The following is a 117,404-nucleotide window of genomic DNA, read 5'->3' on the forward strand; positions in this document are numbered from 1 at the left end:
AATCTCCTGTTTGTTGTGGTCGGTCTCGGCCACACCAGAAATTTTTGTGGCTCGAGGGGAGTGGGTCCAAAGTTACGGGGAGCAGGAAGACAGAGGCATTGTAGCATAGCTGTATTTTTAAACTGGTTTCCTTCAGGAGATGATCAAGATTTGAGATTAATTTGGAGCGAAAGGACAGTTCCAGAGGCTTTCTTCGGCTCGAATGTGCCGGGGGGGGGGGGGATCAGTTGAGTAAGGAGTGCAAACTTTGCCTCTGTGCAGTAGGTTAGTTTCCATCCTACATCCACGCAAGCAGGAGGCAGGATCCGAATTCGAATCAGGAAAAGGTTGCTCCAGGAGGGTGTGAAAGAGAGCCAATGAGGGGTGTGGCCTGGGGAGAGGGGGCGTGGCCTTCAGATGGTTCCGAGGGCCAGGCAGAGAGGTTTGGGGGCCACTTTTGGCCTCAAGGATCGAGGCTCCTCACCCCTAGGATCTAAATGTCAATTCCCAGCTATCTGATAACCTCTGGGGTGACATCAGACGTAAGCCCTACTCAGAGGAGACCCAGGGAAAGCAAGGGAGCGTTTCAAGAGGTATACTCTGAGCTTGGCTTAGCTGAATCTCGCCCTCCTGCATTTGTTAACTTTTTAAAAAAAAAATGGTGGAAAAATGGCAGTAAAAAATTATTGGCCAGCGCACATAGAAATGAAGGCAGACTCTGATATATTTCAAACCTGTTGTGTAATGAGCAAATGGATGGAAGTCTTCCTCATCTTAATGTGAGAAAGCAAAGATGGGTTTTTTTTGGGGGGGGGCATCAACAGACAAGCAAAGCTGGCATTGCTCAATAAAGCTAAGCATACTATTTTTTCCTTTAACGAACAGAAAGATGTGGGCTTTTTATTTTATTTTATTTGCAGTGGAACCCTAAAGCGATTCCAGAGTTCAGCCTCGCTGGCTTCATATTTCCTGCAACGCCCCTGCTAATAATAACGAGAGAGAAGGAATAGGGGTGGGAACGATCCGCCATCCGGTGCCAGAGCCTCATGAGGCCTAGAAATTTGAAATCTGAAGTGCTCCCCCAACACCAGCCCCTAGCGCCCTTCCCACACACCCCACCTCAGAGTTCCTCCTCCTCTTGGGAAACCCCATTCAGTCAGAAGAAGGAGTAATTCTGGAGCGAGGAACTCGCCGGAGGGCTGAATTTCCTTCCGGGGGCAGCGTGCCATCTGTGGGCAGTGGTGCCAGGGAGAAAAACGGGCGTAGCAAGGGATATAATTTTCGCTTTTGTGCAGTGGGCTGGTCCCTGCACATTTTCACACAGTGCTCTCTCTCTGTGTCCCCGTCAGAGTTTAGGGACAAATCCCAACCAGGGAACATCATTCAGGATGCGAAGGAGGGACGGAGAGGGGGCATGGCCTGTGGAGAGGGGCGTGGCCTAGGGAGAGTTCCGAGGGCCAAACAGAGCAGCCCGGGGGGCCGGATTTGGCCTGAGGTTCTCCACCCCTCGGGAGGAGAGTCAGGATTAGTCCTTAGCGATCAGATGGGGGGATGTTTCTGCGGAGAATTTCACGGGGTCAGAGAGGGGAACTTCCAGAAATTGGGGAGGGGGGTGCAGGGAAGCATCTGCCACCCACCTGAAATTGCCGGACTACAACTCCCATAATTCCCTCACTGGGTGCGCCGGGGCTGCTGGGAGTTGTAGTCTGAGTGCCTCTAGAGCCCAACATTCATGATTCGACGGGAAGAACTGAGGATCAAGGCTCCTGCAGTCCAAGCAAGATCTCAGTGAAATGTCCCTATCCCAACAGAATGACGAACTTTGCCCAGCTTTTAACAGGAATATTGCATTTTTTATACATATAAAAGGAAGTTCCAAAATTGCCTTGATGTGATCCAGAGATTTTCTCCCTTCATGATGCTTTGCGGCCAAAGAGGTGACAAGACTTTGCCATCATCCGGACCGGATCCTCTCCATCTTCCGTGTTCGTTCTCTCGCTTTGCCTGGTCAAACATCGTCTCTCCCGTTTTGCTGCCCTTCGGTAGAGGAAGTCCAACGTGCAGAGGCCGCCCTGCGTGTGGGATGCTTTGCCGCAGGAAACCCAAAAGCGGCCACACCCCATCTTTAGTGACTGGCACAGAGAAGAGGTCTTCAGGAGCAGGAGCAAAATGCTGGCCAATTTTGGAAGGTGGCAACTGGCTAGTGCCTGTGATGTCACTAACCACACTCTCGCGGGCCTTCCAGTCATTTCAGCAAGGCTTTCACAGGGGAGATTCCAGCAGGGTTGGCACTCTGCCTCCTGCTCTTTAAAAAAAACCGTGCCTCATGGAAAGGTCGATCTTTCTCCCCCTCCCCAGAAAACGCCCAAAAATCCAGTGATTACACTTCCATGTAAAAAAAAAAACACAACCCAGTTACGATAAGTTCCTCTCCAGATTTTTTTTGGGGGGGATAAAACAGAATGCACTTTTAAAAAATGAAGCAAAATGGCACACACATTATACATTTAAAGCACATGTACCCTGAGAATCCGGAGAACTGTAGTTTACTCCTACAGCGCTACAATTCCCAGCACCCATAGCAAACTACAGTTCCCAGGGTGATTGGCCTGGGGGTGTGCATGTGGAAGAGGCTTTGGATGTGCTTTAAATGGATGGCATGTTTGCAGACGTAGATGCTTGCTGAAGCCCCGGGCGTCAATCTCCCTCCAACGCCCGCCCCGATTCCTTGCCAGGTTCTGAAAAAGCAAAATGCGGTAGCCACGAAACGAAGGACGGCATGAGAGACTGATGGTTCAGAGATGCTTCTGCATTTTTTGTGGGGGGAGGAGAGTAGAGAGAGAGGAAGCGGCAGCTAAGGGAGTGTTGGATTCAGCAAATCTTTCTATGCAAATCTGGGAGGCGGAAATTAGCGGAGGAATAAGCTGCTGCGTTTGTTGCTGACGCTCTTTAGAAAAAGAAAATCCGATCCGATTTGGAATCAGTTTGCATAAGTTACGAAGGGTGTTTGGTGTTTTTCTGAGCTTCGCTGACCTGCCTCGACAGGATCCGAGCAGGCCACTCGCGCAAGGGTTCTTTACATACTTATTTCTTTCTTTGGGATTTCTCGATTTGTTAATTTGCCCGGGACCTGCGAGAAGAAAAGAGATTGGAATGAAGAATTGCATTCCCTCTCCACCTCCTTCCTGCTCCTCCACCTGAATTGGCAGGGGAAGTGAAAACTAGTTAGAAAACAGCGTCTAAGCTATATATTTTAACTCAAGACTTCCCTGGCAGGCTGCTCTCCGGGCAGTGGGGACTGTGGGATGTGATACTTAGGTAGCAGTCAAATACAACATTCCTTGTTTTCCTAGAGTGGACATGCAAAGGGGATGTTTGTTCCAGCCGGTCAAAAACTTCCTGTTTCCTCCTGGGCTGGAGCATCCTTCCTTTTGCATGTGACTAGAGGTGGGTGTGACTTTACCTGTGCAGGTAACAAAAGCACAAGGCACGCAGCCCCCCCCTTCTTCTCCATCTTCCTTTCGTCGCGTGAACTGCAGCGACTGCCAGTTTGCAGTCACTGGGATTAACCCCCCTATATGGGGTAGATCCATATCTACATATTTGTAACTAAGTCTGCCTTCAGGGATCCAACTGTGAACTGATGATGTGAGTAAACTTTTATATATACAGTGGACGCTCAGGTTGTGAACGTGATCTGTGCGGGAAGCACGTTCGCAACCCGCAGCGCCGCGTCTGCGCACGTGCGGGTTGCGATTTGGCGCTTCTGCGCATGTACAAGCGCTGAAACCTGGAAGTACTTCTGGGTTTGGAGTGGTGCACAACCCGAAATCGCACAACCTGAAGCTGTAACTGGTATGACTGTACTTTAAACAAGATTGTGGCATGTTTATTCTTTTAAGAGGGATATTTGGGAACTTACTAGGATCCTATGGGTTAAACCACAGAGCCTAGGGCTTGCCGATCAGAAAGTCAGCGGTTTGAATCCCCGCAATGGGGTGGGCTCCTGTTGCTCGGTCCCTGCTCCTGCCACCTAGCAGTTCGAAAGCACGTCAAAGTGCAAGTAGATAAATAGGTACCGCTCAGTCGGGAAGGTAAACGGCGTTTCCGTGTGCTGCTCTGGTTCGCCAGAAGTCATGCTGGCCACATGATCCGGAAGCTGTACACCGGCTCCCTCAGCCAGTTAAGCGAGATGAGCACCGCAACCCCAGAGTCAGTCACGACTGGACCTTACCTTTACCTTTAGGTAGGTAGGTAGGTAGGCAGACAGACAGACAGACAGACAGTCAGGGGTCCCTTTACCAGGAACCTAATAGTAAGAGGCTTAAACTAGCCTGCAACCAGCTATCTGCTCTGCGTTTAAAAGGGGGATGTAAAACTCTGCTAAATTATAGCACAGGCATCCCCAACCTTTGGCCCTCCAGATGTTTTGGCCTACAACTCCCATGATCCCTAGCTAACAGGACCAGTTGTCAGGGATGATGGGAATTGTAGTCCAAAACACCTGGAGGGCCAAAGGTTGGGGATGCCTGTTACAGAACTTGCTAGCGCACGTTCGGAAGGGTATTAATAAACAATATATCCCCTCCTGCCTCCCTGAACACTCCCACAGGGACTACAGCTCAAACCTTGGGCAGGGAGAAAGGACTCCTGCCTCTATGGCAGAAAAAGCAGCTAGTCCTTAATGATCAGATGGATAACTTTTTTTAAAAAAAAGGGAAGGGATTTTCGTATCTAGCAAGGCACTTACACGGAAGAGAAAGCGGGGGAAACACCACAGAGCTACAAAACGTGGGAGCTGCTCCACTGTCGATCTCGGCCGCATTTGGATCTCATTTCATGCATTGCGCCCGTCTGATGGAAGAGAGAGAAAGAGGTCGAGGTTAGGACTAAGGATCAGGAAGAACTCGCTAGCCCATGACTTACATCCTAGGAGCCTACACAACACAAAACACGGTTGCTGTATGTAGGTTTTATTTTATTTGTTTTTTCTCTTATATTTTGCAAATGTACATCCAGTTCCCCCCCCCTTTAAATTTTTTGGGGGTCCCCAAGAGAGTGGGGCCCTATAGCTTCTTTAGCTTATACGAAAATCTGGCACTGGGGGTGGCAGCGGTCGGGGTGGCGAAGGCAGGGAGGGTTTTTGGCTGGCGCTATCTCAACTGGAGAAGCGAGGGTGCGGCGTCTGGCTGCCGTTCGGATCTCCCTTTCGCACACAAGTCTCTCAGCGCCAGCTGGTCGAGGAAGCCCAGGAGCACACAGAGGCATGTTTGCAAAAGGGGAGGGCAGGCTGTGGCAAGCCCAAATTCTGCCAGCCCTGGAGTTCTGAAACTGTCAAAATCTGTCTGCTGCAGCTTTTGATCCTGTTTAATAGGCTCTCTGTTCCCTGGCAAATGTCAAAAACGTCCTCTTCCATCTCACCTCATTGTTGAAGGGGTTGCAGTAAGCTCAGCACAGCTCATCCTTTATGGCGGGAATTTAACTTTGACACAAATGGTAAATATTACGAGGGTTGCCATACGTCTGGGTTTTTCCCTTAAAAAAGCTCAGCAACTTTCCTTTAAAAATTGAACAATTTCCAAAAAAAGAGCTTTCTTTGGGCAATTCCCCCCAAAAAGCTCAACAACCTTTGTGTCCGGATTTCTTGAAATATGGCAACCCTAATATTACTAAAGAAATCAGGAAGATGGAGTGTTTAAAGAAGAGAGGAAAATGTTTGCAGGATATTTGAAGAATCATGTTAACAGGTTAAACTTTAGCAGGGTGGCAGTAAACTCAGCACTTTAGAGTATATAAAGATACGAGGCGGAAGGAGAACAAAAGAATTTATGGAGCAATTTAAAAATGCAGCCGTAATGGGTATATATACAGAACCACGGAAGGGGAAGTCGATGATTCTGATTGTATGAGTAAATTGAATGGAATGTGAAAATTTGCAATGGAAAAATGTATAAATAATTTTTCAGAAAAATACTAAAGAACCGAGGGTTTGCTGTCCAAAACTAATGCCGTCAAATATTTCTGATGATACCAAGGGAGATATATTGTCAAAAGAACTGGCCTTATATATGATCTTGGCGGATGGGCTAGTAAGAAAACAGCCCAGAATTTTGCACTTGGTATCGCTCGCTTTGCAATATCGGTATAATAGAGCAAATTATGCATAATTTGAGATATTGACAAGGACCAGAAGCAACAGACACTTTAAATATGATTATGCGTTCCTTTACAGCTAAACCAGTCCACATCACAAGCCTGAAAATGTTTGGGATTTTGGTTGTTGTTTTTTAAAACCCATGTGCAACTGAACTCATTCTACATGACTGATTTACAGTTTTGTTTCTCCTCTTTAGATTTGCATCTGTGGCTGCAACTGCTCTCTCTGGTTTATATACGTTATAAAATGAAATTTAAAAAAAAAACTTTACAAAACCAAAATTAAAAATGAGGCCAGTTTGGCTGTCGCCCTCAAACAGCCGCTAGAGGGCAGGCGAGGGCAAACCTTTCCTTCCTCATAGAACCTAATGAAAAACCCACTTCCTGCCATTTGCTAAAGTGGATGGGAAAGGTTTGTATCTGCTGTGTAGAAACGCCCAACTCCTTCCGAACCCAAACCGAACCGCCAAAGAGAACAGAGGTTTACCATGGGGAGACCCTCGTTCGCCATGTCTCCGGACCCGATGTGCGTCAGGTGGACGAAATTCATGGGCTCCCCTATCATGCTGCGGTCGATTCTCCGCCGCGTCTTCTTCGGCTGCGGGGGGAGAGGGAGGAACAGGGCGGAAGGAAAACATCACCACCAGAGTCGAGGAAACACGGGAACGGGCTTCGCCTGAGCCAGAAGGCAAGCAAGGCCTTTGGCGCATTGAAAGCGCCACTTGGCAGAGTCCGGCTGCTGGGTCAGGCCAAAGGGGGTCCATCAAATCCAGCCCCCCTTGTTCTCACAGAGGCCAAATGCCCCTAAGAACCGGACTGTCTCGCCAGAGTGACGCATGCTCTGGTTATCTCCCGCTTGGACTACTGCAATGCGCTCTACGTGGGGCTACTTTGAAGGTGACCCGGAAATTACAACTAATCCAGAATGTGGCAGCTAGACTGGGGATTGGGAGTGGCCACAGAGACCACATAACACCAGTCTTGAAAGACCTACACTGGCTCCCAGTACGCTTCCGAGCACAATTCAAAGTGTCGGTGCTGAACTTGAAAGCCCTAAACGGCCTCGGTCCAGTATACCTGAAGGAGCATCTCCATCCCCATCGTTCAGCCTGGACACTGAGGTCCAGTGCTGAGGGCCTTCTGGCGGTTCCCTCCCGGCGAGAAGCCAAGTTACAGGGAACCAGGCAGAGGGCCTTCTCGGTGGTGGCGCCTACCCTGTGGAACGCCCTCCCACCAGATGTCAAAGAGATAAACAACTACCAGACTTTTAGAAGACATCTGAAGGCAGCCCTGTTTAGGGAAGCTTTTAATGTTTGACGGACTACTGTATTTTAATATTTTGTTGGAAGCCGCCCAGAGTGGCTGGGGAAACCCAGCCAGATGGGCGGGGTATAAATTCTATTCTATTCTATTCTATTCTATTCTATTCTATTCTATTCTATTCTATTCTAAGAACCTGGAAATCTGGATAGACTGCCTCTGGACCTGGAGGTTCCACAGGAACACCAAAAGATCCTGGCTGCCGAATCAAGCCAAAGGGGGCCCATCTCTTGTCCAGAATCTGGTTCTTAGAGTAGCCAACCAGATCCCTGTTGGAAAACCGCAAACAGGAGCTGAGCACAAGAGCCCTCTGCCATCCTGCGATTTCCAGCAACTGGTATTCAGAAGCATAGCTGTCTCTGAGATAGACTCATGGAATTGTAGAGTTCAAAGGAACCCCAGGGGTCATCCAGTCCACCCCCTGCAACGCAGGAATCTTTTGCCCAATGGGGGCTTTGAACCAACAACCTCAAGATTAAAGGTCTCGCGCTCTACTGACTGAGCTATTGGATGAGGGATCGGATGAGGGCAATTTCTCTGTATTTATCATTAGATCTGTTCGGGATTAATTACCGAAATATCTCTATGTGATTTAAGAGACGGTACTTAATGTTTGATGTCTTATCGCCTTTTTACGTTTCACTGGAAGCTGCCCAGAGTGGCTGGGGAAACCCAGTCAAGATATACCTTGTACCATCGAAACAGGTGAAAACCACAGGATCCGTCCAAATAAACGGCTGCAGGAAACTTTGCCAGTGTGTTGGTAACAAAAACAGTCATTATCTCAAGCCACCGTCGCACTGTATATTCAATGTACTCTGATACCACCCTAAACGGTCAAGGCTTTCCCCCAAAGGATTCTGGGAACTGTAGTTTGTTACAGGTGTGAAGAGTTGTCAGGCGACTGTTCCCCACTATTCGTCTCCCAGAGCTAGCAGTCAACCCCTCTTGGGGGAACTAATAATAATAATAATAATAATAATAATAATAATAATAATATTTATACCCCACACATCTGGCCAGGCTTCCCCAGCCACTCTGGGCGGCTTACAGTATAGAGTGGTACCTCAGTTCTCTAACATAATCCATTCTGGAAGATGGTCCGACTTCCGAAACGTTTGAAAACCAAGGCGCAAAGGGCTGGCTGAGAGTTCAACTGGAAAAATGGAAAAACAGGCAGCGGAAGCCGTTCCGACTTCTGAGGCGTGTTCGAAAATGGAAGCAATTACTTCCGGGTTTTCGGCGTTTGAGAAACGTTCGGATTCCGAGACGCTCGAAAACTGAGGTACCACTGTATCTAAAAACATAATAAAAACTTCAATCCTTAAAAAAAACTCTTGCCAACTCTCTGGCCTGCTGTTCTCTGCACCTAAGAGGGCTAAGAGATTCGGGACGACTCACCTGCCGCGATTTCTCTACGACGCAGCAACCCAGCTTGTGCCAGAAATCACTCATATTCGTTGAGGATTCCAGCTTTCCGCCTAGTGGGTCGATCTCCTCTCAGATACTGGTAAGCCGGACCCCTTTCCGCGTGCCGGATCCCTCTCTATGCCGGAAGGTTTCTGCGACCGCTGCGACCCAAAGCTGCTTTCTTCCCCACCACCACCACTGCAGGGTCCAGAAAATTCACACGGCGGCCTCCGAGATCATTCCGCGAGTTGAGACGATTCCGCCGTTCTGGAGAAAAGACGCCGGCGGAGATTTGCAGAGTTCGTTCTCGTGTCCTGACAGCGAGGCAGAAGCAAATAAGGCTCCTCGGACGTTGTTTGAAGTTTACCTTTGGGGAAGGGAGGAAAGAGAGAGTCATTTAGGAGATTTTAAATATTCCTTAAGAACATGAAGGTGTCAGAAGAGGCGTTCTGGATCAGCTCAGCATACTGGTCTCATAGCAGCCATTGTATGGCCAGGAAGCTGGGGTTAATGGGTCACTGGTCTGATCCTGCAACAAGGCTCTTATTTTTATATGAAGGGCTGCCCCCCTCTGCTTGAATCGCTCAGCAACCCTGCCCACCCTTGGCGAATCCAGGGTCCTGTTGAGGAACGACAGATTGGCCAATGGGAGGCTGAGCTATGACTACCTGCAAATCCTGCGCTGCAAATCCTCCAATGGGAGCTGTGTGACGACAGCATTGCGTTTCTATGTATATAGCAAGAAACTGCAAACAGTATCAGCTACGAGTATTAGGATCGCAGAGGCTGTGCGGTATTTTTGGCCAATTAATTTGAATTTCAAAGATTTTTAACAATTTAACTTCAAATTTAGTATGAGTTTAAAATATTTTTTATAAGTTGGTTTCCCCTTGATGTTTCCAATCCCACCCTTTCCTGCTGTATTAAATGTTTGCTTTCCTTCTGGGATTGTACCCCCAAGTGTGTTTTATAAGCTGGTCTCCGACCGTAATAAATTATCTATCTATCTACAACATACTTTTATCTATTATATTTCCCCTTCATTACAATTAATTATTCCTTTATTTCCCCCCTTTTAAAAATTCATTGTCGATTTCCCATCCGCTGCTATGTTGGATCCTGTTCGCACTTCTGTGGACTTTAATGATTTTCCAGATAGTCCAAAGAAGGCTCCAAATTTCCATAAAGCTTTCAATATTTCAACATTTTAATCTCTTAATTATACTGTCTCCTTTGTCATGTCCAAGGCTTAATAACCCTTTCCTGCCCTGTTTTGGTCCTGAGGGGGAAATTCTCTTTTGGGGAAGACTGTTAATATGATTTTACTTCCCTTTTCTTAAAAGGACACCTTCTTACTGAAGGGCGTTGCAACGCAGATCGCCCCACAATTTCCCTTTGAGGAAGATCAGACCCGGCAGATAAGACCTCCTTTTTTACTGGTCGACTTGACTGCTCTCTGCAGATAACAGGAAACTGAGTGTTTCCATAGAACCAGACTGGAGTGACTTATTTTTCTTAAAAAAAGAACTCTAAATGAAGAAGACGCCACTTCCTCATTTTGAAAGCGTTGCCACAGAGAGAGACTCAGCGAGGGTCACTGGCTCTGGGGCTTGGATTTCTCAAGCTTTCGCGGCTGCCTGCGTCACACGACGGGCCGGAAAGTCATAACACAACCGCTGCGCAATCTGATGTGTGTTTACTGAAAATTGAGCCCACTGAGCTCAGCGGAGCGAGCTTTGCGTCGGATCCCAGCCTTGCAAATAATAAAAAACCCCATCTTTAAAAAATACAGAGGTCACACATTTTGAGCACTATTACAATGCTTAAGGAACAATGGTTCCTCCCTGCAAAGAATCTTGGGAACTGTAGCTGACCAACTATGGCGCTGCGGTTCCCAGATCCCTTAACGGAAACTACGTTTCCCAGGAATATTTGCGGGAAGCCATGTGGTCAGTTGGTTAACAGCGTGGTGCTGATAATGCCAAGGTTCCGGGTTCGAAACCCGTCCGGGACAACTGCCTATTCCTATATTGCGGCGGGTTGGACTAGATTATCCTCAGGGTCCCTCCCAGGTCTACAATTCAGTGATTCTATGAATGTGCTTTAAATGTATGGTGCCCTTGCAGGTCCAAATGATAGAATATCTACAGATGTACAGATGGACATGATGACAGGGAGAATTAGAGGGTATCCAAAACAGAAAGTACAGAAAGAATGGAAGATCTTTAAAGAATATTTGGGAAAGTATTACAATAACAAATATCTCCTGGCAGAAACAGAATGAACTTTGTAAAACAACAAATATTATGTTTTTTTATATCTGAAGAAAACAAAGAAAGAAATATAATAACTTGGAACTGTGTGTGAAAAAATTGTAGAAATAATAATACAATGAGTCTAATCGGAAGTTAAACGTGTTTGTTTTGCTTTGTATTTTTTCTTCCTTTTCTCCCCCCCTTCCTTCCCCTCCCCTCCCCCCTTTCTTTTTCTTTTTTCCTTTTGGTGTTTCCTTTCTTGGTCTTCCCTTTTTTGATACGTTAAGAAAAAGATAAAGAGAGAAAAGTGTAGTATGAAAACCTCAGTAAGCTAAAAGTGATGTGGGTATAATTTCTTTATTAGTATTTATAAAATGTTAAAATTGGTTAATTGTAATGATTTGATGTTGCAACTACTGTGGTTTTTCTCCCCTTTGTTATTGTTGAACTCTAAATAAAGTTTTATTCTGTATAAATGAATGAATGAATGGTGCCCAAAGCATAACCAAAATGAGAAGGGCCAGGCCCTCTACGGAACACAGCCGTGTTTAAAAATTGGGAGCCGATCTAGGACACTACTGCCACCCCGGGAATCCTGGGAAATGTAGTTTACCCCTCACAGAGCTACAATTCCCAGCATCCTTAGCAAACTCTGCTTCGCAGGACAGGAATCCCTGTGTTTTAAAAGTGCACCGAAGGAGCTTTAAATGCACGCACCTCCAGGCTGGATTATTGCAACTTGCTCTACGCGGGGCTGCCCTTGAAGCTGACCCAGAAACTCCAGCGGGTGCAGAATGCCGCAGCGAGACTCCTTACGGGGTCCCTGCCATGGGATCACATTCATTCAGTGCTTTACCAGCTGCACTGGCTCCCGGTGGAGTACAGGATCAGGTTTAAGGTGCTGGTTTTAACCTTGAAAGCCCTATACGGCCTAGGACCCTCGTACCTACGGGACCACCTCTCCTGGTCTGCCCCGCAGAGGACCTTAAGGTCCACGAATGGCAACACCTTGGAGGTCTCAAGTCGCAAGGTGGTTAGACTGGTCTCAACTAGGGCCAGGGCCTTTTCAGTACTGGCCCCGACTTGGTGGAAGGCTCTGTCACAAGAGACTAGGGCCCTGCGGGACTTGACATCTTTCCGCAGAGCCTGCAAGACAGAGCTGTTCCGCCTGGCCTTTGGTTTGGACTCAGTCTGACCCTTATGTTTCCCTCCCCTTCTGGTTTTGATTTATCAGCAATTTTAAAATGAGGCTGCATTTTAAATTGCATTTTAACCTGTATTTTAAATGGGTCCCCCCCTTCCCCCCTATTTTGTACTGTGATTTTATTGGTGTTAGCCGCCCTGAGCCCGGCTCTGGCCGGGGAGGGCGGGGTATAAATAAAATTTATTATTATTATTATTATTATTATTATTATTATTATTATTCTGCGGATGTGAGCCTGTCTGATTCCTAGACCACAGCTGTTTATACTTGGTGGAGGGAGACTCAGACCTGGAGATTTAATGTGGCCCTCTGGGCCTATATATCTGGCCCTCAGGATCCCCCCTACCCTCTCATCAGCCCAGCCCGGCTGGGATGTATCCTTGAAATCTGATGGTCCCTTTTGTTTCCCTGGATGGAGGATGGAGAGAGATGGAGTCAGTGGGTGTAAAGGTGTGAGAACTTTGGGCTTTTAAATTCTCCTCTAAAGCCTTCCAAATTGGTGATCATCACTGCCTACTGTGGGATGGAGTTCCATAGGTTTCTTCTCCCGGTCCTGAATCTTCCAGCATTCAGCTTTGCTGGAGGTCCACAAGTTCTGTTGCCACAAGAGAGGCAGGAAAACTCTTCCCTATCCGCTTTCTCTATGCCGTACATCATTTGATAAACTTCCATCATGTCGCCTCTTAACGATGGATGGATTCGAACTCTGCTCTCCCAGGCCTTAGTCTGACACACTGGGATCTTTTAAACCAGACTTAAGACTGGACAGATAGAGGAGATCCTTCTAAACACAGATCAGGGCATGCGCTCAACTTAGCGGTTGGAGGATGGATGGCGGCTAACAGGTTGAGGTTGAATCCTGACAAGACAGAAGTACTGTTTTGGGGGGAAAGGGGGCGGGCGGGGGATTCCCTGGTCCTGAATGGGGTAACTGTGCCCCTGAAGGTCCAGGTGCGCAGCCTGGGAGTCATTCTGGACTCACTACTGTCCATGGAGGTGTAGGTCAATTCTGTGTCCAGGGCGGCTGTCTACCAGCTCCGTCTGGTATGCAGGATGAGACCCTCCCTGCCCGTAGACTGTCTGGCCAGAGTGGTGCATGCTCTGGTTATCTCCCACTTGGACTACTGCAGTGCACTCTACGTGGGGCTACCTTTGAAGGTGACTCGGAAACTGCAATTAATCCAGAATGCGGCAGCTAGACTGGGGACTGGGAGCGGCCGCCGAGACCACATAACACCGGTACTGAAAGACCTACATTGGCTCCCAGGACGTTTCCGAGCACAATTCAAAGTGTTGGTGCTGACCTTGAAAGCCCTAAACGGCCTTGGTCCACTATACCTGAAGGAGTGTCTCCATCCCCATCGTTCTGCCTGAACCCTGAGATCCAGCACCGAGGGCCTTCTGGTGGTTCCCTCATTGCGAGAAGTGAGGTTACAGGGAACCAGGCAGAGGGCCTTCTCAGCGGTGGTGCCCGCCTTGTGGAACACCCTCCCACCAGATGTGAAGGAAATAAGCAGCTATCCTATCTTTGAAAGACATCTGAAGGCAGCCCTGTTTAGGGAAGTTTTTAATATTTAATACTGTATTGTTTTTAACACTCGATTGGAAGCTGCCCAGAGTGGCTGGGGAAACTCAGCCAGATGGGCTGGATATAAATAATAAATTATTATTATTATTATTATTATTATTATTATTATTATTAGCAAAAATTGCTGTTTTTTTTAAAAAAAATGTGACAAGCTTTTGAGTTCTCCAGAACTCTCCTTTTGCCTGATGAACACTTCTAGAGAACTCAAGAGTTTTGCCACATTTTTTCAGCATTTTGCTTGGTCTTTAGTTTTCATCTCTCTTTCCCCGTGACTCATTCAGCACAGAAACCGTTGCTGATCATCGTTGTTGTTGTTGTTGCGTGGGTGCGTTTCAAAGTGGCATTGGAAATAAATAAAAATACTGCTGGTTTTCCTCTATCGCAGTCCTGAGGTTCCAAAATGATGGTACGGCCAATCGCTGGTGCATCGCGGGGCAAAAGTCAGAGAGGATGCCCAATTTGCAAAAAAAAGGGGGGGGAAGGGGGAGGAGGGAAAAGGAGTTTATCTGTAGAGATGCACATCTAGGAGGAAATGGTTTTAATTCAAAGAAAACTGAAAGTTTTAAAGAATTAAAAGAAAGAATTAAAATTGGTTGCTGGGGGTTGATGAAGAAACGAAGTGGCGTTTGGGAGATTTTCGTGTAAGGAAAAGGCGTGTACGAAGCAACGTGATAGAAGTTTACGAAATTGTCCCTGGCTCGGAGAAAGTGGATAGAAAAAAAGTTATTCTCCTGGACGTCTGAAGGACAGACAAAAGGAATTTCTAGCACTGACCAAAGTGGATAAAAATAAATGATTTTTAAAAATCAAAAATCGGATTTTTAAAATTTCAATTGGATTTTTAAAATAAAATGCTTTTGGAGGAAAAATCTTACCAATGATAGTTTTCTATTTAAGTTACATTATAGTCCAAAGGTTATTCATCAGGAAATAAGGATCCATTTTAAGTTTTTCATGTGTGTTAAAACTCAGTCTAAGGTGTTTTTAAAAAAATTGTTTAACCACATCAGTTAACAAACATGGATACATATGCTATAATGTTATTGTTTTAGTCAAATAAATTGTTTCAATTGTTATTAAGGAAATGATTATTTTTCTCCTTCCAATAAAGTACCGCAGGAAAGTTGTCCAAATATAAACAATAATTTCATAATTATCTGTCTATGTATTTCTAATCGTATAACCAAATCAGTAATTTTTGATTTAACTGTAAAAACTACTTTGAAAACTTATTATTCCAAAAAGGAAAGCTTCATCTGGTTGTAAATATTAAGATTATACCAGCAAGAATGAGTCTTTCTGTAAAAAAAGAAAGATTTAAACCAAGTCTTACTGACTAGTGATTTAAATCGTGATTTAAATCGATTTGATTTAAATCAAATCCACCCTGTTGCATCACACAGTTAAACTGTGGAACTCCTTGCCACAGGAGACGATGACAGCCACCAACTTGGATGGCTGTGAAAGAGGATTAGGCAAATTGATAGTGTAGGAGGGGGCTTTTGTGGTCGAATCCTGCTTTTCGGCTTCCCACTGGGACATCTGGCTGGTTACAGGATGCTATATAGATGGGTCCCCAGTGGCCATATCCAACCGGCTCTTTCTTACAATCCGATGGAACCTCCAGGTCCAGAGGCAGTCTATCTCGATTTCAATAATAATAATAATAATAATAATAATAATAATTTATTATTTATACCCCGCCATAGCTGTCAACTTTTCCCTTTTCTTGCGAGGAATCCTATTCGGAATAAGGGAATTTCCCTTAAAAAAGGGAAACATTGACAGCTATGTACCCCGCCCATCTGGCTGGGTTTCTCCAGCCACTCTGGGCGGCTTCCAACGGAATATGAAAATACAATAACCTATTAAACATTAAAAGCTTCCCTAAACAGGGCTGCCTTCAGATGTCTTCTAAAAGCCTGGTAGTTGTTGTTCTCTTTGACATCTGCTGGGAGGGCGTTCCACAGGGCAGGCGCCACTACCGAGAAGGCCCTCTGCCTGGTTCCCTGTAACTTGGCTTCTCGCAGGGAGGGAACCACCAGAAGGCCCTTGGCGCTGGACCTCAGTTCTAGGTGGTTAGGGGCATTTGACCACAGAGGGAACCGGATACCGGACTAAGATGGACCCCTTTTGGCCCAATCTGGCAATATGCTCTCCTGATGCTTCTTCTGCTAACTGCTTTGCACTTTCCGAAGGCGGAGGGAAGGAGCTTCCGAAGGGGATTTCGCAAAGCGGAATTAAGAAGAGATTTTTGTTAAGGGCATCATTTTAGCAAACCGCCGGGGAAGGCCCAGCCAGCCCCCAAGACTGTCTGCTGTGGGATCAGCCAGACAGGAACAATGCGCGGCCTTCATCCCTCTGGCGGGGCTGGCCGGCAGCCTCTGCGGCTGATCACCAGGGTTCCCGTCTGTTGCCAAAGGATGACGGAGGAATCAAGACAGAGTCATGGAGCAAATTGCTGTTTTTGCAAGCGGAGAAAAGCTTCGTCAGGAGGAAGGAAAAGCGTGACTCAGCAAAGCGTCTTTGCTCCTTTTCCTGGGACGGGAGAACGTTCTCTTTCCCCGCCCCCAAAAAATTTATTAGTTTTTACGATATTATAAACAAACAAACACACAAGGCAAACAAACATAAATCATAGCCTTATTGAAAATTACAGTTATTAACTTTGTTAAGTGACTTCCTCGCCTCCCCTTGGTTGAATTTCATTGCATGTCCTTTTAACGTATTTCCAAATCCCATTTTTTATGACATTTAACTTAAAACATGAACATCCTTTGATCTTCACCTTATGGAATTAAACATATTAATTCATCACTTAACATAAATAAAATCCTAAGCCCGTTAAGTGTCTGCAAGCCGTTTTCAGTTAGTTTAACTTAACAAATTTAAGTAAATAATCATCAAATTTATTCCACTCTTCTGATACTCCACCAACGTTCTCTCGGTGGGCTTCCACAGATTTCCTCCGCTCGCTTTGCGATCCTTCAAGGTCCCCAAATTTGAGCCGTGCCCGCATGGCGTCCGCAAGCGGCTCCTTGAGAAACTCCCCTTTCCCTCAAACAGGCTTCAATCCGATTAGGGAACGGAAGCCGTGGTTCAGCGGAGGTGTGGACGTAAGAAGAGACTTGCAGCTGGATCACGTCCAGACCTGGTCCAGCCTCCTGTCCTCTCAAATACGACCCTAAGAACTCAAGAATTCAGATAGACTACCTCTGCACCTGGAGGTTTCATACAAACACCATAGGAACCCTGCAGCTGGAGCAAGTCAGCAGTAACACATCTGAATAGCGGTGGAGGGAAACCACCGGACAGGGAAACACACTAACACTCGAATCCTACATGCACGTTCTCCCTCACGATGTCCACACACCCCTTGTTTCTAGCTCTCTTTCAAATCAGAACCAGTGAAGGTCCTGTGTGAGTGTCTGGAGGCAGTTGGAGGATGGATGGCGGCTAACAGATTGAGGTTGAATCCTGACAAGACAGAAGTACTGTTCTTGGGGGACAGGAGGCGGGCAGGTGTGGAGGACTCCCTGGTCCTGAATGGGGTAACTGTGCCCCTGAAGGACCAGGTGCGCAGCCTGGGAGTCATTCTGGACTCACAGCTGTCCATGGAGGCGCAGGTCAGTTCTGTGTCCAGGGCAGCTCCATCTGGTACACAGGATGAGACCCTCCCTGCTCATGGACTGTCTCGCCAGAGTGGTGCATGCTCTGGTTATCTCCCACTTGGACTACTGCAATGCGCTCTACGTGGGGCTACCTTTGAAGGTGACCCGGAAACTGCAACTAATCCAGAATGTGGCAGCTAGACTGGTGACTGGGAGCGGCCGCCGAGACCACATAACACCGGTCTTGAAAGACCTACATTGGCTCCCAGGATGTTTCCGAGCACAATTCAAAGTGTTGGTGCTGACTTTGAAAGCCCTAAACAGCTTCGGTCCAGTATACCTGAAGGAGCGTCTCCACCCCCACCGTTCTGCCTGGACGCTGAGGTCCAGCACTGAGGTCCTTCTGGCAGTTCCCTCATTGCGAGAAGCCAAGTTACAGGGAACCAGGCAGAGGGCCTTCTCGGTGGTGGCACCCGCCCTGTGGAACGCCCTCCCACCAGATGTCAAAGAGAAAAACAACTACCAGATTTTTAGAAGACATCTGAAGGCAGCCCTGTTTAGGGAAGCTTTTAATGTTTGATGTATTACAGTATTTTAATATTTTGTTGGAAGCCGCCCAGAGTGGCTGGGGAAGCCCAGCCAGATGGGCGGGGTATAAATAGTAAATAATAAATTATTATTATTATTATTATTATTATTATTATTATTACTTAAGGCAGCAACAACAACAGAGGACCGTGGGAAGAATTCACCCTGCACCAGGGGAGGTGTTATTTTGGCCCCGGGACTAATGTCAAGGCCAGGGAACGAGGCTTCCAGGGCCTGCGTAGGAGGGAAAAAATAAAACAAAACAAGATTTTCGCTTCCTGTTTGCCTTCGGGAATGAAATCACCTGGAGACCCGTCGCTGAATTGGACTGAAGGCCTGCCAAATCAGGCATCCCACTTCCAACCCATCAGACGCCCCCCGGCAAGCAACCAAGCCCTCCCTTATTACCCGTCCCCAGGAAATAGTTATATTCGGTGGTAGACTGCTCCTGTACATGGAGGCTCCATCTGCTTCTCCAAGCCAACAGATGGCAGAAGACCGACCTAACCACATAGGATTTTCCTTGACAGATCAGACCAACGTGGGTCCATTGTGCCCAGTCGCCTGCTCCTGATGGAGGACAGCAAATTACTTCTTGGAAGCTTATAAACAGGGCAGAGAAGAAACAGCCCCCATTCTCTGTTTCCCCTCTCATTTTCTCCAGGGTCTGGTATCCTCTCTTCCTCCTCCAGAAATGTGTCTCCTCCCGCTTTTAAGGCTACCCGAGCCTGTGGCTACTACTTCACGTCTTCCGGCCGCGCAAGAGTCCATAAATTCAAATTAATTGCATGGGGAGGACACAACACAGGGTGAACAATCAGGGACACGCCACCCAGGAGAGCGCAGTAAGGTGGCAACGGCCCTAACTGTGACAAAGCCGGAAAAACTAAGGTATAATTGGCTTTATACATCGTGGCGTGGCAGTCAGAACCTGGGAGACCAGAGTTCGAATCCTGCCACGCAGGCATGAAGCTCACTGGGTGCGGCCCCAGGGACTAGTCAGTCTCTCAGGCTAGTCTACCTCACAGGGCTGCTGTAAGGATATAAATTGGTAGTACGACTCATGCAACACGTTGGCGACTAATATACAAACAATAATTACCAAAATAATTATACATTCTTTATCAATCTCCTGAGAAAAATACAAAACCTTGTGTAAAGCTGCAGGGACTTGTGAACTACCCAACTTAAGATGAACTTGTAATGTCTGGTTTCAATGGATTTTTCAAATGCTTAACTCAGTCTCTTGTTATCTTTATCTTTTTAGGTAAGTTCATGGGAAAAAAACCCAAAGGGTAAGTTCGGTGTTGTTCACAATACTGAGAGATGCTAGTGAAGTTGTAGATGGATGTTAATGAAGTTGTGGACAGGATCTACAGCTTCACTAGCATCTCTCAGTATTGTGAACAACACCGAAGGAACTCAGGGTGATGTACATGATTCTCCATATTTTATATTATTATCAAGCATAGAACAAAATCATCCCAGAAAACAGGTGTGAAATATTCAAGCAGGGTGAGAGAGAGAGGGCCAGAGACATCCATAATACCGTAGTTTTTGCTCTATAAGACGCACCTTTTCCCTCCTAAAAAGTAAGGGGGAGAGTGTGTGCGTCTTATGGAGCGAATGCAGGCTGCGCAGCTATCCCAGAAACCAGAGGGATCGCTGCGCAGCGCTCCCTCTCGCTGTTCTAGCTTTTGGCTTAGCAGTGCGAAGCCTCCTCAGGGCAGCGGGAGCCTTCATCTAGCTTCTGGGATAGCTGCGCAGCCTGCATTCATAACAGACACACACATTTCCCCTTACTTTTTAGGAGGGAAAAAGTATGTCTTATAGAGCGAAAAATACGGGCTGCCCTTCTCCCTCCTTGGGGAAAAGCCTGCAAGCGTTGCATACACGCTCCTCGCAGCTCGTGAAAGGGAGTGCTGAGCAGAGCCTGGGATGCCCTTTAAAGAATATTTTTTTTCTTGCATTCCCCCTCTAAAAACTAGGTGCGTCTTATGGTCAGGTGCGTCTTATGGAGTGAAAAATACGGTGCATTCCAGACTTCTGACATACAGTGGTACCTCGGTCGTCGAACGGAATCCGTTCCGGAAGTCCGTTCGACTTCCAAAATGTTCGGAAGCCAAGCCATGACGGACGTTCGGGTTCCAAAGAACGTTTGCAAACCGGAACACTGACATCCGGGTTTGCAGCGTTCGGGAGCCAAAACGTTCGACTGGCAAGGCGTTCGCGAACCAAGGTATGACCGTAATAGAAATTACAAGTCTATAAGAAGAAAATTGGCAGGGATACCTCGTTTTTCCAGGGTGATGAGCTGTCTTTACAGAAAACCTTAGTCTGTGAAGCTCTGCAGATATTTCACCTTTATTGTTTTAACCACAGCCATTTATTGGCTATGGTGTGTGTGTGTGTAGATCTACTACATTCTACATTTAATTCCCCCAACAGCGCTGCAGAGTAGGCTAGGCTTAGAGACAGGCTGGTCCAAAGGCACCAACAGACAACAACAACAACAACAACAACAACAACAACAACAACAACAACAGGTGCCACATAACACCCGTTCCACATTTGTAAGGAAATCAATCTTTTAATGTGGCAGCACCTACGGAACTCCTTGCCTCTTGATATCAGGCAGATGTCTTCACTGCACTCTTTTCAGTGCCTGCTAAAAGGGTTTTTTACTGAGACGAGCTTCCCCAGACATGGAGAATGTGTATAAGAGACACAAATCCAGAATTTTTCAAGGTGGACTGGAAGCTTTTTTCCAGCCTATTGAAAAAATAATTTCCCATATGTGAAATCCACAGCAGGGTTTGAAGTTTAAGAAAAAATAGCAGAATATTTTGACAAACCCATGAAAGAGAATGAAACTGGATATGGTGGAGTTTTAAGACACAATTGTATGCAATCGTGATTATAAATATCGAGGGAGGGTGAACGGGAAGACATTGGTATGGCAGAATAAAGATAACTGTTGAGTGATAAAATGTAACTTTGAACCTTGAAATAAAAGAAAAAGAAATCTGGGAAAAAATGTGGATGTATGTTTTGATCAGTTTTTATGGCTGATTTTATTTTTTTAATGTCCTCAAGGTTGTTTTTTAAATTTACTGATAATTCTATTGTTTATCATCTTTGTAAACTGCTTTGAGGGTTGTTGCTTCTGCAGTCGAGCGCCGTATACATTTTATGAAATAAAATAAATGAAACGTAACACATATTAAGAATATAAGAAAATAAATCACAGCTTCTCACTCCCCTGACTCCCCCTCTCTAGGGACAGTAATTTGTCCAGAGTTTTGCAAGTATTTTTGGTTTCTATGGAAGCCGCCCAGAGTGGCTGGGGAAACCCAGTCAGATGGGCGGGGTACAAATAATAAATTATTATTATTATTATTATTCCTTGATTCCTGGCCCTTGGGGTCCCGACTCTACAAATTTGTGTTTCTCTTATTCTAAAACCCCGCATCTCCAATCTGCAGCTCTTTTGGGCTAACCAGAAGAGACAGCTGGAAGGCTGAAACTCCCCTTGCCGCAGCGGCTATATTTATCTGTTTGAAATATTTCCCGTCCACCTTTCTGGGTCAAGCCAGAGGCACCTCCCAAAATACCCGGCTTGTCATCGAACGAACCCTTAAAATACCAACGAACCAGTAAAACCTTAAGCCACCCAGCACATTAAACCTAAAATCAACTCCAATGATTGCAGTTAAAATTGGCACCAAAGAAAGAAAGAACAGGGGAATGTTGAAACAGAAGTGAAAGGAAGCACCGAATGGGGAAGGGTCGTGGGTCAGTGGCGTGCAGGAAGATCAGGGTTCGATTCCCCAGTGGCTTCTCCAGCTGCTGCCAATCAGTGTGGACAGTACTGTATTAGATAGGGCAAGGGTCTGACTCTGTACAAGTTTCCTAAGCAGAGGTTGCAAAACCACTCCAGGGGCTCAGCATCGTGTCGGTGACGACCCGGGCGCTGACCAATCAGTGCTGTCTGCCGTGTTGGGTTTTGCTTTGGAATAGCGGTAAACATCTCAGAGAAAGGAGAAAGTGGATTTGGGCATCAGGTGCCATGAGAACACTTCCAAGTTTATCTATGAGACATAGAGATTAGATAGATGATAGATAGATGAGGGACGCAGATGGCGCTGTGGGTTAAACCACAGAGCCTAGGACTTGCCGATCAGAAGGTCGGCGGTTCGAATCCCCACGACGGGGTGAGCTTCCGTTGTTCGGTCCCTGCTCCTGCCAACCTAGCAGTTCGAAAGCACGTCAAAGTGCAAGTAGATAAGTAAGTACCGCTCCAGCGGGAAGGTAAACGGCGTTTCCGTGCGCTGCTCTGGTTCGCCAAAAGCGGCTTAGTCATGCTGGCCACATGACCCGGAAGCTGTACGCCGGCTCCATCGGCCAATAAAGCGAGATGAGCGCCACAACCCCAGAGTCATCCGCAACTGAGCCTAATGGTCAGGTGTCCATTTACCTTTACCTAGATAGACAGACAGACAGACAGACAGACAGATAGATAGATAGACAGACTGTCTTGAATCTTTGTAAACTCCCTTTCCATTGACTTCAGCCAGCCAACTTCACTGAGCTCTCTTTGGCTCCTGCTAAAACATTTTTGTTCTGGCAAGACTACCGAGGTGTGTAGAACGTTGACGTGTGTTTTAAGCTGTTTGTGGCTCGTTGGTTTTTAATTATTGGTCAAATGTTTTTAACCACTAACTCCATTGTTTTGTTAATAATTTGTTTTCCCGGGAAACCGCTTTGAGATTGTTGTTTTGAGCGAGCAAGCGGTATACATTTTTTTTTATTATTTTTACAAAATCAGTCAATAAATCTGGACTCTGACTGGCAAGGGTCAGAGATGATGGGAGAGGCTATAGCTATGTCTGGAGAAAGAGAGGCAAGGAGGTCAGCAGGCAGGTGGATCAAATCATAGAATTGTAGGGTTGGGCCTCATGGGTGATCTTGACCAGGGCCCTGCAGGATTCTCACAGCTAAAGAATCCTTGAAAGATGGCCATCCAAACCCTGTTTAATAACCTCCAAGGAAGGAGAGTAGAACAACCTTCCGAGGTTGTCTCAAACAGGTCTTGCCATCGGAAAGCTCTTCCTAATGTTTAGTTGAAATCTCCTGGGTCTTCGGTCTTTGACCCGCAAGGGCCAAGCCCTGGGCTCAGCGGGAAACGAAAACATGCCGTTTGCACATGCTCAGAGACACCCACGCCACTATCGGATAGTACACCCACGGAGGACCTTAAGGTCCATAAATAGCAGCACCCTAGAGGTCCCGGGCCCTAAGGAAGTCAGATTAGCCTCAACCAGAGCCAGGGCCTTTGCAGTACTGGCCCCGACTTGGTGGAACGCTCTGTCTCATGAGACCAGGGCCCTGCAGGATCTGATTTCTTTCCACAGGGCCTGTAAGACAGAGTTGTTCCGCCTGGCCTTTGGCTTGGACTCAACTTGATCCCCTTCCCCCCTTTCCTTTTTCCTTCTGTGATGGAACTCCTACTTGGGGACTTCCCTGGCTTTTTTCTGGCCCACGTAGGACCAGTCTGGATAGTTGGCCTTGGTGAAGACTTGACATTTTCATCCCCCAAAAAAGTTTTTGAGTTTCTTCTGAAATTAGGCTGCATTTTAATGTTGTATTTTAATCTTGTTTTTTAAAGTTGTATTTCAATCAATTGTTTTATATCTGGTGTTAGCCGCCCTGAGCCCAGTCTTGGCTGGGGAGGGCGGGGTATAAATAAAATTCACTATTATTGTTATTGTTGTTGAGTTGTTGTCGTGTCCAACTCTTCGTGACCCCCTGGACCAGAGCACGCCAGGCACTCCTGTCTTCCACTGCCTCCCGCAGTTTGGTCAAACTCATGCTGGTCACTTTGAGAACACTGTCCAGCCATCTCGTCCTCTGACTTCCCCTTCTCCTTATGCCCTCCATCTTTCCCAACATCAGGGTCTTTTCCAGGGAGTCTTCTCTTCTCATGAGGTGGCCAAAGTCTTGGAGCCTCAGCTTCAGGATCTGTCCTTCCAGTGAGCACTCAGGGCTGATTTCCTTCAGAATGGAGAGGTTGGATCTTCTTGCAGTCCATGGGACTCTCCAGAGTCTCCTCCAGCACCAGAATTCAAAAGCATCACACGAAGGAAATAAAAGAGTGTTCGTGCAGGCATTTATTCCCACCGGCTCGCCTCTCCAAAAAGCCCCATCTGTCCTCGTTTCAGGGAGGAGAAATAACTGCCGTGTTACAGGGAGGTGGGGAAGGACGGATCCGACCTGCCCTGGCATGACCGGCCTCCCCGAGGCGAAAGGCCAGCCCTCCTGGCCCAAACTGACTCACCTTCCTGCCTCAACCTGCTCACCTCTGACTCATCTCTCCACCTGGACCGGGGTGGAGCAGCAGAAAATAAATAAGAAGGAACCTGAGAAGTGGGAAGCCAGGCGGGCAGTTTTTGGAGGCAGGAATTCGGCGGTGAAAGAGCAGTTTGCGTAGCCACACCTACCGCCTGCATCAGGTGTGCAGGGCTGGCAAAGTCGCTTTGGGGTCAGGCTGCCAGGCGACTGATTGGCAGGGCTGTGGTCCCGCCTGCCTGCCCAAGCCGGCCCGCAGGGTGGGTGTTAACCTAAGAATCTGGCTCCCTGACTGGATCCAGTTTCCCACAAAATGGGATCTTACCAAGTCCTACTCAGAGCAGATCCATCAAAACAAATGGTCTTCGTTTAGGACCCATCTGTGCCATACGTTTAAAATGGCATTGTAATAATAATAATAAAAAATTTTATTTATACCCTGCCCTCCCCGGGCTCAAGAGGGACGCGGGTGGCGCTGTGGGTTAAACCACAGAGCCTAGGACTTGCCGATCAGAAGGTCAGCGGTTCAAATCCCCGTGACGGGGTGAGCTCCCGTTGCTCGGTCCCTGCTCCTGCCAACCTAGCAGTTTGAAAGCACACCAGTGCCAAGTAGATAAATAGGTACCACTCTGGCGGGAAGGTAGACGGCATTTCCGTGTGCTGTTCTGGTTCGCCAGAAGCGGCTTAGTCCTGCTGGCCACATGACCCGGAAGCTGTACGCCGGCTCCCTCGGCCAATAAAGCGAGATGAGCGCTGAAAACCCAGAGTCGGCCGCGACTGGACCTAATGGTCAGGGGTCCCTTTACCTTTACTTTACCCCAGGCTCAGGGTGCCTAACACCAATATAATCACAGTAAAAACATAATGGGGGAAAAGGGGGGGGGGGAGAAAAGGAAAAAAACCCCAATTTAAAATACAGGTTAAAATGCAATTTAAAATGCAGCCTCATTTTAAAGTAGCTGAAAAATGAAGACCATAAGGGGAGGGAAACATAAGGGTCAGACCGAGTCCAAACCAAAGGCCAGGCGGAACAGCTCTAAAGAACTGTACCACTTTAAAGAACTGTGGCTTCTCTCCCAGGGAATCCTGGGAATTGTAGTCTGTTCAGGGTGCTGAGAATCGTTGGGCCCAGCCCATTCACAAAGCTACAGTTCCCAGAATTCCATGGGAAGTGTTAAACCGCTCTGGGAATCGTAGCTCTGTGTGGGGATTGGGGATCCTCCTAAGGAGTCTCAGCACCCGGTGCAAACTACAGTTCCCAGGATGCTTTGCAGGGGAACATAACTGTTTAAAGTGGGATGACACTGCTTTAAATGTAAAATGAAGATGAGGCCTTAGTTATGGCACCAATTGTATTATTATTAGGCTATCAGTATGTTCTTTATTATGTTTTTAATCATTGATGTTCTGTAATGTGTTTTTAATGTTGCACACCGCCCTGATAAAAGGCTGTATATAACTTGAATAAATAAAATTTAAAAATAATAAATAAATTTCAATGGGTGTATATTTTTGAGGAGGATTTGGGTTGACACAACAATGTGTGTGTGTTTGTATGTAGTTATATAGATACATACACACATATGCAGATATACAGAGAGATAACTATAGATTATATACATATAGATATATATCAATATGTATACAACATGTGTTTATTATTCTTCCTTAACATATATGCTGCTTGAAGCCAAACAGTCCTCTTAACTAGGCTACCGTTAACGGAGACTAAAAGCCAATTACGTAAAGCTCAAAACATGAAGGTCCCTAATTAAAACCCACGATAAAAAGCAGTCTCATTACAGTGTAAAAATAAACACCAGTCATTACAACATGTGGCAATAATAATAATAATCATAATAAACATAATAAAATGACGCAGCATTTGAAAGAGGAGACTCGGCTCGAGAGGTCAGCCCGGGACAAGGGGGCCGCACATTCTCCCGGGGGTGACGTTCCGGGGGCCGCATTCCAGCCAGGAAGAAGCCAGAGGTTTTGATACCCCATCCCTTCTCTCTCACGCTCAAACACCCCTCCATCCTCCGCCAGCACATCCTGGTCTGGCAGAAGTGCCCAAGGAGGACACTGAAGAGGACTGCAAAAGGAAAGCACCGTATTTTTCGCTCCATAAGATGCACCTGACCATAAGACGCACCTAGTTTTTAAAGGAGGAAAAGAAGGAAAAAAATATTCTGAACGAAACAGTGGACGTATGATTTTTGTGGTTCATGCTGTGGCCACAGACATGTGATTTGACATGTGATTTGGGGTAGTAGCCCAATGCAAAAATCCTGAGGATCCATGTGGATCTGTGCTTTGTAACCATGTTTTTGTGCCATTGCGGCTCCATGCAACAGTGGATGCGTGATTTTTGTGGTGCAGGCTGTAGCCATGAACATGCAATGTGATCTGATGGTGAATTTGGGGTGACTCGATGCAAAAATCCTGAGGATCCATGTGGATCCGTGCTTTGTAACCACATTTTTCCGCCATTGTGGCCCCATGCAACAGTGGATGCATGATTTTTTTGGTGCAGGCTGTAGCCATGAACATGCAATGTGATCTGATGGTGAATTTGGGGTGACCCACTGTAAAAAGCCTGAGGATCCATGGGCTTTTACCTCCCCCCTCCCAGGCAGCCTCCTTTATCACTAGCATCCCTTATCTCCCTCCCGATCGCTTACCCATCAGCTGCTTCCTTTCAACACCCCCTTCCGTCTTGTTTGCCTTAGTGTCTTTTCCTTAGCTGGAGCAATTTTTTGCTCCTCCTTTTCTTCTAATTTCTCTCCTCATTGCTTTCATCTTCCTGTCTCCTCTCCTTGCAAGTTTGCTGTCTTTACCTCCCCCCTCCCTGGCAGCCTCCTTTATCTCTAGTGTCCCTTATCTGTCTCCTTGATCAGCAAACGATCAGCTGCTTTGTTTCAACACCCACTTCCCTCTTTCAAAAAAAAGAGCATGATCTGCTTTTTGCCCCTGGGCAATTCGGCTCCAGGGACCACGCATTCGCTCCATAAGACGCACAGACATTTCCCCTTACTTTTTAGGAAGAAAAAAGTGCGTCTTATGGAGCGAAAAAATTGGGGAGATTCTCCAAATCTCTTCCTTGCATGGTGTCCCATTGGGCGTGACAGGGTGGGAGGTGGGGAGCCTGGCAGTAGGGGGCGCCAGAGGCAACAGAGCCATCCCATTCTACTTTTGCCCCTGACCCCTTTGTCAGTAGGAAGGCAAGCAAGTGAGGGCTGGCAGAGGGCAGACCAAAGCTGGTGGGGCAGTGCTCCATTAGTCCTACTCTAGGGCCAACCCAGCCTGGCTTCCCTATAAACACACATTTTTTGAAACCCCACTCTAAGAACTAGTGCGACCTAGCGGTTAAGAGTGTCGGACCAGGAATATTCCGCAAAAGAGGAAGGGTATCTTTTTATATGCGACGGCGGCAGCAAGAGTTCTGATCGCGACAAAATGGAAGAGTAGTGAAATCCCCTCTATACAAGATTGGATCCAAAAGCTGACAGAATACGCCAAATTAGACGGTCTATCAGAAAAAAATAAAGAATAAATTGAAACAGGAATTTGTCTCAAAATGGGAGGCTTTCAAAGAATATGTGAAAAATAAATATAGTGGTTTAAATTCTGTTGCAGCATTCGAGGAACTTCAGTAATAGTTGCAAGGCAGATAGAAGAAATTAGATATATTAAGAAAAAGTTTTAATTATGATAAAAGTGTGTACTGGCAATATGCAATATGAAATCAAAACGTGGAATAGACAGGCGGTTGGGTCTTTAGCATTAAGACCAATTTATGTTTTATTGTTTGTTAAGAAAATTATGTGTCTATGGTTATTCCTGTGTGTAATTTGGTACAGTGGTACCTGAGGTTACATACACTTCAGGTTACAGACTCCACTAACCCAGAAATAGTACCTCAAGTTAAGAACTTTGCTTCAGGATGAGAACAGAAATCGCGCGGTGGCAGTGGGAGGCCCCATTAGCTAAAGTGGTACCTCAGGTTAAGAACAGTTTCAGGTTAAGAACGGACCTCCAGAACGAATTAAGTACTTAACCCGAGGTACCACTGTATTTGTGTTTTTTCTTTCTTCTTACTGTATCAATAATTAATAAATAAATAAATAAATAAATAACCAGGATCCGGGTTCAAATCCCCACTCAGCCACGAAGCAAAATGGGGGTGACCTAGGAGGCCAGTCGCTGCCTCTCAGCCTGACCTACCTTCACAGGGTTGTCGAGGGCATTAAACGTTTTTGTTAAAATTATTGCCCCATTTTCACCAGCGGATCCCAGGCCTCTTTAAATTGGGGTGGGGCCTCGAGCCCCTCGGAGTAAAAGGCAGGAGACGAAAATAAAACAGGCCGCCCCCTTTCGTTCGGCACAAACGCCACAAACCCAACGGCTGATATTTCACTTCCTTAACCTTGGCTGCCCCCCTTTTCTCTTTTTAAAAAACGAATCTCTGGTGGCTTCGCTCTCGGAAGGGATCGAGTGTCGGACGAAAACAGGATGTGCACAGAGTCGGCAGGGAGGCTCACGTCCAGAGCAAGCCGGGCGCCTTCTCGGTTTCAAGCCTGCGAGGAGAGCGGGGCTGGGCACCCAGCGGCTTGGTTGGGGGGTTGGACTTATGGGGCAGAGGCCCTTGACCCCGTGGGCAGGAGAGGGGCCTGGCAACTCAGCAGTGGAATAACATCAGGCGCTGTCCAACGAGGGCTGAGTCTGCGCAGCTGGAGGCAGAAAGGGCTGTGGCTCAGTGACTAGAGCAGCTGTTTGGCATGTAGAAGGTTCGACCCGCCATTGGCTTCTCCAGGTAGGGCTGGGAGGGAGAGCCCTGTCCGAATGCCAGGAGAGGCGCTGCTGCCAGCCAGTGCGCAGACAATACAGAGGCGGTTTCTGGCTCCGTAGAAAGCACCTCCTCCGTTCCTGCCTAAATCAGCCCTTGTCTCATAACCATGAGGACTAGAATCTTCCTATTGGTTTTAAAGGAAGTTCCGTAGCATCAATAGGAGGTCCCAGGGGTGTTCCCTGGCGTCTCCAGGTAGGGCTGGGAATGCCCCCATCTTTGGAAACCCCAGGGAATCCACTATCCCTATCGATTCCGAGCTCGGTGGGCTGAGCATCTTCCTGTTTAAACTAGCCCATGAGGACTAGCACCTTACTATTGTGCTTTAGGGACGTGGGTGGTGCTGTGGGTTAAACCACAGAGCCTAGGACTTGCCAATCAGAAGGTCAGTGGTTCGAATCCCCACAACAGGGTGAGCTCCCGTTGCTCGGTCCCTGCTTCTGCCAACCTAGCAGTTCAATAGCACGTCAAAGTGCAAGTACAGTGGTGCCCCGCAAGACGAATGCCTCGCAAGACGAAAAACTCGCTAGACGAAAGGGTTTTGCGTTTTTTGAGTCGTTCCGCAAGACGAATTTCCCTATGGGCTTGCTTTGCAAGATGAAACGTCTTGCGAGTTCTTGCGAGTTTGTTTCCTTTTTCTTAAAGCCGCTAAGCCGTTAATAGCCACTAAGCCGCTAAGCCGCTAAGAGCCGCTAAGCCGCTAATAGCCGCTAAGCCGCTAATAGCCGTGCTTCGCAAGACGAAAAAACCGCAAGACGAAGAGACTCGCGGAACGGATTAATTTCATCTTGCGAGGCACCACTGTAGATAAATAGGTACCGCTTTGGCGGGAAGGTAAACTGCGTTTCCGTGCGCTGCTCTGGTTCGTCAGAAGCGGCTTAGTCATGCTGGCCACATGACCCGGAAGCTGCACACTGGCTCCCTCGGCCAGTAAAGCCAGATGAGCACCGCAACCCCAGAGTCGTCCGCAACTGGACCTAATGGTCAGGGGTCCCTTTACCTTTACTTTATCGTGCTTTAAGAAAGGGGCATAGCTCCATGGCAGAACACAGAGGAAAGTCCCGGGTCCTATCCCTGGAAATCCCAAGTGGGGCTGGGAATGTCCGTTGCCCAAAACCCCGGAGCGCGGCTGGGAAGACCAGCGGCCCGGATTTTGCCCCCGATTTGAAAATGAATTACCATATTTTTTGCTGTATAAGACTCACTTTTCCCCTCCTAAAAAGTAAGGGGAAATGTCTGTGCGTCTGATGGAGCGAATGCAGGCTGCGCAGCTATCCCAGAAGCCAGAACTGCAAGAGGGATCGCTGCTTTCACTGCGCAGCGATCCCTCTTGCTGTTCTGGCTTCTGAGATTCAGAATATTTTTTTTCTTGTTTTCCTCCTCCAAAAACTAGGTGCGTCTTATGGTCTGGTGCGTCTTATAGAGCGAAAAATACGGTAGTTAGTGGAGTCTTTTGCCCTTCATAGTAAAGTGAGCCTATCTAAAAATTGCAGGTTGGTCGACACTCACGTGTGTGCTGATTCCCGTTAGAAGCAATTGGCTTCTTTTTGTTTCGCTACCTCCAAGAGTTATGCTCCTAGTCCTCATGACATCGGGGAACAAAACCATTTGTAAAAACCCGAGCGGCGACTGGAGATCAACACAGGTGTAAGGTCCCTTTGTCCACTCATCCCTACCGGGGGATCGAACCCGTGACCTTCGGCGTACGATGCATGTGCTCCACCAGTTAGTTACAGTCCTTCCCCTAAAACCCAAACAAGTTCCTAGTCCTCATGGTTCTGATTAAAGAACTAACTTAAACAGGAAGCTGCCTGTTGATGTAGCCCAATATTGTGCGCACGGGCTGGCAGAGGCTCTCTGGGAGTCTCTCGCAGCCCTACTTAGAGATGCTTTGGGGGCCTGACCCTGGCATCTTCTGCAGGCCAAGCAGCCGATCTGCCTGCTTCTATCACCCTACCTCCTCAAAAGGCAAGCGAGCCTTAGGACACCCCACCCTCTCTCCCTTGCTTTCTGTTTTGAGCCTGTTGCTACATAGCAGCCAGGGCTAAATTGCAAAAAGAGAGAGAAAGAAAATAAATCAGCCGTTGCTCAAGACAGGGCAGGAAGGAACAGAGGTGTCTTGCAATGCGGCGAGCTCCTTATCTGCAGTAAGTTTGCGCAGGGAAAGTGTTCAGACCGGCTGCCTGGCTGTCCCTACGAACTGGCCTCCGCTTGGCTCCGGGTCACCCAGCTGAGCGGGTCGCTGGCCAGAGAGAACATGAGAGCCTAGGAATAGCCCTGCTGCAGGATCAGGCCAAAGCGGAGGCCCATCCTCCCTGGTGCCCTGTTTTCCCAGTGGTCAGACAAAGAGCCTAGGGGATCCAGATAGACTGCGTCTGCACCTGGAGGTTCCACAAGCACCTAAGAAGAGCCCTGTGGCCGGATTGGGCAGCCAAGGGGGACTCCGGCTATCCCAGGATCCTGTTCTTACAGCGGCCAACCAGGTCCCTCCCCTGGGAAACCCGCAAGCAAGATCTGAGCCTGTGGTCTCCAGCAACTGGGATTCAGAAGGATAGGAGAGGCAAAGTATAGCTATCCTGGCTAGTAGCCATCGACAGCACTTCTCCTCCACCATGAATTTGTCCAATCCTTTTTTAATGCCGGCCAGGTCAATGGTGGTCGCCTCCTCCTGTGGCAGCGAGTTCCACCGGTTAACGGCAAAGGAGCCCTGCCCGTCAGCTTCCCTGGCTGCATCTGGCGGGGTGCTGTAGGGAAGAAGATGGCCTTTGGGTCTGATCCAGAGGGTCTCCTCCTGGGTTCCTTTAATCTGCACGGAGAGGATATCTTACGGCCCTCGTATCTACAGGACTGCCGCTCCTGGTCTGCCCCGCAGAGGACCTTAAGGTCCATGAATAACCAGAGGTCCCGGGCCCTAAGGAAGTCAGACTATCCTCCACCAGGGCCAGGGCCTTCTCAGTGATGGCTCCGACCTGGTGGAATGCTTTGTCCCATGAGACCAGGGCCCTGCAGGATTTAATCTCCTTCCATCGGGCCTGTAAGACAGAGCTATTCCACCTGGCCTTTAATTTGAATTCAGCCTGATATTTTATTTCCCTTCCTTCCCTCCCCCTCCCCTTTTTATGAAGATTATATGCTCTGGGATCCCACAGCTAATTCTCCCTTGGCCTCCTCGCTGGCCCAAGTAGAACAAATTCAGCCAGCTAGCCCCTAATTGATTTTTGAATTTTATCGTCATTCATGTTTTTATACTGTATTTTATGCTGTTTTTATAATTAAGTGTTTTAAATTTGTTGTTAGCTGCCCTGAGCCCGGTTTTTGAACCTGGAAGGGCGGGATATAAATAAATTATTATTATTATTATTATTATTATTATTATTATTATTATTATTATTTCCATGGGAGTTTGGGTAGCAGCAACATCTCACTGGGCTTTTTGGAGTTTGCACCCATCGCTTGCCAGGATGGGGTTGATGGGTAAACAGCAGCTCCTTGATCAGAAAGGGTTTGCAAAGGTCTGGCAGGGGACGGTTCTGCTGTGTCCCCGTTCCGAAGCTGCCCAAAGCCGGTCATCAAGCAGAGGGTCAGTCGGCTTGAGTCCAGAGCTGTCTGGAGCTCTGGTTTCTTTGACTAGATATCAGGAGATCCCTTTTGCTTGTCCCCGAAACTCCTCTAGCCTCTTCTGTAACGGCTAGTCCATGGAGGCGCAGGTCAATTCTGTGTCCAGGGCAGCTGTCTACCAGCTCCATCTGGTACGCAGGATGAGACCCTACCTGCCCACGAACTGTCTCGCCAGAGTGGTGCATGCTCTAGTTATCTCCCGCTTGGACTACTGCAATGTGCGCTACGTGGGGCTACCTTTGAAGGCGATCCGGAAACTACAACTATTCCAGAATGCGGCAGCTAGACTGGGGACTGGGAGCGGCCGCCAAGACCACATAACACCAGTCTTGAAAGACCTTCATTGGCTCCCAGTACGTTTCCGAGCACAATTCAAAGTGTTGGTGCTGACCTTGAAAGCTCTAAACGGCCTCAAAGGTCCAGTATACCTGAAGGAGCGTCTCCACCCCCATCGTTCAGCCCGGACACTGAGGTCCAGCTTCGAGGGCCTTCTGGCTGTTCACTCCCTGCGAGAAGCCAAGTTACAGGGAACCAGGCAGAGGGCCTTCTTGGTAGTGGCACGCGCCCTGTGGAACGCCTTCCCACCAGATGTCAAAGAGAAAAACAACTACCAGACTTTTAGAAGACATCTGAAGGCAGCCCTCTTTAGGGAAGCTTTTAAAGTTTAACAGACTATTGTATTTTAATCCTTTGTTGGAAGCCACCCAGAGTGGCTGGGGAAACCCAGCCAGATGGGCGGGGTATAAATAATAAATTATTATTATTATTATTATTATTATTATTATTATTATTAGTGATGTTGTAGATGTGTGTGTGCTCTCTGCAGATCTCCAAATTGACACCTTTTGCAGGACACCAACAGACTCCAGCTTCCAATGCCTCTCTTTTCAGATGACACTGAATGAAGCCAAATGGGGGAAGATTCAGGAGAGAGAGAGAGAAAACGTCCTTCTTCCTGCAGAGTGGAACTGTGGAACTCCTTGCCACAGGAGACAGTGATCGCCACCAACTTGGACGGCTTTAAAAGAGGAATTGGCAAATTCGTGGGCGGGGGGAGAGGACTGGAAATTGCAGGAGGGGAGAGTGCTTGTGTGCTCAGATCCTGCAAATGGATTTCCCACAAGCACCTGGGTGGACCCTGAGAGGAGAGGATGTTGGGACTAGCTGGTCCATTGGTCTGATCCAGAAGCAAGGCTCTCCTGAGGTTCGTATGGAACCTCCAGCTCCAGAGGCAGTCTATCTAGTCCTCCAGGTTCTTCGGGGTATTTGGCCATGGTCAGAACAGGACGCTGGATCCAGCTGTAGGGCTCGCCTGATGTTCTTACGCACGTGTAACTGTGTGTGTGTCTGTGTGCGCGGTGCAACAAAATTTAGACGCAAGATAAACTGGGACGTTTGAGGGGTGAAAAACAACCGGATTTTAAGCAGCAAGCATATGAGACAGATACCAAGTGGAAACGAAGCAGTCTGTCCACCTGGAAACTTTTGCAAGTGCAAAGAAGGTTGAGAGCAGAACTACATATAACCGCCCCAATATACCACCAGGAGCACAAATGCAAACACACAATCTCTTCTCCCCGAACTCTGGTGAATTTCCAAATCGCAGCCATTTCCTCTTTATCAATACCAAGAGATGATGATAGATTAGATAGATAGATAGATAGATAGATAGATAGATAGATAGAGATGATAGATAGATAGATAGATAGATAGATAGATAGATAGATAGATAGATAGATGATAGGTAGGTAGGTATAGATAGATAGATGATAGGTAGGTAGGTAGGTGGGACGTGGGTGGAACTGTGGGTTAAACCACAGAACCTAGGACTTGCCGATCAGAAGGTCGCGGTTCGAATCCCTGCGATGGGGTGAGCTCCCGTTGTTCGCTCCCTTCTCCTACCCACCTAGCAGTTCGAAAGCACCTCAAAGTGCAAGTAGATAAATAGGTACCGCTCTGGCGGGAAGGTAAACGGCGTTTCCGTGCACTGCTCTGGTTCGCCAGAAGCGGCTTAGTCATGCTGGCCACATGACCCGGAAGCTGTACGCCGGCTCCCTCGGCCAGTAAAGCGAGATGAGCGCTGCAACCCCAGAGTCTGTCACGACTGGACCTAATGGCCAGGGGTCCCTTTACCTTTGCCTTTAGGTAGGTAGGTAGATAGACAGACAAACCTCGCAGCGGTTCTCAACCAAGGGTCCCCAGATGTTGTTGGACTACAACTCCCATCATCCCTGAGCTCTGGCCTTGCTAGCTAGGGGTGATGGGAGTTGTAGTCCAACAACATCTGGGGACCCACAGGTTGAGTACCGCTGCCTTAAGGGAAAACAGATATACACAGTGATCCTTCCCACTGCAGAATTAATTTTTGTCTGGGGAGGATGAGATCTCGAATGCTGCTTACCGCGGATGGTGGGCGCCTGACCGAGGTTTTAAGATTCCAGTGACAGCACTGACCGAAAGCCGGGTTTTCCGCCCAGACCCCAGGCACTTCTGCAAAGAGGTTATTTTGGGTTCTGTTGGTCACACATGGCATCTGCGGTCTGGTCACAAGGTGCCTTGCTGCAGCTCACACGCCTCGCCGCCCCCTGCTCCCGCCCACCTCCTCTCTCCCGTGGCCTCGTGTGGACGGCTTGGAAAGCTTTTCAACATCTACATGAAGCCGCTGGGAGAGGTCATCAGGGGGTTTGGGCTGGGTGTCCATCAGTATGCAGATGATACCCAGCTCTACCTCTCTTTCAAATCAGAACCAGTGAAGGCGGTGAAGGTCCTGTGTGAGTGTCTGGAGGCAGTTGGAGGATGGATGGCGGCTAACAGATTGAGGTTGAATCCTGACAAGACAGAAGTATTGTTTTTGGGGGACAGGAGGTGGGCAGGTGTGGGGGACTCCCTGGTCCTGAATGGGGCAACTGTGCTCCTGAAGGACCAGGTGCGCAGCCTGGGAGTCATTTTGGACTCACAGCTGTCCATGGAGGCACAGGTCAATTCTGTGTCCAGGGCAGCTGCTTACCAGCTCCATCTGGTATGCAGGATGAGACCCTCCCTGCCCACAGACTGTCTTGCCAGAGTGACGCATGCTCTGGTTATCTCCTGCTTGGACTACTGCAATGCGCTCTACGTGGGGCTACCTTTGAAGGTGACCCTTGAAATTATAGCTAATCCAGAATGCGGCAGCTAGACTGGGGACTGGGAGCGGCTGCTGAGACCACATAACATCGGTCCTGAGAGATCTGCATTGGCTCCCAGGAAATTTCCGAGCACAATTCAAAGTGTTGGTGCTGACCTTGAAAGCCCTAAACGGCCTCAGTCCAGTATACCTGAAGGAGCGTCTCCACCCCCATCGTTCTGCCCGGACACTGAGCTCCAGCTCCGAGGGCCTTCTGGTGGTTCCCTCGCTGCAAGAAGCTAAGTTACAGGGAACCAGGCAGAGGGCCTTCTCGGTGGTGGCGCCTGCCCTGTGGAACGCCCTCCCACCAGATGTCAAAGAGAAAAACAACGACCAGACTTTTAGAAAACATCTGAAGGCAGCCCTGTTTAGGGAAGCTTTTAATGTTTGATGTTTTTGGAAGCCGCCCAGAGTAGCTGGGGAAGCCTAGCCAGATGGACGGGGAATAAATAATAAATTATTATTATTAGGCCGAGACAAAGCCACGGAGGAGGGCAAAGTGATTGATGGCTACTGGCCACGATCGCTTTGCTCTGTTGCCGTGGCCGAAGGACGTGGTACTTCTTCTGCATCCCAGGGGCTAAGGGATCACCAGGTGGGGAGAGTTGCCCTGGATGCTAGCTGTCAAAATGAGTTGGAAGGGAACCCAGGGGTCATCTAGTCCAACCCCCTGCAATGCAGGAGCCCCGGCTAAACAATAAGCGTGGGCCAATTCACAGGGGAAGATGATCTGTCAGTGGCTATTAATCCACATCCATTCCATGCCTTGAAAGCACATTTATAGCACCCCCCAAAATTTTGGAAACTGTAGATTAAGGGTGTAAATTAAGAGGTAAACTACTAACCATTCCAAATTTGTCCAGTCCTTGTTTAAAACTGCCCCTCACCGCCTCCTGTGCAGGGCCTTGCGGAGCCAGGCAGAGGCCAAGGCCGGGTAGATAAAGTGCCCCCCCCCCCTTTTTTACCCTGGGGATAACTGAAGTCTTATAAATAAGTATATAAATAATTTTCACGAAAGTTATAATTTTATAGCTAATAATTTTATTTCAAGGCTTGAACTGTATCTGCATATAAAGACAAAATGGAAAATATAGATATACAATAGTGCTTTTTAAAAATACATAGGGAAAAGGATTATTTTAAGTACTTATAGGGAATCCACCCACCACCGCCTTTGCACCTCCGCATTGGCCCCAGTGCATCCCCTGCGATTGTGAATATGTTGACCGAGGCCCCCTTTGGAATCGGAGGCCAGGGCCAAGTGGCCCATATGCCCCCCCCATCTAGGCCTGCTCCTGTGGCAGTGAGTTCCACAGTTTAACTCTTGTGCTGTGTGGAGAAGCACTTCCTTTCGCTTTGCCCTGAATCCCCCGGCAGTCAGCTTCGTTGGTGTGTCCCCGGCTGCCCAGCCTAACCCGCCTAACAAAGGAGGGCCAACCATGCATGCGTTTTGATTTTCAAGTTTGCACGAATCTGCAATGCAGACATCTCAGCAGAAAAGTCCTGATGCAATTAACCCTTCCCAAGGGGGGGTGTGAGTCAGAAGGAGCGTCTGCAGAGGCGTCCCAGCCAAGACGTCCGCCTTGTTGCCTTGCATGCTCCAGACAAAGGGAGCCTTCATCGCAGGGGGGCGGGGGGGGGGGGAGGTACAGGCTAGGAAGGAAAAGGGCCTTGAGTGAGGCAGAGAGGAGAGAGAGAGATTGAGAGAGTGTTTCCTTCTAGCAGCAAAGGGAGGCCTAGTCACTCTGACGGCAATACTAAGCCAGGCTTTCATTGAAAGGCTTGCCTTTCCTATCCCTATCCCTGACGTAGCGGCTGGTGTGTTGGGACCAGGTCCTGCGTTCAAATCCTCCTTCAGCCCTGGACCCCAATAAAGCAAATAGTCTAATTGGTCAACGTCTAAAAGATATCGAGCACCAGAACAACCAGGCCACAACATTGGTACCTCGGGTTACATACGCTTCAGATTACAGACGCTTCAGGTTACAGACGCCGCTAACCCAGAAATAGTACCTCGGGTTAAGAACTTTGCTTCAGGATGAGAACACAAATCATGCTCCGGCGGCGCGGCGGCAGCAGGAGGCCCCATTAACTAAAGTGGTGCTTCAGGTTAAGAACAGTTTCAGGTTAAGAACAGACCTCCGGAACAAATTACCATATTTTTTGCTCTATAAGACTCACTTTTTCCCTCCCAAAAAGGAAGGGAAAATGCGTGTGCGTCTTATGGAGCGAATGCAGGCTGCACAGCTATCCCAGTAGCCAGAACAGCAAGAGGGATCACTGCGCAGCGATCCCTCTTGCTGTTCTGGCTTCTGAGATTCAGAATATTATTTTTTATTGTTTTCCTCCTCCAAAAACTAGGTGCGTCTTATGGTCTGGTGCGTCTTGTAGAGCGAAAAATACGGTAAGTACTTAATCTGTGGTACCACTGTATAAGAAAATTCTGCCCTTGGTATGTTCAGTTTCCACCTCTCCATTTTGATTCTCTGGCCCCATATCTGCACAAACTTATTATCCCAAAATACAGACGCGCTTTTACACTTTCAAGACTGGATGTTTTGCCATCTGCGGTACTTGAGGGTCGATTCCAAAAGATCCTGCCTGAGAAACGCCTTTGCCCCTGTGGAGATGGCAGCACCGAAACAGCGGCACACGTCCTCCTCTCCTGTACTCTCTACAAAGAGCTGAGGAACGAGATCCTCACCCCACTCGTACTAACCATCCCAGGGCGCTCAGCCACTGCCACAATGTGCTTCCTTCTATCAGATCAAAATGAGCAGATAACAGCAAAAGTTGCTAGGTTCATAGAAGGCGATCAGAATAAGGGCCACTAACTGACTTCTTTGGGAGAAAAGCAATGACAAACCTAGACAGCATCTTAAAAAGCAGAGACATCACCTTGCCAACAAAGGTCCGTATAGTTAAAGCTCTGGTTTTCCCAGTCGTGATGTATGGAAGTGAGAGCTGGACCATAAAGAAGGCTGATCACTGAAGAATGGATGCTTTTGAATTCCGGTGCTGGGGGAGACTCTTGAGAGTCCCATGGACTGCAAGAAGATCAAACCTCTCCATTCTGAAGGAAATCAGCCCTGAGTGCTCACTGGAAGGACAGATCCTGAAGCTGAGGCTCCAAGACTTTGGCCACCTCCTGAGAAGAGAAGACTCCCTGGAAAAGACCCTGATGTTGGGAAAGATGGAGGGCGCAAGGAGAAGGGGACGACAGAGGACGAGATGGTTGGACAGTGTTCTCGAAGCTACAAACATGAGTCTGACCAAACTGCGGGAGGCAATGGAAGACAGGAGTGCCTGGCGTGCTCTGGTCCAGGGGATCACGAAGAGGCGGACATGACTAAACGACTAAACAAGAAGAAACTGACTGCTGATTCAGGACCTTAAATTGTGCTTTTATATCAAATTTCATTTTCTGCGTATACTGTAATGTTTTACTGTTGCTATGGCCATTGGCTAATGCGAATAAAGTTTTATTTATCTATCTCCTTCAGCCATGAAGCTCCGGGGCCAGTCATGGCCTGACCTACCTCACAGGGTCATGGTGAGGACAAGCCATGCGCAAAACCACCTCCAAAATCCGCCTACGCCTTCGAGAGCTCCTTGGAGGAAAAGTTGCGTAGTCAAACTGTGGAATTCCCTGCCACAAGAAGCAACTGGGACGGCTTTAAAAGAGCAACCACCAGGCAAATTCACGGAGGAAAAGGCTACCGATTTGTGGTTCTGCTCTGCTTCCGTAGAGCAGAACTCAAGAGAATTGGAAGGGACTGTAAGGGTCATCTAGTCCAACCCCTTGAAATGCAAAATTTCCTTCAGGTACAGGGCAGTATAGAAATAAATTATTATTTATTTATTTTTTGCCTAAAGTGAGGAGGCTTGAAGCCACAAACCTGAGATTGAGAGTCTCATGCTTTACCGATGGAGCTATCCCAGTCCCAATTCAAAGTCTTGGCAAATGCAATGGGGCTTACTCTCAGGAAAGCAGGGTTCGGATCGTGGTCTAAGCGACGAGGCGGATAGTCACAAAATCATAGACTTATCTGGCTAGAAGGGACCCCAAGGGTCTGGCCAAGTGTGGTACTAGTTCAGGGGTCAGCAAACTCAGGGGGCCGGTCCACTGTCCCTCAGACCTTGTGGGGGGCCAGACTATATTTTGAAGGGGGGAAATGAACGAATTCCTATGCCCCACAAATAACCCAGAGATGCATTTTAAATAAAAGCAAACATTCTACTCATGTAAAAACACGCTGATTCCTGGACCGTCCACAGGCCGGATTGAGAAGGCGATTAGGCCGGATCCGGCCCCTGAGCCTTAGTTTGCCTACCCATGTACTAGTTCCTCCCTTGATCTGAACACTACACTTCTGTTTATTGAGTCTAGAATTGCATGAGCTATTTTTGCTGCTGCATCACACCATCGGCTCACGCTAAGCTTGTGGTCTACCAAGATCCCTAGTTCCTTCCTGCAAGTCCTGCTGGCAAGCCCCCTGTTTGCGCCAATTTGGATCTCGCCTCTGCCATCCAATCGCTCAGCTGCCCTTGTGCACCTCACTCTGTCTTCTTCACTCCTCCTGCCTCAGATCTGGGGGTCTATAATATTGACCACCTCCTATGGGGCAGCTGTAAGATACAACTGAGCAATACAAGGCCCTGAAGCACAGCACAAAAAACTCTGCAAGGGACTCTTGAACGCGTAGGCAGGATTTATTTTAGGGCTGCAGGAAACTACAGCTAATCCAGAATGCGGCAGCTAGACTGGTGACTGGGAGCAGCCGCCGAGACCATATAACACCGGTCCTGAAAGACCTACATTGGCTCCCAGTACATTTCTGAGCACAATTCAAAGTGTTGGTGCTGACCTTGAAAGCCCTAAACGGCCTCAGTCCAGCATACCTGAAGGAGCGTCTCCACCCCCATCGTTCTGCCCGGACACTGAGGTCCAGCTCCGAGGGCCTTCTGGCGGTTCCCTTGCTACGAGAAGCCAAGTTACAGGGAACCAGGCAGAGGGCCTTCTCGGTGGTGGCACCCACCCTGTGAAACTCCCTCCCACAAGATGTCAAAGAGAAAACCAACTAACAGACTTTTAGAAGACATCTGAAGGCAGCCCTCTTTAGGGAGGCTTTTAATGTCTGATGCATTACTGTTTTTTAATATTTTGTTGGAAGCCGCCCAGAGTGGCTGGGGAAGCCCAGCCAGATGGGCGGGGTATAAGTAATAAATTATTATTATTAATTATTATTGTGTTAGGGGGTGCAGAACTGTGTTATCTGTGACGCAATTGGTCAGTTCGTTAAGTATTTTTATTTATTTACTTGTTTGAGGGGGCAGCTGCCCCCCCTGGCTACGCCCATAGTACTCAGACATTCGACTGTTCAGGGACATAAGGAGCAGCAACGGAATGTTTGCAGTCCAGACTCTGCGAGGGAAGGGAATGCTGTCAGTTCAGTTGGGATGAAGATTACCAGCCGAGACCCTGAGGGAGAGAAGATTTGAAGCCGCGAGGAAAGGCGAGGGTTGGAAAATTTGATGTCGATGGGGTTCCCAGAGCGGGAAGCCTTGGGACATGTAGGGTGTTTAGAAGTGGGGACTGAGAGAGGATGGTTAAGAGCCTAGTTGAAGAAACAGAATTTCACAGAGGGATTTGAACGGCCCCAGTCAATTCCTTAGCCACATATTAAAGGTAAAGGTAAAGGGACCCCTGACCATTAGGTCCAGTCATGACCGACTCTGGGGTTGCGGCGCTCATCTCGCTTTGTTGGCCGAGGGAGCCGGCGCACAGCTTCCGGGTCACGTGGCCAGCATGACTAAGCCGCTTCTGGCGAACCAGAGCAGCACACGGAAACACCGTTTACCTTCCCGCCAGAGCGGTACCTATTTATCTACTTGCACTTTGACGTGCTTTCGAACTGCTAGGTTGGCAGGAGCAGGGACTGAGCAACGGGAGCTCACCCAGTCACAGGGATTCGAACCGCTGACCTTCTGATCAGCAAGTCCTAGGCTCTGTGGTTTAACCCACAGCGCCACCCGCATCCCATTAGCCACATATTATGATTGGCTTAAATTAGGCCTAGGCAAACTCGCCCTCCAGATGTTTTGGGACTACATCATCCCTAGCGCCACAGCGTCCCAATAAAGAGGTATAGAAATGAAAGAAATAATAATAAATTTCATTGCAAAATAAAAAGGCTGCCTAGACATTTCGTTGTGGCAACTGTAACCGAGGTTTAGGGTGCCATTTGGCAATTAACATACAGTATATATCTGAGTTTCTAACGCTGGCAGAGAGATCCGTCATATTCCCGCCTCCAGAGCACATGTCAATCCCACTCCAAGCCCTAACAGGCCCCTGACTTGTCTGTTGAGAAATCCTTCAAGCCAGTTGACCTCACGTCATGGGCGTGGGAGAGGAGAAAGATCTAGGAAGCAGCGGCTGGGGGTTGGGGAGCGGAATGGGGTGGGGGGTTTTTTGGGTGAGGGGTGCAGATAGAGGAGAGAGGAAATCTCTGAGGACTTTGCTCAGGTGGGGTGGAAATTGTTACCAAACCAGCTATTTCCTTCTAGTTCATGTGGGGAAAATGAAACTAGTACTTTAGTCTTTTTTTAATCTGGAGGCCACAGCGGAGAGGATATTGAGGGAGGGCCCCCCCAAAAGCTCAGGAATGCAGTAATTTGGGGTGCCTGCAGAGGGGAGGGAGAGGGACCCCCCTTCCTCTTTGGGACACTGAACAGATTTTTTTTGTAGCTCTGGCTGGGAGAGTTGTGCAGCTAAGAGAAAAGTTTTGCATTTTTAAGAACTCATGTCTCTCCAATTTCTCTTCCCTTTCTCCCTCCTCTCAACATCTTGTGGGTATATATATATATATATATATATATGCGTAAAGACAGTCTTTTTATCTGCCTACTGCAAACTGTCTCTCTGTTTCTCTTTAAAAAACAGCAACGCCACCCAAATCAACAGCGCAACCTCTACGCAGGCCTGTTTACTCAGGAGGGAAGTGCAATGGAGTACAGTGGGGTTTCCAACCCACCCAAAAAAGCTTGCATGGGGATAGCACTGTTAAAATATTCTTGGGATGGTGTGCAGACATTGGTGGGGGGTGGGTGTAAAGAAGAGAGTCAAAGAATTCACCCCCCCCAAAAAAAAACTCCACACACATTGCATGGGACGTGAATCTGAAAAGGTTTTGGGTGCTACAAAAATGTGCACGGCACAATGGTTGATTTCCATCCAAAATAGGAAATTGGTAGTGTGCTGTAGTGGTTAGAGTGTCAAACTAGGACCTGGGGGAGAGCAGGTTTCACATCCTCCTACTTGGCCACACGGAGATCACTGGGTGTGATCAGTCCCTGCCTCCCTCAGACTAACCTACCTCAGAGGGCTGTTGTGGGGTTTAAATGAGAGGGGTGGAACGATGAACGCCACTTTAAAGATAAAAGGTGTTCCACAAACGCAATAAACAAACGTGTTTTTCAAAAAGAAATATTGATAGTTGAAGACTTCCACATTGATCCACACTCGGGATGTGAATTTGAAACAATGTGTTGGATGTTGCAAAAACTGTGTGTATGTTTCCCTATGGGGAAAAAAAACATCAATACCCTGTTCCCACAAAGAGTTTCAGAAACAATTATAATCTCACAAGAAGGAGAGGTATAAAATGTGGCCCGACTTCAGAACTAGAAATCAGATCTGACAAGCCCTTGTCTTTCTCTCACACACAGAGGCAACCGCACAAAACAAGCCTGTTTCTTTCTTCTGACTTGAATGAGTCAAATCTAGAGAAAGGAAATGGAGGGGGGGAGGAGGAGGAGGAGGAGGAATGGGTAGAGTGGTGGGAGGGAAATCTTTTTGCAAGGTTTTGTAAGAGCCTGTAAGAAGCTTTGTGAAGTGGCTACTGTTTCTTTAAAAAAAGTACAGAAAAAAATAATTTTTGGCTCCCTTTGTCAGAGAGAGGCCTCGAATCTTGCTAAACTCCCCGGGTTTCAAGAGCGAGCTAAAAATTCTGATGTAGAAAGCTGTGGGGAGCAGGGCCTCTCCAAACCCCCATTCCCCAAAAGCTCAGGGGTACAGCTGATGGGAAAAGGGGCGCTGAGGCTGTCTGAGCCCCCCCTAAAGTCCAAAACCGCTTACCGGCAGAGTTGTGGCGCTTTCCCAAAAGCCACATGAAGAGTATGGGCCTAATGTGAAGTGGGCCAGTTTTGCAGAAATTATGATGTTTTCAGCTCACACTTTGCTGAGCTATGGGGTTTCAACCTTCCCACCCACCTGCCCCACCTGTTCCCCACAATCCAGAGGTGACACAAAACCGCTGTGGGTTGCGGCAACTTTAGGAAAGGGTTTAAGCATTCAAATTTTTGCAGAGGCCTTTGCTTTCTTGAGGAGCATGAAGGAGCCTTGGGCTGAGTAATTTCCCCCCCTAGGAAAAGGTGTGTGTGTGTGTGTGTGTGTGTGTGTGTGAAAGGAGGTCAAGGATCTAATGTTGCTTTATGGACGAAAAAAATTATTATGACCGGCCAACAACAGACAGTGGAAAATCCAGAAATATGTTTGAAATAAGGGTCGGGGGAAGAATTAAGAGGCAGACAGAGACTTCCTGGCTTCCCCCTCTTTTTTTGCTTTCTGTTGGTGGTTCAGTTTTTTAAAAAAACTTTTTAAAAATGTGTCATGGGATTAAAAGAGAGAGAGAACATGAGAACTTTGCTAAAGGATTTAGCCAACCAGCTTTTTTTAAAAAACAACAAAATCCTCTAGGCAAAGGACGCGGAGGAGAGATTTTTAACACCCATTTTTCCCCCCTGAATCAATGGGACTCAGAGTTTCCTTTGGCTAAAAAATAAAAAGAAATCCCAACTTGGGAGAGGCTTGGGAAGGACACGCCATCTCCCAAGTCTGAAGCGAAAGCGGATTTGAAAGAAAATGGAAAGGTTTATTTCGTAAAACAAACATGGAAGGGCCACACAACGCCGAAGTTTGCCCTACTCAGAGTAGACCCCTTGAAACGAACGGCTGGCCCCACGATTTCACCAGGTCTACTCTCGAGTAGGACCGGGTTGGCTTCCACCGCCCTAAGTTTGCGAGTTTCCCTGCACTTTCGCGAAAAGCGATCCTCTTACAAAAGGCGGATTATTTGTGACAAAAGCACGGGTCCCAGTTCCTCCTAGGCTTACTTTTTGGGGGGGGAAAGAAAAGAAAACAGGGACAAGAATACAGAGACATATTTGGGAACCTTTGAAGTAACAGAGGAGATCAGAGGCGTTTTACAAAAGAGCAGAACCCGAAGCGCAGTTATCTGTCCCGCTAGTCGCCAGCGCGCACAGAGGATCAGGCGTAAAACTGAGAAGAAAGTTTCCAAAGGCAAAAGAGGGGATCCAGCCTTACCTGGTCTTCTTGGGGCGCGCGGCTCCTTCTCCTCCGACCCCCTTCCTCTCTCGCCTCCAGCCAGTTCCCTGGCTCAGAGTGGCATGGAAACTTTCCTTGGGAAATCCAGCCCCGCGCACGAGGTGTGGCTCTCCACCCCGCTGCGTGTGAGAAGAAGGAAATGCTCAGAAGGACTTTCCACACAGAGAGAGACGCGCCCGCGCGCCCGCGCGCACGCAACACACCCGGGTGCTTCAGTGCGCCTTGGAGAGGCGATGCAAGAGCGCTGACTTGGGGGCGGCCGGGGCATTGCAGAAAAAAGGGAGCCAGGAAAAGCCGCCTTTGGGGTCCAAAGGTCTATCCATCACTGCTGGCAGAAGAAGCAGGCTGGCAGCATCACGCAGAAGCCAAGACTCTCAGGGGGCAAGGGGCATAGCTGTCAACGTTTCCCCCTTTTAAAGGGAAATTCCCTTATTCCGAATAGGATGTCTCGCAAGAAAAGGGGAAAGTTGACAGCTATGGCAAGGGACCTGATCAGTGCCGGATTTACGTGTAAGCTAAGGTTGTTGTTGTTTAGTCGTTTAGTCGCGTCCGCCTCTTCGTGACCCCCTGGACCAGAGCATGCCAGGCCCTCCTGTCTTCCACTGCCTCCCGCAGTTTGGTCAAACTCATGCTGGTAGCTTCGAGAACACTGTCCCACCATCTCGTCCTCTGTCGTCCCCTTCTCCCTGTGCCCTCCATCTTTCCCAACATCAGGGTCTTTTCCAGGGAGTCTTCTCTTCTCATGGGTGGCCAAAGTCTTGGAGGATCTGTCCTTCCAGTGAGCACTCAGGGCTGATTTCCTTAAGAATCGATACGTTTGATCTTCTTGCAGTCCATGGGACTCTCCAGAGTCTCCTCCAGCAGCAAGCTAAGGTTACCATATTTTTTTCAATGAATCTGGGGACACTTTTTTTTTTTTTAAAAAGGGGGGAAAGTTATTAAAAAAGAAGTAATATCTTCTCTTTTGTGGTCTCCTCTGTCGCATGGCCTTCCTTTGGGCCTCGGCCACGTGTTCTTACCTTCCCGGTGCTCTCCTACCTTTTCTCCTCAGCGGTGGCAGCAGCGCAGCAAGGTCAGGGCTCCGCTCTCTTTCTTCTCCCTGCGTCGGCTCCAGGGTTTTCCTGGCCCCAAAGTGCCACTGGGCAGTCAGCCAGGTGGCCAGGCGCTCTCGCTCCTGGCTCAATTTGGGTCATGGGGGGGGGTGTCAGTGGCTCCCTCAGTTGACACAGCAGGCACCCCCGGTTCCCCTTCGGTAGTCATGGCGGCAGCGGCAGCCTCAGCAGCCCGGAGCCAGCCTGGTAGCGCAGTTGGCTCTGGCTGGCTTCAGGAGCTGCTTGCTGTTGTGGCGCCCGCCATTTTGCCTCGCCAGAAGTCCCCATATGATGTGTCTTGTGCCGTTGAACCAATCACGCAACGTTCATTCCCTACTAATAAATCTACAACACTTAAAATATAAATCCGGGGACATTAAATGAAATCCGGGGACATTCCGGGGACGGATTTTGTCAGGGGACAAATTTGTATATCTGAGGACTGTCCCCGGGAAACGGGGACGTCTGGTAACCATAATATAAGCTAAACAAGCTATAGCTTCGGGCCTCCCTCTTGGGAAGCCCAGAAAATTTAAAGGGGGGGAAAACCTGGGTGTACATTTCCAAAATAAAAACCAAATAAAATAAAACCTACAATTATTATTTCATGTTATAGCAAGTTTGTGAGACTTTGTAAGTTGTGTTTCTAAAGGAACTTTTGTTATCACCAAATGCCAATGTGTTCGCATGATTAAGTTTGTTATGAATAAAAAAATCATTTTACGTTAGAGCTTAATCATTATTTCACTATTAATATACTTCTTCTTAATTGCATTTCAGTTCAACCACTACTTTGGAAAAAAAAAAGATATTTTGTTATGTGCAAATGGCTTGAGATACCTATTAGGTATCTGCCTGAGAAACAAATGCGATTTTGGTTTTAAACACAGTGTAAGGTAGTCTTTATGTGAGTATATTGTATTCAATTATGGGGTATCAGAGTTTTTAGGGGCTAACCAGGCTGGGATAGCTGGGATAGCAGGCTTGTGGGTTTTTGAATGTCTGATGTAGATTTTTTTCAATTTCGTTGTTCTGTATGGGACAATGACAATAAAGATTATCGTATTGTAGGTCCATAAATTACCATATAGCATATATTCAACACAAAAAACAGCGTCAATTTGTTGTTGACAAAGGACAGCTGGGCATATAAAGGGCCCCGTTACCTTCAGTAGCTGAGGGCCGCATCAAACCTAAATCCGGCCCTGGGCCTGATCCTTTTCTCCCTTGATGATCCTGACGCCCTGCCTCAGGGGTTGGGCATCTGTTCCGTGTGCTGAAGAGCCTCCATGTTTAGAGGCAGTCTACCAGCAGCAGGGTAGCAGCTGGTAGCATGGGGGGGCCCCGGTAGCCAGGATTTATGAGGGGTACCCACCTGTCATCATCCTCTGCCTGGCTCTGTCTAGCAGAAATGTCTCAACAACAGCCATATATTACTTTCTTTTGACCCCAGGTGCTCAGAAAAACCTGTCCAAATCTTTCTACAATTTCTACTTTCAGTATTTATATTTATTTACCGTATTTTTCGCCCTATAGGACGCACTTTTTCCCCTCCAAAAATGAAGGGGAAATCTGTGTGCGTCCTATGGGGCGAATGCAGGCTTTTGCTGAAGCTTGGAGAACGAGAGGGGTCGGTGTGCACCGACCCCTCTTGCTCTCCAGGCTTCAGGAAGCTATCAGCAAGCCTGGGGAGCCCGCGGGAGTTCCTGCCGGGCTCCCTAGGCTGCGGATAGCAGCCTGCTGCACGGAGCGCGCTGAAGCAGAGCGCCCTGCGCTTCGGGCAGACATTGGGCAGCCCCACAAGCTCAGGGGACAGCGGGGAGGTGCAGCGCCGCCATCCCACTGTTCCCCGACCTGGTTTTTTTTTGGGGGGGGGGGAAATAAAGAAATTTTTTTTCCTCCTTTATTTCCCCCCCAAAAAAACTAGGTGCGTCCTATGGGACGAAAAATACGGTACTTGATTTTGGGGGGGGGATAGTCCCTGACTATGCCCATGGCTGGTAGACTGCCTCTAAACTTGGAGGCTCTTCTGCTTCACCATTTAGGAACAAATCCAGGCTGCCGGTTTTCTCAGCGGCTTTCGGGGGTTTTGGGCGACAGGTGTTCCTAGCCCTGCTTGGATTCGCCAGAGTTGGAACCCGGGACTTTTGGTACACCAAATAAAGTGTTCTGCTGCTGGGCTGTGTGGCCCTTCTCTTAAACAGAACAATAAGATTCCAGTCCTCATTGTTGCGAAGGAAAGGGCTGGTTTAAACAGAAGCTGTCCGACACAGAGACAGACCTTTGGTCTCTCTAGCGCAGGACTTTCCAGGGATTTTAGGCAGAGGTCCTCTCCTGCCAGGGCATGTTGAATTTTCCAATGTTCAAATTCCCCAAATGAGGAGTCCTAAAAGGTTGCAACCTGGCTTGGGAATTCAAAGGATATTTCTGTTAAATTAATATAATTTAGTTTTGCTTGGTAAGTAAAACGTAAAATTGCATTAAAATGATTGCCAAGTACTGACAATTATATTACAATTTTAGTAGTACAGTGGTACCTTGGGTTAAGTACTTAATTCGTTCCGAAGGTCCGTTCTTAACCTGAAACTGTTCTTAACCTGAAGCACCACTTTAGCTAATGGGGCCTCCTGCTGCTGCCGCGCCGTCGGAGCACAATTTCTGTTCTCATCCTGAAGCAAAGTTCTTAACCTGAAGCACTATTTCTGGGTTGGCGGAGTCTGTAACCTGAAGCATATGTAATCCGAGGTACCGCTGTAGTAGTATTTAGCATTGGCTGACATTTTCAGAAAGTAAAATTAAAATTATTTGGTTTTCCAAAAGCAGCTGATGTGCTTCTCTGATGAATGTAGACTTACCAAGCTAAATGGAGGACAGTCGCTAGCCTTTAAAAGGCCTCTCTTATCTGAATTTTCATTTTTCACTCAGCTCACTAAATTTCTTAAATGCCTGCTTGCAATAATAATATTGTTATTACAGCCGATTTCCAAAATCAGCCTAACCCTTTCCATGTTGTTTTCTTGAGTAGGCCCACTGAAATGAACCAGGTCTATGAAGTTCAGTGGTCCTACTCGGAGTAGGGCTTAAATTGACTGCAACTCTTGTACAATATATATGCATGTGGGATATTTTGCAAATATTCATCAACAGGATAGAAGGTTGCTTACATAATATTTTTTTTGAAGACCTCAAGTGGAATGCCTCTGAGCGCGTCCAGAGTGCTTCTCCCCCTAAAACACAGGAAGAAGCAATCTGAAGGCAAATATTGAAAGCATACACAGAGCGACGAACAGGCTTCTCTTTTTGTTTTTGAAGGGATAAGATCCCCTCTGAGGGTGTCAAACGACATGGACAGGAAGCCGTTGATAAAAATAACACCTGATAAAAAAATAACATTGAATAAAAAGGAACAGAAGTTTGTACAATTACTTATTTTTAGACTCACAACCGCTATGTGTTACAAATCTTCAAGGCCGTTTTCTAAAAAGAGATTACTCTTCCTAAAAGGAGGTTTATCAACAGCTATAAGCGACAAGGTTACGTCAGCATGAAACACGACAGCTCCCATAATTTACCTCTTCTCGAGCGCTCAAAAAGCTGCTGAAAGATTCATGAAATTGAAGTGAGGTTGTTCTGAGACCTGCTGAGCAAAGTCTCCCAGGAGTTTTAAAAGAACACGTCGTATCCGTTGCTGGCAGTGCTGCAGGCTCGCTCAGAAGAGGTTATTAAGGCATTTCCCTGTGACGGGGAGTTCCACAGGCTCCCTGAAAATGCCGGCAAGGCGTAAGGATGGGGAAATGAGTCAATTTCAGGTTCTGTTTTTATTTGTTTCCAGTCTTCAGTCCCCCACATTTCCACATTAGTTTGGGTTTAGAAAAGAGAGGGTCATGTACACATTCTCTTTCTCCCGGTCTAGCCTGCTTCACAGGGTTGTTCTGCGGCTATGATGGAGGAGGAGAGCATGCAGGCCATAATCTGAACTCCCTGGAGGCTGGTCGGTGCTGACTGGCTGTCCACAGTCTTCCCCAGCCGTACCTGGAGATGGAGCGGACCTGGGACCTTCTGCATGCAGAGCAGGTGTCCTACTACTGAGCTAAGGCCCTTAAGTATAATATCAAGTTTCTAGTCCTCATAGTTCCGAAGAAAGTGCGGACTTGGGTAGGGACATAGGAAGCTGACTTACACTGAGTCAAGCAATTGGTTCATCTCGTTTTTCCTTTGTACGTCGCTATGCGCAAGGAGTGAGCTAAAACCTCCCTGTGACTTTCTCCCCAAATCATATGCTGTTTTTGCTCAGTTTCCTCAATAAAGTGTCATCTTTCACTCCAGACTGTGTTATTTAAATTACTTTTCTAACACAGGAATTTTTTTTTTTAAATGGTGCAGGGTTCCCTGGGAAGAAGAGTTGATTGTTAAACAATTGTAGTTCTGGGAGAGGGGGTAGAGAGAGGGGTCTCAGCTCTCTTAGTGAACTATAGTTCCCAGGATTCTTTGGGGAAGCCAAAGTCTGTTAAAGTGCTATAAGAGTGCGTTAAATTTATGGTGCAGGCATAACCACGCTCCTTGCCTGAAGCGCTGGAGAGCAGCTGCCTACCAGTGTGGACAATATTGAGTTAGATGGACTGATGGTCTCAGTGAAAGGCAGCTTCCTAGAGCATCACTAGAGCTATATCCCTGAGAATATTTAGAGATATACGCAGTGTTATGTATTGAAGTTTGTCAGCATCGCCCTTGAGCCAGTGCCACCAACTGGACTCATCCACTTCAGCCCCGACTGGGCTAGGCGAGCTGGGTAGCACTTCCAGAGACCACCTTCTGCACAGGAACAGGTCGAAGTGCTGTGGACTCACAGCTTAGAGTTGTGAGCACCAGATTCACTCCAACAAGAAGACAGTCGTCGCACAGCATAGCAGAGTATAGCAGAGCATAAACGACTCGGAGAGCAGCTCTGTAGAATATCTTCTTTTATTCTATCTACAACTATAATACACAACTAGGTACAGAGCTAAATGAGGTCTAAACGAAAATGCTGAACTGCACTGAGTGTCTGCAGCTGCTCTTAGCAGCAACCTTATCTATACACACGATCTCTCTCTAACACTCAGTCTCTCTCTCTCTCTCTTTGATGTGAGGCTGGAGCGGAATAAGTAGAGAGCAGAAACCGCCCCCTCCTCTCTCGAGAATCAGCAGAGAACATCAGCAGATTCTTGGATATGGGAGGGGTGATGTATTGAAGTGTTATGTATTGAAGTTCTGTTCCAGCTTACAAACAAAGAGCTGCTTTGGAGAAATCGCTGCGTTGTCTGCTATGTCTACCCACAACTTAACACTGGCGACGAAGCTGGGATCAGTGGACATCAGAGCACAGCCAGATGCGGCCACCCTCTGAGATGAGCTGAATCACGGAGCAGAACCAATTCAGAGCTGACCGTTCTGGCTAGAGCACTGTGTTCCATCCATCGCCCTCCACGTCGGCATTGGAATCATGGCTTCACTCGTGCCTCTACCGCCGTTTGCCCCGGCCTCTGAATCATGGGACTCCTACCTCGCTCGGTTCGACTGCTACCTCCACGCAAATAAGCTGACAAGAGGGTCTGTAGAGAAGAGGTGGGGCCTCTTCCTCAGCCTTTGTGGCCCCGAAGTGTTCGTGACGGCCTGAGCATTGGTTGCGCCTCTAGCAGTCCAGGCAGCGCTGTGGGACACGATTCAAGAGAAGCACCACAACCACTACGTGCCAAAGCCATCCAAGATTGCTGCCCGCCATGCGTTCTACCACCGGAACCAGGCAGAGGAGGAATCAATCAACAACTACACCACCGCCCTCCGACAAGCTGCAATGCACTGCGAGTTCCGAGACTTAGACGATGCCCTGATGGATCAAATCGTCTGCAGGGTCCGGGACATCTGTCTGCAACGGCGTCTCCTCGCCAAGCCAGACCTCACACTGCAGAAAGCCACTGAGGAGGCCGTGGCCTCAGAAGCTGCTGAACTCTCCGCCCAGGAAATCTGCAAGGCCACCCGGACTCTGGTACTGGCCCTCGGCGATCCAGCAGGGTTTCCAAGCGCCCAGCATATTTAATAATAATAATAATAATAATAATAATAATAAAAAATTCTATTTATACCCCGCCCTCCCCAGCTGAAGCTGGGCTCAGGGCGGCTAACAACAATCAAAATAATCCAACATTCTAAAAACCTTTCATTATAAAAATTAATTAAAATCAAATTGATGGTAACCATTAAGCAAAATTCTGTGCAGATTGCCAGAGGAGGGGGTCAGGCTGCGCCCTGACCAAAGGCCTGGTGGAACAGCTCTGTCTTGCAGGCCCTGCGGAAAGATGTCAGGTCCCGCAGGGCCCTAGTCTCTTGGGACAGAGCGTTCCACCAGATTGGAGCCGCGGCCGAGAAAGCCCTGGCTCTAGTTGAGGCCAGCCTAACCTCCCTGTGGCCTGGGATCTTCAGGATGTTTTTATTTGCAGACCGTAAGTTCTTCTGTGGGACATACCAGGAGAGGCGGTCCCGTAGGTACGAGGGTCTTAGGCCGTATAGGGCTTTAAAGATTAAAACCAGCACCTTAAACCTGATCCTGTACTCCACCGGGAGCCAGTGCAGCTGAATGTGATCTCGCAGCGAAGACTAAGAGACTATGTTCACTGGACAAACTGCACATGTAAAGCTGTACGGTGAATAGGGTCAAATAATATGCTTATGTGCCTTACTGAAACCAATAAGGGTATTGCTGTATGAAATGGAACCACTATGATTGTAACTAATGCTTTATCTACGCGGGGAGGGGTGTTATGTACAGTATTGAAGTTCTGATCCAGCTTACAAATAAAGAGCTGCTTTGGAGAAATTGCTGCGTCATCTGCTATGTCTACCCACAACTTAACACACTGCGGTTGAACGTGGAGGGTCTCTCATGATCAAGAAGGCAGCTTTATAGCAAGTAAAACCTTTGATCCACATAACTCAGTACTGTCAGCCCTGGCTGGCAGCATCTGTCCAGAATCTCGGGCAGGATGTCGTTCTCAGCCCTACCTTGGGATTGAACCAAGGACCGTCTGAATGAAAAGCATATTTTTCAGTGCTCAGCTACCGCCATTTCTCCTCCTCTTCCTCCAATCTGCCTGATCCGCCCCTTCAAAACACCTAAGGCAGCGTTCATCGTCAAATCCTGCAGCGGGGAGTTCCGCAAGTGAAATCTTGCCTTGTGTGGGGAAATGCTTCAACCTACTTCCCATCATGGCCACTGGGCCCATCACCTCCTGGCAAATAGAAGGGGAAGAAATTGAGGCAGTGAGACACTTTCTTGGGCTCCATGATCACTGCAGATGGTGACAGCAGCCACGAAATTAAAAGACGCCTGCTTCTTGGGAGAAAAGCAATGACAAACCTAGACAGCATCTTAAAAAGCAGAGACATCACCTTGCCAACAAAGGTCCATATAGTTAAAGCTATGGTTTTCCCAGTAGTGATGTATGGAAGTGAGAGCTGGACCATAAAGAAGGCTGATCGCCGAAGAATGGATGCTTTTGAATTCTGGTGCTGGAGGAGACTCTTGAGAGTCCCATGGACTGCAAGAAGATCCAACCTCTCCATTCTGAAGGAAATCAGCCCTGAGTGCTCACTGGAAGGACAGATCCTGAAGCTGAGGCTCCAAGACTTTGGCCACCTCCTGAGAAGAGAAGACTCCCTGGAAAAGACCCTGATGCTGGGAAAGATGGAGGGCGCAAGGAGAAGGGGACGACGGAGGATGAGATGGTGGGACAGTGTTCTTGAAGCTACCAGCATGAGTTTGACAGAACCGGCCCTGCTGTGGGGGCCACATTTGTAAGAACTTGATTTTTCAGTGTGGCAGCACCTGTGGAACTCCCTGCCTATTGACACCAGGCAGGTGCCTTCGCTGTGCTCTTTTTGGCACCTGCTAAAAACAAACCTATCCAGGTATTTAGAATCTTAAAATGTTTTTTTTGTCTATTGTTACCTTATCTTTCCAAAAAGCCTTATCCATTGCTGCTGTTAATTTTTTATTATTGGTAACTTTATTGTTCCATCTTTCTTTAAAAACTGCTTTGAGGCTGTGTTTGTCTTTTTAACCATCAAGCATTGTGTAATTTTTATTCAATAATTTGCAATCAGAAGAATAGGATGGATATATGTATGTGTGTGTACATGTGTGTGTGTGTGTGTGTGTGTGTGTGTATAGTTAGCCTTGGTGAAGACTTGACGTTTTTATCCCCAAAAAAGTTTTTGATTGCGTTTCCGCTGAAATGAGGCTGCATTTTAATGTTTTAATGTTGTATTTTAATCTTGTTTTTTAAGCTGTATTTCAATCAATTGTTTTTATATTTGGTGTTAGCCGCCCTGAGCCTGGTCTTGGCTGAGGTGGGCGGGGTATAAATAAAATCATCATCATCATCATCATCATTATTAATGTGTGTGTATATATTCTGGCCTTTGATACTGTAGATAGATAGATGATAGATAGATAGATAGTATCAAACGCCAGAATAAAGACGTGTGTCACCAGCATTCATCTTTCTCTGTTCCTCCACAACGTGCATCGTAATTGCTAATAATGCAGCAATTATCTAATCGTTGCCGTTTTAAAAAAACACACACACACACACACACACACACCGCTCCTGGCAAACTCACAGAGATTGCATCCGCCATGCATATATATGGAAGGAAAATCTCCATGGCTTCAGCCTCCTTCCCTGGCTGAAAATAGAAAATTCTTCTTAGAGCTGAATCACTGAGGCCGCTGCAGTCCCTGCGATGAAGGCTTAGGAGGGGCTGCATTGCAGCAAAAAAAAGAGGAGAGGCTTGTGCGCAACAGAGACAGACCCGCACAGAGACACACACACACCCAGCCAGACAAAAGCAGGAGGGGAGACGGATCACACCATCTGCCCATCTCTCTGGACCACTAGAGATCTCTCTGTCTCTCTCTCCTCCAGCACAAAAGGCATCTCCTGTTTCTGTTGCATCCCGAGCCCCTTTGGGTCCTTCTTTGAGGAAGGTAAGGAAGAGCGGGAAAAGAAAGAGGGTATTTGAAATATATATTATTTGGAGGGAAAGGGGGGGGGTGTATTTTAATTCTGGTTGGATTCTTCCATCTTCCACTTGTCCTTTAAAATAAACAAATAAATCTCACATTGTTGTTAATCTGTTCCGAGTTAGCATCTTCCTGCATACAATACATTTTGTCTTCTTTTTTTAAAAAAAGGCTCATTCAGACCTGTTAAGCCTGTCTGACTGTTGGGATTGGAGGAGATAAATGTCTTAATAATAATAATAATAATAATAATAATAATAATAATAATAATTTATACCCCGCCCTCCCCAGCCAAGACCGGGCTCAGGGCGGCTAACAACCAATAATAAAAACAAGTTGATTGAAATACAACTTAAGAAACAAGATGAAAATTCAACATTAAAACACTGAAATGCAGCTTCATCACAGGGGGAGAAAGGAAAAAAGAAAGAAAGAGGGGGAGATATAGATATATAGCTATAGATAGGTGTTTAGATTAGACTGATTGAAATAAATGGGCCTAAGAACGCCACCTTGCTTAATTTCCACGGGTCTCCTCAGAGCAGGGCTAACATCGACTTCTTCAACCCATGTCATTGCCAGCCACCTGTTCAGTGTTAAAACGTTTTAAAATGCTAATTCCGTCCTCTTTATGGAAACGCAACCCTTCTCTGACCACTCCCTTGTTGTATGGAGAGATATAGGTATTTTTAGAAACCCGAAGAGGCGACGGTGGTCCACAAATGAAATGGTCTTTGAAAACGAAAATTTAAAAATCAGGTTTTTTAAAACAAGAAGGCTGCAATCCTAACCAAGTCAGCTCAGAAGGAAGTCCCATTTAACTCAAGGGGGCTTACCCCCAGGTAAGTAGGGTTAGAATCTCAGCCCATTTGATGGCTCTCACTCTCTCTACCTCCTTTCCACTTATTAAATTAAGCAGGTGGTGATTTGGGGCTCGCGGAGCCTCTTTGGTTTTGATTCCGCCAGTCATTTGGTTTCTTTCAATAAAACAATTATCCGGAAATAATGTTAGAAGGATGTGTCTGCGTACATAAAAATATCCACGCACCCACCCCCCATCTTGCAGAGGGGGCTATTTTCAAAACGCAGATGTCTGCCACATGCCTGGGATGCCACACAAAGGTCTTTCAGAGGAGCCTGCATACTCACACAAATCCCCACCCCGCTTTTAAAATTAAAAGTGATGTAATTTTTCTTGGGAGCCCAGAAAGGCATTGAAGGCAGAGATAGCTATAGCACAGCAGGAACCAGGAGATGGCTCCCTTGAAGGAAAACACGGAGGTGCGTTGCATGCGTACAATTATATTTTTCAAAAAATGCACACTTGGGTGAAGCGTAACCTCCAGATTTAAATTCCTTTTTATTTCTTTCTTTCTTTCTTAAAAAAGTGTAAGTTTCTAGAAGCTGAGATATGAGGCGAAATGGACAGGCGATGCTCTTATTTTTGTGGGGAGGCGAGGCAAGAAACTAGCCTGCTCTCCCATCTTTTGGAGTTTTATTTTTGAACCCCCGTAAAAGATCTTTTGCTGCCCCATGGGAATGCAGTCTTGCTAGCCAAGGGCAGCATGTCTGAGAAAAGGGAGCAGAGAAAATTGGCAGAGAACTTGCAAAGAGGGGTGGGTTAGTGGGCAGTCCCTCCTTGGATGATGGATGGATGGGGAGATGTGCTACTGCCTGAAGAAAGGAAATATCCAGACTGAAAGGTGGGGCGGTGAGGAGGGAGGGGGCAAAGGAGATGTGTGGTTGGGGGTGGGAGAGAGGGAAGGTACCACAGTTAAGACCCACCCAAGGGTGTTGCTGTTGGGTGTGGGGAGAGGAACTCACAGCCGGAGGAGGGATGGGCCCAGACCTCAGGGTCCTGTCCTCTCCCCCATCCTTTTCAACATCTACATGAAACCGCTGGGAGAGATCATCAGGGGGTTTGGGCTGGGCGTCCATCAATATGCAGATGATACCCAGCTCTACCTCTCTTTAAAATCAGAACCAGTGAAGGCGGTGAAGGTCCTGTGTGAGTGCCTGGAGGCGGTTGGAGGATGGATGGTGGCTAACAGATTGAGGCTGAATCCTGACTAGGCAGAAGTACTGTTTTCGGGGGACAGGAGGCGGGCTGGTGTGGAGGACTCCCTGGTCCTGAATGGGGTAACTGTGCTCCTGAAGGACCAGTTACGCAGCCTGGGAGTCATTCTGGACTCACAGAGGTCCATGGAGGTGCAGGTCAATTCTGTGTCCAGGGCGGCTGTCTATCAGCTCCACCTGGTACGCAGGCTGAGACCCTACCTGCCCGCAGACTGTCTCTCCAGAGTGGTGCATGCTCTGGTTATCTCCTGCTTGGACTACTGCAATGCGCTCTATGTGGGGCTACCTTTGAAGGTGACTCAGAAACAACTCATCCAGAATGTGACTGCCAGATTTGGTGACTGGGAGCAGCCGCCGAGACCATATAACACCTGTCCTGAAAGACCTACATTGGCTCCCAGTACGTTTCCAAGGACAATTCAAAGTGTTGGTGCTGACCTTGAAAGCCCTAAACCAGACATAGCCAAACTTGCCCCTCCAGCAGTTTTGATACTACAACTCTCATCATCCCTGACCACTGGTCCCGTTAGCTAGGGATGATGGGAGTTGTAGTCCCAAAACAGCTGGAGGGCCGAGTTTGCCTATATCTGCCCTAAATGGCCTCATCCACCCCCATCGTTCTGCCTGGACACTGAGGTCCAGCCCCGAGGGCCTTCTGGCAGTTCCCTCCCTGTGAGGAGTGAGGCTACAAGGAACCAGGCAGAGGGCCTTCTCGGTGGTGGCGCCCGCCCTATGGAACGCCCTCCCATCAGATGTCAAAGAGATAAACAACTATCTAACATTTAGAAGACATCTGAAGGCAGCCCTGTTTAGAGAAGCTTTTAATGCTTGATGTTTTATTATGTGTTTATATGAGTTGGGAGCTGCCCAGAGTGGCTGGGGCAACCCGGTCAGATGGGCGCCATATAAATAAATAATTATTATTATTATTATCAGCGACATGCCTAGCACTCAGGCCTCCCAAGCATTCCCCTAACAGAAGATCCCTTCTTCCTCCTCTCTTCTCAGCAAGAAATGAGGGACACAGTCAACTCCCAGTACGACTCCTTTCTGTACTGGAAGATGCCCATCCCAGAACTGGACCTGAGCGAGCTGGAACACCTGGGCTTAGCTGAGCTGGTCGCCTACAAGCCCAAGGGAGGCTATGGCAGCTTCGCGGCAGAGCGGAAGAAACAGAACCGCAACATCTCCGACGGGGAAGACGACGGCGAAGACACCAGCCTCCTCCAGTTCAACAGTTTCAATTTCTGGAGGGCTCCTATACCCTGCGTCGGCCCTTTAGATTTCGACCTGATCTGAGGCCTGTGCAGCTGGGCTCCTGTCCTTCAGTGCGACGAGTGAGGCGGCTAAACCTTTTGTCTACACCCCCCCTTCCAACCAATTCCCCGTAGTGTTTTCCTTTTCAAATTGTACGGCGAGGCTGAATTGCAAAATTGCTTCTGTCGGTGTCGACTGCCTGTGTCTCTCTCCTTCTCACATTCTGTCTCTTACATGTTTTTGCGGGCGGGGAAGGGGACTGTGGTTTGCAAAATTGGGACTGAATGTATTTATTGGCTGGAGGGTGAACTGCGTCGAGAGGCCCTGAGGTGCGCCCACGTTCCTGTTTGTGGCGATGGCAGCCGGAAGTGTGCGGGGAATTAAGCGAGGCATTTCCACACCCCCTTGATCATAAAAACGACTCCGTACAGCTGGGTGGCTTTTGAGGGGATCGCAGCTAAGATCTGGAGCAGGAGTCGGCAACTAAGCAGCCTCTGAGCAAATTCCGGCCTGCGGGTCTTTGGCCCGTCGAGCTGCAAGCTCTGTTTCCTTCTTCCTCTTGCCAGCAGCCACTTTCAGAAAGCGTGAAATTACATATCTTGCTTCTGAATAACTCGAGAGGGATAATTTGTGGGGGGGGGTGTTGGGGGGTCTGCGCTGCCACTTCCGGGTTCAGCCGAGGGGGGAGGGGGCGCCAAAGAAGCGCCATTTCTTGGGGGAGGGGAGGGAGATGTGTAGGCCAAGATGAAAGCTCAGCTCCTGGCCGTGTTTGAGATTAAACTGCAAAAGAAAAGAGGTGTCTTTAAGAGCGTTTGTGGTGGTGATTTCATAATAACCACAAGAGATTTGTGCACCTGGAGATTTATCGCGCACGGAGCGGAGGAGGTTGGCTCCCCCCACCTTGCTGCCCCCACAAGTATATTATCAAATTACAGCTTTGTCTTTTAAGCAGCTGCTGGGGAAACAGGACTGCGGTTCAAAGTCAGGAATCAGGACAAATCTATTTTATCAGCTGGAATGTGGGATAAGACGGGAACTGGGTAGGCTTATCGCCAGTGGCCCTTGGAGCAGGAATGACTCTCCTCTCCAACCGTAAAACAAAAAGGGAGTGGATTTTGGCCGACTGCAGCCACAATCCACAGCAGGAGTTAGCAACTAGTGGCCCGCAAGGGAAATCCGGCCCAGGGGGCAATGTGGTGCCAGGGCAAGAGGGAGTGAATTGGGTAAAGGCTGGCATGGCCTGCAAGGAAACAGCAGCCAATATTATAAACACTGTTGCACCAGCCACCTCTCCACTTATCCACAGACCAGAACAAAGATCCAGGTTTTTCAATAACATCATGTGTGGATGTGTCAGGCCTTATCATGTGACCTGCAGTGGCCCATTGGCCTCAAGCGGCACATCACTGGGAGCCAGTCCCTGCCGCTCACTTTCCCTGAGCCGGAAACCTTAAGAGAGTCAGCGGCAAATTTCTAAAGTTACAGATAGATATAGATAATTTATTATGGTCGGAGACCAGCTTATAAAACGCTCTTGGGGGTACAATCCCAGAAGGAAAACAAACATTTAAAACAATGTACAACAATAAATTTAAAATTTATAAATGCAATAAGCATATAGACACTTAAAACTTGAAGATAAGCTACCACACAGAGATGAACCAGAGTCACCCATGGAACTGAGTTTGGGGATTTTCTTAATGAACTAGTTTCGGTTAGGGGATGGTCTGCGCCTACAAATCTGTACACAGAATCTAGCGACCATCCGGGTCGTCTTATGATCTTTGCCTACAGGAGGTCAAATTTTTGCTTTTCCGGGAGGTCAGCGAGCCTCACCAGCAGGGGATCAATGTAAAGTTACAGTATTCTGCTTCTGTTCTGGCACGGCAGAAACAGTGGCATCAGGTTCCTGTTGGGTCTGGTAGGGTGGGAGGCTGGGAGGCCAGCGGTAGGGGGCGCCAGAGCCAATGGCAGGAATAGCCAACTCATTCCAGTTTTGTCCCCATCCTGCTCCTCTGCCCTGCTGAGTTCTCCAAGGAGCAACGCTGAGACTATGGAGGGGGAGGGTCACACGCCAGGGCAACCCCCTGAATTGGTTATAAGTTAAGTGGGGAGGGTGGTTGAGAGGCTGGCTGAAGGTAAAGACTGAGGGTGGATCTACACACGGGGGGGGGGGGAATGCTATAGATATGCAGTGCGTCTTTTCTGGAGGTACGCAGGGGTACACATACCTCTAAACATTTTGTGAATCTTTGTACTTTTGTCCATTTCCTGTATTTATTTCCCCCGATTTGAACTATAAAATGGTGATTTTCTTGAGTCAAAATGAGAGTATCCCTAAACATTTTTTAAAGAAAAATAGCAATGTAGATACGTCAGAAATTACAACAAAATGGGAAAAAACTCTATGTAAAATCGTGTAAAAAGGTTTTCTGCTCTACAGCGCCATCTGGTGTTACAGTGTTATAACACATATAAAACGCTTTTTCTTTACTGAGTTGGGTGCTAGAGAAAGTTTTAAGGCAGCATGACTGATGCGGCTGCAGGGGCCGCCACAAAAATGTTGTGGAATGGTGGTGGGTGCTGAATTTTAGCATTGCACGGTCTGCTGCTGAAATGTGAGAGCCCAACTTCTGCCACTATTGGTCAGTGTCCCCTTTGCCCAAACGCACAGATGAAGCACAATGCAAAACCTTGCATGTTCACATCCCTGATCAACGTCCATCCAGCCTCTGTGTAAATACTGTATTTTTTGCTCTATAAGACTCACTTTTTCGCTCCTAAAAAGTAAGGGGAAATGTGTGTGCGTCACATGGAGCGAAAGCAGGCTGCGCAGCTATCCCAGAAGCCAGAACAGCAAGAGGGATTGCTGCTTTCACTGCGCAGCGATCCCTCTTGCTGTTCTGGCTTCTGAGATTCCAATATTTTTTTTCTTGTTTTCCTCCTCCAAAAACTAGGTGCGTCTTGTGATCTGGTGCGTCTTATAGAGCGAAAAATACGGTACGTTTGGTGGAGGGCAGCCGGCAACCTCCCATTTGCCCTATTGAACCAGCCTCCATTACGTGGTGAGGGATATTACCCCATGGGCAGAGCTGGGATAATTCGCTGCCAGTCTGGTCGGGTTCTGCAGAATGACTTAGGCCAGCCTGGTCGTGACAATCAGAGGACCAGACAGCGAGGGATGGAAGGAGATCCCATCCGAAGGCACCAGGTTTGGGAAGTCGAGTCTGGAGTGTGCGAAAAAGAGGAAAGGAGGGATTTAGAGAAAAGGAGGTGTTAGGAAATGATTGAAAGGGTGTGTTTGTGTAAAAAGAGAGAGGAGAGAGTGTGGCAGAACGGGAAAGAGAGAAAAGATAAACAGAGAAAGGAAAATAAGGAAAAGGGAGTGGCACAGAGAGAATAACAATAATGATGATGATGATAAATTCTGAAGGAAATCAGCCCTGAGTGCTCACTGGAAGGACAGATCCTGAAGCTGAGGCTCCAAGACTTTGGCCACATCATGAGAAGAGAAGACTCCCTGGAAAAGACCCTGATGTTGGGAAAGATGGAGGGTGCAAGGAGAAGGGGACGACAGAGGACGAGATGGTGGGACAGTGTTCTTGAAACGACTAGCATGAGTTTGACCAAACTGCGGGAGGCAGTGGAAGACAGGAGGGCCTGGCGTGCTCTGGTCCAGGGGGTCACGAAGAGGCAGACACGACTAAACGACTAAACAACAACACAACAACAATAATAAATTTTATTTATACCCCGCCCTCCCCAGCCAGAGCCAGGCTCAGGGTGGCTAACACCAGTAAAATTACAGTAAAAACATAATGGGGGGGGGGACCCCAATTTAAAATACAGGTTAAAATGCAATTTAAAATGCAGCCTCATTTTAAAAGTAGCCCATAGATCAAGACCATAAGGGGAGGGAAGACATAAGGGTCAGACTGAGTGCAAACCAAAGGCCAGGTGGAACAGCTCTGTCTTGCAGGCCCTGCGGAAAGATGTCAAGTCCCTCAGGGCCCTGGTCTCTTGGGACAGAGCGTTCCACCAAGTCGGGGCCAGCGCTGAAAAGGCCCTGACCCTAGTTGAGACCAATCTAACCACCTTGCGACTTGGGACCTCCAAAGTGTTGTCATTTGTGGACCTTAAGGTCCTCCATGGGGCATACCAGGAGAGGCGGTCCCGTAGGTACGTGGGTCCTAGGGCTTTAAAGGTCGCTCTTGGCTCTTCTGTTGCCCGCTGCCAACAGGCAGCCCCACACGGATTTTCCTCCCCAAGGGAGAGTGGTCTTTGACATAGGGTGCTCCTGGCCTACACAAATCCTTTGACCGCATCCCAGACTAAACAACCCCAGCTTCTGTTAACCCAGCCTGTGCCAAGCCAAACGGAAAGGCGGCCTGCCCGTACGTCTCACGGAGATCCGAGAGAAGAATGGGACTTTGAATACCCAAACAGTGAGCTGGGGCCCAATGCATCGCGGCCTCCCAGCGCCGGACAAAAGCCTCATTCAAAAGACGGCAAGATGCCTGTTCGCACCATGCAGACTTTGCTCAAAGCCGGGCTGAAGGTCTCGTCGATGGCGGTGGCTGCTGGCGAGGAAAACACATGACCTAAGGCCTCAAACGTAATAAATTGCGGGGTGTGGAGGCAGGAGACAAGTTGAGGCTCTGTTTCCTTAGAAAGGGAAGCCTTTCTTTTGGGGGGGACAGTTTTGACACCTTTGAGGGATTCATCGGACGACGCCCCTGCTGCTGCGCATCGCCACGGCCTCCGTATACCGGGTGGAAAAGTTTCCTGAAATGGACAAGAAGTGTGTTATGTACTGAGTTGAATAGGATCCAAAATGCAGCAGTCTGATTGGTCCTAGAACAACAGGATTCAGAATGCAGCAGTTTGATTGGTCCTAGAACAATAGGATTCAGAATGCAGCAGTCTGATTGGTCCTAGAACAATAGGATTCAGAATGCAGCAGTCTGATTGGTCTTAGAACAATAGGATCTAGAATGCAGCAGTCGGATTGGTCTTAGAACAATAGGATTCAGAATGCAGCAGTCTGATTGGTCCCAGAACAATAGGATCCAGAATACAGCAGTCTGATTGGTCCTAGAACAATAGGATTCAGAATGCAGCAGTCTGATTGGTCCTAGAACAATAGGATCCAGAATGCAGCAGTCTGATTGGTCCACAGGAGCCACCCAATCCAGCTCCAGGTGGAAGTGAATCCGCAATCTGATTGGCCTACAGGAGAATCCCAGAATTAGCCAATCACGTGGGGCCCATTGTGTAAATAATGTATATAAAGCAGACATTCTGGGGAAACTTCCATTCCTCCTCAACCACTATGAGCTGAATAAAGAGCATGAAATCCACTCTCGACTCCGAGTATATTTCAAAGTGGAATAAATAGAGTCCTTCCAAATCTCACAGTGTGCTGCTGCATGGATAGTTTACGTACATTTCATGAAGTTTAATCCTAAAGGAAGAATCGCAGGTCAGTGGGCAGACTGGCTGCCTTGAGTGCAGAAGGTGCCAGGTCCCCAGTCGCATTTCCTGGTAGGACTGGGGGCAATCTCCCATCAGAAACCCTGGAGAGCTGCTGCCAGTCAGTGTATACAGTGCTGGGCTGGATGGACCATTGGTCTGGCTGGGTGTGAGGCTGCAAGCCGTACATTTAAAGCACCTCCCTATTCAAGAATTATGGGAATTGTAATTTACCATTGTCAGAGCCACGGTTCCCTGCGCCTTTAACAATTGCAGGTTGAATGAACCTAACACCTGTGGCAGCAATTGTAAATGTGCTGAGCTAGATTATTATTATTTTTTAATTTCTTCTTTTATTTCCTATATCTATTTAGAGAATTTTATTTGCTTAGACAATTTATTTCCCGCTAATTGCTATTGCCTCTAACTGGTGCACAAGGTACGCAGTGTAAAGAAAAATAAAAATAAGTCAAGCCTCTAAAATCCATAGGATTTAAATTTTTAATAAAAAGAATGCAATGTAAGAAATAATGGGAGTGGTTAAAATACAATTAGAAGCCAACGCAAACATTTAATGCGGCATCTCCCCTCGGGCCACCAGTGTGGAGTTCACGAAGCACAGCCTGGGACCCCAGAAGACCGGAATAAAAATAAATTTAAAATGACTTTTTGAAAAATATCAAAAAATTTAGATTCACACTAAGGCAAACCAGTGCAAAAGAATGAAGCAGTAAGTCACGAATAACGTCTCCCCTCTGGAGCAGAAAAATAAGCTGAAGACGTTACCCTTGAGGTTTTTGGGCAGATTTTAGCTTTTGAAAAACCATGGAAAAAGTCACCAATATTCAAATTGCGACTTATCGCCATAGAGAAGCCCATGGCTAGAGCGGCTCCACCGCACAGCGCCCATAGACACTCAGCCTCCAGGACGGTCTTCAGTCTTACCATAGAAATGAGAGGGATAGAGAGGAAGGAGGAGGGGGGAAAAACATGGCTGCTCCCCATAGAGGTGGCAAGTGATAGAGCGTCCGAGAAAGTCCTCGGGGCAACCATGGCCGCTTACCTTTGTACCATGGAGATGGCGACGGATAGAGCGGCAACCCCTCTAGGAAGAGAGCGGGAGAACGCACGTCGGAGGAAGGGGTGGGCTTTCCCCTTACGTACCGGATATATCCCTTGTGCGACGCTCTCAGGCTTCCTCCCTCACCTCGGAGGCTTCGTTTTCAAACGCACTTCCGGTTCCGCCATTTTGCCTCCCTTTCGGCGCCGAGGGGGGAGGGGAGGAGAGGGGAGGGGCTTGAAAAACAAAACCCATTTAATATATATATATATTTTCCCATGATGATAATAACCTATATTTTTTAAAAAGGCTAAGGGCTTTTATTTTTTTTTTAAAGGGAATATGCCGGTAGGAAGTTAGGAGAGGAGAAGAACCGAACCCCAGACGCCTCTGAGGGGGTGAGTGAGAGGGGGGAAGGGGGTGGAGGGGGGTCGTTGTTGGGGGGGGGAAGCCGGTTGGCTTTATGGGGGGGCAGTTGGCGTGAGGGGATGAGGCGGCGGAGGCCCGAGAGAGAGAGAGGGAGAAAGAAAGAAAGGAAGGAAGGAAGGAAGGAAGGAAGGAAGGAAGGAGAGAGACGACCTCGCAGGGCTGTTGTGAAGGCGAGAAGAAAGGGGGGAAAGAGAGAAAGGAAGGGGGGAAAGCGCCCCGTCCGCCGCCTCGAGCTCCTCGGAAGTAAGGGCAGCCTTAGGAACGACGCTGGATTTCATGCAGGAATCAACAAACACACAAATGCCTTGAGGCTTCCTCTTCTTCTTTTAATGAAGCGGTATATAAACAAACAGATAAATACTGGGAGCGATGACAATAAAGTAATAGAAACTCGAAACAACCGCACCAAGCAAAGCGGATCCTGCCCCGCAGAAAAGAGGCCACAAATATTTGTGTGTGTGTGTGTTTTTTTTTGAAAACCGCTTCAAACTAAGGGAAACTTTCCCCCTAATGAGTTTGCTGGTTTTCAAGGTTGCAGAAGACTCTTTGGGGTAGGAAGATCTGTAAGTGGAGTGATGGGAGTGGTTTTCTTTCCCCCTAAAATGGGTATTTAGGATTATGGATTTAATTTGGCTTCATTCCCAAGAGAGACCTCGAAGCCCTTTGCCGTATAATGATGGACACGCACACATTATTTACTTATATATATGTGTGTGTGTGTGTATATGTATATATAATGTAATACAGTGGTACCTCAGGTTACATACGCTGCAGGTTACAGACTCCGCGAACCCAGAAGTAGTACCTCGGTTTAAGAACTTTGCTTCAGGATGAGAACAGAAATCGTGCAGCAGCAGCACAGCGGCAGCTGGAGGCCCCATTAGCTAAAGTGGTGCTTCAGGTTAAGAACAGTTTCAGGTTAAGAACGGACCTCCGGAACGAATTAAGTACTTAACCCGAGGTACCACTGTATCTAAAATGTAATACACACACACACACACACACACATATATATATATGGGGAGGGGACAGAAGCAGAATGCTAAAAAAGGACAGGAGAGCCGTGGCCTCTTGCCAATACATTTGAGTGGAAATACAACAAACAAGCACGCTTCTATCCTCCCTGTAACCCCACTTTCAGGTCCTGCCTTTGGTGGGGATACAGAGGGGGGAGGAGGCCTCCCCCCCCTTATCTCATTGTTTCTTGGTGTGGGGGAACATGCCTGCCTCCGTGGGTGGATGCCATGTGCATTTCAATGAAATATTAGTGTTCGCTTTCTGCCACAGTTTTAATATTTGTACATACCCCTTCATATGTATACGACGTAAATATCAAGTGGAAACATCCTTTATGTGTTTATTTTAAATACGCATATACACGTGTGCCTGTTCACGTTCATTATTTGTGTTCCATTTGACAAGTCTTGCGTACCGCTTGATTGCAAGGAAACCTCTGAACGGTTTGCAAAGATACCATGTGTATCTTTCACGTAAAAGTTTCTAGGAGGTTTGTTTGCCCTGTCGCGGCAAGATCAAGGACGCGCCTCCTGGCAGCCAGCTAGGCCAGTGGCAAGGGATGATGGGAGATGGAGTCCAAGGGCACTGGGAAGGCTGCAGGTTTCTCACTCCTTTCTGTAAAGAATTGGCCTTGCTGTATTGTGAACCAGCGCTTAAAGTCTTACCTGTTGCACTGTGCTCCTGGCGAGTGGCTATAGGAGGGGCTGGAGCATTTAATAATTGCCATGCCTTTTAAAATGCTAAATTATAGCCTTGTGGAGTTTGATGTCCTCTCCTTGAACCGTACCGTATCCTCTGCTCTCTCTCGCACCCCATGTCAAACTCCAGATTTTTGAAACCATCTGTTCCCATGTATCAAGATGTCCCTGGTGGACCTGGGGAAGAGGCTGCTGGAAGCGGCTCGCAAAGGCCAAGATGACGAAGTCAGGACGTTGATGGCAAACGGTGCGCCTTTCACTACGGACTGGGTGTGTATGGAGGTCAACAATATTGTGGGGGACGGGAGAGGGAAATGGGGGGAAGGGGGAGGGTTCTTTTGCTGGGATCACAGCAACAAATTCATGGCTACTAGTCACGATGGCTCTGCTCTACTTGCACAGTTGGAGTTAGCAATGTTTCTAAATACGAGTTGCTGAAATCCATGGGAGTGGAGTGGGATGTCCTGCTCAAATCCTACTTGCTTGTTTCTTATGTACTATAGAGCTATGGTCTATTTTTTAATTTATTGAATTTATATCCTGCCCTTTGTCCCGAAGGAGCCCCAGGAGCAAACAGATACAGTGGTACCTTGGTTCTCGAATCGAACTTAATCTGTTCTGGAAGTCCGTTCAACTTCCAAAACCATTCAAAAACCAAGGTGTGGTTTCCGATTGGCTGCAGGAGCTTCTTACTTCCGGGTTTGCGGCATTCGGGAGCCGATTTGTTCATCAACTAAGCTGTTCGAGAACCAATATACTACTGTATACAATTTAACAACAAAGCAAAACATTCGAAAACAGTTCTAAAAACAATTACAATTAAAAGCATCTAAAAGCAGGTACAGTTAGGAACATTCTAAAGGCAACTACATTGAAAAACATTTGTGCATCTAATGATCTTGAGGGTCTCTCTGTATCCTTCAGCCACCAAATTCCTGGGTAAACAGGAGAGTTTTCAGATTGCTCTTGGAAGTTAATGAAGATGGAGACAGGTGCACTTTGCTAGGGAGAGCATTCCACAACCAGGGAGCCACGACTGAAAAGGCCCTGTGATGGGTCAGTGCCAACCAGGCAGCTCCCTGTGGTGGCAGATCGTAGGGTCTGGAGCATTTTGTACTGGGGAAGGCACTCTTTTAGATGCCGTATTTTTCGCTCAATAACACGCACCCGACCATAACACGCATGTAGTTTTTACAGGAGGAAAACAAGAAAAAAATATTCTAAACGAAACAGTGGATGTATGATTTTTGTGGTTCATGCTGTGGCCACAGACATGTGATCTGACGTTGAGTTTGGGGTAGCCCAATGCAAAAATCCTGAGGATCCATGTGGATCCATGTTTGTAACCATGTTTTTGCACCACTGCAGCCCCAGGTAACAGTGGGTGCGTGATTTTTTTGGTGCAAACTGTAGCCATGGACATGCTATGTGATCTGATGGTGAATTTGGGGTGACCCAGTGCAAAAATCCTGAGGATCCATGAGGATCCGTGCTTTGTAACCACGTTTTAAGTGGGGAGGGAAGGAAAAGTACTCAAGGGACAAGGAGCACGCATGGAGCAGGTTCTGCTTCTCTCCCTCCTTAGCGAGCTGAAAAACTTTGCTGGAGGGACAGAGAGCTTGCTTGCTTTAAAGGAGCCTACCGGACAGGAGCCTGTAAGCGGCTCCTGTCCGGTAGGCTCCTTTAAAGCAAGCAGGTTCTGCTTCTCTCCCTCCTCCCCCCCCCACCCTTAGCGAGCTGAAAAGCAAAGCGGGAGGAGACTGAAAATCTTTCCTGCTATTTCCAGCAAAGCGGGAGGAGAGAGATACAGAGAGCCAGCTTGCTTTAAAGGAGCCAACCGGACAGGAGCCGCTTACACTCGTGTAAGTGGCTCCTCTCCCACTTTGCTCCTTTAAAGCAAGCAGGCTCTGCTTCTCTCCCTCCTCCTCCCCCCTTAGCGAGCTGAAAATCTTTCCTGCTATTTCCAGCAAAGCGGGAGAAGAGCCGCTGAGTGGAGAGGAGGGAGAGAAGCAGAACCTGCTTGCTTTAAAGGAGCCAACTGGACAGGAGCCGCTTACACTCGTGTAAGCGGCTCCTCTCCCCTCCCGCTTTGCTCCTTTAAAGAAGCAGGCACTCTGTCCCTCTCTCCTCCCCATTCAGCGGCTCTTCTCCCACTGGAAACCACGGAGGAGGGAAGCATTCGCTCCGTAACACGCACAGACATTTCCCCTTACTTTATAGGAGGAAAAAAACGCGTGTTATGGAGCGAAAACTACAGTACTTGGATCCCAAACCTTTTAAGGCCTTATATGCTCATACCCATTGGCTGCCCATTGGCTGTGCTGATGGGGCATGATGGGCGCTGGAAGCGATTGACATCTGGAGGGGCTTAAGTTCCCTACACACTTGTTATAGAAGACTGCATGGTCAGCTGAAGCCATTTGTCCCCCACTGTCCTGTCCGCAAGGCGCACAGTCCCTGCATGCCTCCTGAGTCATGGAGATTGCATGCCGCCTTGAATACAAGGGCCGCGGCCACAGAGCCGTGGATGAGCCCGTTCATCGTGGAGTGTAATCAGAAATGGTGGACTATGCAGTAACGTTTTCCTGTTCACTCGTCCGGCAGCTGGGAACATCCCCTCTTCATCTGGCAGCTCAGCATGGCCACTATTCCACGGCGGAAGTCCTGCTCCGAGCGGGAGTGAGCAGAGATGCACGGACCAAGGTGGACAGGACGCCACTGCACATGGCAGCCGCTGATGGGCACTCGCACATCGTGGAGCTCCTCATCAGGGTAGGCGAGGTTCTGTCGTAACGGGGGTGGCTTTAAAAAGACCTGAGCAACGGTTAAGGTTAAGCAACCAGGTATCAGTTTGGGAATAACAGCAGAACCTAAAGCCTACCATCTGTTTTCACCCATAGAAGCAGTAATAAGAAATTATCCTCCATTCCCTCTCATCTGCTGAACCTTCACTGATTGGTTTACCCACATCTTGCTTTTGTCATAGTGTCTTGTTCAGGCATAGGCAACCTTTGGCCCTCCAGATGCTTTGGACTACAATTCCTATCATTCCTGACCACTGGTCCTGTTAGCTAGGGATCATAGGAGTTGTAGGCCAAAACATCTGGAGGGCTGAAGGTTGCCTATGCCTGGTCTTGTTGGTACATAGGGACAGACTAACATAGTTGTACTCCTGTTGTCTCGACTGTGGCTAGAGTACCATTTGCACTAGTGTAGAGAGCTGAAAAGCACTTCCTTGGAGCATCCTTGATGGTGTTGGTGGTTTGATTTCTTTGCACGGCCGGGGACCTGCGTTCCCCATGCTCCTCTTGAAATTGGCTTTGACCCATAGCTGCCGTTTCTCTTCTCCCTGCTCGTCAGAACGGTGCCGACGTGAACGCCAAGGACATGCTGAAGATGACGGCGTTGCACTGGGCGACGGAGCACAACCACCGCGACGTTGTTGAGCTGCTCGTCAAGTACGGGGCCAACGTGCACGCCTTCAGCAAGTTTGACAAGTCTGCCTTTGACATCGCACTGGACAAGAACAACCCAGAGACCTTGTTGATACTTCAGGTGGGAGAAAAACGCTGCCTTTTTGTTCCCAACAGAACACCAGCCCTGATAAACTGTATCTTAATGAGGACCTAAAAGGGAATTAAATATCCCAAACGCCCTCCAAAATAGCAGTGCTTTATTATTATTATTATAACTTGCTGTCTGAACCTCCATTGGCAAAGGAGCTGAGTGAGTTCCTTCTCTGAGGGTGTCCCACAATCCAAGCACCCTCACCACGAAAGGAGCACGTCAGACAATGAGGGAAAGGGGTGACTAGAGGAGCAGGTAGAGGCCTTAGGAGATCCTGGCCCAACACTGTTGTCTGGGTCTAGGATAATGCTATGCTTGTGGTTAGCAATACTGGTGTTTATCTCTTTTAGACCCGGAGGACCGGCACCTAAAAATGACATTGCCTCTTTTAGATTTCTGATGTCTTTCTCCCAACTCACAGCTGAAGCAGAATACGCCGACAAGCCTTGAAAGTTTAATTTCTTCTGACCCAAGGCAGTGGTTTTATCTACGTATTTGGCAAGATTTTTTAGCAGTTTGCATAAAACAGTATAAAACATTCATTAAAAATACTGATAGAACCAAAGGTTCAAAACTAATGGATGTCCAATTCATCAAAACAGAAATAAAACCAGAAGTTTTAAAAGCAGGCGTATGTAATAAGATGGTGTGTCTTAGTGTGTGTACGTAAATGAAAAATGTTTTAAGCAGATGTTGCAAAGAGTACAGTTGTACTTTGGTTGCCAAACGCCTTGGTACTTGTATGCTTTGGCTCCTAAACTATCAAAAACCGGAAGTGAGTGTTCTGGTTTTCAAACGGTTTTCAGAAGCCAAACATCTGGCACGGCTTCTGTGGCTTCTGATTGAGTGCAGGAATTGAGTGCAGCCAATTGGAAGCCACACCTTGGTTTTTGAACGGTTCCGGCAGTCAAATGGTGACTGTATGGTGAAGGCATTTTCCTAATGTCAATGAGCAGTGCTGCAACGCTGAAAGATTGATTCCTTGCAAGTGTGAAAGCGGTTGAATAGGCACATATGGAGCAAGGTGAATTTGGCCAGGTAACAAATCAGCACCCAGTGCAGATCTCTGAGCCTGAAGTGTAACACGCTGAGAGGGTCTTGCTCCTGTCAGGAGTTGTGCCTCAAGAACGGCAGTTTCTGGACCAAGCATTCTCCAGCAATGGGCTTGCAAAGAGGCGGGTGGATATGGCAACTGGAAGGCTGTTTTGGGACAAGCGTTTAGGGACGAACATCTGCCTGAATCAGGGCATCGTTCTCTTCCTCAGGAAGCAATGCAAAACCAGGTCAACACCAACCCCGAGAGAGTGAACCCGGTCCCAGGCTCCGTCACCGTGGGCCAGCCGTTTATTTTGGCTTCAGGGGACATGATGAGTCTGGCCAGCATCGTCTCCTCGGCAGGCACCAAAACAACCTCAGGTAGGACTCTGGAAATGGCCACACCCACTTCCTCCCCTCTTGCTGTGTCAACACAGGATAGTGAAACCGCCTCTGCGCACGTCTGCCATTCTGGGACGTCTCTGTTAACATCCTTTGTTCCCTCTTCCACCCTCCCGGGCAGGCGATTCCCACATTTCCACGGTGCAGTTTCCAAACTCAACAACCTCAGTCCTCGCCACGCTGGCAGCCATCGCAGAAGCCTCCGGCCCGCTTTCCAACTCAAACAGAGCCCCTGGTAGGTCGAAAGCAATCTGGGTCTTGGTCGCCAGGGATGAGTGGATGGGTGGAAAGACTTTGGGCATTGTCCCTATGCAGACTGTCTCAACTCTGACAGGAAAAAGCAGGTCATCTCTGCTCCCTCACCAACAGCCCTCCTGTCTGTCCAGATCATAAGCAGGGAGGGGGGGATTGGCTTAGCTTGCTGGACTTTCCCTAGTAACCTGGTGGGCATTGTAAAAACAAACTAGTTAGTTACAGTAGTGTGCTCTTCAATGAATGCTAGTAGTAAAAGTAAACAGAAAAGCAATACAGAAAAGTTACAGAATCCTACAAACAAGACCAATAAACAAAGAAACAATTACATCATAAGGTAAACGAACTAAATTACAACATGAATTAATATTTCCAGTTTAACAAAATGCAGGCCTCAAGGCTAGCAGGGCTGCCAGGTACCCACTGCTTAACCCCTGAGAGGCCTGCCGCAAAGACGCACTTCTGAAATATTTAGGGGTAGGATGAGGAACCAGCGACTTTTCAGCAGCCAGCAGGTTGTAGGCGCAGCAATATCTGGATAGCGACAAACTCCCCATCCTTGTTCGGATACTCACAAGCCTTTTATAAATGAATGAATGAATGTGGAAATCACAAAGAGCTAGTAGTGTTACTCTGCTAAAGTTACTCACCCTCCAATCCCCCCATAGTGCATTTTAAAGCAGGGAGAGGGAAACTGCCCGCCCCCCCCCTGCCAGCAGGACAGATAGTCAGGGGTGAGCATCCGGCAGGCCTCAGATCCCGCCAGACCTGAGTTAGGCCATTCAAGGTCTCTGTGTTCAGAAAACGGCCATGCCCCTACACGAGAAAGGGAGCAAGAAACCCTTCTGTTCTCTGTGCTGCCATGAGGTCTAGAAACCTCGTTTTGAAATTAGTGTTTCTCGAGTCCATTCCAACAAACGTGAAAACCGCAGCTGCGTGTGGGTTGCTAGACCTCATTTGTTCATTTTCTTTGTGGCGCCAGATCGTAAGCGCTGTGTTTGTCCAGGTGGCCCCCAAAGCTGTGATTTAAGCTCTTTCCTCCCTGGTTAATTTTTTAAAAAAGAAACAGAAGCGGCTGAGCTCTTGCCTTTGACTTCTTTCTTTTTCTTTTTTTGCAGCGTCTGAGGAAACAGTGGACTCCAGCTCTGCCAGTTCCCCCCTCCAGCACGTGGTCGGTGGCGGGGGCCGGCGGATTATCACGATCATGACCGACGGCGTCCATCTGGGCAACCTCCAGGCGGCCCTTCCCAGTGGGGCCCTCAGCCAGCCCTTCATCGTGACGATGCAGAATGGGCAGCAAGGTAAAGGGGGGGGGGACGACTCCAGGGGAGAGGTGCAAGCTGCTCCCTTCTTTTTGGGCTCAGCCAGCATCAAACAGAAGACCAGAGAGTGTGGGGGACACACCTCTGGCCCTTCCAGTGTGGCTGGACACTGACTGACTACATCTGGGACGTGATAGGAGAGCCACCTTCAGATACCTGGAGGAGACAAGCAAGCTTGTTCTTCTGTTGCTCTGGAGGGGAGGATCCCAAGCAGCAGTTTCATAGGACAAGGAGATGCCAAGCAAACATTAAGAAGAACTTTCTGACGGCAAGAGCTGTTTGACAGTGGATCTCGGAAGGTGATGGACTCTCCTTCCCTGTAGGTTTTTAAGCAGAAGTTGGGTGGCCGTCAGTCAGGACTTCCTCAGCTGTGATTGCTGCATTGCAGGGATTTTGGACTTTGATCACCGTCCCTGGCCTTTGGAGGGCATCCCTGTCTTGAAGGCACCAAGTTGGCAAAGGCCTTCATAGTATCTTTTTGGTCTGGCAAGCCAGACCTCATCTCTCCCCCACCTTCCCCTTCCACAGTTCCAACTGCGTGGGGCCATCCATCCGAAGGAACTTTGCTGAAGAGCGTGGGTATGAAATAAGGTTGCTGTTTGGAAAACCCCAAAGTTGACGAGCCTTTTAAAGACAAACCCCAAAATTGTTGAGATTTATTTTATTTTTTTACAAAAATGCCAAAAACACCCTGTGATTTTTCTATTGAGTTGTCTAAGATCCAGGACCAAGCCAGACGTCAATTCCGCCTTTGAAATCCCAGTAATGTCCAGCAAAATCCAGGCATATGGCAGGCCTGTATAAAACAATAGAAACCATAATATAATAATAATTGCTATTATCTTTATTAGCGTGCCACACTTCAATCTAAGGTACCAAGGGGAGTTACAGCAATTTAAATACAGTATTAAAGAAATTAAATTTGAACTGAAGATGAACCAGCCAAGGTCTGTTCTGTAAAGGGACGAACGTGAACTGCAATTAGTTGAGGCTGGAATGGCTCCCATTCTAAAAACTGAATTTTCCAACCCCTGAGCGTGCTTTCCTCCCCTCACCAGAATTTCCTCTGTCTCTCCCCCCCCCCGCACCTTGCAGTCCTCACAGTGCCTGCTGGTCAGGTCGCAGAAGAAACCGTCATCGAGGAGCAAAGTGACATCGATCACCACATAGCAGAGGAGGAGGAGGAGCCCCCTGCTAAGAAGATCAAGGTAGAGGAAGTTGCAGATGACCTGGAAGAAAGCAAGGTAAAGGGGGGGGGAACCCAATGCCTTTTGGGCGCCCATGTCCTAGAATGGCGAGAAATTTTACTTACTTTTACAGTTGTACCTTGGATCCCGGACGCCCTGGAACCTGGACGTCTTGGCTCCCGAACGACTGAAACCCGGAAGTGATTGTTCCGGTTTGCGAATGTTCTTTTGGAAGCCGAACGTCCTTCTTCGGCTTCCGATTGGCTGCAGGAGCTTCCTGCAGCCAATCGGAAGCTGTGATTTGGTTTTCGAACGTTTTGGAATGGACTTCCGGAATGGATTTCGTTCAACTTCCAAGCTATGACTGTTGTTGTTTTGTTGCAATCATATCCCATCATTTTCCCTCCCAAGAAACTCAACATGGCGTAATCTGGGGAACCGGGTTTGATTCCCCGCTCCTCCACATGCAGCTGCTGGGTGACCTTGGGCCAGTCACACTTCTCTGAAGTCTCTCAGCCCCACTCACCTCACAGAGTGTTTCTTGTGGCAGAGGAAGGGAAAATTATCACTACTCCTTTGGGTAGTGATAAAGCCAGGATATCAAATCCAAACTCTTCTTCTTTATTCTCACAATAGCCCTGTGAGGTAGGTTAGGCTGAGAGGCAGCGGCCGGCCCAAGGAGCTTCATGGGCAAGTGGCAGGATTTGAACCCTGGTCTCTCCCTGGTCCTAGTCCGACACTCTTAAGCACAAGTAGTTCTCCCTTTTTGCCAGAAATATTTTACTTGTGCGGAATATTCCATCCCTTCGCAGAGGGATGTGCTTTTTCCCTCTGCAGTTCATGAGGTCTAGAACCTTGCTTTCCCCCAGCAGTAAACTGGGATTTTTAGCCCAGCCCTGATCCACCATCCACCCCCCTCTTTGGAGGAAGCCCTCTCTGCAGCTGCCCTGAGCCGCCCCTCCTGACAAAGACATGGGTCTGCTTCCCCCCCCCCCCCCCCGTAGGAGAGGGAGATTTTGCAGCAGCAGCTGCAGGAAGCCAACCGCCGAGCTCAGGAGTACCGCAGCCGGCTGATGAAGAAGGAGCTGGAGGCCGAGGGGTACCGGCAGAAGCTGGAAGCCATGGACAGGCAACAGGCCAATGGGACGGAAGGGGTCGCGGAGGACGACGGCGAGGGCCAGGCAGTCAGCTCCGCCGCCGTGTCGGAGGAGGAAGCCGTCAGCTCCACGGTGGACCTGGAACTCCCGACCGACGTCGCGGTGGAGACGGTCAGCACCTCATAACCCTTCCGGTCGCCCTTTCGCTTACTTTCTTAAAATAGGAAAATCAAAAGGATTAAAGCTTGCCTGGGAAAAGGGGTATAGCGGAGAGAAGGAAGCCGCACCCCTCCCTCCAAAGAAACTCTGGACAAAAGTCCTTTGGTGGGGGACAGTTCACAGTCAACCCCCCACCCCCTCTCCTGTCCGTTGTCCTCGCTTTCCCCCCCTTTCGGAACAGGGCTTTAAACACCCACAGCCATAAAATAAATGCCTTTTTTATATTCTCCCTAGCCATTCAGAGAGAGATATTTTTGTTACCCTTTTTATAAGCCGCCAGCAAGTGACCTAAAGCACCGAACCAAACCTGGCCCTTTTTATGAGGGCGAGGCCGCCTTACTGTCAGGGTGCCAGCCCTCTCTGGAACAGGGTGGGAATGCTGATATATGCAGCCCAGTTTCTCGGGGGCGGGGCTGTGGCAGAAAACAGGAGCAGATCCACAGGACGTTCCCTCCCCCCCCCCCGCCAAATGGCCCCAGTTGCTGAAGGACCCTGCGTGCAAATTGACAGGAGACACCCCTTTCCTGTTTCCCAAGGCCTTGACAGTAGCGGGTGCGACGAAGGCAGGCTCTCCTCTTAGAAACATGGGCAGTGGCTTGTGTCGAAAGCATTGCCCTTGGTGCTGAGCCTCTGAGCTGCCCTCTCTGTACCTCCTGGGGGATGAGGGGGAGGGTTTTATTAGCCCTGGGGGTGCCCTTGAATTCCAGTCGTCCCTCTCGCTTATCTGACTGGAGGAGCGTGTCTGTGTGTGTGTGTGTGAGAGAGAGAGACTGTACAAACCAGCCTTATTAGATTACAAAAGGTAGAAATCCATGCCCGTTGCTCCACCCACTATCTCCTCTCCCATTGGCACCTCTGCCAGGTGGCCCCTGGAAGATGGGGATGCGGCCCCTGGGCTACCCTGGCCCCAGCATAAGCCTGCCTGCCTGTGCCTTGTGAGATGTGCATATTTACCTCTGGCTCAGGGATGGAGGGATGTCTGCAGCCCTTCCAGATGCTCCTAGGCCGCAAGCCACACCTTCCTCGTCCTCCTTAATCCCCATCCTATTCTGACCGGGGCTGGTGGGACTTGGGGTCAACCTGCGGAAGGCTGCAGGTGCCGTCTCTCCCCTGTTTCTGCCCCCCAGATTTGCTCTTCGCTCTATTCAGGCCTTTGGGATATTCAGCTTTCAGAAGGGACCCCAAAGACTCTTGCCCTTGTCTGTCTCCCTTCACCCTCGCGCCCCCAGCCTTCAGTTCTACCCAGAATACAACACGTACCGTATTATTCCGTCTATAAGACGTCCCCATGTATAAGACACCTCCTATTTCGGGGGACTCAAATTTAAGAAAATGGGAAGAGAGATGGCCCCTAAGACGCCCCCCAATATTTGACATTATTTTGAAGGAAGAAAACCTAGTCTTATACACAGAAAAATACGGTAACTGTTAACAACTGGGCCAATATTTTATAGGAAAGGAAAGAGCCACCCCATTGCGAGGAATCTCACAAACCTAGCTAGTGTGGGGCTTCCGAATCTATTCCCTTTGGACTGCGAAGCCACTGTGCGGCTGAAGCAGGCTTAATTTCAAAAGGTGCATTTATTTATATTTGCCATAGCTCTCTATATTTTTAATATATATATGTGTGTGTGTGTGTGTGTGTGTGTGTATGTATATAACTGATCACAGTCCAGTTCCCAGGGTTGTCTTTGTGCCTGTGAGGACTAGAACCACATTTTTTAAAAAAAGAAAACAACCCCAAAAACTGTATTCAGGTTTACACCCGTCTATCTGCTCTGCTGTGTGTTGCACTTGATGCCTTAGGGACCGGATGGGAAATCCCCCATTGCTATCCCTGACAAGTTGGCCACACAGGATGCTGGGAGTTGAAGCCCAACATTGTAGGGGGGACCTAGTACCCCCCCCGGCTATTATAAAATGAAATAAAAGTGGGAACTAGGGGAACCAGTTAGCCTCTGATAACAGCCCTTGATGTCTCTCGCGTCTCCCTGGTTCTGGGGCGTGTGTGTCTAAGGGTGGGTTGAAAGGCAGCCAGCAACTGCACACGTGTAGGAACATAGGAAGAGCTCTGCAGGATCAGGCCGGCAGGAGCTCGTCTGGCCCAGCACCCTGCTCTCACAGTGGCCAAACGCCCCAAGGAACCGAAGGACCTAGATAGACTGTCTCTGGGTCTGGAGGTCCCATAAGAACATACGGAGAGCCCTGCTGTGCAGGATCAGGTCGGAGGGGACCCATCCTGTCCAGCACCCTGTTCTCACTGTGGCCGACCAGATGCCCCAGATGCGAGCGGGACTCGAGCATGATGGCAGCAACACACTCCCCGCTTGTGATCCTTGCGGGGCCTTTGTTCCTTCAAAAGGACGATGGGCGAGGCTGATGGTCAGCAGCTAAGTTCCTCATTACCCAGAAGGTAGCCAGCGTGGACGGGTTTTTGCAGCTCTCAGCATCCCTGATGGTTGGCTGTGCCGACGGGGGATGGTGGGAGTCCCAGCACCCTCTGCAGGGGCACCTGAGCAGCTGCTCAGAATTTGAAGAAGCGAGGGCTCTGGCAGAGCATCAGAGCGGCTGTCTTGCGTGCAGAAGGTCCCTGGCTCAGGTCCCCGAGGCACCCCCTCTCTGCCTGAAAGCCCAGAGAGCTGCTGCCAGCCAGTGCAGACAGTACTGCCCTTTGCGGACCAACGATCTGCATAAATCAGCTTTCCACATTCCTAAGATCTTCAGGGATAGCTTATAAAAGCAAATGTCGGGAACATCAGCAACTGAGAACTGATGATTTTGGCGGGGCAGGTTTCTTGCAGGCTTGTTGTTTAAACATTCCTAAGAGTTGTCCACTGAGCTAGAGACGTCCCTGCATTCTCAGGATACGCTGATGAATCCCTGGTGCAAGCTGTGGGCTTCTCCGTTCCTCCTAAGGGAGGGAGGAAAATCAGGTGTGCAAAGGATCACGGACACACAACCCCGCCCCCCACAAGAAATGGAGACCTCCTCTCACAACACCTGTCACTAGGGCTAGATTCACACCCTGCATTTAAAGTACTGTAATACCGCTTTAAGCATCATGGCTTTCCTCCCAATGAGTCCTGGGAGCTGTGGTTAGTTGTGGGTGCTGAGAGTTTTTAAGAGACACCCCCCCCCCCAAAAAAAACCAAGAGCTGTACGTCCCAGAGTGGTTTAGCAATCAGTCCCTCTTTCCAGGGAACTCTGGGAATTGTAGTTCTGTGAGAGGAAATAGAAGACTTCTAGCAACTCTCAGCACTCTTAGCAAAACTACATCTCCCAGAAGTCCTTGGGGGAAGCCATGACTGTATCATCGTGGTATATAGTGCTTTGAAATGCACAGTGTTTGGCCCCGGTCAGGACAAATGAACTGTCGGCAAACAGGTTTCGCGAAGAACCTTCCCATCCAGGAGTGAGGGAGACAGTGAGCACCAAACTCGTGCTCCTGCGCTTTAAGGAAAAGGAACCCTATTTATTTAATGTGCAATTTAGAGAAAGGAAATAAGAAGCCTTGCTGCAGCCTTTCACTTTTAAAGCAGCGACCTTGAAACGATCTTCTAAGTGCTAAAAAAGTAGCACCTTGGCGTTCGCCTGGTGCTTTGGTGGTCTCTGGAGAGAAAGGGGAGCAGGCAGAGCGATGACCCTTGTCTCTCGTCAAAACTGCAGCGTCAACGTCGGGGACCCCGCCGGCCTTTTACGGCCATGGAAACCTCCTAACTTACCCCAGCGCAGACTCCAGGAGGCAGCTGTTACAAGTGCCCTACAGATTTGTAGATGACTTTCTCTTTTTTTATTATGAAAAATAGCTTTATGTACAGGCTGGCTTGTTTAAGGGGGGGGGGGGAGGGAAATATATTTTATATTTTAGGGTCTTTTGCCCGAAAATGTTACGTTTACAATGTGTACAATTTCCTCTCTTTTTTTGTACTCTGGTTTGGTTAATAAAAATGCCATGGTCACCCGTTTTCTTTCTGAGCTGGGAAATTAAAACAAGCAGGACTCCTTTGTGGAGTAGCGAGACAACCGTTGTTACGGGTTCTGTGGGTCTGGGAGTCTGCTGAGTTGAGCCTGACATATTGCAAGGGGGTCCTGCTTCTGGAAGGGTTCCTTGACACCCTGGGCCATAGTGTCCACATTTATTACCATATCTCAGTCTCAAGGGATGGGAGAGCCCTTAGTCCTTCAGATATGGCTGGCCTAACCATTGGCCCTTCTGGCTGCCGGGAGGGAGGTGAAGTCAGACGACGACATCTGGAGAGCTTCAGGATCCCCGCTGCTGGCTGATAATCCCATGAGGCAGGGAGGGAAATGGAAGAAGGGGGTTGCTGGGGAATACAGTGGTACCTCGGGTTAAGCGAGCATTTAATGTGTGAAGTAGGAGTTGGAATGTAGCGCGGTGATCGGTCAGTTTCATTGTATTTACTGTATTTATTTTTCCCAATTTGAACTATAAAATGGTGTTTTTTCCTGAGTCAAAATGAGAGTATTTCTAAACATTTTTTAAAGAAAAAAAGCACTGAATTGAACCCAGAAACTAATTGGTAGCCACTGCAATCAGACCAGGATTGGTGTTACATTTTGTCACAAAGCTTTCAAAGACTCTAGAAATTTTTGATTTATTGATAGGTATGATGAAACTGACCTATGGAAAATGTAACTGGAAAAAAGAGACGTTGCGTGCATACCTTTGTAAACCAAGAAAAATTTAAAATATTACGGAAAAAATAGTAATACAGTGGTACCTCGGGTTAAGTACTTAATTCGTTATGGAGGTCCGTTCTTAACCTGAAACTGTTCTTAACCTGAAGCACCACTTTAGCTAATGGGGCCTCCCGCTGCCGCTGCGCCACCGGAGCACGATTTGTGTTCTCATCCTGAAGCAAAGTTCTTTTTTTAAAAAAAATAATTTTAATTAAATTTTCCATTTTAACAATCCAATCAAATCACATTAAATATTCCAAATTATACAAATACATATCGTATAGTCCGAATATTCTGCCAAATTATAAATTTTTATTGGGACTTCCCATGCTTCAAGTTTGGGGGGGGGAGCGCTGATCATCTCTGAAGCAAAGTTCTTAACCTGAGGTACTGCTTCTGGGTTAGCAGAGTCTGTAACCTGAAATGTATGTAACCTGAAGCGTATGTAACCCGAGGTACCACTGTAATAGGATTGTAGCGGTGGAAGGGACCCCAGAGCACCATCTAGTCCAACCCCCTGCACTGCAGGAACCACCGCAAGAGAATCCCTGAAAAGTGGCCATACAAGTCAAACCAGCAGACTGACTTGCTAGAATGCCACCTGCTAAATTCCCGATTCAGAGAGGAATCAAATCGCCCTGAGAATCTTAGGAGAACCAGTCCGAAGGGAAGCTTGGTTACGCTGAAAACAGCTGTTTATTCCCCCCCTTTGACTTGCCATCCCCAGGTGGGAAAACGAGCGCGTTGTTTTCATCCACGGATCTGAGCCCCCGCAAGGTGGCACGGTCCGGACGCCGGCCCCAAATGCCCCCGTCTTCCCTGCAAAGAGCCTGGATCTTGTTAAGATTCCAGGGGCGTCGCAGGCCTCGCTCTCTGCCAAGCGCTGACTAATAACTAACATTTCGCCGCTGGTAACGAGGCGCCAGCCGAGCCCCGCTTTGATTTATAGCAGCTTAGCGGGCTTTTGACGGGGAAAGTAATTAGCTTTCCCCAGGAAAATGAAAAGTGGGGGAAGAATCGGGGAGCAGCTGAAAGGCAGCCGTGTGCCAAGCGAGGCACTCTGGGCCTCTGGCTCCCCTAAAGGCACGGAGTCGGGGACCCAGGCGGGTGTTCTGGGGCGAACATACCTGTCTCTTCCTCTTCTGGTCCTGGATCTCAGTCGGCCTAAGAAGATGATTGCCCCTGTTTCAGCTTGTTGGCCTCAAACGTCCTTGCTGCTGGTTGCCCATCTGCTACTGGGCCGAGTTCAAGGTGTCGTCCTAAGCAGCCCCTAACAAATTGGGGCCAGTTTACCTGCGAGTTCACCTTACCCCACATGCGCCCACTTGACGGCTCCGATCTGTGAAACCGGCGCTGTTATAGGTCTCACGTGATTCTCGATCCACACTTGTAAGACGTCAACCTTTTTTAGTGTGGCACTTTGGAACTCCCTGCCAATTGAACGTCAAGCAGGCACCATCACTGCGCTCTTCCACACCTCCTATAAACATTTCCATCTAGGCAGGCTCGCCCAGACATTTTGGACGTTGACCCGAGTTTTAATCCATTTTATCATTAATCTGAATGGTTTTTCCAATGTTTTTAAGAGCTGTTCTTAACTATTTTAAACCGATGGTTTCATTGTTCTTTTTGGAAAGAGCTTTTGAGTTTTTTCTTTTTTTAATTAGCCACCAAGCGGTGTATAGGTAAAGGTAAAGGGACCCCTGACCATTAGGTCCAGTCGTGACCGACTCTGGGGTTGTGGCGCTCATCTCGCTTTACTGGCTGAGGGAGCCGGCGTACAGCTTCCGGGTCATGTGGCCAGCATGACTAAGCCGCTTCTGGAGAACCAGAGCAGTGTACGGAAACGCCATTTACCTTCCCACCGGAGCGGGACCTATTTATCTACTTGCACTTTGACATGCTTTTGAACTGCTAGGTTGCCAGGAGCAGGGACTGAGCAACGGGAGCTCACTCTGTCGCGGGGATTCAAACCGCCGACCTTCTGATCGGCAAGCCCTAGGCTCTGTGGTTTAGACCACAGCGCCACCCACGTCCCAAGCGGTGTATACATTTTATGAAATAAATGATATTGGCATCCATCCATTCTTTTGGGGGGCAAAGTCTAACCCCTGTGTTAGCAGCACCCAGTTGACTTCCCCGGGGTGGTCAGTGTGTATGGAGGTCCAGGGCTTCCCAGACGACAAGACCCCCTCCTTGGCCTTGAGACCACCTGCTGCCATCCTGTGCCCTCCGATAACCCCCTCCACCCTCATTTCTCGCCATGCCTGGGTCTGCCCCCCAGTCTCAAGCTGCCATTCCCTTTGCTCCTTTCCTTATTCCCATCCCAGGGCACCTGGGGGGGGGGGCAGATTCCTCTTCCTCTCCCCAAACCTTTTCCCTATGCACCTTTTTTTCACAATACACCCCCACCAAACGATACAGAAACCATGATCACATAAGCACAGAAGTCTTTATCAATCTGGCCCACGACACACCTTTTATTCCCAACCCCCTTCCTCAAAGTGCTTTGGATGGGCTGGAACGTGCCATTGAGCCAGGATCATGCCCACACACACCCCCTTGCCGGGATGGAGGACAGAGAGTCAGAAACCTCCGGCTTTCACACGGCCATATTGTGGTGCAACAAACACAAAACCTCTCATCTGCAGAGCAGCCTGCTCTTGCCTCTGAGCTCACTTGCGGCTGGAATGTGGACCCCAGAAGGTTTCATATGAAGAAATGTGGCCCCCGGGCTGAATAAAACTGCCCTGTGATATTTCCCCCCCAAATCAGATGGGCACTGTTTATATAAGACTGGTGGGTTACTGTTCCCTGCGGAAAGCCATCTAATTAGACTTTAATTTGATTTTGACCTGTCTTTGGGAGGTAATTTAATTATTGTTTTATTTTATACTAATGTTATATATTTGATGTTAGCCGACCGGCTGGGGAGGGCGGGATATAAATAAAATTTTATTATTATTATTATTATTATTATTATTATTATAGCCTGCTGGATCAGGCCAATCAATGGCCCATTCGATCCCGCATCCCCTTTCCACAGTGCCTGCGAATTTGAGGATTTGAGCATGAGATTTGAGCACTAGAGCAACTTCTCCCCTCCTGGTATTCAGAAGCATCGCCTTCTCCTCCATGAATTCGTCTCACCCTCTTCCAAAGCCGTCTCAGTTTGTGGCCATCACTGACTCCTGTGGCAAGGAGTTCCACAGTTTAACTGTGCAAAGCAGCAAGCGCCTCTTCTCTAGGCCAGTCTCCCCCAGCCCACGGCACCCTCCCCACCCAAAGGTGCTAATTTATCCCCGCAGTGGAGAATTTATGGGTAGCTACGACTGCTTTGAAGTTCAGGGAAAGAGACCCAAAAGCGCTTGGGTTGCGGGTCAGCAGCATCGCATTTAATCGAATATATACCGTATTTTTTGCTCTATAAGACTCACTTTTCCCCTCCTAAAAAGTAAGGGGAAATGTGTGTGCGTCTTATGGAGCGAATGCAGGCTGTGCAGCTATCCCAGAAGCCAGAACAGCAAGAGGGATTGCTGCTTTCACTGCGCAGTGATCCCTCTTGCTGTTCTGGCTTCTGAGATTCAGAATTTTTTTTCTTCTTGTTTTCCTCCTCCAAAAACTAGGTGCGTCTTGTGGTCTGGTGCGTCTTATAGAGCAAAAAATACGGTATATATAATGCCCCGGCACCAGCTCCACCTGCTGTTATCTTGGGCTTCTGCTCAGTGGTGATCTGGAGAGTGTAAGCTCTGCGGGGCAGAGACCATTCTCCCCCAAGACTGCCATTCTGTAAAGCATCTCCATTGCTGCTGCTGTGGCCACATCAATTTTTTAAAAAAGGACAAGACACCAACGCTCTTCAGATCTGTTCATTCCCAGAGTACATTTCTGTCACAAGCCACCCCCGTCTTCTGGTCTTACTTAACAATAATTTCTGCATGGCATGGCAGCTATTATTTGCCACGCTCCTCCAAAGCTTAAATACGTGCTGATCGGATCATTCCCTCATTCGACTCTCGCATAATGATCCATCAAAGACATTTCGGGATCTCTAGAAGTCTCGTTCTTCTGGCTGCGGTGTTGCCCTCTAGTAGAAGTTCTGGTCTGGTGCAGTTTGGTTGACGACTGGGAAAATTCCTCTTTCCACAGACTCCCCCTTTTCCTGCGGCATCGCTGTCAGAGGTAAGTAGGGGCATTATTTTAAGAACATCGGATTGTAGCTGGATCTGGCCCACCTGGTCCAGCATCCTCTTCCCATTTTGGAATCAAGATAGACTGCCACTGGACCTGGAGGTTCCATAAGGATATCAGAAGAAACCATGTCCTGTGATCAGACCGGTGGTCCATTTTATTCCAGCATCCTATTCTCATGTGGGAAACACGCAAGCAGCATTTAAGCAGCAGAGCAACACTCTTCTGCGATTTTCAAAAGCTTTTGTGTCTGAGCACGGCCATCATACCTAGTAGCCACTGGTAGCCTTTACTTCCATGAGTTTGTCTTTTAAATCCATCCATTGTGGTGGCAGGGAGTTCCATAGTTCCACCCTGCGCTGTGTGAAGAAGTAATTTCTGTTACCTGTTCTGAACCTTCGTACATCAATGCATTATACATAGGGCTGCCTCTGAAGACGGTTCGGAAACTTCAACTGGTGCCGAATTCAGCAGCCAAGTTGCTCACGGGGGCCAGACAGTTTGAGCATATTGCACCGATCCTGGCCTCACTAGCTGCCAATTAGTTCCCATGCCCAATTCTGGGGTTGACCCATAAAGCAGGGGTCAGCAACCTTTTTCAGCAGGGGGCCGGCCCACTGTCCCTCAGACCTTGTGGGGGGCCGGACTATATTTTGAAAAAATGAAGAATAATGAATTCCTATGCCCCACAAATAACCCAGAGATGCATTTTAAATAAAAGCACACATTCTACTCAGGTAAAAACACACTGATTCCCAGACTGTCTGCTGGCCGGATTGAGAAGGCGATTGGGCCGGATCCGGCCCCCGGGCCTTAGTTTGCCTACCCATGCCATAAAGCCTTAAATAGCTGAGGACCGCTGTTCCTCAAGGAATGCCTCTCCCCATATGAATCAACCCAGACCCTGTGATCAGTGCCTCTTTCAATAGAGGTCCGCAGGGTGGCAACACGAGAACAGGGCCTTTTTTGCAGTGGCTCCCCATCTGTGGAAGGCTCTCCCCAAGGAGGTTCGGCTGGCTTCTTCCATATATATCCTTAGGCGCCAGCCAAAAACGTTCCTTTTTAAGCAGGCCCTTGGCTGACTGACATCCGACGCCCTTTTAAATGTGCTGTGGATTTTTGGTGTCTTTTTGTTCTAATTTGTATTATGCATTTTGCGTTTTTTATATTGCGGTTTTATGTTGTGAGACCTACGGTTGGAAGGCGGCATACAGATTTAATAAAGAATGAAAATAATAGCTGCACGTCGAGTTCAGGAGCTCCTGTTTGCAGAGTCAAACCAAAAAGCCCAACTATTCCTGCATCCTGTTGTCACGATGGCCAACCAGACCCCTCTTCTGGGAAGGCGTCGATCAGGATCCGAACACGGGAGCGCTCTCCTCGCTTGCAAGTCCCAGAAACTGGTGTTCAGAGACTGGCAGTAGCCCAGAGCTGTGACTACTGGTAGCTGCTAAGTCATGGAGGGATAAGGCTAATTCCTTATCCTTATTCCTGTCTCTCTTGGGAACGAATTATCCCTGCTCTGTGTGAAAAAGTCTTTGCTTTCGCCTGCCTTGAATGTTCCAGTGTCAGCTTTGTTCTCGCTGCCTCAGGACCAAGCGGGCGGCTGAGAGACTTTGTGGTCCCCAGGGAAAGATCCCCATAGGTGCCAGGTCTCACAAGAGGCGCCGCTTGATTCCTGACCTTTGAGAGACCGCTCCTCCTCTGGATGAACGTGCCCAGTTCTCTTTAAAAGCCACCAACAGCCCAGGAGTCATTACGGTCTTCATGAGGCAGTGAGTTCCGCCGGTTAACACTGCATTTCGCCACCTCTCTGCCCTGGACCAAAAGCACAGTTTGCCGGAAACTCTACAGATGGTGTGAGTTGATCCAAGCCCCACAAATTCCAGGCGCCTCGGGGCCACCTTTCTGACTTCGCAGCTGAGGCTCCCAGACAGTCTTCAAGGGGAAGCCCCACACGAACCTCATTGCAGCAATCGAAAACTGCACGACTCGCTGTGGCCAGGTTATCTCGAATCCAGGAACGGCTGATGTTGGGGAAAAAGGCACTGCGCTATTTAGGGTTTGTGGCGTGGTTTTGGTTTTAGTTCTACTCTTCCCCCTTTGTTTTTGGTTTAAAGATTAGTGTTGTAGTTTTTTTTTTTTAAAAAAAAGTTTTAAGCTTCTCTTGTTATCATTGCCCAGAGGACATGGTTAATCGGCTACAAACGATGTACATAAATATAAGCCACGGTGGATTGGACCGCGAAGGCGAGAACATTCACCCAGCAGCTGGCATTCAGAGGTAGACTATCCCTGTTTGTGGAGGTTTGACACGACCTACCATGACTTCCGGGAGGAAAGGGGGCAGATTCCAACTTTGGAAGCCCTGCGTATGTCTCTGAAACAGCCTTAAAAAAAAAGTAATGGTCCGTCCATCAGGCCAGCCGGTAATCGAACGTATCTTTCTCCATGTAATCGGTCCATGTGGACGAGGGCATGCTTCGGTAGGGATCCAGCAGGATCCGGAAGCAGCGGACGATCAGGAGCCCCAGGAAGACGAAGAGGAAGAAGACGAAGACGAAGGCTGCTTTCTGCTCCAAGGTCAAGGTGGGGTCTGGACGGACAGCGCTGGCCAGGGCAGGCAAAGTGCCGGCGAGACTATCGGCCATCGTTTCAAAACCTGAGAGCCAAGAGCTCATCGATCCAGGAGATCTACAAGGAGAAAATAGCGGGTTACTAGCCACTCGGGACAGGCAAATTTGCAGGAATGTTTGTTTTTCTGCTTTCCTCTAAGTTCCTCTCTCCTCATTTCCATATCAGTCTGTAGATTTATTTCTTAAAAGAAAGTCCCCGTGAAAATTCACTAGCATTTGGGTGTGAATTTCATCTCTAACACAAACATTTTTGCCAAACAATTTCAAGTGTTCCACTGGAAAACGGCCCCAAATCTTACGCTTGGAACCACTTGCCCTGGAACATTGCTACAATGGGGGAAATTACGTACAATTTGAGATTTTGACAAGGACTGGAACCTGCAGGCACTTTTTATACGATTTGACGTTCCTTCGGGACATATGCAACATAGCCATCATTTGCAAGACAATCCTCATCACAAACCTGGCAAATATGGTAATCAGATATTCTTTACCAGATATACCTGGCAATCAGATATTCTTTATTTGGACTTTTGTTGGTGCTGACCTTTCAAGCTCTAAATGGCCTTGGCCCAGTATACCTGAAGGAGCATCTCCACCCCCATTGTTCTGCCCGGACACTGAGGTCCAGCTCCTTCTGGTGGTTCCCTCATTGCAAGAAGCAAAGCTACAGGGAACCAGGCAGAGGGCCTTCTTGGTGGTGGCACCCGCCTTGTGGAACGCCCTCTCAGCAGATGTCAAGGAAATAAACAACTATCTGACTTTTAGAAGACATCTGAAGGCAGCCCCGTTTAGGGAAGTTTTTAATGTTTGATGTCCTGTTGTGCTTTTAATTCTGTGAGGAGCCGCCCAGAGTGGCTGGGGAAACCCAGCTGGATGAGTGGGGTATAAATATATTATTATTATTATTATTATTATTATTATTATTATTATTATTATTATTCCAGCTCTATGATTCCCTATGAGGGGACGCGGGTGGCGCTGTGGGTTAAACCACAGAGGCTAGGATTTGCCGATCAGAAGGTCGGCGGTTCGAATCCCTGTGACGGGGTGAGCTCCCATTGCTCGGTCCCTGCTCCTGCCAACCTAGCAGTTCGAAAGCACGTCAAAATGCAAGTAGATAAATAGGTACCGCTCTGGCGGGAAGGTAAATGGCGTTTTTGTGCGCTGCTCTGGTTCACCAGAAGCGGCTTAGTCCTGCTGGCCACATGACCCGGAAGCTGTACGCCTGCTCCCTCGGCCAGTAAAGCGAGATGAGCGCCGCAACCCCAGAGTTGGCCATGACTGGACCTAATGGTCAGGGGTCCCTTTACCTTTACCTATTATTATTAATTGTTCCAACTCTATGATCCCCTATGCAGACAATGGGAACACTCTGCGCAATTTCCTCAGCCAAGCGAGTGGTTCAGAGCGACTGTGCTGAAGCCCAAGCGGCAGGACCGAAGCGTCTGCGTCTTCCCGCCACGCACTCCCACTTCCACAACTGGCAGCTTCAAAAAAGCAATTTATAACCCCTTCTCTTTGTTTTAAAAAAAGTTTTTAAAAATCTCCAACTGGCTTTTTGCAATTTCCAGAGCTTGTTCATTTGTTTCCGGAAACGAACTTGCTTTCCGAGACGTTTTGTACCCTTATCGCTGAATGGGAATATAAATATATATGTACCCCATTTACGACAAACTCTCATTTATAAGGCTGATAAAAATCAACAAATCGCTTCGGAAGGCGGCCTGGAACATTGCTCTCGTTTTCTCTGGGTAGAGACTGACTGTGTACCGTTCCGAAATGACTGATGAGGGGAAGGTGGCTGTGTTGAGCCTCCACACCCAGGGGCAGTCTACCTCTGAAGACCAGCTGCCAGGAGGCCAGGATTAGGGACGTTCAAGGCCTCTTTGTGATATGCCGGATGCAGCTTATTGGCAGCAGTCGGAGAAGAGAGAAGGCCTCTCTTGGTCCCATCCAGCAGGATTTACCGTATTTTTCGCCCCATAGGATGCACCGCCCCATAGGACGCACCTAGTTTTTTTTTGGGGGGGGGGAAATAAAGAAAAAATCCGCAGCTCGCCCCGTGCTTCGGGCTGCAGGCTGCTGCCGGCAAGCCTCGTGCGCACCGACCCCTCTCGCTCTCCAGGCTTCAGCGAAAGCCTGCATTCGGCCCATAGGACGCACACACATTTCCCCTTCATTTTTGGAGGGGAAAAAGTGCGTCCTATAGGGCGAAAAATACGGTAGATTTTTTTTTTTACTTTTAAAAAAATATTACAAGAAAAGAAAAAGAAAACCGAAACAAAAATCCATGCATAACATTGTAAACACATTTGTCTACGTGTTTTCCAAAATGCAGACTAGAAAAAAAAGACAGAAGATAAAAGAAAAGGAAAAAGAAAGGAAATACTTTTCATAATAATACCAAATTTATACTTTAAACAGTACCATATATAAATCCTAGTTAAAATATTATAAAAGACCTCCACCGCATTCACCACACGTCTCTTAATTTCTAGTTCACCTTTACTTCTGTTCTTCAGTCAAATCTTTGTATTCTTTATATTCTTTATATTCTTCACAAGGTTAATCTAAGTGCAACCAAACTTTCGTATTTGAGCCCTGTTTGTGTAAGTATTCATTTAAACATTCCCATTGTTTCTGTACCATACTTTTGGGTTTATACCTTATTAAATCCGTCAGTTTTGCTAACTCCAGACACTCACATAATTTACTTAACCATTCCCTTTTTGTTGGAATATTATTTCCTTTCCAGTAACTGGCTACCAATATTCTCGCTGCTGTTGTTGCATATAAAGGTAAAGGGACCCCTAACCATTAGGTCCAGTTGCGGACGACTCTGGGGTTGCGGCGCTCATCTCGCTATATTGGTCGAGGGAGCCGGCATACAGCTTCCCGGTCATGTGGCCAGCAGGACTAAGCCGCTTCTGGCGAACCAGAGCAGCGAACGGAAACGCCGTTTACCTTCCCGCTGGAGCGGTACCTATTTATCTACTTGCACTTTGACGTGCTTTCGAACTGCTAGGCTGGCAGGAGCAGGGACCGAGCAACGGGAGCTCACCCCATCACGGGGATTTGAACCACCGACCTTCTGATCGGCAAGTCCTAGGCCCTGTGGTTTAACCCACAGCGCCACCCGCGTCCCTGTTGTTGCATATAGAAATATGTCAATTTTGTCTTTGGGGATATCCTTACTCAAAATTCCTAATAAGTACGCTTCTGCTCTTTGGTTATATGAAAACTTTATCGATTTTTTAATCTCTTCATGGATCATATCCCAAATTTTTTAAATCTCTGGTGCCAAAAGATTCCGGCGTGATGAAGATGAGCTGTTGGCAAAGGTGTTGGAACCCCAGAATTGTAGCGTCGGAAGGGACCCCACAGATCATCTAGTCCAACCCCCTGCGATGCAAGAATCCTGCCCGCATTTTGTCCCTGGGTGGGCTGAGGAGGTCAATTCGCTGCAGGAACGGGGTCTGTGGAGGGTGCCTTGCCCAACGCCCGCCCCACATTGTATAGAAAACAGGGATCTCGTTTCTCTCCCTCCCTATCTCTGCCTAATAATAATAATAATAATAATAATAATAATAATTTATTATTTATACTCCACCCATCTGGCTGGGTTTCCCCAGGCACTCTGGCGGCTTCCAACTGAATATTAAAAACAATACAGCGTCGGACATTAAAAATTTCCCTAAAGAGGGCCGCCTTCAGTTGTCTTTTAAAAGTAAAATAGTTGTTTATTGCTTTGACATCTGCTGGGAGGGCGTTCCACAGGGCAGGTGCCACCACCAAGAAGGCCCTCTGCCTGATTCCCTGTAACCTCGCTTCTCGCAGGGAGGGAACCGCCACAAGGCCCTCGACGCTGGACCTCAGTGTCTGGGCTGAACGATGGGGGTGGAGACGCTCCTTCCGGTATACCTGGGCCGAGGCCGTTTAGGTCTTGAAAGGTCAGCACCAACACTTTGAATTGTGCTCGGAAACGTACTGGGAGCCAATGGAGGTCTTTCAAGACCGGTGTTATATGGTCTCAGCGGCCGCTCCCAGTCACCAGTCTAGCTGCCGCATTCTGGATTAATTGCAGTTTCCGGGTCACCTTCAAAGGTAGCCCCACATAGAGCGCATTGCAGTAGTCCAAGCGGGAGATAACCAGAGCATGCACCACTCTGGCGAGACAGTCTGCGGGCAGGGAGGGTCTCATCCTGCGTACCAGATGGAGCTGGCAGACAGCTGCCCTGGACACAGAATTGACCTGCGCCTCCATGGACAGCTGTGAGTCCAAAATGACTCCCAGGCTGCGCACCTGGTCCTTCAGGGGGACAGTTACCCCATTCAGGACCAGGGATAGCTAGGTGGATCCTCCAGATTCAGGAGCACTCTACCTCAGACTGCCAGTTTGTTACTGTGGGGGCCAAAGACGGGCAATGGTTTGCCTTGATGTTCTGCCTGGGGGGCTTCCTGGAGAATATTAGACGAGGGGTGTAGAGTTGAGGAACCAGTGGCTCTCCAAAACGCCGCTAGACTCTTTGCTGTATTGCTAATGGTTGCCGAAGATTCGATCTCGTGCCCCAGGAGATTCTGGACGCAGTCCCCAGCAGCAAATCCAGGTCGGCTTCAGAAAAGCTCTTTCCCAAAACCCCGGAGAGCTGCTGCCAGTCCGTGTAAGCAGTACTGATCTAGAGGGATTATTATTATTATTATTAAAGTCAGGCTCAGTACGCTACGGCTTCCTCTGTTGCCTCTGGAAAGGAAATGACGGCCTGTGCCTCTGCCCTTCTACTAAGCCAACCACCTCAAAAACAAGCCCCATTCCAGAGGTCCTTCTGCGTCAAGTTTCCTTGAACGTCTGCAAAATTCGGCTTGCAACCAGATAAACATGGGCCAGATCTGCGGCTGCATTTGTGGATGTCGCAAGACCGCCTCCTGCTGGTGGCCAAAGGAACCACGGCACAACGGCTCTCAGTGTAGCTCAGGGCTGTCCATTGGCGACAGGACCAAATGCCGTATTTAAGGGGGGAGAAAGCGAGTCGCGGTTACACACCTCCCAACTGAACTGGAGGCAAGGGTTTTGAAGGCTCGGCCGGCGTGGTGGCGTCAGCGATGGGGTTTAAAGGAAGGAAGAGTCACTTAAGGTCTCGGGGGTGTCTGTGTGTGGTTCCTGGCTTAAGGAGCATTGAAGCTGAAGTCGTTTAAGAGTGTATTCGTAAAAAAGACCAGATCTTTCTGGATCCTTGCTGGACCAGGCGCTACGGTTGCCACCTGCCCACCAAAGGTAAAATAAATCTTTCCACCCACTCATCCTCCCATTCCTGCCTTCTTTGTCGCATAAACTGATTTTTGTGTGTCAATATATCTATATTGATGCACCTACATTGCTTCACATCAGCCAGAAAGGCAAAACACGTACATTTCTAGCTCTACTTATCAGCAGGTCCAGAGGAACAGACCTAGAATTTATTTCTAAGTTCTGAAATCGTTTGGAGGAGAACCGCCTTGCCCCTGTATTTCACAGTCTCCGGTGTTTGACAAGGTGAGTTCTTTTAAGAATCAAATCTCATCGGGGCGAGGGTTCAACTTTAGTGAATATGAATCGGAAGGGTGGGGTGGGGATAGCTTATCCCCTCCCCTGCAAATAAGGGGTATTTGGCCCTTCTCTCCAAAGCCGGGGGGTTGTCTTGTTCGAACGTAATTTTGGGAGTGTCAAATCAAATGCATTGCATATCAGTTTTTCCGGTTTGTGAAATCGGGAGGGGATGTGTCTCCCTCCCACCCACAAGGGAGGAAAAAACAAACATTTAGAAATACATTTTCAGCACAAAAAGGGTTTGAAATTATTATTTTTTTTAAAAAAAAGAGAGGAAAAGCAAGACTATATTAGCAGGGAAATATAAGCCTGTAAATTAAGTGCCATTATAGATTCTCATTGTTTCTCTGGTGGAGATGAGAAGTGTCTGTGTGTTCAGGCAGCAAAAGCGTGGGTTTTTTCCCCCTGTCTCTCTTACACACACACACACACACACACACACACACACACACACACTTGAACTTACATCCTGCACTCTCTGCAGACCTGGTCTGTGCATATTCACCTGTACCTACCAGTACAAATTCAGTTACCATGCAAAAAAGAAACCCTCACCTGTGTGTCTCAGGTAAGCCAGCCTTCTGGAGTGCTCAGTGGGCAGATGCCTCGGCCCCCGTACCCATTCGCCCGGCTATGAAGATCCGCTTCTTAAACCCCATTCCTGGTTGGATCTGCAAACCAACCGTTGTATTGTCCAGCGGGTTCCTCCTCCTACCTTGTTGATGACTGGAAACATACGGAGGCAGAGCTTGGATGCTGAGGGTGGCTGGATGGGGGAAGAGCTCTTCCCCTTGAGGGGCAAGGGGGTGTACCGCTCAGCCCCACGCAGGATCGGGCCAGGGAGGGGAATTCCGGGAGGCGACAGAATCGCTTTTCTACAGCCTTTCCTAGCCCACACACGCGTGGACAGAGAGATGCTTCAAAGCTGTTGCCGGTGGCAACCGGTTGCTATGGAGATGCCGGAGCAAACTCATTTGCTGCTGGACCAGGGAGGGGCCAGGAAGCTGATGGAGGCTTGGTGGGGGTCTCTATCATTCCATTTCATGTCTGGCTGTTTTGGGGGGTAACCTTGCAGTTGTTGAAATGATATAATGATGGGGGACAGTATCTATCGTTCTGCGTTGCTGAGGTGGAATGATGGGCCAACCCGCCCCCCCCCCAAAGATACAAGGGTTAGGGACACCCCTCTCTTAGAATGAACCAAATCAGCTCATTCAAAGATCAGTCTTGCCGATGTGGTGGACTTGAAACCTGAAGATACGAGTTCAAATCCTCCTCTTTCAGCCTAGCCTATTTGTTTGTTTCTCAGATTTGCAGACCGTCCCTCAGCTGGTAGGCTGAAACCAACCTCACAGGGTTGTTGTAAGAGGAATAAAAATGGGGCGAGTTCCCAAAATTCTTCCCCACTGTGAGCTCCGTGGGGGCAGAATAGGCTGCAACAGAGACGGATAGGAGGGCTGTAGAGAAAGAGGGAAGGAAGGAAGAGCGTTTGGAGAGATAGAAAGTCAGATAAGTCAGATAAGAAAGTCAGAAGTACATCATATGGGAAAGTCTGGTAAGTTAGATAAGCAAGTCATAAGTAAGACAGGAAAGTAGTAAGTGAGATGTTGGATAAGTCTGTGAGATTGGTTCCGTAGGTGTTGTGCAAAACGGGAAACGACAGCAAGAGATCCACGATAATGCTCCAAAATACAAACCTAGCATTTCTCTATTTTTTGCACCAAATAAGTTCATACAATGAAGCAGAGACTCATAGAATTGTAGATTGGGAGTGACCCTAAGGAGCATCTAATCCAACCCTTTGCAATTCAGGAATATGCAGATAAAAGCCAAAAAGGATGGATGGATGACTAGATGGATGGAAAGAATCTACCAAGAGAGAAGCAAGACCATATATATATATCTGAAAAGTGTAAGAAGGCAGAGATGACCAGTCAAAAGGGATGGAACTTGGAGAGGGAGAGGAAGGAGGCTGTGAAGATGGACATTCAAAGAAGCTGAATGTTAGAAAATTCGGGACAGTTGAAAGAAAGTCCTTCACGCAGCACATCAACTGATAGGAAGTGCCTACAGAGGGTGGTGAATACAGCACAAGATATTATGGGCTGTCCCGTGAATTCTCTGGATGAAATAGCGGAAGAACGTTGCCTCAGGAGAGTGAGGAAAATTCTCAGGGATGATTCACACCCTGGCCGGCACTTTCTTGATCTCCTGCCCTCAGGCAGAAGATATGGAAGCTCAGTTAGTCGCACCAACCGGGTAAAGAACAGCTTCTATCCGTGGCCTGTTAGGCTGCTGAATGAAAAGAGAACAACAGGGCAACTGACTTTTGGATTTGGTGAGTGTGCGTCAGTAAACGAGGGGGATTAAGACTAAGAGAGCTGAGTGGGGGGTGCTCCTGCAATCTCACTGTATACAAGTTGTACAAGTGACAATAACATATTTCAATTTCAATTATACTATGGAAGTCCCTCCCACAGGAGACAGCGATAGGCACCAATTCAGATGGCTTTAAAAGAGGAGTGGAAAACTTGACAGAGAAGGCTATCAATGGCTACTAGCCACAATTAGTGCCAGATTTAGGTTTGATGAGGCCTTAAGCTACTGAAGGTAATGGGGCCCTTTATATGTCCAGCTGTTCTTTGTCAACAACAAATTGTCACTGTTTGTTGTGTTGAATTTATGCTATATGGTAATTTATGGAGCTAGCAAAGGTAAAGGGACCCCTGACCATTAGGTCCAGTCGTAACCGACTCTGGGGTTGCGGCGCTCATCTCGCTTTACTGGCCAAGGGAGCCGGCGTCCAGCTTCCGGGTCATGTGGCCAGCATGACTAAGCCGCTTCTGGCAAACCAGAGCAGCGCACGGAAACACCGTTTACCTTCCCGCCAGAGCCCTCTACTTGCACTTGGACGTGCTTTCGAACTGCTAGGTTGGCAGGAGCAAGGACCGAGCAAGGGGAGCTCACCCCGTTGCGGGGATTCGAACCGCCGACCTTCTGATTGCCAAGTCCTAGGCTCTGTTGTTTAACCCACAGTGCCACCCGCGTCCCTAATTTATGGAGCTAATAGGTATCTAAAGCCATTCACACATAACAAATAGGAGCCTACACAACACAAAACACTGTTGCTGTATGCAGGTTATATTTCATTTGTTTTTGGAAATGTACATCCAGGTTTTTTTCCTTTAAATTTTTTTGGGGGCCCCCAAGAGAGTGGGGCCCTAAGCTATAGCTTGTTTAGCTTATACGTAAATCTGACACTGGTCACGATGGCTCTGCTCTTGCCTCCACAGTTGCAGGCAGCAATGCTTATGAACATCAGTTGCAGGAAACCACAGAGAGATGCTCTTGTGCTTGAGTCCTGCTTGCAGGTTATCCCATTTGGCATCTGGTTGGCCACTGTGAGGACGCGGGTGGCGCTGTGGGTTAAACCACAGAGCCTAGGACTTGCCGATCAGAAGGTTGGCGGTTCGAATCCCCGCGACGGGGTGAGCTCTTGTTTTTCGGTCCCTGCTCCTGCCAACCTAGCAGTTCGAAAGCACGTCAAAGTGCAAGTAGATAAATAGGCACCGCTCCGGCGGGAAGGTAAACGGTGTTTCCGTGCGCTGCTCTGGTTCACCAGAAGCGGCTTAGTCATGCTGGCCACATGACACGGAAGCTGTACGCCGGCTCCCTCGGCCAGTAAAGCGAGATGAGTGCCGCAACCCCAGAGTCGGCCACAACAGGACCTAACGGGTTAATTTACCTTTACCTTTTTGGCCACTGTGAGAACACGATGCTGGACTAGATGGGCCCGTGGCCTGATCCCACAGGCTCTGTTAGGAAGGTAGCAAGTCCGCAGCTGGTGGGGCAGTTCCCTATTCGCCCAGACGGAGCAGGCACCACAGCCTTATGAAATCCCACACCCTGTTTAAAGCCCTAAACAGCCTCAGCCCAGTAGACCTGAAGGAGTGTCTTCACCCCCATCATTCTGCCCGGACACTGAGGTCCAGCACCGAGGGCCTTCTGGAGGTTCCTTCTCTGCGAGAAGCCAAGTTGTAGGGAACCAGGCAGAGGGCCTTCTCGGTGGTGGCACCCACCGTATGGAATGCCCTCCCGCCAGATGCCAATGAAATAAACAACTATATGACATTTTGAAGACATCTGAAGGCAGCCCTGTATCGGGAAGTTTTTAACGACTGATGTTTTAATGTATTTCTAATCTTTTGCTGGAAGCCACCCAGAGTGGCTGGGGAAACCCAGCCAGATGGGCGGGGTAGAAATAATAATAATAATTCATCATCATCATCATCATCCCAGAAGCACAGGAACCCTTGGCAAGGAGGGAAAAGGTGGCAATAACCCTACCAGAACAGTTTCCCCAACATTGTCTTCAGGAAAGCAGCTTTGTATGTAAGAAGGTTCCTTTTTTTCAATCTCCGTTATCCCCTATTAGAAGGATTGAGTAAGACCAGACAAGAAAGGCACCCACTTCTACACTGGAAACTCAGGAGCAGCCGCTGCCAGCCAGAGTAGACAGTATGGAGCCAATCCGCCTTGTTTTACAGCTGATTCCTCTTCTGAGCCAACAAAAACGTCCCCAGACGGACCACTAGGGGGCACATTTTCTCTTTGAAGAAGCAACATCTCATTACCTTAGTTTAAAGCAAAGCTGAGCCGTGGGAGACTAGGAACGGGGAACTGAAACCAGTTCAGCATATATATTTTGTTTGTTTCTGGGGTCTCCACACCACAGATCTGCTCTTCAGCGCAAGAAAGTGGGCAACTGAAAAGCCAAACAGACAGACACAGATCTTGTGCCTTCAAACCGCAATAGAGAGCCTTGGACAATAGAGAGTTGGGTTGTATCTGATGTTAAAGAGGAAACATAGAAATGAATCGACTTGGACTAACTTAGGCCCTACCTGGAGATGAACCTGGGACCTTCTGCATGCAAAGCAGGTGTCCCAACACCACTGAACTTCGGCCCTTCTCCTTAACTGGAAAACAAATGGAAGCAGATTTCAACTAGGAGAAATTCGCTCCCACTGCCCAACAATTGAACAGGCTGTCTCCCCGCAATTGAGTTATTTATGCAGGGGCTGGACGGCTGTCAATCAGGGATCTGGCCTTGCAAGACTCTGCAGTTTGAGCAGCGGAGGCAGGCAGGTCCATTCGGATGAAAGGGGCACCAAACTCTGCCTGCCCTTAGCCAGCCCCTACCTCCCTGCCCCCTTACTTAGAACCAGTTTTTTTTTTGGGGGGGGTGCTGTATCACTTTCCTATTCCTCCTCACTCTCAGCGCTGCCCCTTGGTGAACTCAGCAGAGCGGAGGAGGAGGAGGGGGATAAAACTGGAATGAGTCATCCTGCCATTGGCTCTGGCGCCCCCTGCTGTTCGACTCCCTGCTTTCTGTCCCATCAGTCTCAACGTTCACCGGGCTGGACGACTTGACTGATGGATTGCATTTATAAATCACCTTTTTCTTCTCCCAGGAGGTCAAGGTGCTGTAGGTGGCTCTCTCGCCTCCTCATTTAGTCCCCACAACGACCCTTCGAGGTAGGACAGGCTGGGAGAGGCAGCGACGGGCGAAGGGTCATACTCAGTGAGCTTCACACCCGAGTGGGGATTCGAACCCTCGTCTCTCCCAGGGTTCCTAGTCCAGAGGACCTCAAAGGGTGTGGCAGGAAGATTCAAGGACACTTGATATTCTATTTTGGGAATGATTCATGTTCTTATATACCTGCATTGTTTGTACTTTCTCAGTGTCCCATGATTACATTATGAAGCAGCTGTTTTCTGTGTCATAAATCAAGCACGGCAAGTGGTTGGTTTTTTTCGTTTTCCAGTGTTATTTCTTAATCAATAAAAAATTCGGTGTGGCGTGAGCAAATTTTTATTCCGAAAGTGTGGCCCTGAGAAAAAAGTTTGAGAACCGCGGTCCTCGCCCAACACTCTAACCAGTACACCACACTGCCTTTCCAGTTTCACGATTCTACATTCTGCATTCTCCTTGCAAGCATCGGCTTGGCTGTCACTGAAAACAGGGCTGCCTTGGTCGGATCCAGAAAGGCTCTGTTTGTACCCTCACTCTCTGCAACTCACCGCCGTAGATCTAATTGGAATGTCAAGATTCAGAGGACGTGCTTCTCTGAAGATCATGTGCCGGGAACAGACAACACCGCAGGCGACTTGCGGTTTCTAATAATTATTTGGCTGACCACTGTCGGAAACAACATACTGGGTTAGGCAGGACTTCCATCTCAGCTCGCCAGCAGAGGGCGCCAGAGAACTGCTTCTGCAATGGACTTCCTCCTCCTTTTGATTGATAACTTTCTACACCTTGACTTCATTGAGCCAATTCCCCGCGCATTGTTCCCTGCAGGCGAGCGATTGTTTGGACGAGGCTGGTTCCTTCCTCTGCCTGCCCGAGATGAATGGCCTCTGGAAACAACAGCAGCCGCTGCATCTGGGACGTTTCCTGCTCAGCAGCTGCAGCGGGAGAATGCAGGAACCAACAAGGCAGGCCCCGTATTCAATGCCACCTCTGCGGGTGCAAGGCAGAGGACCTCGTGTGAGTTTGCATGTGCACACGATTTGCACGCATCATAGTGCACACGCCCTGACTCTGATTTGTCTCCTGCATTTGTTGTTTACATCGCAATCCCCAGTTGTTCTGCGCCAGATTAACAGCCGGGAGGGTCTTTGTGTTAAAGCCTTTCTAAAACGAAGGGTCTTGGGAGAAAAGCAATGACAAACCTAGACAGCATCTTAAAAAGCAGAGACATCACCTTGCCAACAAAGGTCCGTATAGTTCAAGCTCTGGTTTTCCCAGTAGGGGAAAGTGGAAGTGAGAGCTGGACCATAAAGAAGGCTGATCGCCGAAGAATTGATGCTTTTGAATTCTGGTGCTGGAGGAGACTCTTGAGAGTCCCATGGACTGCAAGAAGATCAAACCTCTCCATTCTGAAGGAAACCAGCCCTGAGTGCTCACTGGAAGGACAGATCCTGAAGCTGAGGCTCCAAGACTTTGGCCACCTCCTGAGAAGAGAAGACTCCCTGGAAAAGACCCTGATGTTGGGAAAGATGGAGGGCGCAAGGAGAAGGGGACGACAGAGGACGAGATGGTGGGACAGTGTTTTCGAAGCTACGAACATGAGTTTGACCAAACTGCGGGAGGCAGTGGAAGACAGAAGTGCCTGGCGTGCTCTGGTCCAGGGGGTCACGAAGAGGCGGACACGACTAAACGACAACAAAACGAAGGGGGCGCTTCCCACATTTTGGCCTGCCCTCAAGAGGTAGACTGCATCTGAACCTGGAGGTTCTGTCATTTTAACAGCCCCCCTGTGTACCCTCTCTTCCTCCCCAGATCCCTTTGAAGAGCCAACCCTGGTCCTGAATAGGGTCACTGTGCCCCTGAAGGACCAAGTGTGCAGCCTGGGAGTCATTCTGGACTCACCACTGTCCATGGAGGCGCAGGTCAGTTCTGTGTCCAGGGCGGCTGTTTACCAGCTTCATCTGGTACGCAGGATGCGATCCTTCCTGCCCGCAGACTGTCTGGCCAGAGTGGTGCACACTCTGGTTATCTCCCGCTTGGACTACTGCAAAGCGCTCTACGTGGGGCTACCTTTGAAAGTGACCCAGAAACTACAACTAATCCAGAATGCGGCAGCTAGACTGGGGACTGGGGGTGGCTGCCGAGACTACATAACACCGGTCTTGAAAGACCTACATTGGCTCCCGGTACGTTTCCGAGCACAATTCAAAGTGTTGGTGCTGACCTTTAAAGCCCTAAATGGCCTCGGCCCAGTATACCTGAAGGAGTGTCTCCACCCCCATCGTTCTGCCCAGACACTGAGGTCCAGCTCCAAGGGCCTTCTGGCGGTTCCCTCCCTGCAAGAAGCGAAGTTACAGGGAACCAGGCAGAGGGCCTTCTTGGTGGTGGCACCCACCCTGTGAACGCCCTCGCACCAGATGTCAAAGAGAAGAACAACTACCAGACTTTTAGAAGACATCTGAAGGCAGGCCTCTTTAGGGAAGCTTTTAATGTTTAACAGACCACTGTATTTTAATACTCTGTTGGAAGCCGCCCACAGTGGCTGGGGAAACCCAGCCAGATGGGCGGGGTATAAATAAAAAATTCTATTCTGTTCTATTCTAACCAGGCAAGCAGCCCTGATGGCTTCCTGTGGCAGTGAGTTCCACAAGTTAACTGTGCAGAAAGCGGACTTAGAATCAAGGACATCAGCGGGATAGGAGCATTGGCGCTATGGGACTTTATTTCAGGGGTTCGGGAGCTCAGGTCTGGGGGCTAGACCTGGCAAATTTGACACCGATTGCCCCGCCCACTTTTTCTCCGGGCCCCTCCCTCCTCTGCCAAGCGGCCCCTGGAAGGCTGCTCAGAACGGGGTGCGGCCCTCAATTCTCCTCTCTTCTCCTGCTCCAATTCCTTAGCAAGGAGGACCTAGAAACCATTAATCAGCTTTTCTGCAGAGACCAGGACCAGCTGTAGCAACTCATCATTAACCTATTTGGACGCCCGGCCTCTAGTCATCATTATTCTTTCATCAGCACCCTTCCCTGAGGAGGCTTTCCGCACGCTCGGCCCTCACCTGCCGTTATTTGGGGGTAAATTCGGAGAGGCAGGCTCCGGATTAAACAGCAAGCACTTAAATTGTCCTCTCTGTGTATCTGTTTTTTTCCTTCCCTTTCTATTTTTATTAAAAATGCCCTGAAATATTGACGAAGGAACGCTTCAGCTGTTTATGAACTCCAGGAAGCTGCCGGAGGCGTTGGCTGCTGTTCTCCGCTGTGACAGGCCCATAACACCATACGGCTTTTTACAGCTGGAAGTGGGGGGGGGGCTACTAAAAACACTCGGCCGAGAGGGGGTCGCTTTACTGTCGAAACTTCTCTCCTGTCCTTCCAGCCCAGCTCTCACGCACAGCCAAAGACTCCCTTCCCTGCCTTTTGCAGACTGTAATTTTCATTTGCTCTGCAATTGTCCACCTTCCGATTTTAAAGGGGGGGGGGGAGACTCCTGTTGAAAACCCTGGAAAGCTGCTGCCAGCCAGTGTAGGCGCAGGCCTTACAAGTGTCCCTATTTTCCAAGGCTGTCCCAGATTTACAGAAACTGTCCAAGTTTCTGATCTGATCGCAGAATGTCCCGCTTTCCCCTATTTTCTTTGGACAAATGCTGGAGGGTATGGAGTTATCTGACCCCCCCCCCCAAGCTATCTGAAGGCAGCCCTGTATAGGGAAGTTTGTTGACGTTTAATGTTTTATTAAGTTTTTATATATGTTGAAAGCCACCCAAAGTGGCTGGGGCAACCGGGTCAGATGGGTGGGGTATAAATGTTGTTGTTGTTGTTTAGTCGTGTCCGCCTCTTCGTGACCCCCTGGACCAGAGCACGCCAGGCCCTCCTGTCTTCCACTGCCTCCCACAGTTTGGTCAAACTCATGCTGGTAGCTTCGAGAACACTGTCCCACCACCTCGTCCTCTGTCATCCCCTTCTCCTTGGGCCCTCCATCTTTCCCAACATCAGGGTATTTTCCAGGGAATCAAGTCTTCTCATGAGGCGGCCAAAGTATTGGAGCATCAGCTTCAGGATCTGTCCTTCCAGTGAGCACTCAGGGCTGATTTCCTTCAGAATGGAGGTTTGATCTTCTTGCAGTCCACGGGTCTCTCAAGAGGTTTGATCTTCTTGCAGTCCATGGGTCTCTCAAGAGTCTCCTCCAGCACCAGAATTCAAAAGCATCCATTCTTTGGCGATCAGCCTTCTTTATGGTCCAGCTCTCACTTCCATACATCACTACTGGGAAAACCTTAGCTTTAGCAATACAGATCTTTGTCGGCAAGGTGATGTCTCTGCTTTTTAAGATGCTGTCTAGGGGTTTAAATAGTAAAATTATTATTAATTAATTAATATTATTATTAAAGGTAAAGGGACCCCTGACCATTAGGTCCAGTTGTGGCTGACTCTGGGGTTGCGGCGCTCATCTCGCTTTACTGGCCGAGGGAGCCGGTGTACAGCTTCCGGGTCATGTGGCCAGCATGACTAAGGCACTTCTGGCGAACCAGAGCAGCGCATGGAAACGCCGTTTAGCTTCCTGCCAGAGCGGTACCTATTTATCTACTTGCACTTTGATGTGCTTTCGTACTGCTAGGTTGGCAGGGACTTCCTTATTTTCATTGGAGAAATGTTGGAGGGTCTGTAGGCAATTCTGTAGTAGATAGGCCAGACTCAGAATAAGTATAAGCTCTTACAATGACCATCAAGGAGCAAAGGAACTTCAAAAGGAAGGTGGCAGCAGGAAACAGCTGAACTGCGATTGATCTCGAGATTCAATGCTATCATTTGTGGAGTGAATCAGGAGAAAATTTATTTTTTAAAAAATCACAGTACATCTGCCACTAGACTCACCAATGCCTAGATGTCTGCGTTATCAAGAACAAAGATTGATTTATCTTAATTGCCTGTTCTTCTCCGCAGTTTTCTTCTTTCCAACCTTGTGGTTTACAGTCTCGTTTGCCCAACGATGGATGTGAACCTTGAGGCTGCAAAGACCCCCAAAATCAATCCTGTTCTGTTCGAGAGGGGCTTTCCTCCAGTCTGTTCTGACTCACCTGCCTATTTCATTTCTGATGACACAAAGTACAGTGGTACCTCGGGTTACATACGCTTCAGGTTACAGATGCTTCAGGTTACATACTCCGCTAACCCAGAAATAGTGCTTCAGGTTAAGAACTTTGCTTCAGAATGAGAACAGAAATCGTGCGGCGGCAGCAGGAGGCCCCATTAGCTAAAGTGGTGCTTCAGGTTAAGAACAGTTTCAGGTTAAGTACGGACCTCCAGAACGAATTAAGTACTTAACCTGAGGTACCACTGTATCGTGAGAAACAAATCCTCTGTTCCCCATGGTCTCCACACCTTGGCCAATACTCAACAAGGCTGCGGGAACATGAAAGCATGTTAACAGTGGACTTCTTCAGCATGCACAGAGTGCAGTTCTTTCAGCATCCACGATCTTGAATGAGGTGGGTGGAGGAGAATAGTGAAGGAGCGTCTCCACCCCATCGTTCTACCTGGACACTGAGGTCCAGTGCCGAGGGCCTTCTGGCGGCTCCTTCATTGCGAGAAGCAAAGCTACAGGGAACCAGGCAGAGGGCCTTCTCAGTGGTGGCGCCCACCTTGTGGAACGCCCTCCCATCAGATGTCAAAGAGAAGAGCAACTACCAGACTTTTAGAAGACATCTGAAGGCAGCCCTCTTTAGGGAAGCTTTTAATGTTTGATGTCCCTGCTCCTGCCAACCTAGCAGTTTGAAAGCACATCAAAGTGCAAGTAGATAAATAGGTACCGCTCCGGCGGGAAGGTAAACGGCGTTTCCGTGCGCTGCTCTGGTTCGCCAGAAGCGGCTTAGTCATGCTGGCCACATGACCTGGAAACTGTACGCCGGCTCCCTCGGCCAGTAAAGCGAGATGAGTGCCGCAACCCCAGAGTCGGCCACGACTGGACCTAATGGTCAGGGGTCCCTTAACTTTTTAATATTCTGTTGGAAGCCACCCAGAGTGGCTGGGGAAACCCTGCCAGATGGGCGGGGTATAAATAAATTATTATTATTATTATTATTATTATTATTATTAAGCCCAGGAGATCCCTTTCCAGTCAGACTCGAGCCCATTTGGAATCAATAGGAAGTAGTTGAGATTCTTGCACTGCAATTACAAAGCTGTTTCATTTTAAGTAGTTAGCAAGTGGGCAAGAAACCCCACTGCAAGGAACCATTTCTGACAATCCCCCCCCCCTTCTCACCCTCTCTACCATTCCGGCAAATCTTCCTCAGGGTTTTTTTCCTCCCTACTCCCCCCCAACCCCGTCTTTTAATCAGTTATTTGAAGTGGAGTTAAACAAAGACTCAGAGACAGCCTCATATGAAGTGAGCACTTAAATCTCCCTTAAGGCGCTCTCTGAAACATTGAGGAGGGAGCAGCGCATCCACGGTTATTTATGAGCTGGAGACGGGAGTGGGGGGGGGAGAGAGAGGAAGGCCTGTTCTGTTGGGCTTAATGGGCGTCTCTTGGGGATGTTTATGTCCCCTGGGCCCAGACCGGGCCAAACAAGGCACCAAAGGAGCCTCTGAGGGTGCCTGTAAATTCAGGGCTGCAATAATAATAATAATAATAATATTTATACCCTGCCCATCTGGCTGGGTTTCCCCAGCCACTCTGGGCAGCTTCCAACTGAATATTAAAAACAATACATCGTCAGACATTAAAAACTAAACAGGGCCGCCTTCAGTTGTCTTTTAAAAGTAAAGTACTTGTTTATTGCCTTGACATCTGACGAGAGGGCGTTCCACAGGGCGGGTGCCACCACCGAGAAGGCCCTCTGCCTGGTTCCCTGTAACTTGGCTTCTCGTAGCAAGGAAACCGCCAGAAGGCCCTGGGAGCTGGACCTCAGTGTCAGGCCTGGATGATGCGGGTGGAGACACTCCTTCATGTCTACTGGACTGAGGCCATTTAGGGCTTTAAAGGTCAGTTTTGCGAGTGTTTATATACACTGAGAGGGGACGCGGGTGGCGCTGTGGGTAAAACCTCAGCGCCTAGGACTTGCCGATCGTATGGTCGGCGGTTCGAATCCCCGCGGCGGGGTGAGCTCCCATCATTCGGTCCCAGCTTCTGCCCACCTAGCAGTTCGAAAGCACCCCTAAGTGCAAGTAGATAAATAGGTACCACTTTATAGCGGGAAGGTAAACGGCGTTTCCATGTGCTGCGCTGGTGCTGGCTCGCCAGAGCAGCTTCGTCACGCTGGCCACGTGACTCGGAAGTGTCTGCGGACAGCACTGGCTCCCGGCCTCTTAAGTGAGATGGGCGCACAACCCTAGAGTCAGACACGACTGGCCCGTACGGGCAGGGGTACCTTTACCTTTTATATACACTGAGAGGCAGAGGCTCTACGGGGTTTTGGGTGGGGTGGGGGGCCACCCCCCAGCCCTGCCTGCAGATACCTTCAGGGACTGGACCTGGGATGTTCTTCGTAGAAACCAGGTGCGCTACCAATGAGCTACAGCCACTCCCTTAAAGCTCAGTTTCTAGTCCTCATGGTTCTGGAGAAAAGAGTGTGGAGAAAAGATAAGAGCAAAACCTCTTGCCGTATCCCAAGTCAGGCTAGGGGTCTATCTCGCTCAGTATTGCCCACACTGACTGGCAGCAGCTCTCTGGGGGGTGGTGGTGGTTCAGGTGGGGCTCTTACCCCACCTTAGCTGGAGAGGCAGGGGAATCAAACCTGGGGGCTCCTGCAAGCAAACAATGCAGTGGCCCCGCCGCTAAAAGCAAAGCAAGAATCTAGTCCTCATTGTTCAGGATGAATGGCTACTAGTGCTGATGGTTAAGTACCACCTCCAGCATCGGAGGAAGAGGATGGTGGCTAGTATTCATTGACAGCCCTCTCTCTCCCACTTTGAATTCAAAGAATTGCAGAGTTGGGACCCCGAGGGTCATCTAGTCCAACCACCCTGCAAAGACAGGAATCTCAACCAAAGCATCCATGAGATATGGCCACCCAACCTCTGCTTAAAAACCTCTCCACGGAAGGAGAGTCCGATTCGTCCAATCCACTTTTAGAGCCGTCCAAATTGGTGGTCCTTGCCGCTTCCTGTGGCAGGGAGTTCTGCAGGTTAACGACACACCGCATCACAAAATCCTTTCTTCCACCTGCCCTGAATTTTCCAACACGTGGTGGACTTGCGATAAAGTTAAGAACTTTTGGGAGTTGATTTACAATGAACTCAAGAAAATAAATCACCTTTTGTTGGGGTTGATGGGGAAGGAAATTAAGAAAGTGGACCAAAGGCTCTTTATGTACGGCACAGCGGCAGCAAGAAACATGCTTGCCCCAAACTGGGAATTGCAAGAGGTTCCCACTATTGCGGAGTGGCAGGCAAAAATGATGAGTTATGCAGAGTTAGCCAAACTGACGGGAAGAATTCGGGATCAGGACGATAAGAGGTTTCAATTGGAGTCAATTTATGGTATATATAAAGGATAACTGTAAAACTTTAAAAACACTGGCAGGACTGAAATATCTCTTACAATGTACGGTGGACATAAGGTTAAAAAATAGAATACGTGATATAAGAAGATAAGGGATACTCGCTGAAGGGATGGAGGGAAGTTGCAAGTGCCACAGAGCTAAAAGTATCTATGTGATTTACTGTATTGTATTGTAAAAGTGTATGGAAGTGAGAGCTGGACCATAAAGAAGGCTGATCGCCGAAGAATGGATGCTTTTGAATTCTGGTGCTGGAGGAGACTCTTGAGAGTCCCATGGACTGCAAGAAGATCAAACCTCTCCATTCTGAAGGAAATCAGCCCTGAGTGCTCACTGGAAGGACAGATCCTGAAGCTGAGGCTCAAAGACTTTGGCTACCTCATGAGAAGAGAAGGCTCCCTGGAAAAGACCCTGATGTTGGGAAAGATGGAGGGTGCAAGGAGAAGGGGACGGCAGAGGACGAGATGGTGGGACAGTGTTGTCGAAGAGACCAGCATGAGTTTGACCAAACTGCGGGAGGCAGTGGAAGACAGGAGGGCCTGGCATGCTCTGGTCCAGGGAGTCACGAAGAGGCGGACATGACTAAACGACTAAACAACAACAACAACTGTAAAAGTATGTACAAGACAAATAATAATATTTTATTTAAAAGAATCTTCCAACATTCAGCTTCGCCCGATGTCCTGAGTTCAAGTGTTAACACATTGGGCCATCTGTGGGGGCCGCAGAGTGAGCTGTGAGGATGCCAGATTTGAGAGATTTTGGGCCTGATCCGGCACATGACGCCCTTTCGATAAATTTTATTAAAGTGTGGAGAAAGCATGCAAAGGTTTCCCCTCTGTTTTGTGTTTTCAGTGAGATCGGTTTCTTTTTATCTTTGCTAACGATGATATTGAGTATTTAATATTAACAGGCACGGCTGTTATCCGCCCGAATTTGCAGAGCTCCTGAATCTCCCCGTTTTTACCGGAGGGAATGAGGCCATCAGAGTAAATAAACAAAGAAAACGATGAGAGGAGGAGGAAGAGAGGTGGTCACCAATGGCATTGGGCACCCATCGCTTTCCGCCCTACCTTAGGAAATTAATTGAAAAATCCACTTGCCGTGGAACGGTGGGAAATTGAATTGTCGAGAGGGGGGGCGGGCAGAGAAGGAACGCTTCGCGTCCCCCGCTGCAAGGTAATCACTGAGCAGAGAAAATCTCTGCTGGGTAATTTTCTGCTAAATCCTCCAAACAGCCGAGGAGAATTACACATCCCGTCTCCTTTATTGTGTGTGTATATACACACACACACACACAGGCGCGAACCCAGGCGCTTGCCTAGGCCAGATATTTATATATATCTATCTTTCTATATATGGGGTTTTTTAAGGTGTTGTTGCTCCTTAAAAGTTATTTCCAAAGGAAAGATCTCCGGAGGATCATCTCGGCTAAGTGCCGTGTATCATCTTGTAATGGGATTGGCAGATCACCCAGAACTCTCGCTGGAGGGGAAAAAGCAATTTTGCAAACATTGAAGTAAACATTGGCGTCAGGATGGCAGAGAGAGGGGGGGGGAGGGAGGGAGGGGGGAGTCTGGATTAAAGCCCCCTTTCAGGTTTATTTTTTTTGGGGGGGCACTGAGACCCCAACAGTTTATTTTATAAATTGCATTTATATCACACCCTTTCCCTCCTCCCAAGGTGGTGCGCATGGTTCTCCCTCTTGCTTAACTCCCACTACAACCCTGCGAGGTAGGTCAGGCTGAGGAGAGGCAGGGACTGGCCCAAGGTCAATATAATTTGTTTATCATTTGGCCCTATGAACTCGGGTGGCTGAGTGTCAGGATTCGAACCCAGGTCGCTCCCAGGTCCTAGCCCGGCACTCTCTAACCGCTACACCACGCTAGTAAAGGTAAATGGACCCCTGACCATTAGGTCCAGCTTATTTATCTACGTCATACCTCGGGTTACGGACGCTTCAGGTTACGTTTTTTGCTGACGCTTCAGGTTGCGGGTTTTGCCGAAACCCGGAAGTACCAGAACAGGTTACTTCCAGGATTCAGCAGTCGCGCATGCTCAGAAGTGCTAAATCACGCTTTGCACATGCGCAGAAATACTGAATCGCAACCCACCCGTGTGCAGACGCGCGGCTGCGGGTTGCGAACGCTGCAGGTTGCGAATGTGCATCCCACATGGATCACGTTCGCAACCTGAGTGTCCACTGTACTTGCACTTTGACGTGCTTTCGAACTGCTAGGTTGGCAGGAGCAGGGACCGAGCAATGGGAGCTCACCCTGTCGCAGGGATTCGAACCGCCGACCTTCTGATCGGCAAGCCCTAGGCTCTGTGGTTTAGACCACAGCGCCACCCGTGTCCCTCACACCACGCTAGCCCTCATTTAAAGTAGTTGCCCTGCCAGCCACAAGGGGACAGGATTGTGCCGCGTGACCCACCACTGCTGACCCCAATGTGAAAAACCTGAAACCAGGAATATCCTTTCCCCCTTCTCAAACCTCTCTGCTTCCTTCTGCTCACTCGGTAGCCAGAAAGGCAAGCTGGTGGAGTAAACGAGGGGATCAACCTAGACTACTGCATTGGTATTGACATGGGGCTGCCCTTGGAAGCCGCACTGGGAGATCCGGGTTCGAATCTTGCACACAGTCATGAAAGCTCACCAGATGCGACCTGGGGCCACACGCCTCTCAGCCTAACCTACCTCACAGGGTTGTCGTCGGGATTAATTGAGGAAGGGCAGAACCACCTACACCCCTTGGAGGGGGATAGAAATACAAGATAGAAATACAGGAAATAATTATTTTTTAAAAAAAAACGCAAAAGGCCTTTGTGATTTATTATGGCATCAGCTTTCGGGAAACACGGCCATGGGTGATAAACTGTAATAAATCTGTTACGGTGAAGCGATAAACAAATTATATTGCGTTCTAATAAACCTGTCTTATTTCCGGACGGGCTCATTTTCCAAGCCTGCTGCGTTCTCAGCCCTCTCCACCTGCAAAAATAACACGCCCCCCCCCTTAACTAATTCAAACAATGAGTTCATCAATGGCCGGGAGATCAGGTGTTTCCTTGGTGGGTCGGGGGTCCTTCCTTACCCACCGGCCACCTGGGATGGTGTGGGGGGAGAGAAAGAGACAGACAGAGTGTGTGTGTGGGGGAGCCATCTGTCAGTGGGAAACAGGAAGGAACAGCAGCCACCCCCCAAAAAAAACCCCCATGGAGTCTCCGGCTCACAGCCATCAATTCTTCTTGCAGTCAACGCAAGTCAAGGGGGAGGAAAGGAGAGAGAAAATCTCGCCCAGACGTCTAGCAGGCGGCCCGATCAAATGGCGTGGTGGTGGTGGAGGTCGTAGCAATCCACCAGATGTTCAGGGAAGAGTTGAAACTCGCAAGGAGAGCACAGATTCCCCGGGTGCATCCAGCCGGAATTTTGCAAAAGGACCACGGTTCCAAAACTTGCATGGTCCCTGCTAATTGCATTATTATTAGGCTAACCTGCAAAGCTGTCAACTTCCCCCTTTTCTTGCAAGGAATCCTATTCGGAATAAGGGAAAGGGTGGGTGGGAAATCCAATCAATAAAAGAATGGCAAATTCAACTTTGTGAATATATAAATTTGGCAAGATTTGCAGCATTCTTAAGGGGACAATCGGACCAAAAATTAGCAGAAGAATGCGGCTGTGTCAGCAAACTTTTTCAGCAGGGGGCCAGTCCACTGTGCCTCAGAACTTGTGGGGGCTGGACTAATTTTTTGGGGGGGGGGGGATGAACGAATTCCTATGCCCCACAAATAACCCAGAGATGCATTTTAAATAAAAGGACACATACTACTCATGTAAAAACACGCTGATTCCCTGACCGTCCACGGGCCGGATTGAGAAGGCGATTGGGCCGGATCCGGCCCCTGGGCCTCAATTTGCCTACCCATGTTCTAGAGTAAGTATATCGGTATGTAATGAATGAAGCTTTGTAGGGTTAAAGAAATGAAAAAAACGGTGCAAAAGGTATAAAGATAGAGGTGATTTACATTAGACACAACAATTCAGAAAGATTAAAAATTTTGAGGTCTCAAAACAGAGGAAGGAAGTCGATGTGGATGTGTATTTGTACGTAAAGTTTGTAAAATAGTATGGTTTTCTTTGCAGGTTTGTTTTTTGTCCTTTTTGTTTCATTTCCTCCCCCCTTTTTGGGGATTTTATGTTTGTAATTTTTGTTGTAATTTCGCTTTGGAAACAAATAAAAATAAAAATAAAAAAGGAGGGGGGAGTTGGTCTTGTGTTCGAATCCTCCTTGTAGGTTTTCCACAGGCATTTGGTTGGCCGCTGTGAGAAAAGATGCTGGACTGGATGGGCTCCCTCTGGCCTGATCCAGCAGGGCTTTTCTTATGGAATCAAATAAACAAGGAGAGTTGAGAGCCCACCAACTGCTTTATAGATCTCTGTGCAATTCCAGTTGGAGGGGCAGGTATATTAAGGGTGCAGTTTTATGTACCAGAGACTGGGAGCATCTATTTCCCCCCCTTCTGGTGCTGCTAGGCTCCCTCCTCCTTTGCTCATCCCCTGTGGTCAGCATGACCAATGGTTAGAGCTGATGACGGGAGATGGGAGTCTTTCAATATCTGGAGGTTTCCCCCCAAAAAACCAAGATATAACCCAAACTGGCAACTCCGGAGAAAACTCACAAAACAGGGTCTCCACAGACGTCCCCATTTCCAAATTCCGCGAGGAAAGAACGCAAAGAAACGGTTCTTCAAGACACAAAGAGATTATACATATATTTCAAGCATCGACTTGGGACAGATAATTCTGGATACCAAATGTACAGGTCCTCAGCTCTGCCGGACAGGGCCTCCGGATTGGTGTTCCTACACAGTAGGATATATTTATTGTCTCTGCTCTTTTCATATATGAAGTTAAACAAGGAAATATACACATCTATGAATACCTATGTACAACGCTTTTTTAAAAGACCTTCCGAGAGCAGTGTGCCAAAAAAACCCCAACCACCCTCCACGCGTGCGTTTCCCCCCTCCTTTTTTTTGAAAAAAAAATTTGGAACGGAGGTTTTCGACCTCGTCTGACACCCGCTCGGTTTGTATTCGTGGCAGGATCAACTGTCCTTTCCAAGGCTGTGGAAGCAGACGACGGCTGCTGAATCCCTTCCAAAGGAGAGATTTCTCCCCTCTCTGCTTCTTGAATTGCTATCAAACCCACAAAGGATGCAGTCAACAGTTTTAGGGACTGATGTAAACATCTGCAGATTCAAACTGGGGTCTATATTTTAAAAAAGAGAACCCCCCCCCCGCTTTTTTATATCGTATATCTTTTTTAATATGGTTGCATCTAATCAATAAGGGAAATGGGTCTTTAGCCAGGCTTTCCCTGATCGCCTCTGGCGAGTCAGACATATTCCCAGGTGACCAAGATGAACTTTTGTAAACTGGGGAGCTAGCCTGTCCTTCCTGTGTTTTGCTTGCTAGTCACCAACCTATGCATGTTCTTATACATGGGGCAAATTCCCTGGAAACGAGGCCGCCGGAGGTCTTGAGGACTAGCGACTTGTGTGAACTTGGTTTGCAAAACCGGCTTAATTCGGGGAGCTAAAAACGAAAGGAATACAAAAGGAGGGGTTGAGGGCCAAGGGAATAAATGGACGATCTTAACTTCGGTTGGGAAGGTGGTGGTGAAAAGTCAGTGAAGGAAATATACGAGGTTTAAGGGGATCCCAAATGCTACATTCTGCTCTCCAGGAGGTGGGATCCGCACAGTCCAGAATATTCTTGCCGAAGAAGTAACTCGGAAGCAACTGTTCGAGAGTGAGCCACAGGCTTGCCCCTGTCCCGGCTCCACCTTCGTTCCAAAAGCCAAGCCCAACAACTCGGAATAGTTCTGGAAAGTATTTCTCCAGAGAGACTGTCCCCACCTTTCAGAGTCCTCTGTTTCACATTCCCAGGATGGCCGCACCAAAGAAATAAAATAAACGGACACCACGTTCTGGTCTCGAAGAAAGAAAAGTGCTACAATTTTGATTTGGGGGACAAGGTCTTCCCTCGGTGGGGGGGCACCCAACATGCTCCATTCTAGACCCAAGGAAGGGTGCCGATAAAATGGCAGATTTTGTGCCGGAGGCGGCTGTGGCCACGTCTGAGTCTCATTTCCAAAAGCAATCCTCCTGTGTGTGTGTAGGGTAGCCAGCCCCAAAGCTAACAAGGCCTGGGCCACTGTGGCTTTGAAGCCTGCTGTGAGAATATGGTGAACCTCAAACGAAGATCGGAAGCCAATTCAAGGTGAAAATGGCCTAAATTGGCCAAAGTGGTGAGTCTACCGTGATTTTTGCCCAGAGGATGCAGAAATCCAACATTCTAGAAAGCTCAAGTGTTTGCGTTCTGCTTTAGCAAGCTTCTAGTCCTCAAGTCCTCAAACGGGGGCGATCTGGACACAGAAGTCGCCCGGACTTCTACTACAACAACCAGTTGCTACTTTCCTTCTCCCTTTATGAACCCCATCTCGGCCATCTACCTCCTCGCCCCCCAAACGAGCCTGCCCGAATTTTCAGAAGCAGAATTGCACAAAGGCGAGGCGAAAAGAACTGCGGTAACCTCTGTTGGTGCATCAATTGCGGGCGCCCAGGATTCAGGAATGGCCCCTCAAAGCCACCTGTCTGAATGCCTTCAAAGACAGGAAAAAGGAGCGGAATCTGCTTATTTTGGCAACTCGGCTCAGTGGTCACGGGGAGGACTGGATAGGTCAAAGGAGCTGCCCGCAGCACGAGGCAGCCAATGGGGAGAGAGGAAAACCCAGCGCTTCCCCTCCCACCATTTCCCATATGCAAACACCTCCCCCCGGCGAACCACTGCAAGGCACGCTGGGAGTTGTAGTCCAGTTGTAGGCAGGTTGGCAGAAGCGAGTCTGTCCGCTTGCCTTCCATCTTGAAACGGCTACGGCGGTGGGGGGCTCCACTTTAGGCCTTGCTTGCCCCCCTCCAGGTGTCCGAAAAACAAACCCTGGAGGCTCAGTAACTGAATTGCCTGGAGGATTGGGCTGGGGGCGAGGACGGCATGAAAAGCCCCTGGGCGCCCCCTCCTGGCTTGACCAGGGAGACCGATCGCTTGATGCCCCCGTGGCTGGCCAATGGGACCTGATCGCCGTAGCTGTGCTGCCGGGAGAGGAAGATGGCAGGATGGGTTCCCTCGTGGGGCACCGAGGTCCCCGTGGAGTGCATGCGAGTCAGGAGAGACGAGGGCGGCCGGCCCGCCTGGCCCAGGCTGTGGTGGCGCGACAGCACGCCCCCGCCAACGTTCACCAGCTTGGGGGCGGCGCAGAGCGAGTGTCTGTGCGGCCGGGCGCCCGCTTTCTCGCCGGCCGCGGGTGGGTCTGGCGGCACGTCCAGCCTCCGCGGCAGGCTGTCCCTGGGCAGCGTGGAGGAGCTGTAGTACGGGGCGCTCTCCACGTCCGGGATCTGGGGCTGCACCCGGTTGGCGAAGGAAACGGCCGCGGGGGCGAAGCGGGGGCCGGCCAGGCCCTTGGCCGAGGAGCCCTCGGCTTCGTGGAGGTGTTTGAGAAGTTCCTCAAGGGCGGCCACCTCCACCCCTTTGGGCAGGTAACACTGGGAGTGCCGCACCAGGACGCGTTCTGGGTTGGGGATCTTCTTCTCGTCCAGGTAGCCCGCCAGGGGGGCCTCGTAGCCGCGCAAGTGCCCGGGCCCCGCCACGGCGCTGGCGAAGGGGAATGGGTGGGCGTTGGAGACAGGGGTGTGGAACAAGGGCACCTTGCCCTGCGACTCCTTGGCGTTGTTGAAATTCTGGTTCTTCTCCCATTGGTTGCGAATGGCTTTCATGTTCTTGACGGGAAGCTCTGGGGTGGATTCTGGGGTGGGCAAACCGGACAGTTCCGGGTGGTGGTCCTTGACACCCGCCTTGGCCGCGACGGAGGTGGCCGGCGGTTCCTTCTCGCTGGGGAGCAAGGTGGTGTACAGCTTGGTGGCGGCACCTTCGGCCAAGGCGTCTTTGGCCTGCGCCTCCAGCAACCCATTCATCTTTGCCAGGCTCCGCAGTGACAGCGGGCGCTGGAGGCCGCCTTCGGAGTCCTTCCCTGCCCTCTTGGCCTTCTGGAAGCTGTGGTTGCAGTAGCAGGAGACCAGCAGCCCCGAGAGGAAGGCCCCCAAGACGAAGGCCACGAAGATGCATCCGATCAGGAAGGTGAAGTGGACCGTCGGGGAGTCCTCGCGACCGCCTGACTCCTGACGCACGCCTGGAGCCAGAGAAACAGAGAGTTAGGGGGCTGGGCGCCAATGTGGCTGCCTCGCTTTACCTGGCAGGTGTGAGGGCGTCTCTGGCCCTCCAGGTTGGGACAGCCACCTGACCTGCCGGGGTCAAGACGTGATCTCTGCGGGTTGGGCTAGATGACCATCGGAACCCTTTCCAGCTGCCCAATTTTATGATTCGATGTTGCCCAACTACAACTCCCAGCAGACCCAGCATGCATAAGTAAGGATGATGGGAGTTGTAGTTCAACAATATCTGGTGAGGGCAGGGAGCAAATTTGCCTCATTCGTATTATACTGGGTTGTGGCCAATGCAAGTCTTACTCAGAGGAGACCCACTGGAATAACTAAGACTAGAAGTAGAATTGTAGAGCTGAAAGGGACAAGGGTCAACCTCCTGCAACGCAGGAAACGTTTGTCCAACAGGCGACTTGAACCCACAGCCCTGAGATTAAGAATCTCGTGCTCTATCCCATCGTCCTGTTCATTAACTTCTATGGGTCTACGCTGAGTAGGGCTTGCGTTGCGTACAGCCCACCGCTCAGGTCCTTCCGAATACTAGGGAAGACTGGGAATTGTTTCAGGGACGGGGCAGAATTTTTGGACTTATTCCAAAGTCTTTCCTACTTTCCAGAAGTGGCAGCCAATTTTTTAAAAATAGAGTTACTACCGAAATTTCACCTCAAGCAGACTTGAAAAAAAGAACAGAAGAAACAAACCCTCAACGTGGAAGAATCTCATATGAGAAATTTGGAAATCAGCCCAAATGAGAAGAAGGTTTTGCTGTAAAGATTAGCAGAACATCACAGCTAGAAAAAGAGCCGTGGGCGTGTGACTAGCCAAATATCTCAATCTGTCTTGGATTTTTTTCTGTCTATACATCAAAACAAAACCCACAGATCACATCCACACCATACATTGAAGATGTATGACCCCCCCAAAAAAGAATTCTGGGAACTGTAGTTTACCCCTGCGGCGCTACAATTCCCGGCACCCAGAACAAACTATGTTTCCCAGGATTCTTTGGGAGACGCCAGGTGTGTTAAATGCGCTTCAAACGCGCGGTGTGGGTGCGTCTGCTATTTCTCCTCCGTGGAGAGACAGAACGGCGATGAGGTGGGATGAGGAAGGTTGAGATGGGCGATGGAAAATGGAAATGGCGCCTGGTGGTTCAGCCGGGTGGATTTTGCAGTCGTGGGGAGATGGCAGCCCTCTTTACCCAGCCGCCACAAAGCTTCAAGGCTTTTCCTCCTCCTC

General features: G+C 48.6%; 4 protein-coding genes, 1 long non-coding RNA gene and 1 pseudogene across 10 annotated transcripts in view; 2 read left to right on the plus strand and 4 right to left on the minus strand.

Annotated features, from left to right (window-relative positions):
- Positions 1 to 632: 632 nt before the first annotated feature.
- Positions 633 to 45,663, minus strand: CDC42SE1 (CDC42 small effector 1). Its single transcript, XM_080984959.1, has 5 exons — positions 45,478 to 45,663; positions 8,857 to 9,232; positions 6,623 to 6,733; positions 4,730 to 4,833; positions 633 to 3,109 (listed from the first exon to the last, which is right to left on the minus strand). The coding sequence occupies exons 2-4, from the start codon at positions 8,908 to 8,910 to the stop codon at positions 4,762 to 4,764; spliced, it is 237 nt and encodes a 78-aa protein (XP_080841085.1). The 5' UTR covers positions 8,911 to 9,232; positions 45,478 to 45,663; the 3' UTR covers positions 633 to 3,109; positions 4,730 to 4,761.
- A 9,706-nt stretch (positions 45,664 to 55,369) lies between these two features.
- Positions 55,370 to 59,175, plus strand: MLLT11 (MLLT11 transcription factor 7 cofactor). 2 transcript variants are annotated; one of them, XM_080984937.1, is made up of 2 exons: positions 55,370 to 55,614; positions 58,735 to 59,175. In XM_080984937.1, the coding sequence occupies exon 2, from the start codon at positions 58,741 to 58,743 to the stop codon at positions 59,023 to 59,025; it is 285 nt and encodes a 94-aa protein (XP_080841063.1). In that variant the 5' UTR covers positions 55,370 to 55,614; positions 58,735 to 58,740; the 3' UTR covers positions 59,026 to 59,175. The 2 variants fall into 2 exon arrangements, with proteins under 2 accessions (XP_080841063.1, XP_080841062.1); XM_080984936.1 differs by lacking the exon at positions 55,370 to 55,614 and adding an exon at positions 56,784 to 56,931.
- Positions 59,176 to 62,711: 3,536 nt separating this feature from the next.
- Positions 62,712 to 65,744, minus strand: LOC308465221. The gene is made up of 2 exons (XR_013980366.1): positions 65,620 to 65,744; positions 62,712 to 63,768 (listed from the first exon to the last, which is right to left on the minus strand). It is a non-coding gene; the product is annotated as an uncharacterized lncRNA (long non-coding RNA).
- Positions 65,745 to 65,758: 14 nt separating this feature from the next.
- Positions 65,759 to 80,704, plus strand: GABPB2 (GA binding protein transcription factor subunit beta 2). Its single transcript, XM_080984721.1, has 9 exons — positions 65,759 to 65,913; positions 67,790 to 67,929; positions 70,264 to 70,431; positions 71,020 to 71,214; positions 72,492 to 72,642; positions 72,785 to 72,898; positions 74,034 to 74,216; positions 75,333 to 75,481; positions 76,429 to 80,704. The coding sequence occupies exons 2-9, from the start codon at positions 67,822 to 67,824 to the stop codon at positions 76,705 to 76,707; spliced, it is 1,347 nt and encodes a 448-aa protein (XP_080840847.1). The 5' UTR covers positions 65,759 to 65,913; positions 67,790 to 67,821; the 3' UTR covers positions 76,708 to 80,704.
- A 4,592-nt stretch (positions 80,705 to 85,296) lies between these two features.
- LOC308465108 (cortexin-3 pseudogene) lies at positions 85,297 to 95,415 on the minus strand (annotated as a pseudogene). Its single transcript, XR_013991545.1, has 2 exons — positions 94,411 to 95,415; positions 85,297 to 88,326 (listed from the first exon to the last, which is right to left on the minus strand). The product of XR_013991545.1 is annotated as a cortexin-3 pseudogene (transcript).
- A 17,215-nt stretch (positions 95,416 to 112,630) lies between these two features.
- Positions 112,631 to 117,404, minus strand: part of SEMA6C (semaphorin 6C) — a 152,987-nt gene continuing 148,213 nt past the window's right edge. For all 4 annotated transcript variants that reach the window (XM_080984550.1, XM_080984549.1, XM_080984552.1 and 1 more), the window contains one exon: positions 112,631 to 116,134. In XM_080984550.1, the coding sequence (XP_080840676.1) occupies positions 114,897 to 116,134 (1,238 nt within the window). In that variant the 3' untranslated portion in view covers positions 112,631 to 114,896. The remainder of the gene's footprint in view (positions 116,135 to 117,404) is intronic.

Source organism: Podarcis pityusensis, assembly GCF_964106645.2.
Source record: "Podarcis pityusensis genome assembly, chromosome: 16".
Classification (NCBI taxonomy): domain Eukaryota; kingdom Metazoa; phylum Chordata; class Lepidosauria; order Squamata; family Lacertidae; genus Podarcis; species Podarcis pityusensis.

Bases quoted from the DNA above. Each gene is read 5' to 3' on its own strand.
- GABPB2 (XM_080984721.1), top strand. From the start codon at position 67,822: ATGTCCCTGGTGGACCTGGGGAAGAGGCTGCTGGAAGCGGCTCGCAAA. The intron at 74,217-75,332 runs GTAAAGGGGGGG...CGCACCTTGCAG, and splicing joins GATGCAGAATGGGCAGCAAG to TCCTCACAGTGCCTGCTGGT. The intron at 75,482-76,428 runs GTAAAGGGGGGG...CCCCCCCCGTAG, and splicing joins ATGACCTGGAAGAAAGCAAG to GAGAGGGAGATTTTGCAGCA.
- MLLT11 (XM_080984936.1), top strand. From the start codon at position 56,905: ATGGCTCCCTTGAAGGAAAACACGGAG. The intron at 56,932-58,734 runs GTGCGTTGCATG...CTCTCTTCTCAG, and splicing joins CCTTGAAGGAAAACACGGAG to CAAGAAATGAGGGACACAGT.
- CDC42SE1 (XM_080984959.1), bottom strand. From the start codon at position 8,910: ATGAGTGATTTCTGGCACAAGCTGGGTTGCTGCGTCGTAGAGAAATCG. The intron at 6,734-8,856 runs GTGAGTCGTCCC...CTCCCCCCGCAG, and splicing joins TCGTAGAGAAATCGCGGCAG to CCGAAGAAGACGCGGCGGAG. The intron at 4,834-6,622 runs GTAAACCTCTGT...CTCTTCCATCAG, and splicing joins CGAACGAGGGTCTCCCCATG to ACGGGCGCAATGCATGAAAT.